The sequence below is a fragment of the Mobula hypostoma genome, chromosome 3 (genome assembly GCF_963921235.1).
Source record: "Mobula hypostoma chromosome 3, sMobHyp1.1, whole genome shotgun sequence".
NCBI lineage: Eukaryota > Metazoa > Chordata > Chondrichthyes > Myliobatiformes > Myliobatidae > Mobula > Mobula hypostoma.
The window spans coordinates 115,122,477-115,266,655 of NC_086099.1; the positions used below are offsets into that span (position 1 = coordinate 115,122,477).

Sequence of the window (144,179 nt, forward strand, 5' to 3'; positions counted from 1 at the left end):
AATCTATCGACTTTTGAAAGATCATCGCTAATGCCTCCGCAATCTCCACAGCTACTTCCTTCAGAACACGAGGGTGCATTCCATCTGGTCCAGGAGATTTATCTACCTTTAGCCTATTCAGCTTCCTGAGTACTTTCTCTGTCGTAATTGTGACTGCGCACACTTCTCTTCCCTGCCACCCTCGAGTATCCGGTATACTGCTGATGTCTTCCTCAGTGAAGACTGATGCAAAATACTTGTTCAGTTCCTCTGCCATCTCCTTATCTCCCATTACAATTTCTCCAGCATCATTTTCTATCGGTCCTATATCTACTCTCACCTGTCTTTTACTCTTTATATAGTTGAAAAAGCTTTTAGTATCCTCTTTGATATTATTTGCTAGCTTCCTTTCATAGTTAATCAATTCAATTCCATTGCTCTGTGAGTCCAGTAATGCACCATCCCTGTCTCTCCATCCAATTCCACTCCATTCCACTGTGAGTCCAACAGTTCCGCCATCGGTCTCTCGCCATCTTATCCCAGTACATTCCTCTGAGAGTCCAACAGTTCGCCCATCCCTCTCTCTTGATCCAATCCCACTCCATTCCTCTGTGAGATCAACCGTTCCCACATACCTCTCTCTCCAAACAATCCCACTCCAATCTTCTGACTGAGTACAACAGTTCCCCCAGCCATCTCTCTCCATCGAATCCCACTCCATTCCTCTGAGTCCAACAGTCCTCCCCTCCCCCTCTCTCTATCCAATCCCACTCCATTCCTCTGTGAGTCCAATAGTTCCCAACTCTCTCTCCCTCCAACCAATTCCTCTCAATTCCTCTGAGTCCAACAGCTCCACCATCCCTCTGTCTCCATCCAATAGAACTCCATTCCTCTGTGAGTCTAACAGTTCACCTGCCACCTATTTCACACTCCATCCAATCCCACTGTATTCCTCTGAGTCCAACAGTTCCCCCATCCCTCTCACCAACCGTCTCTCTCCATGCAATCCCACTCCATTCCTCTGAGTCCAACAGTTTCCCATCCCCCTTTCACCATCCAATCCCGCTATTGCTCTGTGAGTTCAACTGCTCCTCCATCCCTCTCTCTCCATCCAATTCAATTCCATTGCTCTGAGTCCAACAATGCCCCATCCCTGTCTCTCCAGCCAATTCCACTCCATTCCACTGTGAGTCCAACAGTTCGCCCATCCCAACAGTTCGCCCATCCCTCTCTCTCCATCCAATCCCACTCAGTTGCTCTGTGAGTCCAACAGTTCCCCATCTCTCTCTGTCCATCCAATCTCACTCCATTCCTCTGTGAGTCCAACTCTTCCCCCCACCTCTCTCTCTCCACCCAATCCCACTCCATTCCTCAGGCTGAGTCCAACAGTTTGCCTATCCCTCTGTCTCCATCCAATTCCACTCTATTGCTCTGAGTTCAACTGCTCCTCCATTCCTCTCTCACCATCCAAAACAATTCAATTGCTCTGTCCAACAATGCCCCATCCCTGTGTCTCCATCCAATTACACTCCATTCCACTGTGAGTCCAGCAGTTCCGCCATCCCTCTCCCTCCATCCAATCCCAGTACATTCCTCTGTGAGTCCAACTGTCCCCCCATTCCTCTCTCTCCATCCACTCCCAATCCATTCCTCTCTGAAGCCAACAGTTCCCCATCCCTCTGTCTTCAACAAATCCCAATCCATTCCTCTGAGTCCAGCTGTTCCCTCATCCCTCTCACCGTCCCCCTCTCTCCATCCCTCTTTCTCCAGACAATCTCACCCTATTCCTTTGACTGAGTCCAACAGTTTCCCCATCCCGCTATCTCGATCCAATCCAAATCCATTCCTCTGTGAGTCCAACATGTCCCCATTCCTCTCCCTCCATCCAATGCCACTCCATTCCTCTGAGTGAGTCCAACAGAACCCAAAACATCTCTCTCCATCGTACCACACCCATTCCTCTGAGTCAACCAGATCCTCCCTTCCCTCTCATCTCCATACAGTCCCTGTCCGTTCCTTTGTGAGTCCAGCAGTTTCCCCGTCCCTCTCTCTCCATCCAATCCAACTTCATTCCTCAGAGTCCAAAATTTCCTCCATCCCTCTCTCTCCATCAAATCCAACTCTATTCTTCTGGAAATCCATCACACCCCATCTCTCTCTCTCAATCCAATAGCACCCCATTCCACTGAGTCCAACAGGTCCCACATCCCTCTCTCCCCAAACCTATCCCACTCCATTCCTCTGACTGAGTCCAACAGTTCCCGCATCCATCTCTCTCCACCCAAACCCACTCCATTCCTCTGGGAGTCCAACAGTTCCCCCATCCTTCTCTCACCATCCAATCCCACACCATTCCTCTGAATGCAACAGTTCCCTCCCATCCCTCTCTCTCCAACCAATCCCATCCCATTTCTCTGACTGAGTCCCACTCCATTCCTTGGAATCCAGCAGTTTCCCGATCCCCCCTCGCCATTCAATCCCAATCCATTCCTTTGTGAGGCCAACAGATACTCCCATCTCTCTTTCGCTGTCCACCCAATCACACTCCATTCCTTTGAGTTCAACAGTTTCCCCATCCCCCTTTCTCCATTCAATCCCACTCCATTCCTCTGAGTCCAACACTTCCCCCACCCCTCTCTCTCCATCCAATCCCACTCCATTGCTCTGTGAGTACAACAGTTTCCTGATCCCTCTCTGTCTATCGAATCCCACTCTATTCCTCTGAGTTCAACTGCTCCTCCATTCGTCTCTCTTCATCCAAATCAATTCAATTGCTCTGTCCAACAATGCCCCATCCCTTTGTCTCCATCCAATCCACTCCATTCCACTGTGAGTCCAACATTTCCGCCATCCCTCTCCCTCCATCCAATACCAGTACATTCCTCTGTGAGTCCAACTATCCCCCCATTCCTCTCTCTCCATCCAGTCCCAATCCATTCTTCTCTGAGGCCAACAGTTCCCCATCCCTCTCTCTTCAACCAATCCCAATCTATTCCTCTGAGTCCAACTATACCCCCTCCCTCTCACCATCCCTCTCTCTCCATCAAATCCCACTCCATTCCTCTGAGTCCAACATCCTCTTTCTCCAGACAATCTCACCCCATTCCTCTGACTGTGTCCAACAGTTTCCCCATCCCTCTATCTCGATCCAATCGCAATCCATTCCTCTGTGAGTACAGCAGTTCCCCCATCTCTCTCTCTCCACCCAATCCCACCCCATTCCTCTGACTGTGTCCAACAGTTTCCCCATCCCTCTATCTCGATCCAATCGCAATCCATTCCTCTGTGAGTACAACAGTTCCCCCATCTTTCTCTCTCCATCCAATCCTACTCCATTCCTCTGTGGTCAATTAGTCCCCCCATCCCTGTCTCTGCAACTTATCCAATTCCAGACATTTGCCTGAGTCCAAAAGTTCCCCCATTGCTCTCTCTCCATCCAATCCCACTCCATTGCTCTGTGAGTCCAGCAGTTGCACTCTCATCCTTCTCTCTACAAACAGGCTCTCTCTTTTCCTCCGTGAGTCCAATAGTTCTCCCATCCCTCTCCCTCCATCCAATGCCACTCCATTCCTCTGAGTGAGTCTAACAGTTCCCCAATACCTCTCTCTCCATCCTATCCCACCCCATTCCTCTGAGTCCAACAGATCCTCCCATCCCTCCCTCTCTCCATACAATTCATGTCCATTCCTCTTTGAGTCCTGCAGTTCCCTCATCCCTCTCTCTCCATCCAATCCCACTCCATTCCTCTAACTGAGTCCAACAGTAACACCATCTCTGTGTCTACATCAAATCCCACTCCATTCCTCTGAGTCCAACAGTTTTTCCGTCACTCTCGCTCCATCCAATCCCAATCCATTCTTCTGTGAGTATAACAGTTCACCATTCCTCTCCCTCCATCCAATGCAACTCCATTCCTCTGAGTGAGTCCAACAGTTCCCCAAAACCTCTCTCTCCATCCTATCACACCCATTCCTCTGAGTTCAACAGATCCTCCTATCCCTCTCTCTCTCTCCATACAATCACTGTCCATTCCTCTTTGAGTCATACAGTTCCCCCATCCCTCTCTATCCATCCAATCCCACTCTATTCCTCTATTTGCTTCCAACAGTTACCCCATCTCTGTGTCTACATCAAATCCAACTCCATTCCTCTGTGAGTTCAGCAGTTTCCCTGTCCCTCTCTCTCCATCCAATCGAACTCCATTCTTCTGGGAATCCATTCGACCCCATCTCTCTCTCTCCATCCAATACCTCTCCATTCCTCTGAGTCCAACAGGTCCCACATCCCTCTCTCCCCAATCAATCCCACTCCAATCTTCTGACTGAGTCCAACAGGTCCCACATCCCTCTCTCCCCAACCAATCCCACTCCAATCTTCTGACTGAGTGCAACAGGTCCCACATCCCTCTCTCCCCAACCAATCCCACTCCAATCTTCTGACTGAGCCCAACAGTTCCCACAACCATCTCTCTGCATCCAATCCCACTCCATTCCTCTGGGAGTCTAACAGTTCCCCCATCATTCTCTCACCATCCAATCCCACACTATTCCTCTGAGTCCAACAGTTCCCCCCGATCCCTTGCTCTCCAACCAATCCCACCCAATTCCTCTGACTGTATCCAACATTTCCCCCATTCCTCTATCTCGATCCAATTCCACTCCATTCCTCCGTGAGTCCAACAGTTTCCAGATCCCCCTTTCTCCATTCAATCCCAATCCATTCCTCTGTGAGTCCGACAGTTCCCCCCATCTCGCTCTCTCTCACCACCCAATCACACTCCATTCCTCGGACTGAGTCCAACAGTTCCCCCATCCCTCCCTCTCCATCCAATCACACTCCATTCATCTTTGAGTACAATATTTCTCATATTTCCTCTTGCTCCATCCAATTCAATTCCATTGCTCCGTGAGTCCAACAGTTCCCCGATCACTCTCTCTCCATTTAATGCAAATCCATTCCTCTGATGAAGTCGAACAGTTCCCCAATCACTCTCTCTCCATCCAATCCCACCACATTCCTCTGTAATTCCAGCAGATACTCCCATCCTGCTCTCTCTCCATAAAATCCCAGTCCATACCTCTTTGAGTCCTACAGTTCCCCCATCCCTCTCTCTCCAGTCAATCCCACTCCATTCCTCTTTGAGTTCAACAGTTCCCAACTCCCTTTCCCTCCAAACAATCCCACTCCATTCTTCTGAGTCCAACAGTTCCCCCATCCCACTCTCTCCAAACAATCCCACTCCATTCCTGTGAATGTAGTCCAACAATTTCCCGATCCCTCTCTCTCCATCCAATCCCACTCAATTTCACCCTGTCCAACAGGTCTGCCATCACTCTCTCAAACAAATCCCACTAAGTTTCACGTGAGTCCAACAGTTCCCCTGATCCCTCCCACTATCCCTCTCTCTCCATCCAATTCCACTCTGTGAGTCCAACAGTTCCTAATCCCTATCTCTCCATCCATAAGACCATAAGACCATAAGATAAAGGAGCAGAGGTAGGCCATTCGGCCCATCGAGTCTGCTCCGCCATTTTATCATGAGCTGATCCATTCTCCTATTTAGTCCCACTCTCCCGCCTTCTCACCATAACCTTTGATGCCCTGGCTACTCAGATACCTGTCAATCTCTGCCTTAAATATACCCAATGACTTGGCCTCCACTGCTGCCCGTGGCAACAAATTCCATAGATTCACCACCCTCTGACTAAAAAAATTTCTTCGCATTTCTGTTCTGAATGGGCGCCCTTCAATCCTCCCACAACAGCTCCACCATTCCTCTCTCGCCATCCAATACAACTCCATTCCTTTGAGTCCAACAGTTTCCCCATCCCCTCTCACCATCCAATACAACTCCATTCCTCTGAATGTAGTAAAAAGTTTCCCGATCCCTCTCTCTCCATCCAATCCCACTCAATTTCACTGTGAGTCCAACAGTTCCACCATCACTCTCTGTCAAAGCAATCCCACTCCGTTTCTGTGTGAGTCCAACAGTTCCACCAATCCCTCACACTATCCCTCTCTCTCCATCCAATCCCAATCCATTCCTCTGTGAGCCCAAAAGTTTCCCCATCCCTCTCTCTCCATTTAATGCCAGTCCATTCCTCTGCCTGAGTCCAACAGTTCCCCATCCCTCTCTCTCCATCCAATCCCACTCCATTCCTCTTTGAGTACATCATTTCTCCCATTTCCTCTCTCTCCACCCAATCTCGCTCCATTGCTCTGAGTACAACAGTTTCCCAATCCCTCTCTCTCCATTCAATCCCACTCCATTCCTCTGTGAGATCAACCGTTCTCATATACCAATCTCTCCAAACTATCCCACTCCAATCTTCTGACTGAGTCCAACCGTTCCCCCAGCCGTTCCTCTCCATCATTCCCACTGCATTCCTCTGAGTCCAACAGTCCTCACATCCCTCTTTCTATCCTATCCCACTCCATTCGTCTGTGAGTCAAACAGTTCCCCAATCCTTCTCTCTCCATCCAATTCCACCACATTCCTCTGTAATTCCAGCAGATCCTCCCATCCTGCTCTCTCTCCATAAATCCCAGTCTATTCCCTTTGAGTCCTACAGTTCCCCCATCCCTCTCCCTCTAAACAATCCCACTCCATTCCTCTGTGAGTCCAACAACTCCACCATCCCTCTCTTGCCATCCAATACAACTCCATTGTTCTGAGTCCAACAGTTCCCCCATCCCTCTCTCTCCAACCAATCGTACTTCATTCCTCTGAATGTAGTCCAACAGCTTCCCGATCCCTCTCTCCATCCAATCCCACTCAATTTCACCGTGAGTCCAACAGTTCCGCCATCACTCTCTCTCAAACCAATCCCACTCCGTTTCTGTGTGAGTCCAACAGTTCCCCTGATCCCTCCCACTATCCCTCTCTCTCCATCAAATCCCACTCCATTCGTCTTTGAGTCAAACAGTCCTCCCATCCCCCTCTCTCTATCCAATCCCACTACATTCCTCTGTAATTCCAGCAGATGCTCCCATCCCGCTCTCTCTCCATAAAATCCCAGTCCATTCCTTTTGGAGTCCTACAGTTCCCCCCATCCCTCTCTCTCCAACCAATCCCACTTCATTCCTCTGAGTCCAGCAGTTATCAATCCCTGACTCTCCATCCAATCTCACTCCATTCCTCTGTGAGTCCAACAGTTCCCAACTCCCTCTCCCTCCAACCAATCCCACTCCATTACTCTGTGAGTCCAACAGCTCCACCATCCCTCTCTTGCCATCCGATACAACTCCATTCCTCTGAGTCCAACAGTTCCCCCATCCCTCACTCACCATCCAATACAACTCCATTTCTCTGAATGTAGTAAAAAAGTTTCCCGATCCCTCTCTCTCCATCCAATCCCACTCAATTTCTCTGTGAGTCCAACAGTCCCGCCATCACTCTCTCTCAAAACAATCCCACTCCGTTTCTGTGTGAGTCCAACAGTTCCCCGGATCTCTCCCAGTATCCCTCACTCTCCACCCAATCCAACTCCATTTCTCTGTGAGTACAACAGTTTCCCCATCCCTCTCTCACCATTCAATCCCACTCCATTCCTCTGTGAGTCCAATAGTTGCCCGAATCACTCTCTCTCTCCATCCAATACCACTCAATTCCTCTGACTGATATCCACAGTTCCCCCACCTCTCTCTTTCCTTCCAATCTCCCTCAATTCCTCTGAGTCCAACAGTCCCGCATCTCTCTCTCTCTCCAACCAATCCCCCTGCATTTTTGTGTGAGTCCAACAGTTCCAACATCCCTCTCTCTCCATCCAATCCCAATCCATTTCTTTGTGATTCCAATAATTTCCCCTTCCCTCTCACCATCCTTCTCTCTCAATCCAATCCCACTCCATTCCTCTGACTGATTCCAACAGTTTCCCCACCCCGTTCTTTCCTTCCAATCACCCTCCATTCCTATGTGAGTCCCTTTCTCATCCCTTTCTCTCCTTTTAATGCCTCTCAATTGCACTGACTGAGTCCAACAGTTCCCCAATCCCTCTCTCCATCGAATCACACCCCATTCCTCTGGATGTACAACAGATCCTCCCATCATTGTCTCTTTCCATACACACCCTGTCCATTCCTCTTTGAGTCCTACAATTCCCCCATCCCTCTCTCTCCATACAATCCAACTCCATTCCTCTGTGAGTCCAAAAGTTGTCTCATCCCTCTCTCTGCATTCAATCCCACTCCATGCTTCTGTGAATCTATCAGGTCCCCATCTCTCTCTCTCCATCCAATACCACCCCATTCCTGAGTCCAACAGGTCCCACGTCCCTCGCTCCCCAACCAATCCCACTCCATTCCTCTGTTTGTCCAACAGTTTCCCATCTCAGTGTCTGCATCAAATCCCACTCCATTCTCTGTGAGTCCAATAGTTTCCCCATCCCTCTCTCTCCATCCAATCCAACTCCTTTTCTCTGAGTCCAAAAGTTGCTCCATCCCTCTTTCTGCATGCAATTCCACTATATTACTCTGTCACTTCCACAGTTCCACAATCCCTCTCTCTCCAACTAATCCCACTCCATCCCTCTGTGACTCCAAAAGTTCCGCCATTCCTCTCTCTCAAAACAGTCCCTCTCTATTTCTCTGAGTTTGTACAACTCAACCCATCATCTCTCTCTCTCCCACCAATCCCACTCCATTCCTCTGACTGAGTCCAACAGTTCCACATCTGTCACTCTCCACCGTGCCCAACTGCTTTCCATTGTGAGTACAACAGTCCCCCCATTCCCCTCTTTCCATCCAATCGCACACCATTCCTCCGTCTCACAGTCTTCCCAACCCCTCTCTCTCCATCCAATCCCACTCCATTCCTCTGAGTCAAACAGTTCACCCATCCGTCTCTCTCCATTTCCCTATGAGTCCAACATTCCCCCCATCTTTCCATCCAATCCCATTACGTACATGTGTGAGTCCAACGGTTCCTCCATCCCTCTCTCCAAACAATCTCACTCCATTTCTCTGTGAGTCCTACCATTCCTCCATCCCTCTCGCTCCATCCAATCCCATTCCATTCCTCTGAGTCCAATAGTTCACCTCCCATCCATCTGTCTCTCCATCCAATCCCACTCAGTTGCTGTGTGCGTCCAACATTTCACCGATCCCTCTCTCTCCATCCAATCCCTCTCCATTCCTCTGTGATTCCAGCAGATCCTCCCATCCCTCCATCTCTCCATTCAATTCCACACTATTCCTCTGTGAGTCCAACAGTTCCCCATCGCTCTCTCTTTCTATCCAGTCCTGCTCCATTACTCTCTGAGTTCAATGGATCCTCCCATCCCTCTCTCTATCCACCCAATCATACTCCATTTCTGTGACTGTCCAACAGTTCCCTCACCCCCTGTCTTCATCCAATCCCACTCGATTGCAATGCGAGTCCAACAATTGCCCATCCCTGTCTCTCCTTGCAAACCGACTACATTCCTCTGAGTGCAACAGTTCCCCCATCCAATTATCTCCATCCAATCCCACTCCATTCCTCTGACTGATTCCAATAGTTTCCCCATCCCTCACTTTACTTCCAATCCCCCTCCATTCCTATGGAAGTCCAACATTCCTGCCATCTCTCTCTCTCTAACCAATCACACTGCATTCCTCTGTGAGTCCAACAGATCCTCCCATCCCTCTCTCCATACAATCCCTGTCCATTCCTCTTTGAGTCCTACAGTTCCCCCATCTCTCTCTCTCTATCCAATCCCACTCCATTCCTCTAAGTGAGTCTAACAGTTACCCCATCTCCATGTCTACATCAAATCCCACTCCATTCCTCTGAGTCCAACATTTTCCCCATCCCTCTCTCTTCATCCAATCCAACTCCATCCCTCTGAGAGTCCAAAAGTTGCTCCATCCCTGTCTCTGCATCCAATCCCACTCCATTCTTCTGTGAATCCATCAGGCCCCCATCTCTGTCTCTCCAGCCAATACCAACCCATTCCTCTGAGTCCAACAGGTCCCACATCACTCTCTCCCCAACCAATCCCACTCCATTCCGCTGTGAGTCCGACAGTCCCCTCATCCCTGTCACCATGCAATCCCACTCCATTACTCTGTCACTCCCACAGTTCCACCATCCCTCTCTCTCCAACTAATCCCACACCATCCCTCTGAGTCCAAAAGTTGCGCCATTCCTCTCTCTCAAAACAATCTCTCTCCATTCCTCTGAGTGAGTCCAACTCTACCTATCATCCCTCTCTCTAACCAATCCCACACTATTCCTCTGACTGAGTCCAACAGTTCCCCATCCGTCACTCTCCACCGAATCCAACTCATTTCCACTGTGAGTACAACAGTCCCCCCATTCACCTCTTTCCATCCAATCCCACTCCATTCCTCTGAGTCCAACAGCTCTCCCATCCTTCTCTCTCCATTCAATGCCACTGCATTCCTCTGTGAGACCAACAGTTTTCCCCATCCCTCTCTTTCCTTCCAATCCCCTTCCATTCCTCTGTTAGTCCAACAGACCCCCATCCCTGACTCTCCATCCAACCCCACTCAATTCTTCTGGGAATCCATCAGCGCCCCATCTCTCTCTCTCTCCATCCAATACCACCCCATTCCTCTGAGTCCAACTGTTCCCCCATCAATCTCTCTCCATCCAATCCCTCTCCATTACTCTGTCACTCCCACAGTTCTACCATCCCGTTCTCTCCAACTAATCCCACTCCCTCCCTCTGAGTTCAAATGTTCCGCCATTCCTCTCTCTCAAAACATTCCCTCTCCATTCCTCTGAGTGAGTCCAACTCTACCCATCATCCCTCTCTCTCCCACCAATACCACTCCATTCCTCTGACTGAATCCAACAGTTCCCCCATCCGTCACTTTTTACCGAATCCCAGTCCATTCCACTGTGAGCACAACGGGCCCCCGTTCCCCTCTTTCCATCTAATCCCACCCCATTCCTCTGTGAGTCTAACAGTCTTCTCAACCCGCTCCCTCCATTCAATCGCACTCCATTCTTCTGTGAGTCCAACAGTTCCCACATGCCTCTCTCTCCAACCAATCCCACTATATTCCTCTGACTGAGTCAAACAGTTAACCCACCCATCTCTCTCCATTTCCCTGTGAGTCCCACATTCCCCCATCACCCTGTCTCCATCCAATCCTACTCCATTCCTGTGTGAGTCCAATGGTTCCACCATCCCTCTCTCCATAGAATCCCTTGCCATTCCTCTGACTAAGTCCAACAGTTCTCCCATCTTTTTCTCTTCAAACAATCCCATTCCATTCCTCTGTGAGTCCAACAGCTCTCCCAACCCTCTCTCTCATTCAATGCCTCTATGTTCCACTGTGAGTCCAACTGTTCCACCATCCCTCTCTCCATCCAATCCCACTCCATTTAACTGTGAATCCAACAGTTCCCCTTCCATCGCTTTATCTCCAAGCAATCCCACCCCATTCCTCTGACTGAGTCCTACAGTTCCCCCATCCCTCTACCTCGATCCAATCCCAATCCATTCCCCTGCGAGTTCAACAGATCCCATCCCTCTCCCTGCATCCAATGCCCCTTCATTCCTCTAAGTGAGTCCAACAGTTCCCCCAAACCTCTCTCTCCGTCCTATCCCACGACATTCCCCTGAGTCCAACAGATCCTCCCATACCTCTCTCTCTCCATACAATCCATGTCCATTCCTCTTTGAGTCCTGCAGTTCCCCATCCCTCTCTCTCCATCAAATCCCACTCCATTCCTCTAACTGAGTCCAACAGTAACCCCATCACTGTGTCTACAGCAAATCCCAATCCAGTCCTTTGAGTCCAACAGTTTCCCCATCCCTCTCTCTCTATCCAATCCAACTCCATTCCTCTGTGTCCAAAAGATCCTCCATCCCTCTCTCTCCATCCATTCCCAATCCATTCTTCTGTGAATCCATCAGCCCCCCATCTCTCTCTCTCCTTCCAATACCACCCCATTCCTCTGAGTCCAACAGGTACCCCATCCCTCTCTCCCCAACCAATCCCATGCCCTCCTCTGACTGAGTCCAACAGTTCCCCGATCCGTCTCTCTCCTTCCAATCCTACTCCATTACTCTGTCACTCCCACAGTTCCACCATCCCTCTCTCTCCCACCAGTCCCACTCCATCCCTCTGTTAGTGCAAAAGCTCCGCCATTCCTCTCTCTCAAACCAATCCCTCTCCATTCTTCTGAGTGAGTCCAACTGTACCCACCATCCCTCTCTCTCCCACCAGTCCCACTCCATTCCTCTGTGAGTCCAACTGTACCCACCATCCCTCTATCTCCCACCAGTCCCACTCCATTTCTCTGTGAGTCCAACTGTACCCACCATCCCTCTCTCTCCCACCAGTCCCACTCCATTCCTCTGTGAGTCCAACTGTACCCACCATCCCTCTCTCTCCCACCAGTCCCACTCCATTCCTCTGTGAGTCCAACTGTACACTCCATTCCTCTCTCAAACCAATCCCTCTCCATTCTTCTGAATGAGTCCAACTGTACACACCATCCTTCTCTCTCCCAGCAGTCCCACTCCATTCCTCTGAGTGAGTCCAACTGTACACACCATTCCTCTGAGTGAGTCCAACTGTACACACCATTCCTCTCTCAAACCAATCCCTCTCCATTCTTCTCAGTGAGTCCAACTGTACACACCATTCCTCTCTCAAACCAATCCCTCTGCATTCCTCTGAATGAGTCCAACTGTACCCACCATCCCTCTCTCTCCCACCAGTCCCACTCCATTCCTCTGTGAGTCTAACTGTACACACCATCCCTCTCTCAAACCAATCCTTCTCCATTCCTCTGAGTGAGTCCAACTGTACACACCATTCCTCTCTCTCCCACCAGTCCCACCCCATTCCTCTGTGAGTCCAACTATACCCACCATCCCTCTCTCTCCCACCAGTCCCACTCCATTCCTCTGAGTGAGTCCAACTGTACACACCATTCCTCTCTCAAACCAATCCCTCTCCATTCTTCTGAATGAGTCCAACTGTACACACCATCCCTCTCTCTCCCACCAGTCCCATTCCATTCCTCTGGATGAGTCCAACTGTACACAAATCCCTCTCTCTCCCACCAGTCCCACTCCATTCCCCTGGCTGAGTCCAACAGTTCTCCCATCTCTTTCTCCCCAAACAATTCCACACAATTCCTCTGAGTCATACAGTTCCCCCTTCCCTGTCCCTCCATCCAATCCCACTGCATTCCTCTCTAAGGCCAACAGTTCCCCATCCCTCTCTCTTCAACCAACTCAATCCATTCCTCTGAGTCCAACTGTTCCCCCATCCCTCTCACAATCCCTCTGTCTCCATCCAATCCCACCCCATTCCTCTGACTGTGTTCAACAGTTCCCCATCCCTCTATCTCGATCAAATCCCAATAAATTCCTCTGAGTCCAACAGTTCCCCATCTCTCTCCCTCCATCTAATGCCACTCCATTCCCCTGAGTGAGTCCTACCATTCCCCCAAAACCTCTCTCTCCATCCTATCCCACCCCATTCCTCTAACTGAGTCCAACAGTTACCCCATCTGTGTCTGCATCAAATCCCACTCCATTCCTCTGTGAGTCCAACTATGCCCACCATCCCTCTCTCTCCCACCAATCCCACTCCATTCCTCTGAGTCCAATAGTTCCCACATGCCTCTGTCCAACCAATCCCACTCCATTCCTCTGAATGAATCAAACAGTTCACCCATCCGTCTCTCTCCATCCAATCCCACTCCATTCCTCTGAGTCCAACAGTTCCCCCATCCCTCTCTCTCAATCCAATCCCACTCCATTACTCTGTCACTCCCACAGTTCCACCATCCCTCTCTCTCCAACTAATCCCACTCCATCCCTCAGAGTCCAAAAGTTCCGCCATTCCTCTCTTAAATTAATCCCTCTCAATTCCTTTGAGTGATTCCAACTGTACACACCATCCCTCACTCCCCCACCAATCCCATGCCATTCCTCTGACTGAGTCCAATAATTACCCCATCCGTCACTCTCCACCGAATCCCACTCCATTCCACTATGAGTACAACATTCCCAATACCTCTCTTTCCATCCAATTCAACTCCATTCCTCTGTGAGTCTAATAGTCTTCCCAACCCCCTCCATCCAATTCCACTCTATTCCTCTGACTGAGTCCAACAGTTCTCCCACCTCTTTCTCTCTGAAAAATTCCACTCCATTCCTCTGTGAGTCCACCTGTTCCCCCATCCCTCTCACAATCACTCTCTCTTCATTCAATCCCACTCCATTCCTCTGTGAGTCCAACAGTTCCCCTATCCTTCTCTCTCCATCTAATCCCATTCCATTACTGTCACTCCCACAGTTCCACCATCCCTCTCTCTCCAACTAATCCCACTCCATCCCTTTGTGAGTCCAAAAGTTCTGCCATTCCTCTCTCTCAAACCAATCCCTCGCCATTCCTCTGATTGAGTCCAACTGTACCCACCATCCCTCTCTCTCCCACCAATTCCACTCCATTCCTCTGAGTCCAACAGTTCCCACATGCCTCTCTCCAACCAATCCCACTCCATTCCTCTGAATGAATCGAACAGTTCACCCATCCTTCTCTCTCTCCATCCAATCCCACTCCATTCCTCTGAGTCCAACAGTTCCCCCATCCCGCTCTCTCAATCCAATCCCTCTCAATTCCTTTGAGTGATTCCAACTGTACCCACCATCCCTCACTCTTTCACCAATCCCACACCATTCCACTGACTGAGTCCAACAATTACCCCATCCATCACTCTCCACCGAGTCCCACTCCATTCCACTGTGAGTCCAACATTCCCCATACCCCTCTTTCCATCCAATTCCACTCCATTCCTCTGTGAGTCTAATAGTCTTCCCAACCCCCTCTCTCCATCCAGTCGCACTCCATTCCTGAGTCCAACAGTTCCCACATGCCTGTCCCTCCATCCAATCCAACTCCATTCCTCTGACTGAGTCAAACAATTCACCCATCCGCCTCTCTCCATTTCCCTGTGAGACCAACATTCCCCACATTCCCCTCCCCCCATCCAATTCCACTCCATTTCTGTGTGGGTCCAACGTTTCCTCCATCCCTCTCTCCATTGAATCCTACTCCATTCCTCTGACTGAGTCCAATAGTTCTCCCACCTCTTTCTGAACAATCCCACTCCATTCCTCTGTGAGCCCTACAGTTCCCCCCACCCCTCTCTCTCCAAATGATCCCACAACATTCCTCTGTGAGTCCTACCATTCCCTCAAACCTCGCGCTCCATCCAATCCCACTGAATGCCTGAGACAATTTCCCATCTATCTCTCCATCCAATCTCATTCCATTCCTCTGAGTCCAATAGATCACCGCCCATCCAATCCCACTCCATTACTCTGTGAGTCCAAAAGTTCACCTCCCATCCATCTGTCTCTCCATCCAATCCCACTCAGATGCTCTGTGAGTCCAACATTTCCCCCATCCCTCGCTCTCCATCCGATCCCTCTCCATTCCTCTGTGATTCTAACAGGTCCTCTCATCCCTCTATCTCCCTTTTCAATTCTATACCATTCCTCTGAGTCCAACAGTTCTCCCATTCCTCTCTCTTTCCATCCACTCTTACTCCATTCCTCTCTGAGTTCAACATATCTTCCATTCCCTCTCTCTATCCACCCAATCCTACTCCAATTCTCTGAATGTCCAACAGTTCCCTCGCCCCTCTGTCTCCATCCAATCCCATTCCATTCCTATGTGATTCCAACAGCTCTCCCATTCCTCTTTCTCAATTCAATTCCACTCCATTCCTCTGTTAGTACAACAGTTTCCGCCATCCCTCTCTCTCCATCAAATCCCATTCCATTCCTCTGTGAGTCCAACATCTATCCTATCCCCCTCTCTCCAACCAATCCCACTCCATTCCTATGAGTCCAACAGTTACCCCATCGCTCTCCCTACATCCCATCCCACTCCATTCCCCTGACTAAGTCCAACAGTTCTCCAATTCCTCTCTATCCAACCAATCCCACTTCATGTCTCTGTCTCCAAACGTTCCCCTGTCACTCTCTCTCCATCCAATCAAGCTCCATTCCTGAGTCCCAATTGTTCTGTCATCCCTGTCACCATCACTCTCTCTCCAGCCAATCCCACTCCATTCCTCTCAGTCAAACAGCTCTCACATCCCTCTCTCTCCATCCAATGCCAATCCATTCCTCTCTGAGGTCAACAGCTCCCCATCTCTCTCTCTTCAGCCAATCCCAATCCATTCCTCTGTGACTCCAACTGTTTCCCCATCCTTCTCACCATCCCTCTCTCTCTCTCCATACAATCCCTGTGCATTCCTCTTTGAGTCCTACAGTTCCCCATCCCTCTCTCTCCATCCAATCTCACTCCATTCCTCTAACTGAGTTCAACTGTTACCCCATCCCTCTCCTCTATCCAATCCAACTGTATTCCTCTGAGTCCAAAAGTTCCTCCATCCCTCTCTCTCCATCCAATCCCACATCATTCTTCTGTGAATCGATCAGCCCCCCATCTGTCTCTGTCCATCCAGCAGAACCCCATTCCTCTCTGAGTCCAAAAGGTCCCACATCCCTCTTCCTCCATCCAATCCCACTCCATTCCCCTGACTGAGTCCAACGGCTCTCCCATTCCTCTCTATCCAGCCAATCCCACTTCATGTCTTTGTGTGTCCAGTAGTTCCCCATCCCTCTCTCTTCATTCAATCCCACTCCATTCCTCTGTGAGTCCACCTGTTCCCCCGTCCCTCTCACTATTCCTCTCTCTCCATCCAATCCCAATCCATTCCTCTGTGAGTCCAACAGTTTTCCATCCCTCACCCTCCATCCAATGCCACTCCATTCCTCTAACTGAGTCCAACAGTTCTCCCATCCATCTCTCTCCATCCAAACCCATTCCATTCCTCTCTGAGTCCACAGTTCCCCCATCCTTCTCTCTCCATCCAATCCCACTCCATTACTGTCACTCCCACAGTTGCACCATCACTCTCTCCAACTAATCCCACTCCATCCCTCTGAGTCCAAAAGTTCCGCCATTCCTCTCTCTCAAACCAATCCCTCTCCATTCCTCTGACTGAATCCAACAGTTAAACCATCCGTCACTCTCCACCGAATCCACTCCATTCCACTGTGATTACAACAGTCCCTCGATTCCCCTCTTTCCATCCAATCCCACCCCATTCCTCCGTGAGTCTAACAGTCTTCCCAACTCCCTCTCTCCATCCAATCGCACTCCATTCCTCTGAGTCCAACAGATCCCCCAACTCTCTCTCTCCATCCAATCGCACTCCATTCCTCTGAGTCCAACAGTTCCCACATACCTCTCTCCAACCAATCCCACTCCTTTCCTTTGACTGAATCAAGCAGTTCACCCATCCGTCTCTCTCCATTTCCCAGTGAGTCAAACATCCCCCTCTCTCCATCTAATCCCACTCCATTCCTGTGTGAGTCCAACAGTTCTCCCATCTCTTTCACTCCAAACAATCCCACTCCATTCCTCTGTGAGTCCTACAGTTCCCCTACCCTCTCCCTCCATCCATTCCCCTGTGAGTCCAAAAGTTCCCCGAAACCTCTCTCCCCATCCTATCCCACCCCATTCCTCTGAGTCCAACAGATCCTCCCATCCTTCTCTCTCGCCATACAATCCCTGTCCATTCCTCTTTGAGTCCTACAGTTCCCCCAGCCCTCTCCCTCCATCCAATCCCACTCCATTCCTCTGAGTCCAAAAGTTCCTCCATCCCTCTCGCTCCATCCAATACCACCCCATTCTTCTCTGAGTCCAACAGGTCCCACATCCACCTCTCCCCACTCATTCGCACTCCATTCCTCTAACTGAGTCCAACAGTTCTCCCATCCGTCTCTCTCCATCCAAACCCACTCCATTACTCTGTCACTCCCAAAGTTCCACCATCCCTCTCCAACTAATCCCACTCCATCCCTCTGAGTCTAAAAGTTCCGCCAATCCTCTCTCTTAAACCAATCCCTCTCCATTCCTCTGAGTGCGTCCAACTGTACCCACCATCCCCCTCTCTCCCATCAATCCCACTCCATTCCTCTGACTGAGTCCAACAGTTCCCCCATCCGTTACTTTCCACCGAATCCCACTCCATTCCACTGTGAGTACAACAGTCCCCCATTCCCCTCTTTCCATCAAATCCCCCACCGTTCCTCTATGATTCTAACAGTCTTCCCAACTCCCTCTCTCCATCCAATCTCACTCCATTCCTCTGTGAGTCCAACAATTCCCCCATCCCTCTCTCTCCATCCAATCCCACTGCCTTCCTCTGTCCAACAATTTCCCATCCGTTTCTGCATCCAATCCCATCCCATTCCTCTGTGAGTCCAACAGTTCCCCATCCCTCGTCCTCCATCCAATGCCACTCCATTGCTCTGAGTGAGTCCAACAGTTGTCCAAAACCTCTCTCCATCCTAGCCCACCCCATTCCTCTGTGAGTACAACAAATCTCCCATCCCTCTCTCTCTTCATACAATCCCTGTCCATTCCTCTTTGAGTACTAAAGTTCCCCCATCCCCTCTCTCCATCCAATCCCACTCCATCCCTCTAACTGAGTCCAACACATACCCCATCTCTGTGTCTACATCAAATCCCACTCCATTCCTCTGACTGAATCCAGCAGTTCCACCATCCCTCTCTCTCCAACTAAACCCACTCCATCCCTCTGTGTGTCCAAAAGTTCCACCATTCCTCTCTCAAACCAATCCCTCTTCATTCCTCTGAGTGAGTCCAACTGTACCCACCGTCCCTCTCTCTCCCACCAATCCCACTCCATTCCTCTGTCCAACAGTTCTCACATGCCTCTCTCCAACCAATTCCACTCCATTCCTCTGACTGAATCAAACAGTTCTCCTATCCGTCTCTCTCCATTTCCCTGTGAGTCCAACATTACCCCCATCCCCCTCTCTCCATCCAATCACACTCCATTCCTGTGTGAGTCCAATGGTTCCTCCATCCCTCTCTCCCCAACTAATCCCACTCCATTCCTCTGACTGAGTCCTACAGTTCCCCCATCCCTCTCTCTCCATCCAATCCCACTCCATTCCTCTGTGAGTCCACAGTTCTCCATCCCTCGCCCTCCATTGCTCTGAGTGAGTCCAACAGTTCCCCAAAATCTCTCTCTCCATCCTATCTTACCCCATTCCTCTGTGAGTACAACAAATCCTCCCATCCCTCTGTCTCCATACAATCCCTGTCCATTCCTCTTTGAGTCCTAAAGTTCCCCATACCGCTCACTCTCTATCCAATCCCATGCTGTTCCTCTGTGCAACAGATACCCCATCTCTGTGTCTACATCAAAACCCACTCCATTCCTCTGTGCAACAGATACCCCATCTCTGTGTCTACATCAAAACCCACTCCATTCCTCTGTGCAACAGATACCCCATCTCTGTGTCTACATCAAAACCCACTCCATTCCTCTGTGCAACAGATACCCCATCTCTGTGTCTACATCAAAACCCACTCCATTCCTCTGTGCAACAGATACCCCATCTCTGTGTCTGCATCAAAACCCACTCCATTCCTCTGACTGAGTCCAACAGTTCCCCCATCCTTCTCTCTCCATTAAATCCCACTCCATTCCTGTCACTCCCACAGTTCCACCATCCCTCTCTCTCCAACTAAACTCATTCCATCTCTCTGTGTGTCCAAAAGTTCCACCATTCCTCTCTCAAACCAATCCCTCTTCATTCCTCTGAATCCAACTGTACCCACCATCTCTCTCTCCCACCAATTCCACGCCATTCCTCTGAGTCCAACAGTTCCCACATGCCTCTCTCCAACCAATCCCACTCCATTCCTCTGTGAATCCAACAGTTCCCCCATCCTTCTCTGTCCATCCAATCCTACTCCATTACTCTGTCACTCCCACAGTTCCTCCATCCCTCTCTCTCCATGTAATCCCACTCCATCCCTCTGAGTCCAAACGTTCCACCAATCCTCTCTGTCAAACCAATCCCTCTCCATTCCTCTGAGCACGTCCAACAGTTCCCACATCCATCACTCTCACTAAATCCCACTCCTTTCCACTATGAGTACAACAGCCTCCCATTCCCCTCTCGTCATCAAATCCTCCACCATTCCTCTGTGAGTCTAACAGTCTTCCCAACCTGCTCTCTCCACCCAATCGACTCTCCATTCCTCAGAGTCCAACAGTTCCTCGATCCCTCTCTCCATTCCTCTGTGAGTCCAACAGTTCCCCCACCACTCTCTCCATTCCTCTGTGATTCCTACAGATCTTCCCATCCCTCTCTCTCCATCCAAACCCACTGCATTCCTCTGAGATCAACAATTTCCCATCCGACTCTGCATACAATCCCATTCCATTCCTCTGTGAGTCCAAAAGTTCACCTTCCATCCAAACTCACTCAGTTGCTCTGTGTGTCCAACATTTCCCCCATCTCTCTCTCTCCATCCAATCCCTCTCCATTCCTCTGTGAGTACAACAGATTCTCCCATCCCTCTCTCTATCCACCCAATCCTACTCAATTTCTCTGACGGTCCAACAGTACCCCTACCCCTCTGTCTCCATCCAATCCCACTCCATTCCTTCGTTAGTCCAACAGACCCCCTTACTTTACTCTCCAACGAATCCCACTCCATTCCTGAGTTCCCCATCCCTCTCCATTCCCCTGACAGAGTCCAAAGGTTCTCCCATTCCTCTCTATCCAACCAATCCCACTTCATGTCTCTGTGTGTCCAACAGCTCCCCATCCCTCTCTCTTCATCCAATTCCACTCTATTGCTCTGTCAGTCCATCTGTTCCCCATCCCTCTCTCTATCCAATCCCACTCCATTCCTCTGAGTCCAACAGTTCTCCCATCTTTCTCTCCAAACAATTCCACTCCATTCCTCTGAGTCTTAGTTCCCCCATCCCTGTCCAAACAATCCCACTCCATTCCTCTGTGAGTCCTAATTTCCCCATCCCTCTCTCCATCTAATCCCACTGCATTCCTCTGAGTCCAACAATTTCCCATCCGTCTCTCCATCTAATCCCATTCCTCTGTGAGTCCAATAGTTCACCTCCCATCCATCTCTCTCTCCATCCAATCCCACTCAGTTCCTTTGTGAGTCCAACAGATCCCTCCCATCCAACCAATCCCCTTCCATTCCTCTGTGAGTCCAACAGTTCCCCCATCCCTCTCTCTCCATCCAATCCCCTGCATTCTGCCTCCATCCTCTGCTTTGCTGCTCTAACCCTCTTCTTCCTCCCTCCCCTCCATCCCTCCTCAATTTCTCCATTGCATCCCTTCCATCTCCCTTAATCTACCCTCCCCATCCTCTTCTCCCTCCACTGCTCACTCTTCCCTACCCTCCATCTCTCATACTCTAGTCTGCTTCACCTATCCCAGCTCTCCCTCTGCCCCTCTCCTCAGCCACTATCGTCACTAGCATTTCCCTTCCCTCTTTCTCCTCGACTCCTCTTCATCCTTTACCCTTTTATCCTTCTCCCTCCCCAACAATTTCATTCCCCAAGTACCAGCACACTTGTTTTTGCTTGTGGATTTATTGCGAAACATCTTCTTTACAGTGACACAGCATAGTAGAAAGGTAGGGCTCACTGCTGGGGGATGTTGTGCGTAGGAGTGGGGCCAAATTGAACCCAAGGTGCCTTTGGCCAAGCGGGACGTATCCAGACAACTGACCAAGTGCTTGCATCTTCCCATTGTCCCATCTCAGACCCTGGGCTATCACCAATGTCATCTTCATTCCCGGTGGCTGACGGAAGCTCAGCATCTTCTGCTGACAAGGCCCCAGCTCTGGAGGAGCCAGGCTGACTATCCCAAACAAGGCCCGGCTGGATTTAGGTAACTGAACTCCAGCAGTCACAGGACTGGCACAGTGCCCATGTCCCTAGATACTGGGCAACCGCCCGAGCCAGGGCAAGAGCTTGCCATCAGCAACTCTTGTAGGCCAGCGATCCGTGGGAGTTGTGTTAAGGCAAGGGTTAAAAGTGAGACCTTTTCAATAAAGGTTTTCGATGGACAGTATGCCCCTTTACACTGTAGGGGGCGCCAGAGACAGGCGAAATAGGAATATAACAAAAGGATGAAAACACACCAACATCTAAGGAACAATATTTTACTAATTTCAAAGATCACCAGTGGTTTCTATTGATTGTGATAGGTGAAATTCAAACAGACACAGCCCCACTCTGGAATTGCTTGTTGATTTTCCTGTTCAGACTTCGGAACAGTGTGGTGACTGGGTCCATGCACAAGCAAAATGAACTGTGTTTGAGGAGTCAGTGTGTGCGTGCTTTCCGTCCGGTTAAGCAGTCTCGACGGACTCTGAATGCCTCCTGTGCTGAACTGAGGGCCAGCTGGCTATCTGTGAGTGACCACCTGCTCCTGACGGTCCCAACCTGTTGATCCACCAACACATCACCTTACCATTCCCCTTGCACTGAAGTGGGGGCTCCCCGCATTCAGGATTGTTTAGGTCATTTCCAGTACACAGGTGTAAAGGAGGCTGAAATCATTGTTACTCCAGATCCCATGGAGCACAAAACAAAAACACAAGATAAAGAACACAATAATAAAAACAGGATAAATATAAATACATAGGATAGCTGATATAGAGAGAGTGATTGTATGTCCAGACAGTGACGCTAGACACAGGAGTGTCTGTACATAAGGTGACTCTGACAGGAAATGATACAGTAGTGCTGGACGGGGGGGTATTCCACCAAGATGCAGCACTGAGCGTCATAGGAAGTCATTCCTGCCTGTGACCATCAAACTTTACAACTCCTCCCTTGGAGGGTCAGACACCATGAGCCAATAGGCTGGTCCTGGACTTATTTCATAATTTACTGGCATAATTTACATATTACTATTTAACTATTTTTGGTTCTATTACTATTTATTATTTATGGTGCAACTGTAATGAAAACCAATTTCCCCCGGGATCAATAAAGTATGACCATGACTATGACTAGGAGGGGCAGATCAGTGGGTGGAAGTATTGATCAGCCTTACTGCCTGGGGAAAGTAACTGTTTTTGAGTCTGGTGGGCCCGGTGTGGATGCTACGTAGCCTCCTCCCTGAGGGGGGTGGGACAAAGCAGCGTGGATGGGATCCTTCATGATATTACTGGCCTTTTTCCAGCACCTTTCTGTATATATGTCCTCGATGGTGGGTAGGCTGGTGCTAGTGATGCGTTGGGCCCCTACATATCACCTCCACTGCCCTGAGCATCCTATCCTGGCTAATCACCCCTTTCTCCCAGAAAGATCCCTCTTGTAGCCAACTTCCCTGCAACATAACCCCCTCTCATTTTCCCCACCCAGCCTCTGACTTTCTTATGGGATCGCCCTTCTGGCTGAACAGCCTTCTCAAAATACTGGAGCAACTCGGCAGCATCTATGGAGGGGAATATGTTCCAGACTGAGGCCCTCCATCAGGGGCAGAAGGGAAGGGGTCAGCAGACAGAAGAATAGAGAAGCACAAACTGGCAAGCGATGGGTGAAGGTGGGGGAGGAGGGATGAATTGTGAAGCTGGGAGCTAATAGGTGGACCAGTCACAAACAAGAGAAAATCTGTAGCTGCTGGAAGTCCGAACAATACACACAATGCTGGAGGAACTCAGCAGATTGGGCAGAGCAGGACTGGAGAAAAAAAGCTGGGGTGTCAGAGTAAGGTGGGTGGAGGGGAGGAATAAAACACAAGGTGACAGGTGAAACTGAGGAGGGGTGTGGGGGTGATGGTGAAGTAAAGAGCTGGGAAGTTGACTGGTGAAAGAGATAACGGGCCAGGGAAGGGAGAGTCTGACAGGAGATGACAGAAGGCCACGCGAGAAAGAAAAAAGGGGGGGGGAGCGCCAGAGGAGGGTGATGGGCAGGTAAGGAGATAAGGTGAGAGAGGAAAATGGGGATGGGGAATGGTGAAGTGGGGTCATAATCGGAAGTTAAAGAAATCAACGTTCTTGTCATCAGGTGTTGTGTCTCCAATCTGAGTGTGGCTTTATGGCGACAGTCGAGGAGGCCTTGGGATGAGATGTTGGATTGGGAATGGGAACTGGAATTAAAATGGGTCGCCACTGGGAGATCCCATTTTTACTGGCGGACAGAGCGTAGGTGCTTGGCAAGGCGGTCTCCCAATCTACGGCGGGTCTGACTGATAGGAGGCCATAGCGGGAGCACCAGACATAGTAAGTAACCCCAACAGACTCACAGGTGAAGTGTCATCTCACCTAGAAGGTCTGTTTGGGTGTCTGAATGGTAGTGAGGGAGGAGGTGTAGGGGCAGGTGTAGCACTTGTTCCGTTTGCAAGGATAAGTGCCAGGAGGGAGATCAGTGGGGGGCGGGGGGGGGAACGAATAGACAAGGAAGTTGATTAGGAAGCAGAAAGTGGGGAGAAGTGAAAGATATACTTGGTGATAGGATCCCGCTGGAGATGGCGGAAGTTACGGAGAATTGTAACCATATAACCATATAACAATTACAACAAGGAAACAGGCCATCTCGGCCCTTGTAGTCTGTGCCAAACTCTTACTCTCACCTAGTCCCACCAACCTGCACCTTGCTCATAACCCTCCATTCCTTTCCTGTCCATATATCTATCCAATTTAACTTTAAGTGACAACATCGAACCTGCCTCAACCACTTCTGCTAGAAGCTCATTCCACACAGCTACCACTCACTGAATAAAGAAGTTCCCCCTCATGTTACCCCTAAACTTTTGCCCTTTAACTCTCAACTCATGTCTTCTTGTTTGAATCTCCCCAATTCTCAATGGAAAAAGCTTATCTACGTCAACTCTATCATCCCCCTCATAATTTTAAACACCTCTATCAAGTCCCCCCTCAACCTTCTACTCTCCAAAGAATAAAGACCTAACTTGTTCAACCTTTCTTTGTAACTTAGGAGATGAAACCCAGGCAACATTTTAGTAAACCTCCTCTGTACTCTTTCAATTTTATTGACATCTTTCCTATAATTCGGTGACCAGAACTGTACACAATACTCCAGAGTTGGCCTTACCAATGCCTTATACAATTTCAACATTACATCCCAACTCCTATACTCAATGCTCTGATTAATAAAGGCCAGCATACCAAAAGCTTCCTTCAACACCCTATCCACATGAGATTCCATCTTCAAGGAACTATGCACCATTATTCCTAGATCTTTCTGTTCTACAGCATTCTTCAATGCCCTACCATTTACCATGTATGTCTTATTTTGATTAGTCCTACCAAAATGTAGCACCTCACATTTTTCAGCATTAAACTCCATCTGCCATCTTTCAGCCCACTCTTCTAACTGGCCTAAATCTCTCTGCAAGTTTTGAAAACCTACTTCATTATCCACAACACCACCTATCTTAGTATCATCTGCATACTTACTAATCCAATTTACCACCCCATCATCCAGATCATTAATACGTTTGTATATATGACAAACAACATTGGACCCAGTACAGATCCCTGAGGCACACAGCTACACACCGTCCTCCAATCTGACACACAGTTATCCACCACTACTCTCTGGCATCTCCTATCTAGCCACTGTTGAATCCATTTTACTACTTCGATATTAATGCCTAACGATTGAACCTTCCTAACTAACCTTCCATGTGGAACCTTGTCAAAGGCCTTACTGAAGTCCATATAGACAACATCCACCGCTTTACCCTCGTCAACTTTCCTAGTAACCTCTTCAAAAAATTCAATAAGATTTGTCAAACATGACCTGCCATGCACAAATCCATGTTGACTGTTCCTAATCAGACCCTGTCTATCCAGATGATATACAGATGTCTATACTATCTGTAAGAATACTTCCCATCAATTTACCCACCACTGACGTCAAACTCACAGGACGATAATTGCCAGGTGTACTCTTAGAACCCTTTTTAAACAATGGAACCACATGAGCAATATGCCAATCCTCCGGCACCATCCCCGTTTCTAATGACATTTGGAATATTTCTGTCAGTGCCCCTGCTATTTCCACACTAACTTCCCTCAAGGTCCTAGGGAATATCTTGTCTGGACATGGAGACTTATTCACGAGGCTGGCGGGAGGAAGGTGAGGACAAGAGAAATCCTATTCCTGCTAGAGTGGCGGGAGGATGGGGTAAGAGCAGATGTACTGAAATGGAAGAGATGCGGTTGGGGGCAGCATTGATGGTGGAGGAAGGGAAGCCCCTTTCGTTGAAAAAGGAGTCCACCTCCTTCATTCTAAAACGAAAAGCCCCACCCTGAGAGCAGATGTGGCAGAGTTGGAGGAATTGAGAGAAGGGCATGGCACTTTTACAAGTAGCAGGGTAGGACTAGGTGTACTCCAGGTATCTGTGAGAGTCCGTGGGTTTCGAATAGACATCAGTGTCTAATCTGTCTCCGGAGGTGGTGACAGTGAGATCGAGAAAGGGAAGGGAGATGTCGGAACGGCACCAGGTGAATTTGAAGGCAGGGTAGAAGTTGGAGGCAAAGTGGATGAAGTCGACAAGTTCAGCACAGGTGCAGGAAGCAGCAACAATGCAGTCATTGATGTAGTGTAGGAAAAGTGCGGGACAGTCACCAGTGTAGACTGTTCCACGTCGCCGACAAACAGAGAGCCACAGCTGGGACCCGTGCAAGTGTCCATTGCTACCCCTTTTGTTTGAAGGAAGTGACAGAAGCCAAAGGAAACTAATTAGAATGAGGACACATTCTGCCAGGTGGAGGAGACTGATGGTGGAAGGGAGTTGGTTAGGTGTGGTGTCCAGAAAAAAACGAAGAGCTTTGAGGCCTTCCTGGTGGCGGGGTGGAGGTGGAAAGGGGCTGGACATCCATAGTGGAAATAAGATGATGAGGACCAGGGAAATTGAAATCATTGAAAAGATCCAGAGCGTGTGAAGTGTCATGGATGTAGGTAGGAAAGGACTGAACTTGCAGGGGGATAAAACAAAGTCGAGGTATGCCGATATGAGTTCAGTGGCACAGGAACAAGCTACAACAGTGGGTCTACCAAGCCCAGCAGGTTTACGGATTTTGTGTAGGAGGTAGAAATGGTGCAGGGTGTGGGAACTATGAGGTTGGTGGCAGTGGATGGGAGATCCCCAGGGTCAATAAAGTTGGTGATGGTGTGGGCGACAATGGCCTGGTGTTCCTTAGTGGGGTAAGTAAGAGGAGGTGTCTGAGAGTTGTTGCTGGGTCTCAGCAAGGTAGAGGTCAGTACACCAGGTTATGAAAACACCTCCTTTATCTGCGGGTTTGATGGTGAGGTTTGGATTGGCGCGGAGGGAGTGGAGAGTCGAGCGTTTGGAAGGAATGAGGTTGGAATAGGAAAGAGGAATATTAAAGTCTAGACGGTTAATGTCCTGTCGGCAGTTGGCAACGTAAAAGTGCAGATGGGCAGAAGATCAGGGTGTGGTGTCCAGGAAGAGGAGGAGTGTTGAAGAGTGGAGAAGGGGTCAATGTTGTGAGATGGGGATTCCTTGCTAAAGACATAGGCTTGGAGTTGGAGGCGATGGAAGACAACCTCACTATCATGGCGGGAGCAGAATTCACTGAGGTGTGGTCACAGCGGGACAAAGGTGAAGCCCTTATTGAGGACAGAACCTTCTGCTTCAGAGAGAAGAAGGTCAGAGGGAATTGTGAAAACCCAGCACGGATGAGAGCTGGGATCGGAGGGGGAAGGGGGTTGGTGGTGTCTGAGGGGAAGGGAGGTTTGGCGTGTTCAGGGATGGTGGGGTGAGAGGAAGATGGAGTCTCCAAGGACCCAAGAGCTGGTGGTGGGATCTGAGAGACATGGGATTGTGTCTCTCATGGGAGATGATATGTGGAAGGCAAAGAGCTGAAGAAGAAGGAATCTGATAGGGGAGGTCAGAGGACCACGGAAGAAAAGGAAGGAGGAGGGGAACCAGAGGGAGGTGATGGGCAGGTAAGAGGAAGAGGTGACAGGGGAATCAGAATGGGGAGTGGAGCAGAGAGGAGGGATGGGGAGAAAATGCTGGGTTAGAGCAATCGGGTTGGCTAACCTGAACAAATACGAGATGTTGCCCCTCTACCCTGAGTTGGCCTCATAATTTCCCCTCCATAGATGGTGCTGACCTGCTGAGTTCCTCCGGCATTTTGGGTGTGTTGCTGAAGATTTTCAGCATCTGCAGAATGTCTGCAGTTTAACCTTCTCAGCCATTCCCGGCTTGAGATGGAACGAAATGGGACAAGCTCCCCCGTCCGGTGAGGTGGGATGAGGTGGGACAAGCTCCCCCTGTCTGGTGAGGTGGGACAAAGTGGGACAGTGTGGGATGAGGTGGGATGAAGTAGGACAAGCTCCCCTTGTCCGGTGAGTGGGATGAGGTGGGATGAAATGGGATGAGGTGGGACAAGCTCCCCCGTCGAGTAGTGTTGGGATAAAACCTGGTGGTCCTGCATTCCCATCGGATGACGCCATGCCATCTCCTCCCACCCCCACCCCCGTGGCCTGCTGACCCACCCCTCCCACCGCACCAATTTGTCAGTGTTGTTGACATCGGCCTCCCACAGTTGATCGACTGCGGCCCCGTCACAAGGCAGACTCGTTGAGGTTGCCGTTGGGTTGCTGGATCACATCCCCTTCCCCTTCCTTCTCCTCCTGCTTCCTCTTGCCCTCGGTTGTCATGGACGCAGGGAGAGCTCCCTCCTCCAGCTGGGAGCACCTCACCCTAGGGGGCCTAGTGACGGACCAGTAGAGCTGGGCCTCGGCCTCAGCCTGACGCTCAGCCAGCTCGCGAGCGCTGCAGGTGGGGGTGGACACCTCGAAGGTCTGGTGGAACATGCTGTAGTCCACCTGGTAGTGGCCGTCCTCCAGCGATAACACTGAGGCGAAGCGGTGGCCCCACAACACCTCCTCACACAGGTACGAACTCCGCGCCTGGCATGTCATCCCTGCAGCACAAAGAGAGGGTCAGTCATCATGTGGGGGTGGGGAACTGCTGTCCTCTGACCCAAACACAGACCCTCCAGGACCTCTCCTCTTTTCCCACCTCAAGCCTCCTTCCCAAACCACTCCCACCTCTTGCCCCTACCTCGCTGAGGTGGCCTCATCCAACCCCCCCCCACTTCCCCTCCTGATTTCCTGCCCTCCCTTTCCTCTCTTTTTCTCCCACTCACCCCTCCCCTCCCTCTCGCCACTCCCGTCTCTCTCACACTCCTTACTCCCTCCAATCCCCCTTCTCTTCTCTTCACCACACCTCTCTCCTCTCCCCTACAACCTCCTCTCGCTCTCGTACCACTCCCCTCTTCTCCACTACCTGTCATCTCCACCAACCCCTCCTCCCTCTTCACCAACACACCCTCCTTCCTATCCATCCCCCACTTCACTCTCCTCCTCAGGAACCCCTCCACATCTCCTCCTCCCCTCCCCTCACTCTCCTTCCCAGGAACCCTCCACATCTCCTCCTCCCCAGGAACCCTCCACATATCCTCCTCCCCTCCCCCTCCTCCCCAGGAAATCCTCCACATCTCCTCCTCCCCTCCCTTCACCCTCCTCCCCAGGAACCCTCCAAATCTCCTCCTCCCCTCCCCTCACTCTCCTCCCGAGGAACCCTCCACATCTCATCCTCCCCTTCCCTCACTCTGCTCCCCAGGAACCCCTCCACATCTCCTCATCCCCACCCCCACTCTCCTTCCCACAAACCCTCCACATCTCCTCCACACAAACCCCTCCACATCCCCTCCTCCCCTCCCCTCACTCTCCTCCCCAGGAACCCCTCCACATCCCCTCCTCCCCACGAACCCCTCCACATCTCCTCATCCTCTCCCCTCCACATCTCCTCCCCATGAACCCTCCACATCTCCTCCTCCCCTCACCTCACTCTCCTCCCCACGAACCCCTCTACATCTCCTCCTCCCCTCCCCTCACTCTCCTCCCGAGGAACCCTTCACATCTCCTCCTCCCCTTCTCTCACTCTGCTCCCCCGGAACCCCTCCACATCTCCTCATCCCCACCCTCACTCTCCTTCCCACAAACCCTCCACATCTCCTCAGCATCCCCTCCTCCCCTCCCCTCACTCTCCTCCCCACAAACCCCTCTACATCTCCTCCTCCCCTCCCCTCACTCTCCTCCCCACAAACCCCTCTACATCTCCTCCTCCCCTCCCCTCACTCTCCTCCCCATGAACCCCTCTACATCTCCTCTTCCTCTCCCCTCACTCCTACCTGTCGCCTCCACCATTCCCTCCAGGATGACCACGATCTCAAAGTCCTCGGCCTGCAGCTGCTCCTTGCTCATCTCCCAGAAGGGGCTGAGGCAGTCGATCTCGTGGCAGATGATGAGCGGGGAGACGAGGAAGAGCCGGTCGTCACCGGTCTCCAGGCCGACGCCCACTTCGGTCTGGTCGAGGGGGATGAACTCGCCTTCGGCGGTCTGCTTGGAGCGGATCAGCTTGGCACGGATGGAGGCCTCGACGATGTGCGAGCGCCGGAGGTCTCCCACCCGGAACATTAGGCAGAGGCAGCCGTCCCGTGGGGACACCACCGCCCGATTGGAGAAGACCAGCGTCTCTGCGCGCTTGGTGGGCTGCGAGATCTTGACAAACATGCAGCCCACCATAAAGGCGTTGACCATGGAGCCCAGGATGGCCTGGAGAAGGAGCAGGGCGATTCCCTGTGGGCAGGAGTCGGCGATTACCCGGAAGCCGTAGCCGATAGTGGTTTCTGTTTCGATGGAGAAGAGGAAGGCGGAGACGAAGCCATTGAGGTTGTGCACGCACGGCGTCCACGCCTTGTCGCCCAGGTGCTCCAGGTCACCGCGGCAGTAAGCAAGCAGCCACCAGACGAGGCCGAACGAGAGCCAGGTCAACGTGTAGGCCAGCACGAAGACCAGCAGGCTGACTCGCCAGCGCAGGTCCACCAGCGTGGTGAAGATGTCGGTCAGGTAGCGGTACGTCTCCAGCACGTTGCCATGTTGCACGTTGCACTTGCCGTCCTTCTCCACGTAACGCTGCTTGCGACGCCCGCCGGAACCCGGGCCCTCCCTGCACTGTCTGCGGCCACCAGCCGCTGGTGGAGAGGCCGCCAGGCCACAATAAGTACCGTCTCGGCCCATGGGAGAGTGGGCAGGATCAGCGGCCAAGGGGGCTAGCAGGCCGCGGCATCGTCCGAGGGCTGAGGGAGCGAGGCAGAGAAAGAGGACCAAGGACGGGTCAAGGGTCAGCAGGAGAGCAGGAAGGGCGGGGACGAATGGTCCATGGAAAAGCGAGGGGGGGATGGAGACAGAAGGGGTGGCCCACAAAAGAGTGAGTGGGGGGGTAAAGGGTCTGTGAAGGAGCTGGGAGGGAGAGAGGGAGGGAGAGAGAGATGGGGGTGAAGGGTCTACGTGAAAGCAAGATGTAAAGAAGGGACTTAGAGCAAGAGAGAGACGGATGAGAGAGAGGAGACAGGTGGCGAGAGAAGAGTGAGAGGTGGGAGACAGTGGATTGTACAGGGAGAGACCAGAGAGAGGTGAGAAACAGGGAGAGATGGGAAGGGGATGAAAGGGTGAGTGATGAGAGGGGTTGAGAGAAGCAAGGTGAGGGACAGGGAAAAGTGAGGAGGAGCAGACAACAGTCAGAGCAGGAAGGTGGGAGTTGGAGGGAGAGGAATAGATGTGGAGGGAGGCAGGGGAATAGATGTGGAGGGAGTTGGAGGGGTGGAATAGATGTGGAGGGAGTTGGAGTGGAGGAATAGATGTGGAGGGAGGCAGGGGAATAGATGTGGAGGGAGTTGGAGGGCGAAGAATAGATGTGGAGGGAGGTGGAGGTAGAGGAATAGATGTGGAGGGATGTGGAGGGAGGCAGGGGAATAGATGTGGAGGGAGTTGGAGGGGAAGAATAGATGTGGAGGGAGGTGGATGAATTGATGTGGAGGGAGGGGGAGGTGCAGGAATAGATGTGGAGGGATGTGTAGGGAGGGGGAGGAATAGATGTGGAGGGAGGTGGAGGTAGAGGAATAGATGTGGAGGGATGTGGAGGGAGGCAGGGGAATAGATGTGGAGGGAGTTGGAGGGGTGGAATAGATGTGGAGGGAGGTGGAGGTGGAGGAATAGATGTGGAGGGAGGTGGAGGAATAGATGTGGAGGGAGATGGAGGAGGAGGAATAGATGTGGAGGGAAGTGGAGGGGGAGGAATAGATGTGGAGGGAATTGGAGGGGGAGGAATAGACATGGAGGGAGGTGGGGAGGAATAGATGTGGAGGGGGGAGGAATAGATGTGGAGGGAGGGGGAGGAATAGATGTGGAGGGAGGTGGAGGTGGAGGAATAGATGTGGAGGAAGGTGGAGGGGAGGAATAGATGTGGAGGGAGGTGGAGGTAGAGGAATAGATGTGGAGGGAGGTAGGAGTGGGATATATAGATATATAGAGGCAGAGGAGTGTGTGGTTGAATGAAGGAAGGGGAGTGAGGACCAGTGTGTGGAAAGGATGGGTGTGGAGAGAATGAGGGAGTTGGGGAGTGAGGAGAAACAGAGGGATTGGAGGTGAATGAGAGTGGTGGGGGAGGTGAGTGAATGGTATGGTGGTGTGGGTGGTTGTGAGGGAGTGAACGGTGGGGTTGAGAGTGTAAAAGATGATATTAGATCATAAGATCGTAAGTCAAAGGAGCAGAGTTTGGCCATTCAGCCCATCAAGTCTGCTTTTCACATGGCTGACTTACTATCCCTCTCCTCCCTTCTCCCCGTATCCTTTGCCCTTACTATCACAAACTCATCAACCTTCACTTTAAACACAGTGGATTACAGTTAACTGGGCCATCAGTTCATTGGGTCTGCCATTTATTCGAAACAACTCTTAAAGTAGAAAACTAATTGAAAAAATAGCCCGGTTTCCCTTCATTTATTTGTGACACCTCTACTTAATTGTGACAGGACACTTGCCAAATGGTTTCTAACTAGCAACAGTTCTGTTGTGTTTTCCCTCTGTTCAAAGAGCAGTGATTTTTGTCGCTGATCATCAGTGAGAAATAAACCGTAAGACAACTCAGAACTGCTTTGCTCACTGTGGTTTCAAGCATTCAGGCTCGGGTACACGAGGAAATCTGCAGATGCTGGAAATTCAGCAACACATCCAAAAATTGTTGGTGAATGCAGCAGGCCAAGCAGCATCTCTAGGAAAAAATACAATCGACGTTTCGGGCCGAGACTCTTCGTCAGGACTAACTGAAAGAAGGGATAGTAAGACATTTGAAAGTCTGAGGGGAAGGAGGAGATCTGAAATGATATTAGAAGACAGGAGGGGGAGGGATGGAGCTAAGAGCTGGAAAGTTGATTGGCAAAAGGGATACAACGCTGGAGAAGGGAGAGGATCGTGGGATGGGAACCCTAGGGAGAAAGAAAGGGGGGGGGGAGCCAGAGGATGGACAGCAGGCATGGAGTTATAGTGAGAAGGACAGAAGGAGAAAAAAGAGAGAGAGAAAAAAAGGGGGGAAAATTAAAAAAATAATAAATAGATAAATAAATAATGGGTGGAGCTGAGAAACAGGAAAGGTATGACCACATTAGTGGGGTTGTATTATAGACCACCCAATAGTCAGCAAGAATTGGAGGAGCAAATCTGCAGAGAGATAGCAGACAACTGCAGGAAACATAAAGTTGTGATAGTAGGATTGCTGATTGGGATTCCCATACTGTTAAAGGTCTAGACGGGTTAGAGTTTGTAAAATGTGTTCAGGAAAGTTTTCTAAATCAATATATGGAGGTACCAACTGGAGAGGATGCAGTATTAGATCTCCTATTAGGAAGCGAGTTAGGACAGGTGACGGAAGTGTGTGTAGGGGAACACTTTGGTTCCAGTGATCATAACACCATTAGTTTCAACTTGATCATGGATAAAGATAGATCTGGTCCTAGGGTTGAGGTTCTAAACTGGAAAAAGGCCAAATTTGAAGAAATGAGAAAGGATCTAAAAAGCGTGGATTGGGCAAGGATGTGATTGGTAAGTGGGAGGGCTTCAAAGGAGAAATTTTGAGAGTGCAGAGTTTGTATGTTCCTGTCAGGATTAAAGGCAAAGTGAATAAGAATAAGGAACCTTGATTCTCAAGGGATATTGGAACTCTGATAAAGAAGAAGAGAGAGACGTATGACATGTATAGGAAACAGGAAGCAAACAAGGTGCTTGAGGAATATAAAAAGTGCAAAAAAATACTTAAGAAAGAAATCAGGAGGGCTAAAAGAAGACATGAGCTTGCTTTGGCAGTCAAGGTGAAGGATAATCCAAAGAGCCTCTACAGGTATATTAAGAGCAAAAGGATAGTAATGGATAAAATTGGTCCTCTTGAAGATCAGAGTAGCTGGCTATGTATGGAACCAAAAGAAATGGAGGAGATCTTAAATGGGTTTTTGTGTTAGTATTTACTAAGGAAACTTGCATGGAGTCAATGGAAATAAGACAAACAAGTAGTGAGGTCATGGAACCTATACAGATTGAGGTGGAGGAGGTGCTTGCTATCTTGAGGCAAATCAGAGTAGATAAATCCCCAGGACCTGACAGGGTATTCCCTTGAGACTCGTGTTGAAATTGCACGGGCCCTGGCAGATATATTTAAAATGTCAGTATCTACAGGTGAGGTGCTGGAGGATTGGAAGATTGCTCATGTTGTTCTGTTGTTTAAAAAAGGCTCTAAAAGTAATCCAGGAAATTATGGGCCGGTAAATTTGATGTCGGTAGTAGGTAAATTATTGGAAGGAGTACTGAGAGATAGGATCTACAAGTATTTGGATAGACAGGGACTTATTAGGGAGAGTCAACATGGCTTTGAGCATAGAAGGTCATGTTTAACCAATCTATTAGAGTTTTTCAAGGAGGTTACCAGGAAAGTGGATGAAGGGAAGGCAGTGGATGTTGTCTACATGGACTTCAGTAAGGCCTCTGACAAGGTCCCGCATGGGAGGTTAGTTAGGAAGATTCAGTTGCTAGGTATACATGGAGAGGTGGTAGTAAATTGGATTAGACATTGGCTCAATGGAAGAAGCCAGAGAGTGGTAGCGGAGGATTGCTTCTCTGAGTGGAGGCCAGTGACTAGTGGTGTGCCACAGGGATCAGTGCTGGGTCCATTGTTATTTGTCATCTATGTCAGTGATCTGGATGTGGTAAATTGGATCAGCAAATTTGCTGATGATACAAGGATTGGAGCTGTAGTGGACAGTGAGGAAGGTTTTTAAAGTTTGCAGAGGGATTTGGACCAGCTGGAAAAATGGGCTAAAAAATGGCAGATGGAAGGACAAACCAAGGTAGAACATACAAGGTAAATGGTAGGGCACGGAAGAGTGCAGTAGAACAGAGGGATCTGGGAATACAGATACAAAATTCCCCAAAAGTGGCGTTACAGGTAAATAGGGTCGTAAAGAGAGCTTTTGGTACATTGGCCTTTATAAATCAAAGTATTGAGTATAAAAGTTGGAATGTTATGGTGAGGTTGCATAAGGCATTGGTGATGCTGAATTTGGAGTTTTGTGTACAGTTTTGGTCACCAGATTACAGGAAGGATATTAATAAGGTTGAAAGAGTGCAGAGAAGTTTTACAAGGATGTTGCCGGGGCTTGAGAAACTCAGTTACAGAGAAAGGTTGAATAGGTTAGGACTTTATTCCCTGGAGCGTAGAAGAATGAGGGGAGATTTGATAGAGGTATATAAAATTATGATGGGTATAGATAGAGTGAATGCAAGCAGGCTTTTTCCACTGAGGCTAGAGGAGAAAGAAAACAGAGGACATGGTTTAAGGGTGAAGGGGGAAAAGTTTAAAGGAAACATTAGGGGGGAACTTCTTCACACAGAGAGTGGTGGGAGTGTGGAATGAGCTGCCAGATGAAGTGGTAAATGCGGGCTCACTTTTAACATTTAAGAAAAACTTCGACAGGTAATGGATGAGAGGTGTATGGAGGGATATGGTCCAGATGCAGGTCAGCGGGACTAGGCAGAAAAATAGTTTGGCACAGCCAAGAAGGGCCAAAAGGCCTGTTTCTGTGCTATAATGTTCTATAGTTCTATGGTTCTAATAAGGGATGGGGTACGAGGGGGAGGTGGGGCATTAACTGAAGTTAGAGCAGTCAGTGTTCATGCCATCAGGTTGGAGGCTACCCAGACGGAATATAAGGTGTTGTTCCTCCAACCTGAGTGTGGCTCCATCTTTACGGTAGAGGAGGCTGTGGATAGACATATCAGAATGGGAATGGGATGTGGAATTAAAATGTGTGGCCACTGGGAGATCCTGCTTTCTCTGGCGGACAGAGCGTAAGTCCCATGATCCTCTCCCTTCTCCAGCCTTGTATCCCTTTTGCCAATCAACTTTCCAGCTCTTAGCTCCATCCCTCCCCTCCTGTCTTCTCCTATCATTTCGGATCTCCCCCTCCCAGTTTAAGATCTCGTACTACCTCTTCTTTCAGTTAATCCTGACGAAGGGTCTCAGCCCGAAATGTCGACTGTACCTTTTCCTATAGATGCTGCGTTCACCAGCATTTTTTGTATGTATTCAGGCTTGGAGATGGCAGAAACAGCTAGGAGTGAAAATGAAATTATTTCCCTACTTCAGCAAGTGAGGACCTATGAAGAAGTTAAAATGATCTTGAATGTTACACTGAAAATGAAGGTGTGTAGGATGTAATTGTCAAAAGGATCGTATGAAGACAGTCTTCTATCTGCACTAGATATCTGTGCTGTTTTCGCTCATTTACAGTCAATCAAAGAACACGGCGTTGTACAATGAATTCCTCCACTGATAACTATTAGCAACTAATAGTTTTATAATACTGATAATGTTCTAATCTGTTCTGTACTTCATTTAAATGCATAATTTACTATTCAGTTAAATGGTAGTTTGTCTTTTCTTCCCACCCTTTTAACCATAGAGGGCTATGGGTAGCCCTAGGTAATTTCTAAAAGAAGGACATGTTCAGCGCAGTGTTGTGCACTGAAGAGCCTGTATTGTGCTGTAGGCTTTTCTATCTTTCTATGTTCCTATTTCCTTCAAACTTGGCTAATTGGGGCAGCTGCTCAATTGGGCCAAAATGCACTGGTGCTAATGTGTCCCAATTAACCAGAATACACAGTATACCCGGTGACTTGGCCTCCACAGATGTCTGTGGCAATGAATTTCTCTAACTCACCAACATCTGGCTGAAGAAATTCCTCCTCACCTCTGTTCTAAATGAACAGCATCCATTCTCAAACTGCGCCCTCTGGTCTAGACACCCCCATTACAGCAAATATCCTCTCCACATCCGCTGTATCTAGGCTTTTCAATATTCAATAGATTTCAATGAGATCCCTTCATTCATAAACTCCAGTGAATACAGATCCAGATCCTCACATGTAACCCTTTCACTCCTGGAATCATTCTGGTGAACCTCCTCTGGACCATCTCCAGTGGCAGCACATGCTTTCTGCTAACAATATTCAAAGTGTGAGCTGATCAATGCCTTATACATCCTTGTGTTTACATTCTAGTCCTCTCAAAATGAATGCCACCCCTGCATTTACCTTCCCTGCCATCAGTTCATCCTGCAGGTTAACCTTCAGGGAATCCTACATGAGAACTCCCGAGTCTATTTGCACCTCTGATTTTTGAAATTTCTCCCCGTTTAGAAAATAGTCAACACCTTTATTGCTCTGGCTGGCTTCTCTGTACTATATTTCATCGGTCACAGCTTTGCCCATCTCCCAATCTGTCTTTCTGCAGACATCCTGCTTCTTTAACACTACCTGTCCCTTCAACTATCCTTGTATCATCTGTAAACTTGGTCACAAAGCCATCAATTCTGTCATCCAAATCATTGACACATAACAAGAAAAGAAGCAGTTCCAACACTGACCCCTGCAGAACACAACTGGTTACCACCAGTCAACCTTTATTCCCGCTCTTTGCCACCTGCCAGTCAGCCAACAGACATTCCTGTTGATAGCATGGGTTCTCATCTTGCTAAGCAGCCTCATGTGTGGCACCTTGTCACATACCTTCTTAAAATCCAAGAAAACAGCAACCGCTGACTCTCCTGCTTATCATTTCTTAACTTAACAGATTTGTCAGGCAAGATGGAAACCATGCTCACTTTGATTCATTTTATCAAAGGCCTCCAAGTACCCTGAACCTCACCCTTAATAATGGACTCCAACTATTGAAGTCAAGCTAACTGGCCTATAATTTCCTTTCTTCAGCCTTCCTCCCTTCGTAAAGAATGACATTTGCACTTTTCCAGTCCTCTGGAGCCACTCCAGAATCTGGTGATTCTTGAAATATCACTACCTCTACAATCTCTTCAGCTGCTTCTTTCAGAACCCTGGGGTGTAGTCCATCTGGTCCAGGTGACTTATCTACCTTCAGACCTGTCAGCTTCCCAAGCACCTCCTACTGCCCTCAACACACCCGAATTTATGGCATACTACTAAAGTCTTCCATAGTGAAGACTGATACAACTTCCAGATTGCCCCCTGAAACTCCAGCCATTATTGTTTTGCCATCAACCCAGCTAACATCCCCTTCCAATCAACTTTGGCCAACTCTCTCATGCCTCTGCAATTTCCCTTACTCCACTGTAATCGTGATCCCTACGACTTTAGCTTCTTGCTCTCAAACTGCAGGGTGAATGATCTCTTCCTCCCATAACCTTAAACTCCCTAATCAAATCTGGGTTCATTAGACAACATCCAATCCAGATTTGCCTTTCCTCTACTGGGCTCAACCACGAGCTGCTCTATAAACACATTTCATAGGAATTCTACAAATTCCTTTCCTTGAGATCCAGCAGCAACCTGACTCTTCAAATCTTCCTGCCTACTGAAATTCCCCAAGGGCATGATAACGTTGTCCTTTTGACATGCCTTTTCTATCTCCCGTTGTAGTTTGTAGCGTACATCCTGGCTATTGTTCGCAGTGTATATAATTTATATAACTCCCGACAGGGTTTTTTTTTTAACCCTTTCAGCTTCTTAAATTTACCCACAAGAACTCTACAACTTCTGATCCTATATCACCTCTTTAAATGTCACCTGGTCGCTTTTCGAGCATCTGCAGATTTTCTCGTTTGTCATTGTTCTAAGGATTAGATTTCATTTTTTTTTGGCAGCAGAGCTAGCCGGCTCTCTCTTCCCCCTTTCCCTCTCCCCCTCCACACCCCTCTTCCACTCCGCTACGCTTTTCCCCCTCTTCCCACCCCCTCCCCGCTTTTCCCAGATTCTCTTCGCTAGCGGTCACGCACACGAGAGCGCGCAGAAGCATACAAATGTATGTTCACATGTTTATGTATGTACGGGGACACAAAGACACACACATGTTTATGTATGTACGGGGACATATAGACGCTCCCGCGGACGCCGATCTCTTTCTCACACAGACACAGACATATGTTCACACACACACGCTGACACACGCGGGGGTGGGGGGGGGCACGTGCACACTTACATAAACACGGACACATTGGCTACAAACGCAGATCCCCACAGACAGTGCAGGGATGCGCGGGTCTGCATGCACACGGACACGCATGTTTTAATAAACCTGTCGGCAGATGGAGACCCACACAGGTTCAGATCCAAACATTATATGAATGCGGTCACATATGAGCCTCACGCACGGGACCTCGGCCTATTCCTTCTCTCACACACGCAGAACGAGCCGGTTCCCGGCCGTGCGGAGCCCCTTTCGCAGCTCAAACCCGCCCGCATCATCCCGTCCTTCATCGCCCCCTCTCGAACCCCGAACCCCTTCCCCTTTCCCACGGCTCACCGTGATCCGCCGGGTTCGGCTGCTGCTCTCGCCGGCTGCCGAGGTGGTCCGAGCAGCCGGGCAGCTGGAAAGGGGTCTTTGCTCCCCCGGGCTCAGATTCCAGGCGCTTCTGCAGCCGCAGTCAGCGACGACCGGCCTGACGCACTGCTGCTCCCTCCAACACACCCCTCCCTCCACCCTCCCATCCCCCAACCACCCGCCCCCTCCTCTTTCTCCTCTCACCTGTTCTCCACATCCCTTCCCCAGCCTCCCTCCTCCTCACTCCTCACCCTCCTTCTCCGCTCCTCCTTTCTCCCCGACCTCTCCTCCCCTGTCATTCTCATCATACCCTCCCCTCAACTCACCGCCTCCTGCTCCTCCTCTTCCCCTCTACTCATCATCACCCTCCTTCTCCACCTTCCACTCCGTCACCTGCCCCTTCCCCTCCACTCCGCCACCCCTCCCCTTCCTCCAACCCCTCCTTCACCTCCCTCTCCTCTCCTCCACCTCCCCCTCCCCTTCCTCCACCTCCCTCCTTCCTTCACGTTCCCTCCTCCTTTCTTCACCTCCCTCCCCTTCTTCCACCTCCCCTCCCCCTCCTCCACCTTCACTACTCCCTCCTACCCTCCCCTTCCCCCTTCTACACCTTCCCTCTCCTACTCCTCCCCCTCCCCTTCCCCATCCTATACCTCCCCCTCCTCTTCCACCTTCTCCACCTCCCCTCTTCCCCTTCTCCTCCTTCCGCTCCGCACTCCTTCTTCCCCTCTATCCTTCCTTTTCTCCCACCCGCTCCTCTGTCCTCCTCCTGCCCCATCCTCCCCTCCCCTCCTCCATCTTCCACTCTCCTTCCCTTCCTCCTTCTTCCCCTCCATCCTTCCTTTTCTCCCGCCCACTCCTCTCCTCTCTTCCCCTTCCTTCCCTTCACCCTCCTCCCCCTTTCTCCCCTTCACCCTCCTCCCCCTTTCTCCCCTCACCTCTCCACCCCGTCCTCTAGCTCTCCTTTGCCTCCCCCTCCCATCTTTCCTTCTCTCCTGCTCGTCCTCCCTTCCTCACCTCCACCCCTACACCGTCGTCCCCTCCCCTCCCTCCCTCCACCCTCCTCCCCTCCCATCCCTTCTTCATCTCCTCCCTCCCCATTCCCTCCCTTTTCCCCCTCTGCTCCACTCCCTTCACTCCTCCCCTCCCCATTCTCCAACCCCTCCCCCCTCCATCTGCAGCCCTACCCTCCCTCTATCCTCCCATCTTCTCTCCCGGTCTCCCTCTCCTCTCCTACACTCTGCTCCCCATCCCTCCCCTCCCCTCCCATAACCCCCTCTTTCCTCCTCCACTCCCCTCCCTCCTCCCCCATCTTTCTCCACTCTGCCCTCCTCCCCTCCACCCTCTCCCTGCCCCTTTCCCAATCATCTCCCCCTCATCCCCACCCCATCTCTTCGTCCCCTCCCTACCCCTACCCCCTCCACCCTCTCCTCAATTACCATCGCACAGTAGTGTAGTGGTTAGCACGATGATTGACGGTACCAGTGACCCGGGATCGATTCCCGCAGCTGACTGTGAGGGTTTCCTCCGGGTGCTCTGGTTTCACCCACAATCCAAAGACGTACTGGGTCAGTGGGGTGGTGGGGGGGGGGTGTAGGTTGATTGCTCATTGGCCCTGTGATAAGGCGAGGGTCAATTCGGGGGTTGCTGGACAGCTGTCTAAAGAATCGGAAGTGCCCGCCCTGTGCCATGTCTCAATAATAACATAAAGATAAAGAAATAAAATGATACTTTACAGCGTGTAAGGAAGCGTCCTTGACTTTATTGTGTTAACAGGCATACACAGCATCATCAGACAGAGAACTCAGTATGCGTTCTTGCAGCCCGGCGGCAGGGGAGACTTGTCTAAAGTGTGCAGGAGTGTGAGCTTCAACTCTGGGGTTTGTGCAGATGGACGGACTGGTCAGTGGTCACTGAGAGTGAGGGACTGGTCAGTGGTCACTGGGAGGGATGGACTGGACAGTGGTCACTGAGAGGGGACGGACTGGTCACTGGTCACTGAGAACGAAGGATAGGACAGAGAGAGAGAGAGAGAGAGAAAGAGAAAAAAAGAGAAATAATGTGGGTGGGAGAGGTATTAATTCCAGAGTTCACAGCTATTGTTTTTATATGAATAAGGCCAGCATTGCCAGAGAGCAGAAATGTCAGTTTGGAGCAAGGGTGCCAGAGAGGAGTTACAGAGATGGGAGGGGTGTAGGGGCCGGAGAGGAATTACAGAGACGGGAGGGGTGTAGGGGCCAAAGGGAGTTACAGAGACGGGAGGGGTGTAGGGGCCGGAGAGGAATTACAGAGACGGGAGGAGTGTAGGGGCCAGAGGGAGTTACAGAGATGGGAGGGGTGTAGGGGCCAGAGAGGAGTTACAGAGACAGGAGGGGCTTAGGGGATACAGGGGGTTACAGAGATGGGAGGGGTGTAGGGGCCAGAGGGAATTACAGAGTCGGGAGGGGTGTAGGGGCCAGAGGGAGTTACAGAGACTGGGAGGGGTGTAGGGGCCAGAGGGAGTTACAGAGACTGGGAGAGGTGTAGGGGCCGGAGGGAATTACAGAGACAGGGAGAGGTGTAGGGGCCAGAGGGAATTACAGAGACGGGAGGGGTGTAGGGGCCAGAGGGAATTACAGAGATGGGAGGGGTGTAGGGGCCAGAGGGAATTACAGAGATGGGAGGGGTGTAGGGGCCAGAGGGAATTACAGAGACTGGGAGGGGTGTAGGGACCAGAGGGAGTTACAGAGACTGGGAGAGGTGTAGGGGCCGGAGGGAATTACAGAGACAGGGAGAGGTGTAGGGGCCAGAGGGAATTACAGAGATGGGAGGGGTGTAGGGGCCAGAGGGAATTACAGAGATAGGGAGGGATGTAGGGGCCAGAGGGAGTTACAGAGATGGGAGGGGTGTAGGGGCCAGAGGGGATTACAGAGACAGGGAGAGGTGTAGGGGCCAGAGGGAATTACAGAGACTGGAAGGGTTTACAGGGAGGTGAGAGGACCTGGCAGATGTGAGGCAGAGCATTACGATCCCTGACTATAGCTGACTGGGGTGAAGGAGCATCTATGTTACTGAGACATCCTGAGATAATGAAGCCTGTTTTCAGACATCTGAGATGGTGGAGGTCTCGGTTGAAGTTGGAACGTGCAGAGGGTGTGGCTAATGCTGAGGTCTGACCTATAATCTATGGGGATGTCCAGCCTGTCGGTGGGGAGTGGGGGGGGTGGTCTGGACAGGTTCTCTGTGTCACGGACAGAGCCAGGGTTGGGTGGTACCGACCCAGACTCAACCACTGAAGACTGTAGTGGAGATTGTGTTGTACCTGCCGGTCTCCAGTGGTGAGAGGCGGAGCGGGAGGGTGTTACTGATGGGCATCAATGGGAGATGTGAAGTAGTTCGTTACACGCAGAGGGTGTGTGCATCGAGCATAGCCTTTGCCCTAGGCACCAGAAAAGGTTGTCGGCTACAGCAGCGACCCCGGGCGGGATGTTGTCCAGCCGATGAGAAGGTGCAGGTTGGGTGAGATCTACTGGCAACTCGTCCAGTCAATAGGCCGAATGGCCTTCGGCTGTTTGGGTCTGTCACCATGGCAGGCAGTTATCGCAGAGTCTCCTGTGTGTTCCCGGCTCGGATTAGGGTGATGCTATCACAGCTCACAGTTCAATTCCATCGTCAGCTGTACAACCTCCCAATGGAGCTGCTCCGGCTTCCTCCCACAGTCCACAACAGATCAATCAGTAGGGTTGCTGGGCAGTATGGCACATTGTGCTGGAAGGGCCCAGCAGACACACAGAATCAAACTGCCCCGGAGCCTGGTACAGACTGGCACCTAGTTCAGGAGTTATATACACTCAATATTTTCCAATATATTCTGGGAGTTTGTTACACGAGGGAAGTCAATCCAGGTGTTCAGCAGGTGCATACCTACTCAGAAGTGCATTACAGGCTGGGATTCAATTGAGGGGTTTGGGAGGGGTCTTATGTAAAGAACGACCAATCTAGTCTGGAATCTAGTCATAGGGTCAGGAAATTTATATGTACAGGGTGACAGCAGTCCGGGAGTGAGCAGGAAGCTGGAATTAAATCCGGAGCCTTGGGGATTTGGTTTTTAACAGAGAACATCAGAAGCCTGGGCGTGAGCAGGTGATTGCCTCCTGCTTAGGTCTTGGCTTCTCCTTGCAGGGAGACCTCTTCCATCGGAGCTGAGAAGGTCACCGTAGGCTCACTGCCAGCCGTTGGCTTCTGGAGGGTGTTATAGGTGTCGTCCTTGTCCTTCACCAGGGGCTGATACGTCAGATCTGAGGGATGCAGAGGTGAATGTGAGCAAAACTCACATAGGCACAGTCTGCTTCAGGACAGGACAAGAGAACTTTGTGTACAGCCTGTGCCCACTGACTGGTCTCCCAATGTCCCCACACTCTTGCCCCCAGAGAGCAGTGAATGTCGGGCTTTACATTCCCCTTCATACACGAGCATCATGGCACTGGATTTCTTAGGGTTATCCTTGGCTAATGTGAAAATAATCTGCTCTCTGTCCTATCTCTAAATTCCACACCACTGTACACCTTCCTTTACAATTCCATGACAACCTTTAAATTCATTAGTGCCACCCCTCACCCAGAATCGGCCTCCCTGTCTGGAATATGCTTTCGCTGAAATTTACAAAGTATCCCGTTAAAATTTTCATTCTCTCATTCTCTCTCTCTCTCTTTCTCTCTCTATTTTCCTCTCTCTCTCTCCCTCCCTCCCTCTCTCTCCCTCTCTATCTGTCTCTCTGTCTCTCTTGCTCTCTCTCTCTCTCCCTATATACCTCCACATTCATCTCTCTCTCTAGCTTTCACTCTTGCTCTCTCCTGCTCCCTCTGTCTCTATATACCTTTTGATAGCTCTCTCTTTCCCAATCCCTTTCTCAGAGCAGGTACTTTGTTAGATATCTCTGTCTCTATCTTTACATCTTTCTCTTATATCTCCGTCCCTCGATCAAGTATTTAATCTCTCTCTCTATGCTGCCCTTCACTCTGTGTCAATGTGCCTCTCTGTGTGCCCAGCCCTGACTCCAGGTTCACGTGCTACCTTGGGCCAGTGCTGTGGCTGCTGCTGGCGTGAGCCTACTGTAGTCCTCGTTCTTCTCTGCTTCCTGCAGGGTCTGGTAGGTGGGATTGGGAGTCTGCTTAGCTTGGCTCGGCCCAGGCTTCTCTCCCTCTTGCTGTGGGCTGTCTTCAGCACCAAGGTCAGACATTCCCACATGCGAGTAGATTCCTTCCTCTGTAACCATGGAAAGAAAAGACAGGGATGGATCGGGAGGTGGTAACTCAGGATACACATCTTGTTTCCCTGGTCCTTCAATCTTTTAACCTACTCTGAGAGCAATCTAAACCCCTCCCTCACAGCCCTGCATTATCCAATGATCCGCGTGCCTAACTGTCTCATAAATATTCCAAATGTATCTGCCTCTACCACAGCCCCCACCATTGCAATCCACACACCCACCACTCTCTGTGTAAAAAAAACTACCTCTGCCATCCCCCTAAACTTTCCTCCATTCACCCAAAAATTATAACCCCTTTTCTGCTCTGGGAGAGAATTCAAAATTCAAGGTAAATTTATTATCAAAGTACATACATGTCACCAAATACAACAGTGAGATTCATTTTCTTGCAGGCATTCACAGTAGAACAATGAAACAAAATCGGATCAGTGAAAAACCCCGCAGAAACAGGTTGACAAGCAACTAATGTGCAAACGAGGACCAACTGAGAAAATGCAAATACAAATATAAATAAATAAATAGATAGAACATAGAACATAGGATAGTACAGCAAAGTACAGGCCCTTCAGCCCACAATGTTGTGCTGATCCTCAAACCCTGCCTCCCATATAAGCCCCCACCTTAAATTCCTCCATATACCTGTCTAGTAGTCTCTTAAATATCACCAGTGTATCTGCCTCCACCACTGACTCAGGCAGTGCATTCCACACACCAACCACTCTCTGAGTAAAAAACCTTCCTCCAATATCCCCCTTGAACTTCCCACCCCTTACCTTAAAGCCATGTCCTCTTGTATTGAGCAGTGGTGCCCTGGGGAAGAGGCGCTGGCTATCCACTCTATCTATTCCTCTTATCTTGTACACCTCTAACATGTCTCCTCTCATCCTCCTTCTCTCCAAAGAGTAAAGCCCTAGCTCCCTTAATCTCTGATCATAATGCATACTTTCTAAACCAGGCAGCATCCTGGTAAATCTCCTCTGTACCCTTTCCAATGCTTCCACATCCTTCCTATAGTGAGGTGACCAGAACTGGACACAGTTCTCCAAGTGTGGCCTAACCAGAGTTTTATAGAGCTGCATCATTACATCGCGACTCTTATACTCTATCCCTTGACTTATGAAAGCTAACACCCCATAAGCTTTCTTAACTACCCTATCCACCTGTGAGGCAACTTTCAGGGATCTGTGGACATGTACCCCGGGATCCCTCTGCTCCTCCACACTACCAAGTATTCTGCCATTTACTTTGTACTCTGCCTCGGAGTTTGTCCTTCCAAAGTGTACCACCTCACACTTCTCCGGGTTGAACTCCATCTGCCACTTCTCAGCCCACTTCTGCATCCTATCAATGTCTCTCTGCAATCTTTGACAATCCTCTACACTATCTGCAACACCACCAACCTTTGTGTTATCTGCAAACTTGCCAACCCACCCTTCTACCCCCACATCCAGGTTGTTAATAAAAATCACGAAAAGTAGAGGTCCCAGAACAGATCCTTCTGGGACATCACTAGTCACAATCCTCCAATCTGAATGTACTCCCTCCACCACGACCCTCTGCCTTCTGCAGACAAGCCAATTCTGAATCCACCGGGCCAAACTTCCCTGGGTCTCATGCCTTCTAACTTTCTGAATAAGCCTACCATGTAGAACCTTGTCAAATGCCTTACTAAAATCCATATCGATCACATCCACTGCACTACCCTCATCTATATGCCTGGTCACCTCCTCAAAGAACTCTATCAGGCTTGTTAGACACGATCTGCCCTTCACAAAGCCATGCTGACTGTCCCTGAGCAGACCATGATTCTCTAAATGCCTGTAGATCCTATCTCTAAGAATCTTTTCCAACAGCTTTCCCACCACAGACGTAAGGCTCACTGGTCTATAATTACCCGGACTATCCCTACTACCTTTTTTGAACAAGGAAACAACATTCACCTCCCTCCAATCCTCCGGTATCATTCCTGTGGACAACGAGGACATAAAGACCCTAGCCAGAGGCTCAGCAATCTCTTCTCTCGCCTTGTGGAGCAGCCTGGGGAATATTCCGTTAGGCCCCGGGGACTTATCTGTCCTAATGTATTTTAACAACTCCAACACCTCCTCTCCCTTAATATCAACATGCTCCAGAACATCAGCCTCACTCATATTGTCCTCACCATCATCAAGTTCCCTCTCATTGGTGAATACCGAAGAGAAATATTCATTAAGGACCTCGCTCACTTCCAAAGACTCCAGGCACATCTTCCCACCTTTATCTCTAATCCCCAATTAAAAATTTTCCTGTCCTCTTTGATTCTATCCTTTTCCATGATAATTATAAAGGCCAGGGAGCGGTGGTTACTGTCCCCCAGATGCTCACCCACTGAGAGATCTGTGACCTGACCCGGTTCATGACCGGTTCAGTACTAGATCTAGTATGGCATTCCCCCTGGTCGGCCTGTCCACATACTGTGACAGGAATCCATCCTGGACACACTTAACAAACTCTGCCCCATCTAAACCCTTGGAGCTAATCAGGTGCCAATCAATATTAGGGAAGTTAAAGTCACCCATGATAACAACCCTGTTATTTTTGCACCTTTCCAAAATCTGCCTCCCAATCTGCTCCTCTGTATCTCTGCTGCTACCAGGGGGCCTATCGAATACCCCCAATAGAGTAACTGCTCCCTTCCTGTTCCTGACTTCCACCCATATTGACTCAAAAGAGGATCCTGCTACATTACCCACCCTTTCTGTATCTGTAATAGTATCCCTGACCAGTAATGCCACCCCTCCTCCCCATTTTCTGCCCTCTCTATCCCTTTTAAAGCACTGAAATCCAGGAATATTGAGAATCCATTCCTGCCCTGGTGCCAGCCAAGTCTCTGTAATGGCCACTACATCATAATTCCATGTATGTATCCAAGCTCTCAGTTCATCACCTTTGTTCCTGATGCTTCTTGCATTGAGGTACACACATTTCAGCCCTTCTACCTTACTGTCTTTACACCATTTATTCTGCTTCTCTTTCCTCAAAGCCTCTCTGTATGTTAGATCTGGCTTTACTCCATGCACTTCTTTCACTGCTCTATCGCTCTGGGCCCCATCCCCCTCGCAAATTAGTTTAAACCCTCCCGAACCATGCTAGCAAACCTACCTGCAAGGATATTGCTCCCCCTCGAGTTCAGGTGCAACCCATCCAATCCGTACAGGTCCCACCTTCCCCAGTAGAGATCCCAATGATCTAAAAATCTAAAAACCTGCTCCCTGCACCAACTCCTCAGCTACGCATGATTCCCGAAACTCACACTTCAGGACCTCATCCCTCTTCCTGCCTATGTTGTTGGTCCCAACATGTATCACGACTTCTGGTTGCTTTCCCTCTCGTACCAGGATGTCGTGCACCCGGTCAGAGACATCCCGGGCCCTGGCACTCAGGAGGCAAGAAACCATGCGGGTGTCCTTCTCACGTCCACAAAATCTCCTGTCTGCACCCCCGACTATAGAGTCTCCAATGACGACAGCTCTCCTCTTCTCCGTCCCACCCTTCTGCACTACAGGGTTAGACTCAGTGCTGGAGGCCCTGCCACCGTGGCTCACACCTGGTCGGTCGTCCCCGCCAACAGTATCCAGGACAGTAAACTTATTATTCAGGGGAATGGCTACAGGGGTGCTCTGCACTACCCGTCTGCTCACCTTCGCTTTCCCCCCTCCGACTGTCACCCAATGACCTGCTTCCGACAGCCTAGGTGTGACTACCTCCCTGTAGCTCTCATCTATGACTGCCTCATTCTCCCTTATGAGTGGAAGGTCATCCAGCTGCTGCTCCAGATTCCTTACACGGTCTTCCAGATCGCCCAGCTGTATGCACTTCTGGCAAATGTGACTCTGCGGGAGAGGGGAGTTCCCCTAAGACTGCCACATCTCACATGAGAGGCACATCACCATCTCAGGAGGCATTGTAAAGACTAACTGCGAGCAAGCTTGTCCTCCGCCTCTTCTCCTCAAAGCTCCACTCCTTCACTGGCCCATTCTATGGAGATAGATAGATACATGGATAGATGGATGGACACATGGTTAGATAGATAGATACATGGATAGATACATACATACATAAATGCCAAGGGCATGAGTTATGGAGTCCAGGAAACTGTCCATAGGTTGTGGAATCAGTTTAGAGTTGAAATAAATAAAGTTATCCACAATCCACACCAATTCAGGAACCTGATGTTTAAAGGGTAATAACTATTCCTGAACCCGGTGGTGTGGGACCAAAGACACCTTCCTGTGCCTCTTGCCTGATGGTAGTAGCAAGAAGAGAGCATGGCCTGTGTGGCATGGCATGGCCTGAATGTCTCTGGTTATCCACTCAATCTACGCCTCTGATCACCTCCTACACCTTAACCAAGATACTTCGTGCTGTGATATCATTTTGCTACTGCGCTGTCCACCTCAAAGCCTTCTTCTCCTCCATAGGAAAGAAAGTTGCTCGTCATCTTAGTAGGAAATGGGCAACCTCTTGTACTTAAACAGTGGTGCTCTTGTTATAACCATATAACATATTACAATTACAGCATGGAAACAGGCCATCTTGGCACTTCTAGACTGTGCCGAACTCTTACTCTCACATAGTCCCACCGACCTGCGCTCAGCCCATAACCCTCCATTCCTTTCCTGTCCATATATCTATCCAATTTAACTTTAACAACAACATCGATCCTGCCTCAACCACTTCTGCTGGAAGCTCGTTCCACACAGTTACCACTCTCTGAGTAAAGAAGTTCTCCCTCATGTTACCCCTAAACTATTGCCCTTTAACTATCAACTCATGTCTTCTTGTTTGAATCCCCCCCACTCTCAATGGAAAAAGCCTATCCATGTCAACTCTATCAATCCCCCTCATAATTTTAAATACCTCTATCAAGTCCCCCCTCAACCTTCTATGTTCCAAAGAATAAAGACCCAACTTGTTCAATCTTTCTCTGTAACTTAGGTGATGAAACCCAGGTAACATCCAAGTAAATCTTCTCTGTACTCTCTCTATTATATTGACATCTTTCCTATAATTTGGTGACCAAAACTGTACACAATACTCCAAATTTGGCCTCACCAATGCCCTGTACAATTTCAACATTACATCCCAACTCCTGTACTCAATGTTCTGATTAATAAAGGCCAGCATACCAAAAGCTTTCTTCACCACCCTATCCACATGAGATTCCACCTTCAGGGAACTATGCACCATTATTCCTAGTTCCCTCTGTTCTACAGCATCCTTTAATGCCCGACCATTTACCATGTATGTCCTATTTTGATTAGCCCTACCAAAATGTAGCACCTCACATTTTTCATCATTAAATTCCATCTGCCATCTTTCAGCCCACTCTTCTAACTGGCCTAAATCTCTCTGCAAGCTTTGAAAACCTACTTCATTATCCACAACACCACCTATCTTAGTATCATCTGCGCACTCACTCATCCAATTTACCACCCCATCATCCAGATCATTAATGTATACGACAAATAACGTTGGACCTAGTACAGATCCCTGAGGCACACCACTAGACACCGGTCTCCAATCTGACAAACAGTTATCCACCACTACTCTCTGGCGTCTCCCATCCAGCCACTGCTGAATCCATTTTACTACTTTAATATTAATACCTAACGATTGAACCTTCCTAACTAATCTTCCGTGTGGGACCTTGTCAAAGGCCTTACTGAAGTCCATATAGACAACATCCACCACTTTACCCTCGTCAACTTTCCTAGTAACCTCTTCAAAAAATTCAATAAGATTTGTCAAACATGACCTTCCGCGCACAAATCCAAGTTGACTGTTCCTAATCAGACCCTGTCTATCCAGATAATTATATATACCATCTCTAAGAATACTTTCTATCACTTTACCCACCACTGATGTCTAGGTTTACTCTTAGAACCCTTTTTAAACAATGGAACAACATGAGCAATACGCCAATCCTCTGGCACCATCCCTGTTTCTGATGACATTTGAAATATTTCTGTCAGAGCCTCTGCTATTTCCACACTAACTTAACATAGACATAGAAAATAGGTGCAGGAGTAGGCCATTCGGCCCTTTGAGCCTGCACCGCCATTTATTATGATCATGGCTGATCCTCCAACTCAGAACCCCGCCCCAGCCTTCCCTCCATACCCTCTGACCACCGTAGCCACAAGGGCCATATCTAACTCCCTCTTAAATATAGCCAATGAACTGGCCTCAACTGTTTCCTGTGGCAGAGAATTCCACAGATTCACCACTCCCTGTGTGAAGAAGTTTTTCCTAATCTCGGTCCTAAAAGGCTTCCCCTCTATCCTCAAACTGTGACCCCTCGTTCTGGACTTCCCCAACATCGGGAACAATCTTCCTGCATCTAGCCTGTCCAATCCCTTTAGGATCTTCCCTCAAGGTCCTAGGGAATATCCTGTCAGGACCCACAGACTTATCCACTTTTATATTCCTTAAAAGCTCCAGTACTTCCTCTTCTTTAATCATCATAGTTTCCATAACTTCCCTACCTGTTTCCCTTACCTTACACACTTCAATATTCTTCTCCTTAGTGAATACTGAAGAAAAGAAATTGTTCAGAATCTTCCCCATCTCTTTTGGCTCCACACATAGCTGTCCACTCTGATTCTCTAAGGGACCAATTTTATCCCTCACTATCCTTTTGCTATTAATATAGTGGTAGAAACCCTTGGGACTTATTTTCACCTTACTTGCCAAAGCAACCTCATATCTTCTTTTAGCTTTTCTAATTTCTTTCTAAGATTCTTTTTACATTCTTTATATTTCTCAAGCACCTTATTTACTCCATGCTGCCTATATTTATTGTAGATATCTCTCTTTTTCCGAACCAAGTTTCCAATATCCCTTGAAAACCATGGCTCTCTCAAACTTTTAACCTTTCCTTTCAACCTAATTGGAACATAAAGATCCTGTACGCTTAAAATTTCACATTTAATTGACATCCCTTGGACCTTGAAGGAGACTAGTGTTGAAATTGCAGGGGCCCTGGCAGAAATATTTAAAATGTCGCTGTCTACAGGTGAGGTGCCGGAGGATTGGAGAGTGGCTCATGTTGTTCCGTTGTTTAAAAAAGGATCGAAAAGTAATCCAGGAAATTAGAGGCCAGTAAGTTTAACGTCGGTAGTAGGTAAGTTATTGGAGGGAGTAATAAGAGACAGAATCTATAAGCATTTGGATAGACAGGGACTTATTAGGGAGAGTCAACATGGCTTTGTGTGTGGTAGGTCATGTTTGACCAATCTATTGGAGTTTTTCAAGGAGGTTACCAGGAAAGTGGATGAAGGGAAGGCAGTGGATATTGTCTACATGGACTTCAGTAAGGCCTTTGACAAGGTCCCGCATGGGAGGTTAGTTAGGAAAATTCAGTCGCTAGGTGTACATGGAGAGGTGGTAAATTGGATTAGACATTGGCTCAATGGAAGAAGCCAGAGAGTGGTAGTAGAGAATTGCTTCTCCGAGTGGAGGCCTGTGACTAGTGGTGTGCCACAGGGATCAGTGCTGGGTCCATTGTTATTTGTCATCTATATCAATGATAACGTGGTAAATTGGATCAGCAAACTTGATGATACAAAGATTGGAGGTGTAGTAGACAGTGAGGACGGTTTTCAGAGCCTGCAGAGGGACTTGGACCAACTGGGAAAATGGGCTGAAAAATGGCAGATGGAGTTTAATACAGACAAATGTGAGGTATTGCACGTTGGAAGGACAAACCAAGGTAGAACATACAGGGTTAATGGTAAGGCACTGAGGAGTGCAGTGGAACAGAGGGATCTGGGAATGCAGGTACAAAATTCCCTAAAAGTGGCGTCACAGGTAGATAGGGTCGTAAAGAGAGCTTTTGGTACATTGGCCTTTATTAATCAAAGTATTGAGTCTAAGAGCTGGAATGTTATGATGAGGTTGTATAAGGCATTGGTGAGGCCCAATCTGGAGTATTGTGTTCAGTTTTGGTTACCAAATTACAGGAAGGATATAAATAAGGTTGAAAGAGTGCAGAGAAGGTTTACAAGGATGTTGCCAGGACTTGAGAAACTCAGTTACAGAGAAAGGTTGAATAGGTTAGGACTTTATTCCCTGGAGTGTAGAAGAATGAGGGGATATAAAATGATAGAGATATATAAAATTATGATGGGTATAGATAGAGTGAATGCAAGCAGGCTTTTTCCACTGAGGCAAGGGGAGAAAAAAAACCAGAGGACATGGGTTAAGGGTGAGGGGGGAAAAGTTTAAAGGGAACATTAGGGGGGGCTTCTTCACACAGAGAGTGGTGGGAGTGTGGAATGAGCTGCCAGATGAGGTGGTAAATGCGGGTTCTTTTTTAACATTTAAGAATAAATTGGACAGATACATGGATGGGAGGTGTATGGAGGGATATGGTCCGTGTGCAGGTCAGTGGGACTAGGCAGAAAATGGTTTGGCACAGCCAAGAAGGGCCAAAAGGCCTGTTTCTGTGCTGTAGTTTCTATGGTTTCTATCCATTTCTGTATTACATTCCTCCCATAAAACAAATTGTCCCAATCCACTCCTTCTAAATCCTTTCTCATCTCTTCAAAGTTAACCTTTCTCCAATTAAAAATTCTCAACCCGAGGTCCAGCCCTATCCTTCTTCATAATTATATTGAAACTAATAGCATTGGTTCTTGTTGTTTTTTTAAACAGTGGTGCTCTGGTTCTTGTGTTTTTTAATCAGTGGTGCTCTGGTTCTTGTTGTTTTTAAACAGTGGTGCTCTGGTTTTGTTTTTTTAAACAGTGGTGCTCTGCTTCTTGGTTTTTTAAACAGTGGTGCTCTGGTTCTTGTTGTTTTTTTTTTAAAACAGTGGTGCTCTGGTTCTTGTTTTTTTTAAACAGCGGTGCTCTGGTTCTTGTGTTTTTTTAAACAGTGGTGCTCTGGTTCTTGTTTTTTTAAACAGCGGTGCTCTGGTTCTTGTTGTTTTTTTTAAACAGCGGTGCTCTGGTTCTTGTGTTTTTTTTTAAACAGTGGTGCTCTGGTTCTTGTTTTTTTTAAACAGTGGTGCTCTGGTTCTTGTGTTTTTTTTAAACAGTGGTGCTCTGGTTCTTGTGTTTTTTTAAACAGTGGTGCTCTGGTTCTTGTGTTTTTTTAAACAGTGGTGCTCTGGTTCTTGTTTTTTTTAAACAGCGGTGCTCTGATTCTTGTTGTTTTTAAACAGCGGTGCTCTGGTTCTTGTTTTTTTTAAACAGTGGTGCTCTGGTTCTTGTTTTTAAACAGTGGTGCTCTGGATCTCTATTTTCCTGCAGATTAACCGCCCGGGGAAAGAAACTTCTAACTTTTAAAATTTTGTGTGAAGTTTTTCTTTCCATAGCAGTTCCAGTGGGAGCTTTCAGAAAAAGCAGTTTGCAAGAAGGGTAGTGTCTCGAGATTACACTAATTTTTCTTCAGTCCCTTCTCACCCTTGTAAACAGCAGCAGAATTAACTCTTCCAACTCTTCCTATGCTACATCAACAACTGTACTGGGGCTGTTCCTGCACCTATGCTGAGTTTGCGTTTTCATCAACTTTGCCTCTAACTTCCACCCTGCCCTCAAATTTACCTGGTCTATTTCTGACAACTCTCTCCCCTTTCTCGATCTCACTGTCTCTGTCTCTGGCACTTGTAAAAATGCCATTCCCTTCTCTCAGTCACATCTCCGCCACATCTGCCTGAGAGAGTGAGAATGTGTGTGGATACAATAAAATGCCATTCCCTTCTCTCAGTCACATCTCCACCACATCTGCCTGAGAGAGTGAGAATGTGTGTGGATACAATAAAATGCCATTCTCTCAGTCACATCTCCGCCACATCTGCCTGAGAGAGTGAGAATGTGTGTGGATACAATAAAATGCCATTCCCTTCTCTCAGTCACATCTCCACCACATCTGCTCTCATGTTGAGGCTTTTCATTCCAGGAATCTGAGATGTCCTCCTTTGAAGAAAAAGGTTTCCCTTCCTCCACCATCAGAAGGATATTGAATTGTTTAAGGTAAAGGAAACAAGAAGGCTAGTTAGGGAAAGTATGCTGATTAAAGAAGTGGAAGTCCTTGCGCTTTTAAGGAATATAAAAGTGGATAAGTCTCCACGTCCGGACAAGATATTCCCTAGGACCTTGAGGGAAGTTAGTGTGGAAATAGCAGGGGCTCTGACAGAAATATTTCAAAAGTCATTAGAAATGGGGATGTCGCCGGGGGATTGGCGTATTGCTCATGTGGTTTCATTGTTTAAAAAGGGTTCTAAGAGTAAACCTAGCAATTATCGGCCTGTGAGTTTGACGTCAGTCCTGTGAGTTTGACGTCAGTGGTGGGTAAATTGATGGAAGGTATTCTTAGAGATGGTATTTATAATTATCTGGATAGACAGGGTCTGATTAGCAACAGTCAACATGGATTTGTGCGTGGAAGGTCATGTTTGACAAATCTTATTGAATTTTTTGAAGAGGCTATTAGGAAAGTTGACGAGGGTAAAGCGGTGGATGTTGTCTATATGGACTTCAGTAAGGCCTTTGAAAAGGTTCCACATGGAAGGTTAGTTAGGAAGGTTCAATCGTTAGGCATTAATATCGAAGTAGTAAAATGGATTCAGCAGTGGCTAGATGGGAGACGCCAGAGAGTAGTGGTGGATAACTGTGTGTCAGATTGGAGGCCGGTGTCTAGTGGTGTGCCTCATGGATCTGTACTAGGTGCAAAGTTGTTTGTCATATATATTAATGATCTAGATGATGGGGTGGTAAATTGGATTAGTAAGTATGCAGATGATACTAAGATAGGTGGTGTTGTGGATAATGAAGTAGGTTTTCAAAGCTTGCAGAGAGATTTAGGCCAGTTAGAAGAGTGGGCTGAAAGATGGCAGATGGAGTTTAATGCTGATAAGTGTGAGGTGTTACATTTTGGTAGGGCTAATCAAAATAGGACATACATGGTAAATGGTAGGGCATTGAAGAATGCAGTAGAACAGAGGGATCTAGGAATAATGGTGCATAGTTCCCTGAAGGTGGAATCTCATGTGGATAGGGTGGTGAAGAAAGCTTTTGGTATGCTGGTCTTTATTATCAGAGCATTGAGTATAGGAGTTGGGATGTAATGTTAAAATTGTATATGGCATTGGTGAGGCCAAATTTGGAGTATTTTGTCCATTTATGGTCACCGAATTAAAGGAAAGATGTCAATAAAATCGAGAGAGTACAGTGCAGATTTACTAAAATGTTGCCTGGGCTTCATCTCCTAAGTTACAGAGAAAGGTTGAACAAGTTAGGTCTTTATTCTTTGGAGCGTAGAAGGTTCAGCGGGGACTTGATAGAGGTATTTAAAATTATGAGGGGGATAGATAGAGTTGACGTGGATGGGCTTTTTCCATTGAGAGTAGGGGAGATTTAAACAAGAGGACATGAATTGAGAGTTAAAGGGCAAACGTTTAGAGGTAACATGAGGGGGAACTTCTTTACTCAGAGAGTGGTAGCTGTGTGGAACGAGCTTCCAGAAGAAGTGGTTGAGACAGGTTTGATGTTGTCATTTAAAGTTAAACTGGACAGCTATATGGACAGGAAAGGAATGGAGGGTTATGGGCTGAGTGCAGGTCGGTGGGACGAGGTGAGAGTAAGAGTTTGACATGGACTAGATGGGCCAAGATGGCCTGGTTCCGTGCTGTAATTGTTATATGGTTATATCAATGCTGCCCTCAACCACAGATTTTCCATTTTGCACACGTTTGTCCTCAGCCCATCCTCCCACTGCCACACCAGGGATTGGGTTCGTCTTGTCCTCTCCTACCACCTCGTCCAGCACATAATTCTCCATAACTTCTGCCATCTCCAAAGGGATCCCACCACCGAGCGCATCTTTCCACTTTTTGTAGGGATCCCTTGTCCACTTGTCCCCCTACACTCAACTCCACTCTGCCTCAGAACACAGGGTTGTCCATTTAGAACAGAGAGGAGGAAGAATTTCTTTAGCCAGAGGGCAGTCTGTTGTTATTTTTATTTCAGTAATATTTGAGTAATATTGTAGCTATAATGTCATTCTTTGTTGTTTACATAATTTATTATGGGTTATATGTAAAAGTATGAGAATGACATACGTCATCATGCCACTGCATCATATATACGCACCTCACTAAAAGTAAAAATGAAGAGGGTACACATGACCTGCAGATCATGCTTTCCCTTCAATTTGTTTTATGCTTTGGAGTTACAAAACATAACAGCGGTGACCAGTAAATTTTAAAACAAACCCAAGGCAACTACCTAACTTTGATGTGCAGCGCGTTTTTTCTTTGCAGGAGGAGAGAGATTGTTGAGTTAGAAAAAAGTGAAACATTAGTCTCTTCGGAAAAGGAGAGAGACGGTTGAGTTAAAATAAAGAATGAAAATGGAAAAAAATTAATGAGTTCACAAATAGTGAGTATTGGGTAAAAATAATAGTAATTTTAAAAAAGCAGAAATGGCCGTCTGCATTGGAAAGACAGACATGTTTGATTGCACAACAGATAACTGGATATTGTATACTGAACAAATTGAGCAGAATTTTGAAGCAAACGAAATAGCCAATGAGAAATGAGTGCAAGTTTTGCTGAGTGCAATTGGTGGAAGAACATACAGTTTTTGTCTGGAAGTTTAACTGCTCCAACCAAGCCAGCCAAAGTTAGTCTTGCTGGTATTGTGAAAGTAATGCAGGAACATTTAGAACAGAAACCATTGTTGCTTCAGAATACTTTAGGTTTCATAAGCGGAATTGAAGGAAGGGAAGTCTATTTTGGCTTATGTCGTTGAATTTTAAAAATTGTCTCAGCATTGTCATTTCAGTGATTGCCACCAAGAAATCATTTAGTTTGTGGAATCTTACAAAAGAGCATTAAAAATAGCTCCTAACCGAAGCACAATTCACATTTAAAAGAGAAGGTGAAGTTGCTGTTTCATGGAAACAGCAGACAGAGATACAATTGAGTTGCAAGCAGGAATGAAAATAAGCATGAGCAAAATTGCAACATCTAAACAGAAACCAGACTGACCAGACTGTTACCGTTGTGGTAGGGGATCACATACACCAGACCAATGCAGCTTTAAAGGTGAAACTTGCAGAAATACAACACACACGAAGAGCATGTCTGGCACAGGGAAGAGAAAAATATAAAAAGTCAAGTTGCAGTTTCAGAGCACTAATCTGCATGCTGATTTAAAAAATCTGATAGTGGTGAGAGTGACACAGGTGCGAGAAGCCTTGAGATTTACAATGTGAAATCTAACAATAGACAAGCAACATGGCTCACATCAGAAGCGAACGGCAAATTAATTAAAATAGAATTGGACACTGTCTCGGCTGTTTCAGTCATCCCACAAAATGAGTTTGAACGGTATTTCAAAGATATGGAACTGAAGTCTGCAGATATCCAACTAGAAGTCGTATTTGAGAAAAGATAATTCCTGTGGGAATGACACTCATCACAGTAAAATACAACCACCACCATGCCACATTGGGTTGTATGTGGTAAAAAGAGGAAGATCAGCATTGTGGGGCTGAGACAACCGCAACTTGATTGAAGATCCATCCATATGCCACATCCCCTGCAATGGAGTCAACTGAAAGCAAATTAAGGAAGGTACTGGATGATGCCACAGCAGTGTTCAAGGATGGCACTGCAAAACTCAAACATTTCAAGGGCAAAATAGCACTAAATAAAAAAGTCACACCATGTTTTACAAAGCGTGTTCGGATCCTGACGAGAGGTGATTGGTAAGTTCGTGGCCAAAGGTAGAAGGAGTCAATTTTAGAAAACCTAGCACATTTATTTTTCAATATAGTCCCCTCCTACATGTACACACTTAGTCCAGTGGTCGTGGAGCATATGGATCCCTTCTTTGTAGAAGTGGTCCACAGCAGGCGTGATGGATAAATTTGTGGTTAAGGTAGAAGAAGATGTGTTATACAGCTCTCATTCCATGCACGTGAAGTTCAACTCTTTCAGTGAAAATGCAGAAAGTTTGAAGTGTCTCCTCATCTCCTTCTACTTTAGGCCACAAACTTATCAATCACCCCTGCTGTAGACCACTTCTGGAAGTCCAAGACGCCAACCTCTACAAGGAAGGGATCGGTATGCTCCGCGACAGCTGGACTAAGTGTGTAAATGTAGGAAAAATAAATGTGCTGGGTTTTCTAAAATTGACTCCTTCTACCTTAGGCCACAAAGTTATCAATCACCCCTCATATACCATTTGTGACGAAGTAGCCAGTGAGCTAGGTTGCATGGAGGCTGTAGGAATTTGTTCCAAGCTTTAGAGGATATCTTTGCAAGCCGTTCTGGAGGGAAATTCTCCAGCAAAGCGGACTTAGCTGAGGTCTACCTACAGATGAAGAGTCCAAAGTGTTTCTCACCATAAACACTCACAAAGGGCTTTGTCGCTAAAATAGGCTGATTTTTGGTGCTCTGGCCAAAAGCTATAGACTTCTGCTACAAGTCTGCCCAGAGATTTGGTATTACCTGGATCCCATCATTGTTACTGGTAAGGATGACAAGGAACTTCTCCAAAATCTCGAGACATTGTTAAAAAGGTTTGAAGATTATGAGCTCAGCACATAACACAACAAGTGTGAATTATTTAAACCTATCATCACTTACTGTGGTCACACCATTGACGCACAAGTACTTGCACAAGTGTGTTGAGAAAATTCAAGTAGTGTGGATGCCTCTAGGCCAAAGGAAGTGTCACAGTTGCAGTCCTTTTCAGGGATCTGTTATATAACAAGTTCCAGTTAAACCTGGCTAGTTTTCTCCACCCCTTGAACTCATTACTACAGATTTGGAAGAAATGGCAATGGAAAAAACAGTGTGAGGTGGCTTTCCAAAAGGTAAAGGGAATGATGACATCAGGAATTGTATTCACACAGTGAAGCTTGTCTGTGATGTCTCACCTTACAGCATAGGTGTCATCATGCCACATGTTATGAGCGATGGAAGTGAACGCTCCACAGGCTTTGCATCATGCTCCCTTACCATTGTAGAGGAAAATTAGACACAAATTATCAGAGAGGCCTTGAATCTGGTTTGGGGTGTAAAACATTTCAGCCAGTACTTGTATGGAGAGAGTTTACCCTCGTTACTGATCATCAACCACTGGTGTCCATTTTCAATCCACAGAAGGGTGTTCTACTACCAGCAGCAGAACAAATGCTGAGATGGGTTCTGATTCTTGGAGCCCAAGAAACAAGATTACAAGATCAAATTGAAGAGGACACTAATCATGGAAATGCTGATGGATTGTCCTGTTTATCCTTGGAAAAGGAAATTCCGGGAAAAATTACAAAGGAGGACACTCCTCTTGACGTATTCTCCCTAATGCAAATCAAACCTCTCCCTATGACGGCAGAGATGATCCAAAGAGAAACTAGAAAAGGCCTCACACTGTCTCAAGTCTACATGGCAACCCAAAAAGGCTGGAATATAGAAACATAGAAACATAGAAAATAGGTGCAGGAGTAGGCCATTCGGCCCTTCGAGCCTGCACCGCCATTTATTATGATCATGGCTGATCATCCAACTCAGAACCCAGCCTTCCCTCCATACCCCCTGACCCCTGTAGCCACAAGGGCCATATCTAACTTCCTTTTAAACATAGCTAATGAACTGGCCTCAACAGTTTGCTGTGGCAGAGAATTCCACAGATTCACCACTCTCTGTGTGAAGAAGTTTTTCCTAACCTCGGTCCTAAAAGGCTTCCCCTCTATCCTCAAACTGTGACCCCTCGTTCTAGACCTCCCCAACATCGGGAACAATCTTCCCGCATCTAGCCTGTCCAATCCCTTTAGGATCTTATACGTTTCAATCAGATCCCCCCTCAATCTTCTAAATTCCAACGAGTACAAGCCCAGTTCATCCAGTCTTTCTTCATATGAAAGACCTGCCATCCCAGGAATCAATCTGGTGAACCTTCTTTGTACTCCCTCTATGGCAAAGATGTCTTTCCTCAGATTAGGGGACCAAAACTGCACACAATACTCCAGGTGTGGTCTCACCAAGGCCTTGTACAACTGCAGTAGTACCTCCCTGCTCCTGTACTCGAATCCTCTCGCTATAAATGCCAGCATACCGTTCGCCTTTTTCACCGCCTGCTGTACCTGCATGCCCACTTTCAATGACTGGTGTATAATGACACCCAGGTCTCGTTGCACCTCCCCTTTTCCTAATCGGCCACCATTCAGATAATAATCTGTTTTCCTATTTTTGCCACCAAAGTGGATAACTTCACATTTATCCACATTAAATTGCATCTGCCATGAGTTTGCCCACTCACCCAACCTATCCAAGTCACCCTGCATCCTCTTAGCATCCTCCTCACTGCTAACACTGCCACCCAGCTTCGTGTCATCCGCAAACTTGGAGATGCTGCATTTAATTCCCTCATCCAAGTCATTAATATATATTGTAAACAACTGGGGTCCCAGCACTGAGCCTTGCGGTACCCCACTAGTCACCGCCTGCCATTCTGAAAAGGTCCCGTTTATTCCCACTCTTTGCTTCCTGTCTGCTAACCAATTCTCCACCCACACCAATACCTTACCCCCAATACCGTGTGCTTTAAGTTTGCACACTAATCTCCTATGTGGGACCTTGTCAAAAGCCTTTTGAAAATCCAAATATACCACATCCACTGGTTCTCCCCTATCCACTCTACTAGTTACATCCTCAAAAAATTCTATGAGATTCGTCAGACATGATTTTCCTTTCACAAATCCATGCTGACTTTGTCCGATCATTTCACCGCTTTCCAAATGTGCTGTTATCACATCCTTGATAACTGACTCCAGCAGTTTCCCCACCACCGACGTTAGGCTAACCGGCCTATAATTCCCCGGCAGCAGAAATTCCAGTTTCCCCATTTTTAACAACATGGGGATGAACTTGCCCTTGACAGGGTTGCCTTTTGCCTTTTTGGGATTGAAAGTTGTTGTACCATCCAAGCTGAGAGCTAAAATGTTGGAGGAGTGACATGCTGGTCATCTAGGTGTGGTCAAAGTGAAAGTGTTGGCTCGAAGCTTTTGTCTGGTGGCCTGATAGATCAGCAGATCCAGCAGCAGTTCCTGATGCCAACACGTCCAGAAAATGCCAAGAACAGTGTCTCTCCATCCCTGGGAATGGCCTTCATTGGCCTGGCGGAGAATTCATGTGGATTTTGCTGAACATTCATGTGGGCACATTTCACGATGGTCGCGGATGTAGCTACAAAGTGGCCGGAACTGCTCCCAATAGCCTCCACTCCAGCCTCACACACTGTTAAAGTGTTGAGCAGCTTCTTGTCAAGGACTGGTGTTCCAGAACATTGAATTAGTGACAATGGACCATAGTTTGTTGTGGAACAGTTTCAGTCGTTCCTGACAATGAATAGAATAAGGCATATTACATCTGTCCTGTACCACAGCTACAAATGGGCTGGTGGGGAGGTTTGTCCAGTCTAAAGTACACACTGTCAGTGCAACACACTACACAGACGCTGAATCAGAAGCTCACAAATTTCCCCCTTGCATATCACAATGCCACACACTCCACAACCAACAACTCCCCAGCTAAGCTGATCCTGGAATGTCCCTCATATTCACACTTGGATCTCCTCAAACTCATTATCTGAAGGAGTATGTAGACCATCAGCTGAGACAGGCTGAGGGCTTCTCAAACAAGGAGGTTCACTGTTTCACTTCTGGACAAGCTGTTCTGATGAGGGACTACAGAGGTGATCAAACATGGGTAGTTGGAAAGATTAAGGACAGAACTGGATCACTCTCCTGTAGAGTGAAAATTGTGTCTGATATCATCCGAAGATCACGTCAATCAGTTGAGAAGAGTAGTCAATTATTAGAGAGGAAAGTTGTCCAGATCTGTCAGACCACCTCCTGCAATTCCAGAGTCAACTCTTACAACCACCATAGAGGAGGTCCCAGAACCTGAGATTGTTCCATAGGCTCATATCTCACCTGCCAAGCAGAGTGACCCACCCCCCCCCATCTCATCAGGAACCACATTATGTCACAAGAGAAAGAAATCCTCCACAACAATTAAATCTTTAGGCCTGAATGGGACAATGTACTATGCCGTAGATATCTGTATAATAGCTGTATTGTGTGGTATTATGTGTATATAATTGAGATGCATTCTCTTTTGAGTTGGAGTTTATAGCTATTAATGTTTGATGAAGCATTCTTTGTTGTTTACATAATTCATTACGGGTTATATGTAAAAGTATATGAATGGCACACGACATCACGCCACCATGATGTACCTCACTAAAAGTAAAAGTGGAGACCCTGCGCATTACTCTGGCTCCATGTTTTGCTTTCGATTAGTTTTATGTTTTGGGTTACAAACATACCACAGTGAATCTGTGGAAGTTATTATCACAGATGGCTGTGGAGGCCCAAGGCATGGAATATATTTAAAGTGGAGCTTGGTTAGTGTGTCAAAGATTATAGGGAGAAGGCTGGAGAATGGAGTTGAGGGGGAAAATAAGTCAGCTATGATAAAATAGCCCAGTTCTGCTCCTAATGTCTTATGGTGATCTGCCCCCACCAGCACAAACCTCATCCCCACAACCACTTAGATCACCTCTCACTAAAATGGATTTTTTATTGTTCCAATTGTGTCCTTTCTTTTAAAGAAAGTATATAATTTATTCTTATGGTTTTTGGGAATCAACAAATCCTGTGGTCGATGCTGAGCATCAAGACCCAAGGACCAGTTCAGAAGTTTGGAAGTCCAGAGCGAATCTCTACCAATCTTCTGGGGTAGTCAAAGGCCCCATGGCTGCAGGTCCATCTCTGAATCCAAGTCTGTTACAGGCCGGAGGCTAAAGAATTCAGACAGTCTTGGGATTAGGAGACTGGTGTATGGGTGGAAGCGAGGAAAGGGGCTTATTTTGTTGCTTGCTGTGTTCTCTGTTGTTCTTCCGAACATTGTGGGTAACTATGCTGGTGCTGGATGTGTGGCCACACTTGCAGGCTGCCCCCGCACATCCTCAGCTGTGTTGGTGGTTAACACAAGCAGCACATTTCAGTCCTGTATGTTTCGATGTACACATGATAAATAATTTATGTCCAATTTATGTTTTTCTTCTGAGTGTTGCAAATATGATTCCCTGTGCCAGTGATGCAGACACCACAGTAGCGTAGAGGTTAGCATGATGCTATTACAGTTCAGGGCATCGGAGTTCAGAGGTCATTCCCGGCACCCCCTGTAAGGAGTTATTACGTCCTCTCTGTGTAACATGTGACTTTCCTCCCACAGTCCAAAGACATACTGGTTAGTGGGTTAATTGGTCATTGTGAATTGTCCTGTGATTAAATGGGGAGTAGCTCAGCTCGAAGGGCCAAAGGTGCCTGTACTGCTCTAAATTAATTAATTATGCTGAAAGTAAGATTTCATTGCATACGTGTAACTGTACGCAGGACAATAAACTTGTTACATTTAACACCCTTTCCTTACTTAGGGAGGCCAGTAGTGCCGGGATGTAAGTGGAGCATGGCCACAGCACACTGATCCTCACACCTCTGTCAGCCCTCTGCAGTCTGCAGTGGGACACTCAGGTCCGTCTGACTCCCTGATCTCTGCAGTCTCACTCTGCAAGGATAACGTGTTTTCTTTTAGCTTTTCTTCTGAAGTTTCACGTTCTCCACTTTTACCAATTCCTTGCTATTCACAAATTCAATATTTCCATGCCATGTATTATCTCATGATAAAGAAAAAGGACATTCGTCCCTTTGAGTTTGTGTCAGTTGCAGTACAAACCTAATTAATTCCAGGCACATAATTTATCACATAATTCTCACATTAGGACAGATCACAGTAGGTGATACTCTGCCAAGCCCAACCTCTTTGGAATGTGTTCAAGTTCAGATTATTGTCATACAACCATAAACATGTATACAGCCAAATGAAACAATGTTCCTCTGGAACAAGGTGCACAACACAGTACATATAACTCGCACACAACACCACACAGTACATTTAACTCACACACAACACAGTACATATAACTCTCACACAACACAGTACATATAACTCGCACACAACACGGTACATAGAACTCACACACCACACAACTTAGTATATATAACTCATGCACAACACAACACAGTACATATAACTCGCACACAACACGGTACATATAACTCGCACACAACACGGTACATATAACTCATACACAACACAACACAGTACAACATAGAGTAGTACAGCACAGTACAGGCCCTTCGGACCACAATGTTGTGCCGACCCTTAAACCCTGCCTCCCACCTTAATTTCCTCCATATACCTGTCTAGCAGTCTCTTAAATTTCACTAGTGTATCTGCCTCCACCACTGACTCAGGCAGTGCATTCCACGCACCAACACTCTCTGAGTAAAAAACCTTCCTCTAATATCTCCCTTGAACTTCCCACCCCTTACCTTAAAGCCATGTCCTCTTGTATTGAGCAGTGGTGCCCTGGGGAAGAGGTGCTGGCTGTCTACTCTATCTATTCCTCTTAATATCTTGTATACCTCTACCATGTCTCCTCTCATCCTCCTTCTCTCCAGAGAGTAAAGCCCTAGGTCCCTTAATCTCTGATCATAATGCATACTCTCTAAACCAGGCAGCATCCTGGTAGTTCTCCTCTGTACCCTTTCCAATGCTTCCATATCCTTCCTATAGTGAGGTGACCAGAACTGGACACAGTTCTCCAAGTGTGGCCTAACCAGAGTTTTATAGAGTTGCAACATACATCAAAGTTGCTGGTGAACGCAGCAGGCCAAGCAGCATCTATAGAAAGAGGCGCAGTCGACGTTTCAGGCCGAGACCCTTCGTCAGGACTAACTGAAGGAAGAGTGAGTAAGTACCCTGTGACTCTGTCCCTCGACTTATGAAAGCTAACACTCCATAAGCATTCTTAACTACCCTATCTAGCTGTGAGGCGACTTTCAGGGATCTGTAGACATGTACCTCCAGATCCCTCTGCTCCTCCACACTACCAAGTATCCTGTCACTTACTTTGTACTCTGCCTTGGAGTTTGTCCTTCCAAAGTGTACCACCTCACACTTCTCTGGGTTGAACTCCATCTGCTACTTCTCAGCCCACTTCTGCATCCTATCAATGTCTCTCTGCATTGTACTACACTCCCTACAGTAGATATAACTCACACACAACACAACACAATACATATAACTCACACACAACACAGTACATATAACTCACACACAACACAACACAACACAGTACATATAACTCACACACAACACACAGTAACTATAACTCACACACAACACAACACAGTACATATAATTCACACACAACACACAGTACATATAACTCACACACAACACAACACAGTACATATAACTCACACACAACACAACACAGTACATATAACTCACACACAATAATACACAAAATAATATTACCACAAGAAAATTAACAAATAATCAGGAGCATTAATGACACAAGTTAAAAAATAAACAGTTCAATAAGACTGGAACCTTCTACACGATGAGACCTGGGTAGTGGCAGGGAGTTGAGTCGTCTCATGGCCTGGGGGAAGAAGCTGTTTCCCATCCAAACAGTTCTGAACCTAATGGTACTGCACCTCCTGCCTGATGGTAGAGGGTGAAATAGATTGTGGTTTGGATGGGCGTTGGGGGGGGTGTGGAAATCACTGACAATACTATGGGCCCTGTGTACTGACAAATATCTGCACAAATCAGAGCAGAAGAGATCCCAGAGAGAACAGACAAACATAGGGAGGCAAGACAGAGGTGGGATCGAGCCCAGAGATCAGGGACCGGAACGGAGCCGCTCTAACCACTGTGATACCCTAACTTTGTGGTACCCTGAGTGACTGGGCTACTCTGGCAAGGGAAATTCTGCTGCAGTGCAGGAGTATCATCAGACCAGAGGTGAGGGATGTAGGACACCCACAGGGATAGAGAAATGGGCAGGCAGACCCCTGCCACACCATCCACAAGCAGATCCTGACACACGTATTGGGGGAGCGGTTACTGAACGTGATGAGACGAGAGTAATCTCCTTACCTTTGGTATGCTTTACTGTAGCCTTCTGACCTGGATCAGGAGAGACAGAGGGGCAGTTAATGCCCACAGCCAAGGCAGGTAGATTTCCCTCCCTCCGACCATCTACCTCACTCTGACCCACTTGAACATTCCCCATGTACCGCACACTGACAATCACACCCTCCATCCCCTAGCTCACCTATGACCCTCGCTCTTCACCTATTTCACTCTGTGATCCTCACTCCTCACCTACAACACCCTGTGACCCTCACCTATATCACTCTGTGACACTGTCTAACCAACTTTGAGTTTACCCCAGTCAGCACTCTGCTGGACTGAGACATTCTACCACCCCTGAACTATCCAAAAACATTTCAGTATCCAGATGCTGAAGTGGAATTCAAAATCATGCCTACAGTTATTGTGCCCAGTCACCCACCATCAATTCCTTAACACAGTGCTACCTCTCCCATCACAGCTACCCCTCCCATCACCACTACCCCTTCCATCACCAATACCCGTCTCATCACCTCTATCTCTCCCATCACCTCTAACCCTCCCAACACCACTACCCCTCCCTCACCTCTACCCCTCTATCACCTCTACACCTCCCATCATCTCTATCCCTCCATTACCACTACCTTCTCATCACCTTTACCCGTCCATCACCCCTACCCCTCCCTCACCTCTACCCCTCTATCATCTCTATCCCTCCCATCACCTCTACCCCTCCATTACCACTACCTTCTCATCACCTTTACCCGTCCATCACCCCTACCCCTCCCATCACCTCTACCCCTCCCGTCACCTCTACCACACCCGTCATCTCTACCCTCCGGTCACCTCCACCCCTTCCATCACCTCCAACCCTCCCATCACCTCTACCGCTCCCGTCATCTCTATCTCTTCATCACCTCTATCCCTCCATCACCATCACCTCTATCCTTCTCATCACTACTATCTCTTCATCACGTCTATCCCCATAACCTTTATCAATCCATCACCATTACCTCTATCTCTCCATCACCATCACCTCTATCTCTCCATCACCATCACATCTATCGCTCCATCACCATCACCTCTGTTCCTCCATCACCATCACCTCTGTCCCTCCATCACCATCACCTTTATCCCTCCATCCCCTCTATTCCCCATCACCATCACCTCTATCCCTCCATCATCTCTATCCTTCCATCACCTCTGTTCCTCCCATCACCTTTATCCCTCCATCACCATCACGTCTATCTCTCCCATCACCATCACCTCTATCCTTCTCATCACTACTATCTCTTCATCACCTCTATCCCCATAACCTTTATCAATCCATCACCATTACCTCTATCTCTCCATCACCATCACCTCTATCTCTCCATCACCATCACGTCTATCTCTCCCATCACCATCACCTCTATCCTTCTCATCACTACTATCTCTTCATCACCTCTATCCCCATAACCTTTATCAATCCATCACCATTACCTCTATCTCTCCATCACCATCACCTCTATCTCTCCATCACCATCACCTTTATCCCTCCATCACCATCACGTCTATCTCTCCCATCACCATCACCTCTATCCTTCTCATCACTACTATCTCTTCATCACCTCTATCCCCATAACCTTTATCAATCCATCACCATTACCTCTATCTCTCCATCACCATCACCTCTATCTCTCCATCACCATCACCTTTATCCCTCCATCACCATCACGTCTATCTCTCCCATCACCATCACCTCTATCCTTCTCATCACTACTATCTCTTCATCACCTCTATCCCCATAACCTTTATCAATCCATCACCATTACCTCTATCTCTCCATCACCATCACCTCTATCTCTCCATCACCATCACCTTTATCCCTCCATCACCATCACCTCTATCTCTCCATCACCATCACCTTTATCCCTCCATCACCATCACATCTATCGCTCCATCACCATCACCTCTATCACTCCATCACCATCACGTCTATCTCTCCATCACCATCACCTCTATCCCTCCCATCACCATAACCTCTATCTCTCCATCACCATCACCTCTATCCCTCCCATCACCATAACCTCTATCTCTCCATCACCATCACCTCTATCCCTCCCATCACCATAACCTCTATCTCTCCATCACCATCACCTTTATCCCTCCATCACCATCACCTCTGTCCCTCCATCACCATAACCTCTATCTCTCCATCACCATCACCTCTGTCCCTCCATCACCATCACCTCTATCCCTCCCATCACCATAACCTCTATCTCTCCATCACCATCACCTCTATCTCTCCATCACCATCACCTTTATCCCTCCATCACCATCACATCTATCGCTCCATCACCATCACCTCTATCTCTCCATCACCATCACCTTTATCCCTCCATCACCATCACATCTATCGCTCCATCACCATCACCTCTATCACTCCATCACCATCACGTCTATCTCTCCATCACCATCACCTCTATCCCTCCCATCACCATAACCTCTATCTCTCCATCACCATCACCTCTATCCCTCCCATCACCATCACCTCTATCTCTCCATCACCATCACCTCTATCCCTCCATCACCATAACCTCTATCCCTCCATCACCATCACGTCTATCTCTCCATCACCATCACCTCTATCCCTCCCATCACCATAACCTCTATCTCTCCATCACCATAACCTCTATCCCTCCATCACCATCACCTCTATCCCTCCATCACCATCACCTCTATCCCTCCCATCACCATCACCTCTATCTCTCCATCACCATCACCTCTATCCCTCCATCACCATCACCCCATCCCTCCATCACCATCACCTCTATCCCTCCCATCACCATAACCTCTATCCCTCCCATCACCATCACCTCTATCTCTCCATCACCATCACCTCTATCCCTCCATCACCATCACCCCATCCCTCCATCACCATCACCTCTATCCCTCCCATCACCATAACCTCTATCTCTCCATCACCATCACCTCTATCCCTCCATCACCATCACCTCTATCCCTCCCATCACCATCACCTCTATCCCTCCCATCACCATAACCTCTATCCCTCCATCACCATCACCTCTATCCCTCCATCACCATCACCTCTATCCCTCCCATCACCATAACCTCTATCCCTCCATCACCATCACCTCTATCTCTCCATCACCATCACCTCTATCCCTCCCATCACCATCACCTCTATCCCTCCCATCACCATAACCTCTATCCCTCCATCACCATCACCTCTATCCCTCCATCACCATCACCTCTATCCCTCCCATCACCATAACCTCTATCCCTCCATCACCATCACCTCTATCCCTCCCATCACCATCACCTCTATCCCTCCCATCACCATAACCTCTGTCCCTCCATCACCATCACCCCATCCCTCCATCACCATCACCTCTATCCCTCCCATCACCATCACCTCTATCCCTCCCATCACCATCACCTCTATCCCTCCCATCACCATAACCTCTATCTCTCCATCACCATCACCTCTATCCCTCCCATCACCATAACCTCTATCTCTCCATCACCATCACCTCTATCCCTCCATCACCATCACCTCTATCCCTCCCATCACCATCACCTCTATCCCTCCCATCACCATAACCTCTATCCCTCCATCACCATCACCTCTATCCCTCCATCACCATCACCTCTATCCCTCCCATCACCATAACCTCTATCCCTCCATCACCATCACCTCTATCCCTCCATCACCATCACCTCTATCCCTCCCATCACCATAACCTCTGTCCCTCCATCACCATCACCTCTATCTCTCCATCACCATCACATCTATCCCTCCCATCACCATCACCTCTATCCCTCCATCACCATCACCCCATCCCTCCATCACCATCACCTCTATCTCTCCATCACCATCACCTCTGTCCCTCCATCACCATCACCTCTATCTCTCCATCACCATTACATCTATCTCTCCATCACCATAACCTCTATCCCTCCATCACCATCACCTCTATCCCTCCATCACCATCACCTCTATCCCTCCATCACCATCACCTTTATCCCTCCATCACCATCACCTCTATCCCTCCCATCACCATAACCTCTATCCCTCCATCACCATAACCTCTATCCCTCCATCACCATCACCTCTGTCCCTCCATCACCATCACCTCTATCTCTCCATCACCATTACATCTATCTCTCCATCACCATAACCTCTATCCCTCCATCACCATCACGTCTATCTCTCCATCACCATCACCTCTGTCCCTCCATCACCATCACCTCTATCACTCCATCACCATCACCTCTATCTCTCCCATCACCATAACCTCTATCTCTCCATCACCATCACCTCTATCTCTCCATCACCATTACATCTATCTCTCCATCACCATAACCTCTATCCCTCCATCACCATCACGTCTATCTCTCCATCACCATCACCTCTATCCCTCCATCACCATCACCTCTATCCCTCCCATCACCATAACGTCTATCCCTCCATCACCATCACCTCTATCACTCCATCACCATAACCTCTATCCCTCCATCACCATCACCTCTATCTCTCCATCACCATCACATCTATCGCTCCATCACCATCACCTCTGTACCTCCATCACCATCACCTCTGTCCCTCCATCACCATCACCTTTATCCCTCCATCACCATCACCTCTATCTCTCCATCACCATCACCTCTGTACCTCCATCACCATCACCTCTGTCCCTCCATCACCATCACCTTTATCCCTCCATCAGCTCTATTCCCCATCACCATCACCTCTATCCCTTCCAGCACCATCACCCCTATGTCCCTGTCACCATCACCTCTATTCCTCCCATCACCATCACCCCATCCCTCCATTTCCATCACCTCTATTCCTCCCATCACCATCAGCCCTATTCCCCCTTCACCATCACTTCCAACCCCCCCATCATCTCTATCCACAATCCCTGCACGTAACTGGTCTTTTTGTTGCAGCAGAAGAATGTACACCCCAAGGCTCCGAGCCACAGGGTTAGTAAGGTGATCTTCACGGCCAGCAGTCCCCCGGAACATGCACCCAAGGAGCCTGGAACTCAGAGAAATCATTAGCAGGAACCTGTCCCAAACCCTCGCAGAGAATTCTGCGCCTTGTGTAGCTGTGTGTGAGTTTCTTCACATACAATAGTCTCTGTGAGAGAGAGAGAGAATATGAGAGAGACAAAGTGATTGAGAGAGGGGGATTGAAGGAGTAGAGATATTCAGAATAGAGAAAGAAGGATAGAGAAACAGAGAGAGGGAGAGATGGAGAACGAGTCAGCATGTTTTCTGATGAGATGACGAGAGATTACAAGGGCTTTCACAAGGTCCCTCATGGCCGTAATGGAGAATTGTCTGTTTCGACTAAGCGCTGACTGTGTGTAGTGATCAAAGAGACTTATTTGAGTTTGAGGTCTGTTATTGATGGTGTTTTTCAGGGATCCGTGCTGGGAACTCAGCTGTTCATGATGTATATAAATGATCTAGATTAAAGTGTAGATGGGTGGGTTAGTAAGTATGTGGGTGACACCAGGATGGGTGGAGTTGTGTATGGTGTAGAGGACCGGCAAAGAATACAGCATGATATAGATCAGTTGCAGATTTGGTCTGAGAAAGGCAGATGGAGTTTAACCTGGCCAAATGTGAAGTGTTGCACTTTGGTAGAGAGAAAGCAAGGAGACAGTGCACTGTTCTTAACAGCGTTGATGTGCTAAAAGATCTTGGGGTCCAAGTTCACAGCTCCCTGAATGAGACTACACAGTTTGATAGGGTGGTTTAGAGGGCATATGACAAGCTTGCTTTTATTAGTCAAGCCATTAAGATCCAAAGTCAGAAAGTTACGTTGCAGTTTTATAAAACTCTAGTTCAGCCCCATCTGGAATATCGCATGCAGTTCCTGTCACCCCACTAAAGGAGGACATCGAGGTTTTGGAGAAGGTACAGAAGAGGTCTGCCAGGACGCTGTCTGGATCCGAGGGCATGTACTCTAACAAGAGGCTGGACAAGCTTGGGATGATTCCTGCAGAGGGGCGGAGGAGATCTCATCGATTATGAGAGACATAGATAGAATACAGACATTATCTTTTGCCCAGGCTTGAAACGTCTGATACCAGAGGCATGTAAGTAAGGAGTGAGGAGACAATCTCAAAGGAGATGTGAGGGGCAAGTTTTTTACACAGAAAGTGGTGGGTAATGGAGTGCTCTGCCTGGGTGGTGGGAGAGGCAGAAGCATTCGGGACAGCCACAGGAATGTGAGGAAAATGGAAGGGTGTGGGAATTGATAGGCTGAAAAGATTAGTTCAGTTGATCAGAAATTTAATTGGTTCGGCACAATGTTGTCAGCTGAGAGACTTGTCCCTGTGATGTGCTGTTTTGTGTTCCAAGTTCCACCACAGAGAGACAGAGAGAGAGACAGGACATGAGAGATGGAGATAGATAGATAGAGAGAGAGTACGTGAGATATAGAGGTAGATAGATAGAGAGAGAGAGAGACAGTACGTGAGAGATGGAGATAGAGAGAGAGAGAGAGAGACAGAGTACATGAGAGATGTAGATAGAGAGAGAGAGAGAGACAGAGTACGTAAGAGATGGAGATAGGTAGATAGAGAGAGAGTGAGTACGTGAGAGATGGAGATAGATGGAGAGAGAGAGAGAGACAGTACGTGAGAGATGGAGGTAGATAGATAGAGAGAGAGAGAGAGACAGAGCATGTGAGAGATGGAGATAGATGGAGAGAGAGAGAGTACATGAGAGATGGAGGTAGATAGAGAGAGAGAGACAAAGTATGTGAGAGATGGAGATAGAGAGAGAGAGAGAGAGAGAGACAGACTACGTGAGAGATGGAGATAGATAGAGAGAGAAAGAGACAGAGAGAGTACGCAAGGGATGGAGATAGATAGATAGAGAGAGAGAGAGAGACAGTACGTGAGAGATGGAGGTAGATAGATAGAGAGAGAGAGAGAGACAGAGTATGTGAGAGATGGAGATAGATAGATAGAGAGACAGTACATGAGAGATGGAGGTAGATAGATAGATAGAGAGAGAGAGAGTATGTGAGAGATGGAGATAGATAGATAGAGAGACAGTACGTGAGAGATGGAGGTAGATAGATAGATAGAGAGAGAGAGAGAGAGAGTATGTGAGAGATGGAGATAGATGGAGAGAGAGAGAGACAGTACATGAGAGATGGAGGTAGGTAGATAGAGAGAGAGACAGAGTATGTGAGAGATGGAGATAGATAGATAGAGAGAGAGAGACTGCGTACGTAAGAGATGGAGATAGATAGATAGAGAGAGAGTACGTGAGAGATGGAGGTAGATAGATAGAGAGAGAGAGAGAGAGAGAGAGTATGTGAGAGATGGAGATAGATGGAGAGAGAGAGAGAGACAATACATGAGAGATGGAGGTAGATAGATAGAGAGAGAGACAGAGTACGTGAGAGATGGAGATAGATAGAGAGAGAGAGAGATAGTACGTGAGAGATGGAGATAGATAGATAGAGAGAGAGAGACAGAGTACGTGAGAGATGGAGATAGATAGAGAGAGAGAAAGACAGAGTACGTGAGAGATGGAGATAGAGAGAGAGAGAGACAGAGTACGTGAGAGATGGACATAGAGAGATAGAGAAAGAGAGAAAGAGACAGAGTACGTGAGAGATGGAGTTAGATAGACAGTGAGAGAGAGACTGAGTATGTGAGAGATGAAGATAGACAGATAGATAGAGAGAGACTGTACGTGAGAGATGGAGGTAGATAGAGATAGAGAGAAACAGAGACAGAGTACGTGAGAGATGCAGATAGATAGATAGAGAGAGAGAGTACGTGAGAGATGGAGATAGATAGAGAGAGAGAGAGTATGTGAGAGATGGAGATAAATAGATAGATAGAGAGAGTAGGTTAGAGATGGAGATAGATTGAGAGAGAGAGAGAGACAGAATACGTGAGAGATGGAGATAGATAGAGAGAGAGAGAGACAGGGTACGTGACAGATGGAGGTAGATAGATAGAGAGAGAGAGACAGAGTACGTGAGAGATGGAGATAGATAGAGAGAGAGAGTACGTGATAGATGGAGATAAATAGATAGATAGAGAGAGTAGGTGAGAGATGGAGATAGATTGAGAGAGAGAGAGGCAGAATACGTGAGAGATGGAGATAGATAGAGAGAGAGACAGAGAGAGAGACAGAGTACGTGAGAGATGGAGATAGATAGATAGAGAGAGAGAGAGAGAGAGACAGAGTACGTGAGAGATGGAGATAGACAGAGAGAGAGAGACAGAGAATGTGAGAAATGTAGATAGATAGATAGATAGAGAGAGGAAGTATGTGAGAGATGGAGGTAGAGAGAGAGAGAGAGACAGAGTATGTGAGAGATGTAGGTAGAGAGAGAGAGAGACAGAGTACGTGAGAGATGGAGACAGATAGAGAGAGAGAGAGACAGAGTACGTGAGAGATGGAGGTAGATAGAGAGAAAGAGAGAGAGACAGAATATGTGAGAGATGGAGATAGATAGATAGAGAGAGAGAGTATGTGAGAGATGGAGATAGATAGATAGATAGAGAGAGAGAGAGAGATAGAGAGTATGTGAGAGATGTAGATAAATACAGAGAGAGAGAGAGTACGTGAGAGATGGAGATAGATAGATAGAGAGAGAGTAGGTGAGAGATGGAGATAGATAGAGAGAGAGAGAGACAGAGAGAGAGACAGAGTACGTGAGAGATGGAGGTAGATAGATAGATCGAGAGAGAGAGTACGTGAGAGATGGAGATAGATAGAGAGAGAGACAGAGAATGTGAGAAATGTAGATAGATAGATAGATAGAGAGAGGAAGTATGTGAGAGATGGAGGTAGATAGATAGAGAGACAGAGACAGAGTATGTGAGAGATGTAGATAGAGAGAGAGAGAGACAGAGTACGTGAGAGATGGAGACAGATAGAGAGAGAGAGAGACAAAGTACGTGAGAGATGAAGGTAGATAGAGAGAAAGAGAGAGAGACAGAGTATGTGAGAGATGTAGGTAGAGAGAGAGAGAGAGACAGAGTACGTAAGAGATGGAGATAGATAGATAGAGAGAAAGTATGTGAGAGATGGAGATAGATAGATAGAGAAATAGAGACAGAGTACATGAGAGATGGAGATAGATAGATAGAGAGAGAGAGACAGAGTACGTGAGAGATGGAGATAGATAGATAGAGAAATAGAGACAGAGTACATGAGAGATGGAGATAGATAGATAGAGAGAGAGAGACAGAGTACGTGAGAGATGGAGATAGATAGATAGAGAGAGAGACAAAGTACGAGAGAGATGGAGATAGATAGATAGAGAGAGAGAGACAGAGTACGTGAGAGATGGAGATAGATAGATAGAGAGAGAGAGACAAAGTACGAGAGAGATGGAGATAGATAGAGAGAGAGAGAGAGACAGAGCACGTGAGAGATGGAGATAGATAGACACAGAGAGAGACAGAGTACGTGAGAGATGGAGATAGACAGAGAGAGAGCGAGAGAGACGGAGTACATGAGGGATGGAGATAAATAGACGGAGAGAGAGACAGAGTATGTGAGAGATGTAGATAGATAGATAGAGAGAGAGTAGGTGAGAGATGGAGATAGAGAGAGAGAGAGAGAGAGACAGAGAGAGAGACAGAGTACGTAAGAGATGGAGATAGATAGAGAGAGAAACAGAGTACGTAAGAGATGGAGATAGATAGAGAGAGAGAGAGACAGAGTATGTGAGAGATGGAGATAGATAGATAGAGAGAGAGAGAGTACGCAAGGGATGAAGATAGATAAATAGAGAAAGAGACAGAGAGAGACAGAGTATGTGAGAGATGAAGATAGATAGAGAGAGAGAGACAGAGTATGTAAGAGATGGAGGTAGATAGAGAGAGAGAGAGAGTATGTGAGAGATGGAGATAGAGAGACAGAGTACGTGAGAGACTGAGATAGATAGATAGAGAGAGAGACAGAGTACGTGAGAGATGGAGATAGATAGAGAGAGAGACAGAGTACGTGAGAGATGGAGATAGATAGATAGATCGAGAGAGAGAGTACGTGAGAGATGGAGGTAGATAGATAGATAGAGAGAGACAGAGTATGTGAGAGATGTAGATAGATAGACAGAGAGAGAGAGAGAGAGACAGAGCACATGAGAGATAGAGATAGATAGAGAGAGACAGAGTATGTGAGAGATGGAGATAGATAGATTGAGAGAGAGAGTACATAAGAGATGGAGATAGATAGATAGATAGATAGATTGAGAGAGAGAGTACGTGAGAGATGGTGATAGATAGAGAAAGAGAGAGAGACAGAGTACATGAGAGATGGAGATAGATAGATAGAGAGAGAGACAGAGTATGTGAGAGATGGAGATAGATAGAGAGAGAGAGACAGAGTACGTGAGAGATGGAGATAGAGAGAGAGAGAGAGAGAGTACGTGAGAGATGGAGATAGATAGAGAGAGAGAGAGAGTACGTGAGAGATGGAGATAGAGAGAGACAGAGTATGTGAGAGATGGAGATAGATAGATAGAGAGAGAGAGAGTATGTGAGAGATGGAGATAGATAGAGAGAGAGACAATGTGAGAGATGTAGATCGATAGATAGAGAGAGAGAGACAGAGCACGTGAGAGATGGAGATAGATAGAGAGAGAGAGAGTAAGTGAGAGATGGAGATAGATAGAGAGAGAGAGAGAGTACGTGAGAGATGGAGATAGAGAGAGACAGAGTATGTGAGAGATGGAGATAGATAGATAGATAGAGAGAGAGAGTACGTGAGAGATGGAGATAGATAGATAGAGAGAGAGAGAGACTGAGTATGTGAGAGAGGGGATAGATAGAGAGAGAGACAGAGTATGTCAGAGATGGAGCTAGATAGATAGAGTGAGAGAGAGACAGAGTATGTGAGAGATGGAAATAGATAGATAGAGTGAGAGAGTAACAGAGTATGTGAGAGATGGAAATAGATAGATAGAGTGAGAGAGAGACGGAGTAGGTGAGAGATTGAGGTAGATACAGAGAGAGAGAGACAGAGAGAGACAGAGTACATCAGAGATGGAGATAGATAGAGAGAGAGAGAGAGTATGTGAGAGATGGAGATAGAGAGACAGAGTACGTGAGAGACGGAGATAGATAGATAGAGAGAGAGAGATAGTACGTGAGAGATTGAGATAGATAGAGAGAGAGAGACAGAGTACGTGAGAGATGGAGGTAGATAGAGAGAAAGAGAGAGAGACAGAATATGTGAGAGATGGAGATAGATAGATAGAGAGAGAGAGTATGTGAGAGATGGAGATAGATAGATAGATAGAGAGAGAGAGAGAGATAGAGAGTATGTGAGAGATGTAGATAAATACAGAGAGAGAGAGAGTACGTGAGAGATGGAGATAGATAGATAGAGAGAGAGTAGGTGAGAGATGGAGATAGATAGAGAGAGAGAGAGACAGAGAGAGAGACAGAGTACGTGAGAGATGGAGGTAGATAGATAGATCGAGAGAGAGAGTACGTGAGAGATGGAGATAGATAGAGAGAGAGACAGAGAATGTGAGAAATGTAGATAGATAGATAGATAGAGAGAGGAAGTATGTGAGAGATGGAGGTAGATAGATAGAGAGACAGAGACAGAGTATGTGAGAGATGTAGATAGAGAGAGAGAGAGACAGAGTACGTGAGAGATGGAGACAGATAGAGAGAGAGAGAGACAAAGTACGTGAGAGATGAAGGTAGATAGAGAGAAAGAGAGAGAGACAGAGTATGTGAGAGATGTAGGTAGAGAGAGAGAGAGAGACAGAGTACGTAAGAGATGGAGATAGATAGATAGAGAGAAAGTATGTGAGAGATGGAGATAGATAGATAGAGAAATAGAGACAGAGTACATGAGAGATGGAGATAGATAGATAGAGAGAGAGAGACAGAGTACGTGAGAGATGGAGATAGATAGATAGAGAAATAGAGACAGAGTACATGAGAGATGGAGATAGATAGATAGAGAGAGAGAGACAGAGTACGTGAGAGATGGAGATAGATAGATAGAGAGAGAGACAAAGTACGAGAGAGATGGAGATAGATAGATAGAGAGAGAGAGACAGAGTACGTGAGAGATGGAGATAGATAGATAGAGAGAGAGAGACAAAGTACGAGAGAGATGGAGATAGATAGAGAGAGAGAGAGAGACAGAGCACGTGAGAGATGGAGATAGATAGACACAGAGAGAGACAGAGTACGTGAGAGATGGAGATAGACAGAGAGAGAGCGAGAGAGACGGAGTACATGAGGGATGGAGATAAATAGACGGAGAGAGAGACAGAGTATGTGAGAGATGTAGATAGATAGATAGAGAGAGAGTAGGTGAGAGATGGAGATAGAGAGAGAGAGAGAGAGAGACAGAGAGAGAGACAGAGTACGTAAGAGATGGAGATAGATAGAGAGAGAAACAGAGTACGTAAGAGATGGAGATAGATAGAGAGAGAGAGAGACAGAGTATGTGAGAGATGGAGATAGATAGATAGAGAGAGAGAGAGTACGCAAGGGATGAAGATAGATAAATAGAGAAAGAGACAGAGAGAGACAGAGTATGTGAGAGATGAAGATAGATAGAGAGAGAGAGACAGAGTATGTAAGAGATGGAGGTAGATAGAGAGAGAGAGAGAGTATGTGAGAGATGGAGATAGAGAGACAGAGTACGTGAGAGACTGAGATAGATAGATAGAGAGAGAGACAGAGTACGTGAGAGATGGAGATAGATAGAGAGAGAGACAGAGTACGTGAGAGATGGAGATAGATAGATAGATCGAGAGAGAGAGTACGTGAGAGATGGAGGTAGATAGATAGATAGAGAGAGACAGAGTATGTGAGAGATGTAGATAGATAGACAGAGAGAGAGAGAGAGAGACAGAGCACATGAGAGATAGAGATAGATAGAGAGAGACAGAGTATGTGAGAGATGGAGATAGATAGATAGATTGAGAGAGAGAGTACATAAGAGATGGAGATAGATAGATAGATAGATAGATTGAGAGAGAGAGTACGTGAGAGATGGTGATAGATAGAGAAAGAGAGAGAGACAGAGTACATGAGAGATGGAGATAGATAGATAGAGAGAGAGACAGAGTATGTGAGAGATGGAGATAGATAGAGAGAGAGAGACAGAGTACGTGAGAGATGGAGATAGAGAGAGAGAGAGAGAGAGTACGTGAGAGATGGAGATAGATAGAGAGAGAGAGAGAGTTCGTGAGAGATTGAGATAGAGAGAGACAGAGTATGTGAGAGATGGAGATAGATAGATAGAGAGAGAGAGAGTATGTGAGAGATGGAGATAGATAGAGAGAGAGACAATGTGAGAGATGTAGATCGATAGATAGAGAGAGAGAGACAGAGCACGTGAGAGATGGAGATAGATAGAGAGAGAGAGAGTACGTGAGAGATGGAGATAGATAGAGAGAGAGAGAGAGTACGTGAGAGATGGAGATAGAGAGAGACAGAGTATGTGAGAGATGGAGATAGATAGATAGATAGAGAGAGAGAGTACGTGAGAGATGGAGATAGATAGATAGAGAGAGAGAGAGACTGAGTATGTGAGAGAGGGGATAGATAGAGAGAGAGACAGAGTATGTCAGAGATGGAGCTAGATAGATAGAGTGAGAGAGAGACAGAGTATGTGAGAGATGGAAATAGATAGATAGAGTGAGAGAGTAACAGAGTATGTGAGAGATGGAAATAGATAGATAGAGTGAGAGAGAGACGGAGTAGGTGAGAGATTGAGGTAGATACAGAGAGAGAGAGACAGAGAGAGACAGAGTACATCAGAGATGGAGATAGATAGAGAGAGAGAGAGAGTATGTGAGAGATGGAGATAGAGAGACAGAGTACGTGAGAGACGGAGATAGATAGATAGAGAGAGAGAGATAGTACGTGAGAGATTGAGATAGATAGAGAGAGAGAGACAGAGAACGTGAGAGATGGTGATAGATAGAGAAAGAGAGAGAGAGACAGAGTACGTGAGACATGGAGATAGATAGATAGAGAGAGACAGAGTATGTGAGAGATGGAGATAGATAGATAGATAGAGAGAGAGAGAGAGTACGTGAGAGATGGAGATAGATAGATAGAGAGAGAGAGAGACAGTACATGAGAGGTGGAGATAGATCGATAGAGAGAGAGAGTGAGAGTACGTGAGAGATGGAGATAGATAGAGATGGAGAGAGAAAGAGAGAGACAGAATACGTGAAAGATGGAGATAGATAGATAGAGAGAGAGACAGAGTACGTGAGAGATGGAGATAGATAGATAGAGAGAGAGAGAGAGAGACAGAGTACGTGAGAGATGGAGATAGAAAGAGAGAGAGAGAGACAGAGTACGTGAGAGATGGAGATAGATAGATAGAGAGAGAGACAGAGTATGTGAGAGATGGAGATAGATAGATAGAGTGAGAGAGAGACAGAGTATGTGAGAGATGGAGATAGATAGATAGAGAGAGAGAGTATGTGAGAGATGGAGATAGATAGATAGATAGATAGAGAGAGAGAGAGAGAGACAGAGTATGTGAGAGATGGAGATAGATAGATAGATAGATAGAGAGAGAGAGAGAGACAGAGTACGTGAGAGGTGGAGATAGATAAATAGAGAGAGAGAGAGAGAGAGACAGAGCGACAGACAGACAGAGTTCGTGAGAGGTGGAGATAGAATGGAGATAGATAGATAGAGAGAGAGGGAGAGAGTTCCTTTCTAGTGCGTGTGTCTGTGTGAGTATGCTTGTGTAAAGGTTTGTGTGAATGTGTATGTGTGTGTGTCTCTCTGTCTTTCTGTGTCGGTTTGTGTGTATGTTTCTGTGCATCTGCGTGTATTTGTGTGGGTTTGTGCATTTGTGTGTAACTGTGTATATTAGTATGTGTTTGTGTGTGTGTGTTGGTGTGTGTGAGTTTTCGCATGTGGGTTTATGTGTGTGTGTGGGGGGTTTCTTTGTGTGTTCACCGAGCCACACAAATTCTCATGCAATCCATCTCAAACACACACACATGTACAGTTCAGGTGTCTCTCTCGCTCACACACACCCACACACACACAAATCCTGTAAGTTTGTGTGTTTGTGTTTGTGTGTCTGTGAATGTGTGCGTTTGTGTATGTGTCAGTGTGTATGTATTTCTGCTTGTGGGTTTGTGAGTGTGTGTGTGATTGTGTCAATTTGTGCGTATGTCTGGATGCGTGTATGTGTGTGTGGGAGGGGTGTTTTGTGTTTGTGGGTTTGTGTGTGGGGTGGTGTGTGTGTGTGTGTGTGTGTGTGTGTGTGGTGGGGGATGTATGTGGTGAGACTGTATGCCTGTCTATATAAGAGCATGTGATTGCCTGTGTGTAACTATCCCTTTTCCACAGTCTGTGCATGTTTGTTCTGCTTGCATATACATTGAGTGGCTTGTACCTCCTTTGTTTAATAAAGTGGCCATTAAGTGTATGTTCATAGTCTTTTATTGCTGTCATTTCAATGTTTGATGTGTTGTGCATTCAGAGATGCTCCTCTGCACACCACTGTGGTAACGTGTGGTTATTTGAGTTACTGTCACCTTCCTGTCAGCTTGAACCAGTCTGGCCATTCTCCTCTGACCTCTCTCATTAACAGGGTGTTATTGCTCACAGAACTGCCACTCACTGCATGATTTTTTGCACCATTCTCTGTAAACTCTTGAGGCTGTTGTGTGAGAAAATGCAGGAGATCAGTGGTTTCTGAGTCACATCCAGCACCAACAATCACTCCACGGTGAAAGTCACTGAGGTCACAGTTCTTGCCCATTCTGATGATTGGTCTGAACATCCTGACCATGAATATGAGAACTTTATTCCTTGGAATGTAGGTGACTGACGGGAGATTTGATAGCGGTATACAATATTATGAGGGGTATACAAGCAGGCTGTTTCCACTGAGGCAGACTGAGATAGAACTAGAGGTCATGGATTAAAGGTGAAAGTTGAAAAGTTGAAGGGGAACATGAGGGGAAACCTCTTCACTCAGAGGGTGGCAACAATGTGGAAAAAGCTGCCAGCACAAGTGGTGCATGTGAACTCCATTTCAATGTTTAAGAGAAGTTTGGATAGGTACATGGATGGTGGGGGTCTGGAGGACACAGCCCTGATGCAGTTCGATGGGAGTAGGCAGTTTAAATGGTTTAGCATAGACTAGATGGGCCAAAGAGCCTGTTCTTGTGTTGTACTTTTCTATCACTCTATGTCGGCATGCTTTTATGCATTGAGTTGTTGCCACATAATTGGTTGATTAGATATTTGCAGTTCCCTAGTACAGTGGCCAAGTACTGTGTGTGTTAGGAGAATTTTTCTGTGCAATCCTCCTTCCCTTTCTCCCACGGTCCATTGCTGAGTTGCTCACTCCCAGAGTGCAGGCTTCAGACAGTGGATGGGTGACCACCAGGAGAAGTAAAGGGAGTAGACAGTCAGCGCAGGGTTCCCCCGTGGCCATTTCCCCTCAGTAACAAGTACACCCTGTGGATACTGCGGGGGGTGGGGGGAGTAGACAGTCAGTGGAGGGTTCCCCCGTGGCCATTTCCCCTCAGTAACAAGTACACCCTGTGGATACCGTGGGGGGTGGGGGGAGTAGACAGTCAGTGGAGGGTTCCCCCGTGGCCATTTCCCCTCAGTAACAAGTACACCCTGTGGATACCGTGGGGGGTGGGGGGAGTAGACAGTCAGCGCAGGGTTCCCCCGTGGCCATTTCCCCTCAGTAACAAGTACACCCTGTGGATACCGCGGGGGGTGGGGGGAGTAGACAGTCAGCGGAGGGTTCCCCCGTGGCCATTTCCCCTCAGTAACAAGTACACCCTGTGGATACCGCGGGGGGTGGGGGGAGTAGACAGTCAGCGGAGGGTTCCCCCGTGGCCATTTCCCCTCAGTAACAAGTACACCCTGTGGATACCGCGGGGGGTGGGGGGAGTAGACAGTCAGTGGAGGGTACCCCCGTGGCCATTTCCCCTCAGTAACAAGTACACCCTGTGGATACCACGGGGGGGGGGGTAGTGGTGGAGTGTTGGGGAGTAGACCATCAGTGCAGGGTTCCAGCAGCACTGTGGCTGGCTAAGGTTCAGCAGGAAAGGGTTATGTCAGATAGAGTGCTACTGATGGGACACTCGATAGTTAAGGGGATGGACAGGAGATTCTGTGGCCTCAAAGGAAAAGCCAGTGTGGTGTGTTGCCTCCCAGATGCTAGGGGGAGACCTATCTCAGAGCAGCTGCAAAAGACTCTCAAGGAGGGTGAGCAGCCAGAGGTCATGGTTCACGTTGGCATCAATGAGACAGGTAGAAAGGGGGACGAGGTCCTGTACGGTGAGTATCGGGAATTGGAGTGAGCCTGAAGAGCACGATCCCGAAGGCACTAATCACTGGATTATTCCCAATACTACGCCCGAGTCAGGGCAGGAATAGGATGATGGTGCAGATGAATGGGTGGCTGAGGAAGTGGTGCGGGGGGGTGGCTGGGTTTCAGATTTCTGGATCATTGGGATCTCTTCTGGGGAAGGTATGACCTGTTACACCTGAACACGAGGTTTGCTCGAGCTGCATGGGATACAGGCTAATTTGACAGGGCGATGGGAACCGGAGTGATCGGGTGATAGAGCTGAGGAGAGGGCTGTTGGTTTACGGTGGGTAGTGAGACTGTGAGGAAGGACAGGTAGATGACAGGGCAAAATTACAGTCTGTGGGATGAGTTGAAGTGTAACATGGGGGCAAAATCAAAAAGGGTGAAGAATACAGGAAATGGCAGACAAACTGTTTGTCTTCACTGTGGAAGACACTAGCAGTGCGTCAGAGGTCTGCGTGTCAGGTGCAGAAAGGGGTGCAGTTGCTGAAAGGGTTAAAGGTAGAGACGTCACCTGGACCGGATGATCTACATCCCAGTGTTCTGAAAGAGGTAGCTGAAGAGATTAGTAAAGATCACTAAATTTTGCAACAGTTCCTGAGGACTGGAAAATTACAAGTGTCATTCCACTTTTTAAGAAGGAAGGGAGGTAGAAGGAAGGAAATTATCAGCAAGTAGCCTAACTTCAGTGGTTGGGAAGATGCTGGAGTCCATTATTAAGGATGAGGTCTCAGGGTACTCCGAGGCCCATGATAAAATAGACCACAGTCAGCATGATTTCCACAAATCACTTGGAATTCTCTGAAGAAATAACAAGCAGAATAGACAAAGGAGAGGTAGTGGATTTTCAGGCCTTTGACAAGGTGCTGCACATGAGGCTGTTGAACAAGTTAAGAGCCCATGGTATTTCAGGAAAGATATTAACATTAATACAGCAGTGGCTGATTGGCAGGAGACAAAGAGTGGGAATAAAGGGAGCCTCTTCTGGTTGGCTGCCGGCCGGTGACTAGTGGTGTTCTGCAGAGGTTGGTATTGGGACCACTTCTTTTCGCATTATATGTTAATGGTTTGGAAGACGGAAGTGATGGCTTTGTGACTAAGTTTGCAGAGGATACAAAGATAGGTGGAGGGGCAGGTAGTTTTAAGGAAGCAGTGAGTCTGCAGAAGGATAGACAGATTGGAAGAATAGGAAAAGAAATGGCTGATGGAATATAGTGTCGGGAAGTGTCTCATCATACATTTTGGTAGAAGGAATAAAGGCAAAGACTGTTTTCTAAATGGGGAGAAAATACAAAAATTAGATGTGTAAAGGGACTTGTGCGCACACACACACACACACACAAACAAACATCTAGTGAGCGGCAGTTCTGTGGGTGAAAACAACTTGTTAATGAAAGAGGTCAGAGGAGAATGGCCAGACTGGTTCAAACTGACAGGAAGGTGACAGTATTGAACTGAACTGAATTGAATTGACTTTATTACTTACATCCTTCATGTACATGAGGAGTAAAAATCTTTACATTACGTCTCCGTTTAAATGTGCAATGTGCAGTTTATGGTAATTTATAATAAATATTATATACAACAGGACAGTCAATATAACATAGAAATACAATTGCATCAGCATGAGTTAATCAGTTTGAAGGCCTGGTGGAAGAAGCTGTCCTGGAGCCTGTTGATCCTGGCTTTTATGCTGCGGTACCGTTTCCCGGATGGTAGCAGCTGGAACAGTTTGTGGTTGGGGTGACTCTGGTCCCCATTGATCCTTGGGGCCCTTTTTACACACCTGTCTTTGTAAATGTCCTGAATAGTGGGAAGTTCACAACCACAGATGTGCTGGGCTGTACACACCACTCTCTGCAGAGTCCTGCGATTGAGGGAAGTACAGTCTCCATACCAGGCAGTGATGCAGCCAGTTAGGATGCTCTCAATTGTGCCCTTGTAGAAACTAACCACACATTACAACACACATCAAAGTTGCTGGTGAACGCAGCAGGCCGGGCAGCATCTCCAGGAAGAGGTACAGTCGACGTTTCGGGCCGAGACCCTTCGTCAGGACTAACTGAAGGAAGAGCTAGTAAGAGATTTGAAAGTGGGAGGGGAGGGGGAGATCCAAAATGATAGGAGAAGACAGGAGGGGGAGGGATGGAGCCAAGAGCTGGACAGGTGATTGGCAAAAGGGATATGAGAGGATCACGGGACAGGAGGTCCAGGGAGAAGGAAAAGGGGGAGGGGGGAAAATCCCAGAGGATGGGCAAGGGGTATAGTCAGAGGGACAGAGGGAGAAAAAGCAGAGAGAGAGAAAGAATGTGTGTATATAAATAAATAACAGATGGGGTACAGGGGGAGGTGGGGCATTAGCAGAAATTAGAGAAGTCGATGTTCATGCCATCAGGTTGGAGGCTACCCAGATGGAATATAAGGTGTTGTTCCTCCAACCTGAGTGTGGCTTCATCTTTACAGTAGAAGAGGCCGTGGATAGACATGTCAGAATGGGAATGGGATGTGGAATTAAAATGTGTGGCCACTGGGAGATCCTGCTTTCTCTGGCAGACAGAGCGTAGGTGTTCAGCGAAACGATCTCCCAGTCTGCATCGGGTCTCACCAATATACAGAAGGCCACATCGGGAGCACCGGACGCAGTATATCACCCCAGCCAACTCATAGGTGAAGTGTTTCCTCACCTGGAAGGACTGTTCGGGGCCCTGAATGGTGGTAAGGGAGGAAGTGTAAGGGCATGTGTAGCACTTGCTCTGCTGACAAGGATAAGTGCCAGGAGGGAGATCAGTGGGGAGGGATGGCGGGGACGAATGGACAAGGGAGTTGTGTAGGGAGCGATCCCTGCGGAAAGCAGAGAGCAGGGGAGGGAGAGATGTGCTTAGTGGTGGGATCCCGTTGGAGGTGGTGGAAGTTACGGAGGATAATATGTTGGACCCGGAGGCTGGTGGGGTGGTAGGTGAGGACCACGGGAACCCTATTCTTAGTGGGGTGATGGGAGGATGGAGTGAGAGCAGATGTGTGTGAAATGGGGGAGATGCATTTGACAGCAGAGTTGATGGTGGAGGAAGGGAAGCCCCTTTCTTTAAAAAAGGACATCTCCCTCGTCCTGGAATGAAAAGCCTCATCCTGAGAGCAGATGTGGCGGAGACGGAGGAATTGTGAGAAGGGGATGGCATTTTTGAAAGAGACAGGGTGAGAAGAGGAATAGTCCAGATAGCTGTGAGAGTCAGTAGGCTTATAGTAGACATCAGTAGATAAGCTGTCTCCAAAGATTGAGACAGAAAGATCTAGAAAGGGGAGGGAGGTGTCGGAAATGGACCAGGTAAGCTTGAAGGCAGGGTGAAAGTTGGAGGCAAAGTTAATGAAGTCAACGAGCTCAGCATGCATGCAGGAAGCAGCACCAATGTAGTCGTCAATGTAGCAAAGGAGAAGTGGGGGACAGATACCAGAATAGGCACGGATAATAGATTGTTCCACAAAGCCAACAAAAAGGCTGGCATAGCTGGGACCCATACGGGTGCCCATAGCTACACCTTTAGTTTGGAGGAAGTGGGAGGAGCCAAAAGAGAAATTATTAAGAGTAAGGACTAATTCCGCTAGATGGAGCAGAGTGGTGGTAGAGGGGAACTGATTTGGTCTGGAATCCAAAAAGAAGCGGAGAGCTTTGAGACCTTCCTGATGGGGAATGGAAGTATATAGGGACTGATATGTCTATTAATCTGAAATGTCTATTAATCTGATATGTCTGATAAGTCTATCCACGGCCTCCTCTACTGTAAAGATGAAGCCACACTCAGGTTGGAGGAACAACACCTTATATTCTGTCTGGGTAGCCTCCAACCTGATGGCATGAACATTGATTTCTCTAACTTCCGCTAATGCCCCACCTCCCCCTCGTACCCCATCCGTTATTTATTTATATACACATATTCTTTCTCTCTTTCTCCTTTTTCTCCCTCTGTCCCTTTGACTATACCCCTTGCCTATCCTCTGAGTTTTCCCCCCCTCGCCCTTTTCCTTCTCCCCGGACCTCCTGTCCCATGATCCTCTCATATCCCTTTTGCCAATCACCTGTCCAGCTCTTGGCTCCATCCCTCCCCCTCCTGTCTTCTATCATTTTGGATCTCCCCCTCCCCCCCCAACTTTCAAATCTCTTACTAGCTCTTCCTTCAGTTGGTCCTGACGAAGGGTCTCGGCCCGAAACATCGACTGTACCTCTTCCTAGAGATGCTGCCTGGCCTGCTGCGTTCACCAGCAACTTTGATGTGTGTTGCTTGAATTTCCAGCATCTGCAGAATTCCTGGTGCACACATTACAACAGTGGTGTACAGAAGGACAGCTCTGAATGCACAACACAGCGAATGCTGAAGTGGATGGGCTACAGCAGCAGATCGCAGACATACAGTCAGTAGCCTAGCTCCTTTATTAGGTAGCTCCTGTACATCGTTGTGCGAGAGTGTCTGTGCACATGTGAGTGTGTGTGTGTACATCGCTGCATGTGCACAGTATGTATGGGACCTCTACCATGTTCGGGACAAGGCAGGGGTCACTGGGGAGAAAGGGTTAACACCAGAAGACTCCTACCTGCTTTCGTCACGATAGTGTCCACAAAGCCACAGGTCGGGGCCACATCGATGGACATCTGCTCTTTGGGTGTCGTCTTGGTGGAACACCTGTACAGGGTGTTGCTGGGGTCCGGAGACACAGTCAGCAACATGCCACCGAAGGTCACATTGTGCCTTTTGTTGTTGGACAGCAGCGTTTCACCTTGGTACCACTCAAACTTTTCGAAGCTCCTTTTCTTTTCGCAGCGTATCTCCAGGCTGCAGGGGCTGTTCTGGGGGCTGACTCTCTCAACTGTGAGGATGACCTTTCCAGCAGTACCTGGGGGGTGGGGGAGATGGCAGGAGGTGCTCAGAGTCCAGGCAAACTCCTGACTACAGCATGAAGCAGTTACGGCTAGCTCGGGAGACACTAGGGACAGCTGTGGGAGGGTGTCTCTGGGCTGTGGAAGGGGATTCAGTGGGTGGGGAGAGTCAGTGATGGGGAGAGTCAGTGATGGGGAGAGTGTCTGTGGGGAGAGTCGGTGATGGGGAGAGTGTCCTTGGGGAGAATTTGTGATGGGGGAGAGTGTCCATGGGGAGAGTCGGTGATGAGGAGACTGTCTGTGACTGTGGGAGGGGATTCAGTGAGTGGGGAGTGTCAGTGATGGAGAGAGTGTCCATGGGGAGAGTGTCTGTGGGGAGAGTCAGTGATGGGGGAGAGTCGGTGATGGGGAGAGTGTCCGTGGGGAGAATTTGTGATGGGGGAGAGTGTCCATGGGGAGAGTCGGTGATGAGGAGACTGTCTGTGACTGTGGGAGGGGATTCAATGAGTGGGGAGTGTCAGTGATGGAGAGAGTGTCCATGGGGAGAGTTGGTGATGGGGAGAGTGTCTGTGGGGAGAGTCAGTGATGGGGGAGAGTCGGTGATGGGGAGAGTGTCCGTGGGGAGAATTGTGATGGGGGAGAGTGTCCATGGGGAGAGTCGGTGATGAGGAGACTGTCTGTGACTGTGGGAGGGGATTCAGTGAGTGGGGAGTGTCAGTGATGGAGAGAGTGTCCATGGGGAGAGTTGGTGATGGGGAGAGTGTCTGTGGGGAGAGTCAGTGATGGGGGAGAGTCGGTGATGGGGAGAGTGTCCGTGGGGAGAATTTGTGATGGGGGAGAGTGTCCATGGGGAGAGTCGGTGATGAGGAGACTGTCTGTGACTGTGGGAGGGGATTCAGTGAGTGGGGAGTGTCAGTGATGGAGAGAGTGTCCATGGGGAGAGTTGGTGATGGGGAGAGTGTCTGTGGGCTGTGGAAGGGGATTCAGTGAGTGGGGAGTGTCAGTGATGGGGACAGTGTTTATGGGGAGAGTCAGTGATGGGGAGACTGTCTGTAGGGAGAGTCAGTGATGGGGAGAGTGTCTGTGGGGAGAATCTGTGATGGGGGAGAGTGTCCATGGGGAGAGTCGATGATGAGGAGACTGTCTGTGACTGTGGGAGGGGATTCAGAGGGTGGGGAGTGTCAGTGCTGGGGACAGTGTCCGTGGGGACAGTCAGTGATGGGGAGAGTGTCCGTGGGGAGAGTCAGTGATGGGTTGCGTGTCTGTGGGGAGAGTCGGTGATGGGGAGAGAGTGTGGGGAGAGTCAGTGATGGGGGAGAGTGTCCGTGGGGAGAGTTGGTGTTGGGGAGAGTGTCTGTGGGGTGTGGGAGGGGATTAAGAGGGTGGGGAGAGTCAGTGCTGGGGAGAGTATCTGTGACTGTGGGTGGGGAGAGTCGGTGATGGGGAGAGTGTCCGTGGCGAGAGTCGGTGATGGGGAGACTGTCCGCGGGGAGAGTCGGTGATGGGGAGAGTGTTCGTGGAGAGAGTCGGTGATGGGGGGGCAGTTTCTGTTGGGAGAGTCAGTGATGGGGGGGGAGTTACTGTGGGGGGAGTCAGTGATGGGGAGAGTGTCCGTGGGGTGTGGGAGGGGATTCAGTGGGTGGGGAGAGTCGGTGATGGGGACAGTGTCCGTGGGGAGAGTTAGTGTTGGGGAGAGTGTCCGTGGGGGGTGGATGGGGTTTCAGTGGGTGGGGAGAGTAGGTGGTGGGGGAGAGTGTCCGTGGGGAGAGTCCGTGATGGGGGGGGGAGTTTCTGTGGGGAGAGTCAGTGATGGGAGGGAGTTTCTGTGGGGGACTCAGTGATGGGGAGAGTGTCCGTGGGGTGTGGATGGGGATTCAGTGGGTGGGGAGAGTCGGTGATGGGGAGAGTGTCCGTGGGGAGAGTCGCTGATGGGGAGAGTGTCCAGGGGAAAAAGGTGATGGGGAGAGTGTCCGTGGGGTGTGGATGGGGATTCAGTGGGTGGGGAGAGTCGGTGATGGGGAGAGTGTCCGTGGGGAGAGTCGGTGATGGGGAGAGTGTTCATGGGGAGAGTCGGTGATGGGGGGGGGAGTTTCTGTCGGGAGAGTCAGTGATGGGGGGAGTCAGTAATGGGGAGAGTGTCCGTGGGGTGTGGGAGGAGATTCAGTGGGTGGGGAGAGTCAGTGTTGGGGAGAGTATCCGTGGGGGGTGGATGGGGATTCAGTGGGTGGGGAGAGTCGGTGATGGAGAGAGTGTCCGTGACTGTGGGTGGGGAGAGTCGGTGATGGGGAGAGTGTCCATGGCGAGAGTCGATGGGGAGAGTGTCCGTGGGGAGAGTCGGTGATGGGGAGAGTGTCCATGGGGAGAGTCGGTGATAGGGGGGTAGTTTCTGTGGGGAGAGTCAGTGTTGGGGAGAGTGTCCGTGGGCTGTGAGAGAGGATTCAGTGGGTGGGGAGAGTCAGTGATGGGGACAGTGTCCGTGGGGAGAGTCAGTGTTGGGGAGAGTGTCCATGGGGGATGGATGGGGATTCAGTGGGTGGGGAGAGTCGGTGATGGGGTGGAGTTTCTGTGGGAAGAGTCAGTAATGGGGGGAGTTTCTGTGCGGGGAGTCAGTGATGGGGAGAGTGTCTGTGGGGAGAGTCAGTGATGGGGAGAGTGTCTGTGGGGAGAGTCGGTGATGGAGAGTGTGTCTGTGGGGAGAGTGTCCGTGGGGTGTGTGAGGGAATTCAGGGGGTGGGGAGAATCAGTGATGGGGAGAGTGTCCGTGGGGAGAGTCGGTGATGGGGAGAGTGTCTGTGGGGAGAGTCGGTGATGGAGAGTGTGTCTGTGGGGAGAGTGTCCGTGGGGTGTGTGAGGGAATTCAGGGGGTGGGGAGAATCAGTGATGGGGAGAGTGTCCGTGGGGTGTGGATGTTGATTCAGTGGGTGGGGAGAGTCAGTGATATGGGGAGAGTGTCCGTGGGGAGAGTCGGTGATGGGGAGAGTGTCTGTGGGGAGAGTCGGTGATGGAGAGTGTGTCTGTGGGGAGAGTGTCCGTGGGGTGTGTGAGGGAATTCAGGGGGTGGGGAGAATCAGTGATGGGGAGAGTGTCCGTGGGGTGTGGATGGGGATTCAGTGGGTGGGGAGAGTCAGTGATATGGGGAGAGTGTCTGTGAATGTGGGAGGGGATTCAGTGGGTGCGGAGAGTCAGTGATGGGAAAGTGTCTGTGGGGAGAGTCAGTGATGGGGAGAGTGTCCGTGGGGTGTGGATGGGGATTCAGTGGGTGGGGAGAGTCAGTGATGGGGAGAGTGTCCGTGGGGAGAGTCAGTGATGGGGACAGTGTCTGTGGGGAGAGTCAGTGATGGAGAGTGTGTCTGTGGGGAGAGTGTCCGTGGGGTGTGTGAGGGAATTCAGGGGGTGGGGAGAATCAGTGATGGGGAGAGTGTCCGTGGGGTGTGGATGGGGATTCAGTGGGTGGGGAGAGTCAGTGATATGGGGAGAGTGTCTGTGAATGTGGGAGGGGATTCAGTGGGTGGGGAGAGTCAGTGATGGGAAAGTGTCTGTGGGGAGAGTCAGTGATGGGGGGGAGTTTCTGTGCGGGGAGTCAGTGATGGGGAGAGTGTCCGTGGGGTGTGGAAGGGGATTCAGTGGGTGGGGAGAGTCAGTGATGGGGAGAGTGTCCGTGGGGAGAGTCAGTGATGGGGACAGTGTCTGTGGGGAGAGTCAGTGATGGAGAGTGTGTCTGTGGGGAGAGTGTCCGTGGGGTGTGTGAGGGAATTCAGGGGGTGGGGAGAATCAGTGATGGGGAGAGTGTCCGTGGGGTGTGGATGGGGATTCAGTGGGTGGGGAGAGTCAGTGATATGGGGAGAGTGTCTGTGAATGTGGGAGGGGATTCAGTGGGTGGGGAGAGTCAGTGATGGGAAAGTGTCTGTGGGGAGAGTCAGTGATGGGGGGGAGTTTCTGTGCGGGGAGTCAGTGATGGGGAGAGTGTCGCTAGCTGTGGGAGCGGGTGTAATTGAGTGATAGTGAAGAATGTCTATTGGCATACAGGAAACATTCCATGAGTGAGGTGTCTGACTAATTTATTTATGGGGAAGTTCTACTGCTGAGTTGCTTTTTTAATCACTGGTACGTGACATGAGCGTTTCCAAAAATGCTGACTTCACAATCGAAACTCAAAATGAGAACTTCCATTCACATCTCTTTCAGCCCGATGCTCTCCGTCTCCCTCTCTGCCCTCCCCACTCCCTCCCTCTGCCCTCTCTTACTGTCTCCCTCTTTCACACTCACTCCCTTTCACTCTCTCACACTCTCTCTCCCTCCCTCTCACATTCTCTCTTTCCCTCATGTATTCTCCGTCCCTCCCTGTGCCCTCTCACACTTACTCTCTCTGTCCTTTCTCACACATGTTCTCACTCCATCTATCTCTCACATTCTCACGCCGTTTCACAAACCTCTCTCTGCTCTCTGTCCTTCAGTCCGACAATCCCTCTCTGCTCTCCCTCGTTCTCTCTCACAACTCCTCTCACACTCTCTCTCTTCCTCCTTCCCTGTGCCATCTCACACTGTCAGTCTCTGTCCTTTCTCACAAACTCTCACACTCTCTCTCCCTAACATTCTCTCACACTCTCTCTCTGGCCTCTCTCACACTCCATCACTCACTCTGTCACACTCCCTCTCTCACACTCCATCACGCTCACTCGCTCACATTTCATTGCACTCACTCTCTCATTATCAATAACATTCACTCTCTCACACTCCATCGCACTCACTCTATCACACTTAATCTTACACTCTCTCTCTCGCTTCTCTCACACTTCATCGCACTCACTCTCACACTCACTCACTCACACGTTCTCTCTCTCTGCCCCGTGGCATGCTCTCCCTGTCTCAGTCACAGGAATGACTGTGATGAGATGTATACAGAGAGTCTGTGCTGACAGGAAATGTTGGTTTTGTGCAGAGACATTGTTATCCACAGGGAGTACAGGGAAAAGTCAGACATCTGAAGTGTTAACCGTCCCTGTACCCAGCAGATGCTTCCTGACCGATGTGCATATTTCACACCTGCAGTCTGAATGCCTCTGAGCCTCCGATGCTGCCTCGTGCCCTCACGTTTCTCCCACAGTTCCCACTCCTGCTGTCTCCTCCCCAGATTTACCCTGGTCGTGCTAAATCTCCTCCACACACTTCTCCTGGTTTCCCTCCCACTCCCTGTGTTAAATCTGCTCCCTCAGAATAGAGGGATGTCACTTTAGAATAGAGGGAGATTTCCTTCACGAGACAGTTGTGAATCTATGGAATTCATTACCACAGACTCTGTGGAAGCCAAATCATCGAGTAGATGTAAAGCAGAAGTTGATAGGTTTTGATTCGTCAGGTGTCAAAGGTAACAAGGAGAAGGCAGAAGAATTAGGTCAAGAGGGAAATTAAATCAGCCATGATGGAATGGCAGAGCAAACTCAATGGGCTAATTCTGCTCTTTCAGTTTTGTGCTTTTGCTCGTTTTTTCTTCTTGCTCTTTCTGCGATTTGTATTTTTGCACGCTGGGTGTTGGATGGTTTTCTTTGAATGGTTTACTTTGTTTCATGGCTGTCTGTGGGGAAGACGAATCTCAGGGTTTTATACTACAGACACATTTTGATAGTAAATGTACGTCAAATTTCTAATTCTGTTCATGGAGTACAACTCTGGATTCTACCCCGGAGCCTGGAAACATGGGCTGTGGGCAGCAGCCAAGACTATCCAGTCCATTGTGGAGAACGCTAGTTCCATTTCAGACAATCGGGAATGCCTCACTGTTGTGGACAAATCACCACTGACAAATATTTTACAGATTTCTTTTCAGATGAGAGAGAAGGGAAATGATTTGATGTCACTTCTCAGAGTCACTGGTGAAGCAGATGCTGGAGGAGAAACCAGCCGGTGTGGCTGCAGACAGGACACAGAGAGTTCGATTATAGAGAGCTGCTGGGAACCCATCAAGAGTACGGCAGGATCTGCCGTTCAGGCACAATGGTTCACAGTCTCTGCTGAGCTGGATGCGAGTCCAGGTTCCTGTGCTCAGTGGCCAAGTGGACAGTGGGAGCATGTGGGGAGGTGAGAAGGGGTACATAGACAGGGCAAGTACATGGATAAGGACAGGGTAGATGGGAAATGATGTGGAAAAATGAGAAAGGCACACTCTGTAAGGTAAGGTAGTGAGGGAGCAACCCATTGTGTCTGTGGGAATCCTGAGAGACTGCCACAATATGCGAGAGGCAGAACTGAGGGAGCACCACACTGAGGGAGAGACAGTAATGAGGGAGTACCACACTGAGGGAGAGGCAGATCTGAGGGAGTACAATGCTGAGGGTGAGGCAGTAATGAGGGAGCTCCACACTGAGGGAGAGGCAGTACTGAGGGAGCACAATGCTAAGGGAGAGGCAGTAATGAGGGAGTACCACACTGAGGGAGAGGCAGAACTGAGGGAGCTTCACACTGAGGGAGAGGCAGTACTAAGGGAGCTCCACACTGAGGGAGAGGCAGTACTGAGGGAGCACAATGCTAAGGGAGAGGCAATAATGAGGGAGCTCCACACTGAGGGAGAGGCAGATCTGAGGGAGCACCACACTGAAGGAGCATTACACTGGGAGCTCCACAGTGCTGGAGGAACAATACTGAGGGAGCACCACATGGAGGAAGAGGCAGTACTGAGGGAGCATTACACTGAAGGAGAGGCAGTACTGAGAGAGCACTTCACTGAGGGAGAGTCAGAACTGAGGGAGCTTCACACTGAGGGAGAGGCAGAACTGAGGGAGCTTCACACTGAGGGAGAGGCAGTACTGAGGGAACTCCACACTGAGAGAGCACCACACTGAGGGAGAGGCAGTTCTGAGGGAGTACAATGCTGAGGGTGAGGCAGTAATGAGGGACTTCCACACTGAGGGAGAGGCAGTACTGAGGGAGATTCACACTGAGGGAGCACCATACTGAGGGAGCTTTACACTGAGGGAGGAGCATTAGTGAGGGAGCACCAGAATGACAGAGAGGCAAATCTGATGGAGCACCACACTGAGGGAGAGGCAGAACTGAGGGAGCTTCACACTGAGGGAGCACCACACTGAAGGAAAGGCAGTACTGAGGGAGCACCACACTGAGGGAGCATTACACTGGGAGCTCCACAGTGCTGGAGGAACAATACTGAGGGAGTACCACATGGAGGGAGAGGCAGTACTGAGGGAGCATTACACTGAGGTAGAGGCAGTACTGAGAGAGCACTTCACTGAGGGAGAGGCAGAACTGGGAGAGTATCACACGGAGGGAGAGGCAGTACTGAGGGAGCTCCACACTGAGGGAGAGGCAGTACTAAGGGAGCACAATGCTAAGGGAGAGGCAGAACTGAGGGAGCACCACACTGAGGGAGAGGCGGTACTGAGGGAGCACCACACTGAGGGAACATTACACTGGGAGTTCCACAGTGCCAGAGGAACAATACTGAGGGAGCACCACATGGAGGAAGAGGCAGTACTGAGAGAGCATTACACTGAGGGACAGGTAGTACTGAAGGAGCATCACACTGAGGGAGAGGCAGTACTGAGGGGGCTCCACACTGAGGGAGAGGCAGAACTGAGGGAGCACCACACTGAGGGAGAGGCGGTACTGAGGGAGCACCACACTGAAGGAACATTACACTGGGAGTTCCACAGTGCCAGAGGAACAATACTGAGGGAGCACCACATGGAGGAAGAGGCAGTGCTGAGAGAGCATTACACTGAGGGACAGGTAGTACTGAAGGAGCATCACACTGAGGGAGAGGTAGTACTGAGAGAACTCCACACTGAGGGAGCACCACACTGAGGGAGCACCACACTGAGGGAGCATTACACTGGGAGTTCCACAGTGCTGGAGGAACAATACTGAGGGAGCACCACATGGAGGGAGAGGCAGTACTGAGGGAGCACAATGCTAAGGGAGAGGCAGTAATGAGGGAGCTCCACACTGAGGGAGAGGCAGTACTGAGGGAGCACCACACTGAGGGAGCATTACACTGGGAGCTCCACAGTGCTGGAGGAACAATACTGAGGGAGTACCACATGGAGGGAGAGGCAGTACTGAGAGAACATTACACTGAGGTAGAGGCAGTACTGAGAGAGCACTTCACTGAGGGAGAGGCAGAACTGGGAGAGTATCACACTGAGGGAGAGGTAGTACTGAGGGAGCTCCAAGGAACATCTGGTGAAACTTCTGAACTGCCTTCTTCACTGCCGATGCTACTGTGTGATGCAGAATCTCCGGAGGGGAAGGACCCGCGTCCTCGGCTTTGCTTGTTGCTCGGCGGCCGGGGCGGGGTCGAAGTGCTCAGCAGAGATGGTGCTCGGTGCTCAGTGTTGGAGGGCTGGTTGGAGGCTCGAAGTTTTCGGACGGACTCAGAGTTGGCTGTGGTCGGGTGCTTCCAATGCATCATCGGTTGTCGGCACCTGGAGTTTATGGCGGGGAGAGTTTCTCCCTTTTGCCACCTGCTAACGGGACTATCGGGAGTCTATTGGAACCTTGAGACTTTTTTTTACCGTGCCCATGGTCTGCTCTTATTACCAAATTATGGTATTGCTTTGTACTGCTGTAAATTTATGTTATAATTATGTGGTCTTGTCAGTGTTAGTCTTTGGTTTGTCCTGTTTTTTTTGTGATATCACTCTGGAGGAACATTTTATCATTTCTTAATGCATGCATTTCTAAATGACAATAAACGAGGACTGAGTGTCCTCATAATCTAATTGTCCAATCGAGCCTGTACTCTGCCTCTCCAAGAGCAGTGCAGCCAGTCCCACTGCATGTCCCATGCCCACAGCCAGTCCCACTGCATGTCCCGTGCCCACAGCCAGTCCCATTGCGTGTCCCATGCCCGCAGCCAGTCCCACTGCATGTCCCATGCCCACAGCCAGTCCCATTGCGTGTCCCATGCCCGCTGCCAGTCCCACTGCATGTCCCGTGCCCGCAGCCAGTCCCACTGCATGTCCCATGCCCACAGCCAGTCCCATTGCGTGTCCCATGCCCGCTGCCAGTCCCACTGCATGTCCCGTGCCCGCAGCCAGTCCCACTGCATGTCCCGTGCCCGCTGCCAGTCCCACTGCATGTCCTGTGCCTGCTGCCAGTCCCACTGCATGTCCCGTGCCCACTGCCCTGCCGACTCTCTCTCTTTGCAGATGTTTAACCCGACCTGCTTTGAACTCTACAGAAAGTAGCCAGAAAAGGGCCAGTAACATCATGAAGGATTCCACCAAGCCTGCTCATGGACTGTTTGTCCCACTCCCTTCAGGGAGGAGGCTATGTAGCATCCACACCAGGACCACCAGACTCAAAAATCCTATCCCCAAACACCCACTAACCCAGCCCTCCAGACTCCCACCACCACTACTTTACACTTGTGTACTGGAAATGACGTAAAGAATCCTGAATTGTTATATCCGTATCAGCCTGACTACATGTTCTTACACACACAGCGACTCTGTCTCACTCTCTCGGCTTCAGAAAAGTCCACACACCTAATGCTTTCCAACTGAAAGAAAACACTGCTCTGAAGAACTTCCCTGCTGGCTTTAAAGTTATACATTTGAATATTTGATATTTCCTCCCTGGGGAAAATGGACTCTGTCCATCTACTCTGTCTATGCCTCTCAAATATTTTATAAACCTCTAACAGGTCTGCCCTCAGTCTCCAGCACTCCAGAAAAAACCATCAAAGTTTGTCCAACCTTTCCACATCGCTGGTACTCTCCAATCTGGGCAACGCCCTGGTGAACCCGTTCTGCACTCTCTCCGAAGCCTCTCCATGGTGTGGAGACCAGAAATGCATACAATACTCAAATCAAAGCTGCACCATGACTTCACAACCTTTCGTTCAGTGCCTCAACAAATGAAGGCAAGTCATAAACACAAGAGAGTCTTCAGATGCTGGAAATGCAGAGCAACACACACAAAATGCTGCAAGAACTTAGCAGGTCAGGCAGCGTCTGCGGAGGGGAATAAAACAGTCGACGTTTCGGGCTGCGACCCTTCAACAGGACTGGCAAGGAAAGAGGCAGAAGGCAGAATAAGAAGGTGAGGGAGGGGGGGAGTACAAGCTGGCAGGTGACAGGTGAGACCAGGTGAGGGGGAAGGTGGGTGGGTGGGGGAGCGGGGATGAAGTGAGAAGCTGGAGGGGATGGCAGAAGAGATAAAGGTCTGAAGAAGAAGGAATCTGATAGGAGAGCAGTGTGGGCCACAGGAGAAAGGGAAGGGGGAGAGGCTCCAGAGGGATGTGATGGGCAGGTGAAAAGAAGGGAAGGTGTGAGAGGGAATGGAAAAGGAGAGAAGGAGTGTGGGGAGAAATTACCAGAAGCTGGAGAAATTGATCTTCATGCCATCAGCTTGAAGGCTACCTAGACAGACTATGTCATGTTGCTCCTCCAACATGAAAGTGGCCTCAAGGTGGCAGTAGAGGAAACCATGGGTGGACATGTCATAAATGAATGCAAGAATTCTGTCGGTCTTCTTTGCCACACCCTGTCTGCGAGTGTTGACACTTTCAGGGAGATCTGTCTGTTCATCAGTGCTCCCAAGGGTCTTCCCCCTTCTGCTTGATCTTCCGAAGCACGCCTGTCCAGACTAAACTCCACCATGTATTGAATGGCCCATGAACCCAAAACAATCCTTTTTCACACTTATAACATAAGCTAATTTATTACGCCTGCACAGTACTGCTGCCACAAGACAACAACTTTCAGGACTAGCGTCAGTGAGAATGAACCAAAATTCTGATACCCTACCCACATTTCCAACTGGTTCCTCGCAAACACTGCCTCACTATCACTAACTCCAACAATCTTTCTGTGTCATCTGCATAACTGCTTCTCACATGCCGGAAACGAGTTCCATTTTAGCCCATAAGACATAGAAGTAGTGTTAGGCCAGTCGGGCCATCGAGTCTCCATCATGGCTGATTTATTATCCCTCTCAGCCTCATTCTCCTGCCTTCCCCCTGCAATCTTTGATGCCATGACCAATCAATAACCTATCAACCTCTGCTTTAAATATACCCAATGACTTGGCCTCCGCTGCTGTCTGTGGCAATGAATTCGCCGCCCTCTGACTGAGAGAATCCCTCCTCATCTCTGTTCTAATGGATGTCCCTCTGAGGCTGTCCCCTCAGGTCTAGACTGCTCCACCAAAGGAAACATCCTCTCGACATCCACTCTATCTATATTCGATAGGTTGCAATGAGATCGCCCCACTCCAATTCTTCTAAACTCCAGCAAACACTGGCCCCGAGCCATTAGATGCTGCTCAATTAACCCTTTCATTCTCAGAACCATTCTCACAAACCTCCTCTGGACCCTCTCCAATGCCAGCACATTTTTTCTTAGATAATATTCCAATTGTTCCACCTGCTAGTCTCCATCTTCCTGAGGTCTGCCACTGTCATCCTGACGGTTCACCACACCTCCTGTGAACCCAAGTTGAAAGAAAACCCTGCTCAACGGACCTCAAAGGAGAGGACAGAGCCTTACTCAGCCTGGCCCATCACCTCAGATGGGCCTGAGCACCTCGACATCACTTGGCAGCCACTGACACCCACGCCCCAGAGCAGCGAAGGGCTTCAGATAACGGTTCACTCTCTCCACCTGCACCCTCACCTCCTCAGCGAGCTGAGAATGAGATGGACTTACCAAGTGTGGGAAGGGGTGTGGTGGGTGGGGATGAGAAAGCTGGCCAGGGTGCAGTATGAGAAGGCTTGGTGGAGAGATATATCCGGGAAGAGAGAAGTAAACAAGGACAAAACTGGGTAATGTACTCTGGCGAGGATGGTCATTAGGGAGCCGGGGTATCCAAGAATGAGCTGGCACATGGAGCATTGTCCCCACCCCAGAGAGACGGAAAACATAGAGAAACAGACATCATATGTCCAAGCCGTTCTCCTTCCACATCAGTACACCCCTCAGAAGCACCACTCTCTCTTATCTAAAGACCCAGTACACTTGGCCCTTCCCTCTCCTGACTTCCCTCCTCATGTTCCGACTTTCAGCTTTCTCTCTCTACCCTTGTTCCATCTCTCAGTCCCTCTTTCCTGGCTTCCCACACCTCCTCTCCCTCTCTCTTTCTCCACCTCTCAGTCCCTCTTTCCTTCCTTCCCATACCTTCTCTCCCTCTCTCTTTCTCCATCTTTCCTTCCTTCCCACACTTCCTCTCCCTCTCTCTAAACCAAATAAAGCCGCTCTCTCTCACTCTGTATCAGTTTGTCCTCTGCCTCGTTCCTTCCATCACCTTCTCTCGCTCTTTCCCTCGCTCTCATTCTCCCTCCCCTATCTCGTTCAAGTTTGTTGTCATTTGACTGTACATATACACTACCAAATTAAAAACTTTCCCTCGGACCACAAAACATCGTTCCTTCCCTCTCTCGTGTCTCCCATGTCCTCGCTTCCTTTTATCCCTCGCTGTCTCCCTCCATCCCTCCCACTGCCTCACTTACCAGTCCACACGGAGAGTAAGATGACGACTCCCAGGGCATTCTTCACCACTGGACCCATCGCTTCTTGGCTGTGTGAGCCCCCAGGAGAGCGGGTAGCTAACTGTGACTGTTGTGTGTGGTCAGAGATCGTGAACTGCGAGAGAGAGAGGCAGGGAGGTTTACAGCGGTCAAGAAACCGCAAGAATCAAGACTTCCTGACCCAGCAAGTACACAGCCAAAATAAAAGCCACGGACACCCAGCCCAGGGCTGCACAGAGAGGCGCTAGGGTGGGGGAGGGAGGGAGGTAATAATAGAAGGAGAGGAAGAGGGAGGGGAGGAGAGGCAGAGGGATAGAGAGGTGGAGAGATGGGAAGAGAGAGTGGGGGAAAGAGAAGTGGGTGAGAGAGTGGAGAGAGGAAAGGGGAAGAAGGAGAGAGAGGCAGGGAGTGAGTAGATGAGAGAGAGGCAAGAGGGGGTATAGATGAGGAGAAAGAGGTGGGAATGGGATGATGAGAAGGGGAGGGAGAAACGGCGGGAGAGAGTGAAGGGAAGGAGTAAGCTGGGGTGGAAATGCAGCAGCAGGGTGGGTGGGTGAGCAGTGGAGAAGTGGGGGAGAGAGGGGATACAGAGAGGGAGGTTGAATGAGCAGGTAGAGAGGGTAAAGTGCAGAAGAGTTGAGTGGAGAGGGTGGAGAGAGAGGGAGTGTGGGAGATAGTGGGGAGGAGAGAGAGAGGGAGTGTGGGAGATAGTGGGATGGAGGAGAGAGAAAGAGAGGGAGTGTGGGAAATAGTGGGATGGAGGAGAGAGGGTGTGTGGCAGATAGTGGGATGGAGAGAGAGAGGGTGTGAGAGAGATAGTGGGGAGGAAAGAAAGAGGGAATGTGGAGATCGTGGGATGGAGAGAGAGGAAGTATGGGAGATAGTGGGGGGAGAGAGAGACAGGGTGTGTGAGATAGTGGAAGGAGAGAGAGGGAGTGTGGGAGAGAGAGCTGTTGAGAAAGAGAGAGGGTAAATTGGGAGAGTGGGTGGAGGGGAGAGGTTGGAGATGGAGGGTATATGTGGAGGGTAAGGAAGGGGAACATTAGGAATGGGGCTGAGATGAGGCAACAGATGTGAGAATGTAGAGTGTGGTGGGGAGAATGAGGGGGCAGGAGGGAGAAGAGTGAAGTGTGGCTGAAGAGGAGTGCTGCTAAAGCGGGAATGGAGAAAGGGAGGGAGTTAGAGAGGTTGGGTGGTGGGGTAGGGGGTTGAGGGAGAGAGGGAGGAGGCGTGGCAAGAGTGGGAGTAGTGAGAGCAGGAGTAGGGTGATGAAGAAGTGGAGGGCTGAGGGAGAGAGGGAAAGAGGATGGGTAAAGGGTGCAGAGGGGATTGGGTAAGGATGGGAGGGGGGATCAGAGTGCACGGAGGTGAAACAGAGGGAGAAGCGGGGCAAGTGGGGAGAGGAGTAAGCATTGAAGAGAAGGGAGAATGGGGGGCAGTGAAGGGGTTGTAATGGGGAGGAGGGGAAGGGCAAGGGAGACTGTGAAGAAAGAGAGAGATGGTTATGATGGAGGGCAGAGGAGTTAGAAGTGGTGGATAAGGTTAGAGGAGGAGGAAGGTAAGGAAGGGGAGATGGATGGGATCGAGGGGGTAAATAGAGAACAAGGTACAGTGAGAGAGAGGAGGGGAGGGAGGGGGTAATAGAGAGAGACAAGGTACAGTGTGAGGGGGAGGGGAGGGAGTGGGTAATAGAGAGAGACAAGGTATAGTGAGGGAGGGGAGGGGAGGGAGGGGGTAACAGAGAGAGAGAAGGTACAGTCAGAGGGGGAGGGGAGGGAGGGGGTAATAGAGAGAGACAATGCATAGTGAATGAGGGGAGGGGAGGGAGGGGCTAATAGAGAGAGAGAAGGCACAGTCAGAGAGGGGAGGGGAGGGAGGGGGTAATAGAGAGACAAGGTACAGTCAGAGAGGGGAGGGGAGGGAGGGGGTAATAGAGAGAGACAAGGTACAGTGAGAGAGGGGAGGGGAGGAAGGGAGTAATAGAGAGAGACAAGGTACAGTGAGAGAGGGGAGGGGAGGGTGGGGGTAATAGAGAGAGACAAGGTACAGTGAGAGAGGGGAGGGGAGGAAGGGGGTAATAGAGAGAGACAAGGTACAGTGAGAGAGGGGAGGGGAGGGTGGGGGTAATAGAGAGAGACAAGATATAGTAAGCGAGGGGAGGGGAGGGAGGGGGTAATAGAGAGAGACAAGGTACAGTGAGAGAGGGGAGGGGAGGGATGGGGTAATAGAGAGAGAGACAAGGTACAGTGAGAGAGGGGAGGGGAGGGAGGGGGTAATAGAGAGAGACAAGGTACAGTGAGAGAGGGGAGGGGAGGGAGCGGGTAATAGAGAGAGACAAGGTACAGTGACAGAGGGGAGGGAGAGGGTAATAGAGAGAGACAAGGTACAGTGAGAGAAGGGAGGGGAGGGAGGGGGTAATAGAGAAAGACAAGGTACAGTGAGAGAGGGGAGGGGAGGGAGGGGGTAATAGAGAGAGACAAGGTATAGTGAGAGAGGGGAGGGGAGGGAGGGGGTAGTAGAGAGAGACAAGGTACAGTGAGAGAGGGGAGGGGAGGGAGGGGGTAATAGACAGAGACAAGGTACAGTGAGCGAGGTGAGGGGAGCGAGGGGGTAATAGAGAGAGACAAGGTACAGTGAGAGAGGGGAGGGGAGGGAGGGGGTAATAGAGAGAGACAATGCATAGTGAATGAGGGGAGGGGAGGGAGGGGGTAATAGTGAGAGACAAGGTACAGTGTGAGAAGGGAGGGGAGGGTGGGGGTAATAGAGAGAGACAAGGTACAGTGAGAGAGGGGAGGGGAGGGAGGGGCTAATAGAGAGAGACAAGGTACAGTGAGAGAGGGGAGGGGAGGGAGGGGGTAATAGAGAGAGACAAGGTACAGTGAGCGAGGTGAGGGAGGGAGGGGGTAATAGAGAGAGACAAGGTACAGTGAGGGAGGGGAGGGGAGGGAGGGGGTAATAGAGAGAGACAAGGTACAGTGAGCAAGGTGAGGGAGGGAGGGGGTAATAGAGAGAGACAAGGTACAGTGTGAGAGGGAAGGGAGGGTGTAATAGAGAGAGACAAGGTATAGTGAGGGAGGGGAGGGGAGGGAGGGGTAATAGTGAGAGACAAGGTACAGTCAGAGAGGGGAGGGGAGGGAGGGGGTAATAGAGAGAGACAAGGTATAGTGAGAGAGTGGAGGGGAGGAAGGGGGTAATAGAGAGAGACAAGGTATAGTGAGAGAGGGGAGGGGAGGGAGGGGGTAATAGAGAGAGACAAGGTACAGTGTGAGGGGAGGGGAGGGAGGGGGTAATAGAGAGAGGCAAGGTACAGTCAGAGAGGGGAGGGGAGGGAGGGGGGAAATAGAGAGAGACAAGGTATAGTGAGGGAGGGGAGGGGAGGGAGGGGATAACAGAGAGAGACAAGGTACAGTGCGCGATGTGAGGGGAGGGAGGGGGTAATAGTGAGAGACAAGGTACAGTCAGAGAGGGGAGGGGAGGGAGGAGGTAATAGAGAGAGACAAGGTACAGTCAGAGAGGGGAGGGGAGGGAGGGGGTAATAGAGAGAGACAAGGTATAGTGAGAGAGGGGAGGGGAGGGAGGGGGTAATAGAGAGAGACAAGGTACAGTGAGTGAGGGGAGGGGAGGGAGGGGGTAATAGAGAGAGGCAAGGTACAGTCAGAGAGGGGAGGGGAGGGAGGGGGTAATAGAGAGAGACAAGGTATAGTGAGGGAGGGGAGGGGAGGGAGGGTGTAACAGAGAGAGACAAGGTACAGTGCGCGATGTGAGGGGAGGGAGGGGGTAATAGTGAGAGACAAGGTACAGTCAGAGAGGGGAGGGGAGGGAGGAGGTAATAGAGAGAGACAAGGTACAGTCAGAGAGGGGAGGGGAGGGAGGGGGTAATAGAGAGAGACAAGGTATAGTGAGAGAGGGGAGGGGAGGGAGGGGTAATAGAGAGAGACAAGGTATAGTGAGGGAGGGGAGGGGAGGGAGGGGTGATAGAGAGAGACAAGGTATAGTGAGAGTGGGTAGGGGAGGGAGGGGGTAATAGAGAGAGACAAGGTATAGTGAGAGAGGGGAGAGGAGTGAGGGGGTAATAGAGAGAGACAAGGTATAGTAGCGAGGTGAGGGGAGGGAGGGGCTAATAGAGAGAGACGAGGAACAGTGAGAGAGGTGAGGGGAGGGAGGGGGTAATAGAGAGAGACAAGGTACAGTGAAGGGAGGGGAGGGTGGGGGTAATAGAGAGAGACAAGGTACAGTCAGAGAGGGGAGGGGAGGGAGGGGGTAATATTGAAAGACAAGGTACAGTCAGAGAGGGGAGGGGAAGGAGGGGGTAATAGAGAGAGACAAGGTACGGTGAGAGAGGGGAGGGGAGGAAGGGAGTAATAGAGAGAGACAAGGTACAGTGAGAGAGGGGAGGGGAAGGTTGGGGTAATAGAAAGAGACAAGATATAGTAAGCGAGGGGAGGGGAGGGAGGGGGTAATAGAGAGAGACAAGGTACAGTGAGAGAGGGGAGGGGAGGGAAGGGGTAATAGAGAGAGACAAGGTACAGTGAGAGAGGGGAGGGGAGGGAGGGGGTAATAGAGAGAGACAAGGTACAGTGAGAGAGGGGAGGGGAGGGAGGGGGTAATAGAGAGAGACAAGGTACAGTGAGAGAGGGGAGGGGAGGGAGGGGGTAATAGAGAGAGACAAGGTACAGTGAGAGAGGGGAGGGGAGGGAGAGGGTAACAGAGAGAGACAAGGTACAGTGAGAGAGGGGAGGGGAAGGAGGGGGTAATAGAGAAAGACAAGGTACAGTGAGAGAGGGGAGGGGAGGGAGGGGGTAATAGAGAGAGACAAGGTACAGTGAGAGAGGGGAGGGGAGGGGGGGTAGTAGAGAGAGACAAGGTACAGTGAGGGAGGGGAGGGGAGGGAGGGGGTAATAGAGAGAGACAAGGTACAGTGAGGGAGGGGAGGGGAGGGAGGGGGTAATAGTGAGAGACAAGGTACAGTGAGAGAGGGGAGGGGAGGGAGGGGGTAATAGAGAGAGACAAGGTACAGTGAGAGAGGGGAGGGGAGGGAGGGTGTAATAGAGAGACAAGGTACAGTGAGAGAGGGGAGGGGAGGGAGGGGGTAATAGTGAGAGACAAGGTACAGTGTGAGAGGGGAGGGGAGGGAAAGGGTAATAGAGAGAGACAAGGTATAGTGAGAGAGGGGAGGGGAGGGAGGGGGTAATAGAGAGAGACATGGTATAGTGAGGGAGGGAAGGAAGGGGGTAATAGAGAGAGACAAGGTACAATGAAGGGAGGGGAGGGAGGGGGTAATAGAGAGAGACAAGGTGCAGTGAGAGAGGGGTGGGGAGGGAGGGGGTAATAGAGAAAGACAAGGAACAGTCAGAGAGGGGAGGGGAGGGAGGGGGTAACAGAGAGAGACAAGGTACAGTGAGGGAGGGGAGGGGAGGGAGGGGGTAATAGAGAGAGACAAGGTACAGTGAGAGAGGGGAGGGGAGGGAGGGGGTAATAGAGAGAGACAAGGTACAGTGAGAGAGGGGAGGGGAGGGAGGGGATAATAGAGAGAGACAAGGTACAGTGAGGGAGGGGAGGGGAGGGAGGGTGTAATAGAGAGAGACAAGGTACAGTGAGCGAGGTGAGGGGAGGGAGGGGGTAATAGAGAGAGACAAGCTATAGTGAGGGAGGGGAGGGGAGGGAGGGGGTAATAGAGAGAGACAAGGTACAGTGAGAGAGGGGAGGGGAGGATGGGGTAATAGAGAGAGACAAGGTATAGGGAGCAAGGTGAGGGGAGGAAGGGGGTAATAGAGAGAGACAAGGTACAGTGAGAGAGGGGAGGGGAGGGAGGGGGTAATAGAGAGAGACAAGGTACAGTGAGCGAGGTGAGGGAGGGAGCGGGTAATAGAGAGAGACAAGGTACAGTGAGTGAGGGGAGGGGAGAGAGGGGGTAATAGAGAGAGGCAAGGTACAGTCAGAGAGGGGAGGGGGGGAGGGGGTAATAGAGAGAGACAAGGTATAGTGAGGGAGGGGAGGGGAGGGAGGGGGTAACAGAGAGAGACAAGGTACAGTGCGCGATGTGAGGGGAGGGAGGGGGTAATAGTGAGAGACAAGGTACAGTCAGAGAGGGGAGGGGAGGGAGGAGGTAATAGAGAGAGACAAGGTACAGTCAGAGAGGGGAGGGGAGGGAGGCGGTAATAGAGAGAGACAAGGTATAGTGAGGGAGGGGAGGGGAGGGAGGGGGTAATAGAGAGAGACAAGGTACAGTGAGAGAGGGGAGGGGAGGGAGGTGGTAATAGAGAGAGACAAGGTATAGTAGCGAGGTGAGGGGAGGGAGGGGCTAATAGAGAGACACGAGGAACAGTGAGAGAGGGGAGGGGAGGGAGGGAGTAATAGAAAGAGACAAGGTACAGTGAGCGAGGTGAAGGGAGGGAGGGGGTAATAGAGAGAGACAAGGTACAGTCAAGAGGGGAGGGGAGGGAGGGGGTAATATTGAAAGACAAGGTACAGTCAGAGAGGGGAGGGGAGGGAGGGGCTAATAGAGAGAGACGAGGAACAGTGAGAGAGGGGAGGGGAGGGAGGGGGTAATAGAAAGAGACAAGGTACAGTGAGCGAGGTGAAGGGAGGGAGGGGGTAATAGAGAGAGACAAGGTACAGTCAGAGAGGGGAGGGGAGGGAGGGGGTAATATTGAAAGACAAGGTACAGTCAGAGAGGGGAGGGGAGGGAGGGGGTAATAGAGAGAGACAAGGTACGGTGAGAGAGGGGAGGGGAGGGAGGGGGTAATAGAGAGAGACAAGGTACGGTGAGAGGGGGAGGGGAGGGAGGGGGTAATAGGGAGAGACAAGGTACAGTGAGAGAGGGGAGGGGAGGGAGGGGGTAATAGTGAGAGACAAGGTAGAATGAGAGAGGGGAGGGGAGGGAGGGGGTAATAGGGAGAGACAAGGTACAGTGAGAAAGGGGAGGGGAGGGAGGGGGTAATAGAGAGAGACAAGGTACAGTCAGTGAGGCGAGGGGAGGGAGAGATAAGGTATAGTGAGCGAGGGGAGAGGAGAGAGGGTGTAATAGAGAGAGACAAGGTATAGTGAGAGAGGGGAGGGGAGGGAGGGGGTAATAGAGAGAGACAAGGTACAGTGAGCAAGGTGAGGGAGGGAGGGGGTAATAGAGAGAGACAAGGTACAGTGTGAGAGGGGAGGGAGGGTGTAATAGAGAGAGACAAGGTATAGTGAGGGAGGGGAGGGGAGGGAGGGGTAATAGTGAGAGACAAGGTACAGTCAGAGAGGGGAGGGGAGGGAGGGGGTAATAGAGAGAGACAAGGTATAGTGATAGAGTGGAGGGGAGGGAGGTGGTAATAGAGATAGACAAGGTATAGTGAGAGAGGGGAGGGGAGGGAGGGGGTAATAGAGAGAGACAAGGTACAGTGAGTGAGGGGAGGGGAGGGAGGGGGTAATAGAGAGAGGCAAGGTACAGTCAGAGAGGGGAGGGGAGGGAGGGGGTAATAGAGAGAGACAAGGTATAGTGAGGGAGGGGAGGGGAGGGAGGGGGTAACAGAGAGAGACAAGGTACAGTGCGCGATGTGAGGGGAGGGAGGGGGTAATAGTGAGAGACAAGGTACAGTCAGAGAGGGGAGGGGAGGGAGGAGGTAATAGAGAGAGACAAGGTACAGTCAGAGAGGGGAGGGGAGGGAGGGGGTAATAGAGAGAGACAAGGTATAGTGAGAGAGGGGAGGGGAGGGAGGGGTAATAGAGAGAGACAAGGTATAGTGAGGGAGGGGAGGGGAGGGAGGTGTAATAGAGAGAGACAAGGTATAGTGAGAGAGGGTAGGGGAGGGAGGGGGTAATAGAGAGAGACAAGGTATAGTGAGAGAGGGGAGAGGAGTGAGGGGGTAATAGAGAGAGACAAGGTATAGTAGCGAGGTGAGGGGAGGGAGGGGCTAATAGAGAGAGACGAGGAACAGTGAGAGGGGGAGGGGAGGGAGGGGGTAATAGAGAGAGACAAGGTACAGTGAAGGGAGGGGAGGGAGGGGGTAATAGAGAGAGACAAGGTACAGTCAGAGAGGGGAGGGGAGGGAGGGGGTAATATTGAAAGACAAGGTACAGTCAGAGAGGGGAGGGGAAGGAGGGGGTAATAGAGAGAGACAAGGTACGGTGGGAGAGGGGAGGGGAGGAAGGGAGTAATAGAGAGAGACAAGGTACAGTGAGAGAGGGGAGGGGAAGGTTGGGGTAATAAGAGAGACAAGATATAGTAAGCGAGGGGAGGGGAGGGAGGGGGTAATAGAGAGAGACAAGGTACAGTGAGAGAGGGGAGGGGATGGAAGGGGTAATAGAGAGAGACAAGGTACAGTGAGAGAGGGGAGGGGAGGGAGGGGGTAATAGAGAGAGACAAGGTACAGTGAGAGTGGGGAGGGGAGGGAGGGGGTAATAGAGAGAGACAAGGTACAGTGAGAGAGGGGAGGGGAGTGAGAGGGTAATAGAGAGAGACAAGGTACAGTGAGAGAGGGGAGGGGAAGGAGGGGGTAATAGAGAAAGACAAGGTACAGTGAGAGAGGGGAGGGGAGGGAGGGGGTAATAGAGAGAGACAAGGTACAGTGAGAGAGGGGAGGGGAGGGAAGGGGTAATAGAGAGAGACAAGGTACAGTGAGAGAGGGGAGGGGAGGGAGGGGGTAATAGAGAGAGACAAGGTACAGTGAGAGTGGGGAGGGGAGGGAGGGGGCAATAGAGAGAGACAAGGTACAGTGAGAGAGGGGAGGGGAGTGAGAGGGTAATAGAGAGAGACAAGGTACAGTGAGAGAGGGGAGGGGAAGGAGGGGGTAATAGAGAAAGACAAGGTACAGTGAGAGAGGGGAGGGGAGGGAGGGGTAATAGAGAGAGACAAGGTATAGTGAGAGAGGGGAGGGGAGGGAGGGGGTAATAGAGAGAGACATGGTATAGTGAGGGAGGGAAGGAAGGGGGTAATAGAGAGAGACAAGCAACAGTGAAGGGAGCGGAGGTAGGGGGTAATAGAGAGAGACAAGGTACAGTGAGAGAGGGGTGGGGAGGGAGGGGGTAATAGAGAAAGACAAGGAACAGTCAGAGAGGGGAGGGGAGGGAGGGGGTAACAGAGAGAGACAAGGTACAGTGAGGGAGGGGAGGGGAGGGAGGGGGTAATAAAGAGAGACAAGGTACAGTGAGAGAGGGGAGGGGAGGGAGGGGGTAATAGAGAGAGACAAGGTACAGTGAGAGAGGGGAGGGGAGGGAGGGGGTAATAGAGAGAGACAAGCTATAGTGAGGGAGGGGAGGGGAGGGAGGGGGTAATAGAGAGAGACAAGGTACAGTGAGAGAGGGGAGGGGAAGATGGGGTAATAGAGAGAGACAAGGTATAGGGAGCAAGGTGAGGGGAGGAAGGGGGTAATAGAGAGAGACAAGGTACAGTGAGAGAGGGGAGGGGAGGGAGGGGGTAATAGAGAGAGACAAGGTACAGTGAGCGAGGTGAGGGAGGGAGCGGGTAATAGAGAGAGACAAGGTACAGTGAGTGAGGGGAGGGGAGGGAGGGGGTAATAGAGAGAGGCAAGGTACAGTCAGAGAGGGGAGGGGGGAGGGGGTAATAGAGAGAGACAAGGTATAGTGAGGGAGGGGAGGGGAGGGAGGGGGTAACAGAGAGAGACAAGGTACAGTGCGCGATGTGAGGGGAGGGAGGGGGTAATAGTGAGAGACAAGGTACAGTCAGAGAGGGGAGGGGAGGGAGGATGTAATAGAGAGAGACAAGGTACAGTCAGAGAGGGGAGGGGAGGGAGGCGGTAATAGAGAGAGACAAGGTATTGTGAGGGAGGGGAGGGGAGGGAGGGGGTAATAGAGAGAGACAAGGTACAGTGAGTGAGGGGAGGGGAGGGAGGGGGTAATAGAGAGAGGCAAGGTACAGTCAGAGAGGGGAGGGGAGGGAGGGGGTAATAGAGAGAGACAAGGTACAGTGAGAGAGGGGAGGGGAGGGAGGGGGTAATAGAGAGAGACAAGGTACAGTGAGCGAGGTGAGGGAGGGAGCGGGTAATAGAGAGAGACAAGGTACAGTGAGTGAGGGGAGGGGAGGGAGGGGGTAATAGAGAGAGGCAAGGTACAGTCAGAGAGGGGAGGGGGGAGTAATAAGAGAGACAAGGTATAGTGAGGGAGGGGAGGGGAGGGAGGGGGTAACAGAGAGAGACAAGGTACAGTGCGCGATGTGAGGGGAGGGAGGGGGTAATAGTGAGAGACAAGGTACAGTCAGAGAGGGGAGGGGAGGGAGGATGTAATAGAGAGAGACAAGGTACAGTCAGAGAGGGGAGGGGAGGGAGGCGGTAATAGAGAGAGACAAGGTATTGTGAGGGAGGGGAGGGGAGGGAGGGGGTAATAGAGAGAGACAAGGTACAGTGAGTGAGGGGAGGGGAGGGAGGGGGTAATAGAGAGAGGCAAGGTACAGTCAGAGAGGGGAGGGGAGGGAGGGGGTAATAGAGAGAGACAAGGTATAGTGAGGGAGGGGAGGGGAGGGAGGGGGTAACAGAGAGAGACAAGGTACAGTGCGCGATGTGAGGGGAGGGAGGGGGTAATAGTGAGAGACAAGGTACAGTCAGAGAGGGGAGGGGAGGGAGGAGGTAATAGAGAGAGACAAGGTACAGTCAGAGAGGGGAGGGGAGGGAGGGGGTAATAGAGAGAGACAAGGTATAGTGAGAGAGGGGAGAGGAGTGAGGGGGTAATAGAGAGAGACAAGGTATAGTAGCGAGGTGAGGGGAGGGAGGGGCTAATAGAGAGAGACGAGGAACAGTGAGAGGGGGGAGGGGAGGGAGGGGGTAATAGAGAGAGACAAGGTACAGTGAAGGGAGGGGAGGGAGGGGGTAATAGAGAGAGACAAGGTACAGTCAGAGAGGGGAGGGGAGGGAGGGGGTAATATAGAAAGACAAGGTACAGTCAGAGAGGGGAGGGGAAGGAGGGGGTAATAGAGAGAGACAAGGTACGGTGGGAGAGGGGAGGGGAGGAAGGGAGTAATAGAGAGAGACAAGGTACAGTGAGAGAGGGGAGGGGAAGGTTGGGGTAATAGAGAGAGACAAGATATAGTAAGCGAGGGGAGGGGAGGGAGGGGGTAATAGAGAGAGACAAGGTACAGTGAGAGAGGGGAGGGAAGGGGTAATAGAGAGAGACAAGGTACAGTGAGAGAGGGGAGGGGAGGGAGGGGGTAATAGAGAGAGACAAGGTACAGTGAGAGTGGGGAGGGGAGGGAGGGGGCAATAGAGAGAGACAAGGTACAGTGAGAGAGGGGAGGGGAGTGAGAGGGTAATAGAGAGAGACAAGGTACAGTGAGAGAGGGGAGGGGAAGGAGGGGGTAATAGAGAAAGACAAGGTACAGTGAGAGAGGGGAGGGGAGGGAGGGGGTAATAGAGAGAGACAAGGTACATTGAGAGAGGGGAGGGGAGGGGGGGTAGTAGAGTGAGACAAGGTACAGTGAGGGAGGGGAGGGGAGGGAGGGGGTAATAGAGAGAGACAAGGTACAGTGAGGGAGGGGAGGGGAGGGAGGGGGTAATAGTGAGAGACAATGTACAGTGAGAGAGGGGAGGGGAGGGAGGGGGTAATAGAGAGAGACAAGGTACAGTGAGTGAGTGGAGGGGAGGGAGGGTGTAATAGAGAGACAAGGTACAGTGAGAGAGGGGAGGGGAGGGAGGGGGTAATAGTGAGAGACAAGGTACAGTGTGAGAGGGGAGGGGAGGGAAAGGGTAATAGAGAGAGACAAGGTATAGTCAGACAGGCGAGGGGAGGGAGGGGGTAATAGAGAGAGACATGGTATAGTGAGGGAGGGAAGGAAGGGGGTAATAGAGAGAGACAAGGTACAGTGAAGGGAGGGGAGGGAGGGGGTAATAGAGAGAGACAAGGTACAGTGAGAGAGGGGTGGGGAGGGAGGGGGTAATAGAGAAAGACAAGGAACAGTCAGAGAGGGGAGGGGAGGGAGGGGGTAACAGAGAGAGACAAGGTACAGTGAGGGAGGGGAGGGGAGGGAGGGGGTAATAGAGAGAAACAAGGTACAGTGAGATAGGGGAGGGGAGGGAGGGGGTAATAGAGAGAGACAAGGTACAGTGAGAGAGGGGAGGGGAGGGAGGGGGTAATAGAGAGAGACAAGGTATAGTGAGGGAGGGGAGGGGAGGGAGGGGGTAATAGAGAGAGACAAGGTACAGTGAGCGAGGTGAGGGGAGGGAGGGGGTAATAGAGAGAGACAAGCTATAGTGAGGGAGGGGAGGGGAGGGAGGGGGTAATAGAGAGAGACAAGGTACAGTGAGAGAGGGGAGGGGAGGATGGGGTAATAGAGAGAGACAAGGTATAGGGAGCAAGATGAGGGGAGGAAGGGGGTAATAGAGAGAGACAAGGTACAGTGAGAGAGGGGAGGGGAGGGAGGGGGTAATAGAGAGAGACAAGGTACAGTGACAGAGGGGAGGGAGGGAGCGGGTAATAGAGAGAGACAAGGTACAGTGAGTGAGGGGAGGGGAGGGAGGGGGTAATAGAGAGAGGCAAGGTACAGTCAGAGAGGGGGGGGGAGGGGGTAATAGAGAGAGACAAGGTATAGTGAGGGAGGGGAGGGGAGGGAGGGGGTAACAGAGAGAGACAAGGTACAGTGCGCGATGTGAGGGGAGGGAGGGGGTAATAGTGAGAGACAAGGTACAGTCAGAGAGGGGAGGGGAGGGAGGAGGTAATAGAGAGAGACAAGGTACAGTCAGAGAGGGGAGGGGAGGGAGGCGGTAATAGAGAGAGACAAGGTATTGTGAGGGAGGGGAGGGGAGGGAGGGGGTAATAGAGAGAGACAAGGTACAGTAAGAGAGGGGAGGGGAGGGAGGGGGTAATAGAGAGAGACAAGGTATAGTAGCGAGGTGAGGGGAGGGAGGGGTTAATAGAGAGAGACGAGGAACAGTGAGAGAGGGGAGGGGAGGGAGGGGGTAATAGAAAGAGACAAGGTACAGTGAGCGAGGTGAAGGGAGGGAGGGGGTAATAGAGAGAGACAAGGTACAGTCAGAGAGGGGAGGGGAGGGAGGGGGTAATACTGAAAGACAAGGTACAGTCAGAGAGGGGAGGGGAGGGAGGGGGTAATAGAGAGAGACAAGGTACAGTGAGAGAGGGGAGGGGAGGGAGGGGGTAATAGAGAGAGACAAGGTACGGTGAGAGGGGGAGGGGAGGGAGGGGGTAATAGGGAGAGACAAGGTACAGTGAGAGAGGGGAGGGGAGGGAGGGGGTAATAGTGAGAGACAAGGTAGAATGAGAGAGGGGAGGGGAGGGAGGGGGTAATAGGGAGAGACAAGGTACAGTGAGAAAGGGGAGGGGAGGGAGGGCGTAATAGAGAGAGACAAGGTACAGTCAGTGAGGCGAGGGGAGGGAGAGATAAGGTATAGTGAGCGAGGGGAGAGGAGAGAGGGTGTAATAGAGAGAGACAAGGTATAGTGAGAGAGGGGAGGGGAGGGAGGGGGTAATAGAGAGAGACAAGGTACAGTGAGAGAGGGGAGGGGAGGGAGGGGCTAATAGAGAGAGACAAGGTATAGTGAGGGATGGGAGGGGAGGGAGGGGGTAATAGAGAGAGACAAGGTACAGTGAGAGAGGTGAGGGGAGCGAGGGAGTAATAGAGAGAGAGGGGAGGGAGGGGTAATAGTGAGAGACAAGGTATAGTGAGAGAGGGGTGGGGAGGGAGGGGGTAATATAGAGAGACAAGGTACAGTCAGAGAGGGGAGGGGAGGGAGGGGGTAATAGAGAGAGACAAGGTATAGTGAGAGAGGGGAGGGGAGGGAGGGGGTAATAGAGAGAGACAAGGTATAGTGAGAGAGGGGTGGGGAGGGAGGGGGTAATAGAGAGAGACAAGGTACAGTCAGAGAGGGGAGGGGAGGGAGGGGGTAATAGAGAGAGACAAGGTATAGTGAGAGAGGGGAGGGGAGGGAGGGGGTAATAGAGAGAGACAAGGTACAGTGAGCGAGGTGAGGGGAGGGAGGGGGTAATAGAGAGAGACAAGGTACAGTCAGAGAGGGGAGGGGAGGGAGGGGGTAATATTGAAAGACAAGGTACAGTCAAGAGGGGAGGGGAGGGAGGGGGTAATAGAGAGAGACAAGGTACGGTGAGAGAGGGGAGGGGAGGGAGGGGGTAATAGAGTGAGACAAGGTACGGTGAGAGAGGGGAGGGGAGGGAGGGGGTAATAGAGAGAGACAAGGTACAGTGAGAGAGGGGTGGGGAGGGAGGGGGTAATAGAGAGAGACAAGGTACAGTGAGAGAGGGGAGGGGAGGGAGGGGGTAATAGAGAGAGACAAGGTACGGTGAGAGAGGGGAGGGGAGGGAGGGTGTAATAGAGTGAGACAAGGTACGGTGAGAGGGTGAGGGAAGGGAGGGGGTAATAGGGAGAGACAAGGTACAGTGAGAGAGGGGAGGGGAGGGAGGGGGTAATAGAGAGAGACAAGGTACAGTCAGTGAGGCGATGGGAGGGAGAGATAAGGTATAGTGATCGAGGGGAGGGGAGAGAGGGTGTAATAGAGAGAGAGAGAGACAAGGTATAGTGAGAGAGGGGAGGGGAGGGAGGGGGTAATAGAGAGAGTCAAGGTACAATGAGAGAGGGGAGGGGAGGGATGGGGTAATAGAGAGAGACAAGGCACTGTCAGAGAGGGGAGGGGAGGGAGGGGGTAATAGAGAGAGACAAGGTATAGTGAGGTAGGGGAGGGGAGGGAGGGGGTAATAGAGAGAGACAAGGTACAGTGAGTGAGGTGAGGGGAGGGCGGGGTAAATAGAGGGGAGTTTGGATGAAAGATATAGCAACGGGGAGCAAGGAGCATGTGACAGGGAAGTAATGGAGGAAGTGTTGGCGAGAGAGAGAGAGAGAGAAAGAGAGAGAGTACGTGAGAGATGGAAATAGATAGAGAGAGAGACAGACAGACAGAGTACGTGAGAGATGGAGATAGATAGAGAGAGAGAGAGAGGAAGAGAGAGAGTACGTGAGAGATGGAGATAGATAGATAGAGAGTACGTGAGAGATGTAGCTAGATAGATAGAGAGTACGTGAGAGATGGAGACAGATAGATAGATAGAGAGAGAGGGAGAGAGACTCGTGATGGAGGCAATGTTCCCTCTAATTTGTAATGACCAGTCTGTGCAAAAATGTTGTGCTGTGCAACTTTTTGCCCTGTGACAACATGTGCATACTGAATTTTATCATTTTGATCATTTTCACTCTCGTTCAGCTGCACTCTCATAAAACATATGTATCAGGTCTGTAGCGGGTCATGAAGGATTTTCTCACCAAAGCTTTTGCACACTGTCCATATGTGATTTGCTTGCTACATGATGCTTTAAAAAGTCAAGTTCCCAGATATCACTCTACTCTTCCCACTTGTAAATTCTCCAGCTACTTTTGTGTTGCGCCAATACACGTAGGTAATATCAGTTTCTGTATTGTACATAAATATTTCTCGTAGCTGCACCTTCCTGACCTCATGAGATTTCAGTGTAGCCATTTCCACTGTTTCATGAAGCCGTTCTGCTTTAAATGAGCTAGCAGTTCTTCTACGCTTCACACCCTTTGCTTCTTTGGAATTTGACATAACGACTCAATAATTTCTTCAGTAACAACAGTATAAACAAGTCGGTTCTAAAATCTGCAGACAGATCATCACAAACTCCAGGTTGTCAAAACTGTCCACATCAGACAGTGGAAAAGGAAATGTGATTGTGTACGATCATGAAATATTGGTAACATGCCAACGAGGCAGAGGGTGACAATATTTTGTCCGCAGTTTCAATTCCTTTGTGCGCTAGTAGCAAAAGATGAGTGCATGCACACACTCGCTCACCTCGGATGGAGAGGAGCAGGCAGTGAAGAACAGAAAATGCATAAGGCAAAGGAAAGAACAGAGACGGGGAGGAGGCAGAGAGAGAGAGTGAGATAGGGCCAGAGCAGAAGTCACAAAGGAGGTGGTGAGAGGGAGAGGGAGAGGGTGAAACAGAGAGATGGAGATATATTCAGAGAGACGGGGCATAGAGGAGGGGAAAGCAACAGAGTGAGGACAAAAATGGAGTCACAGCAGGAAGGCGAAGGGGAAGGTGGGACAGGGGAGTATATATATTGAGAGAGGTAAGGATAGAGACAGAAAGAGGAAAGGAGAGATGGAGGGAGTGAATGGGAAGAAGGTAGTGAAGGACAGATGGAGAGGGAGAGAGAAAGGAGGAGTGAGGGAGCGAGAGGGAAAGGGAGAGAAAGGAAGAAGGAGAGAGGGAGAGGGAGAAAGAAGAGAGGAAGGTGTGGAGAAAGAACCATAGAGAGGCAGTGGCAGAGAGATGGAGAGAAAGAGGCCCACACTGAGAGGGAAGAGACAGGGAGAAAGGGGATGGACAGAGAAGGGGGGGGAGGGAGAGAAGGTCAGGAATCGTGGGGAAAGAAGAGGGCGGGAAGGACGTTGGGCAACACAGTGACATAACGGATGGAGAAAAGCTACTATGGTACCAATGAGGCAGGTTCAATTCCCTGTGAGGAGTTTCTCGATCCAGACCCCCACGGGTTTCCCCCAGTGCTCTCATATCCTTTCTCAGTGAAAAGACGTCCCAGTTCGTAGATTGACTGTTTACATGGGGTTAATTGGGTGGATTGGGTGGCATGACTGGGACAGTGAAGTGACAAATACCCAGCATCATACTGCTTGCATCCCTGGGTTTGAGGCACAGATCTGTTGAGAGAGTGGATGATCTGGTTATCAGTTCCCAAAGATCTCAGGTACTGACTATCAGAGGAAAGCAAATGACATTGAGGAAAGGAGGAAAGAAACAAATATCTCTCCCTCTCTCACTCCCCTTCCTTTCTCTCTTTTCCTCCCTCTCTCACACCCCTTCCTTCCTTCCTCTCCTTCTGTCTCCCTCTCTCACTCTTTCTTCCTCTCTTTCGCTCTCCCACCCTTACTCACCTTTTCTTTATCGCCTCTCACTGCCTCCTTCCCATTCCCTTCCCATCATTCCTCCTTCTTCCCCCCTCTGCCCTCTATCCTTAATTTCCCCCTCCATTTTACAAAAGTGAAATAAGGGGAGTATAAGTGGGAACTTCACTCTGGGTTGTAAGAATGTGGAACAAGCTGCAGCAGAAGTGGTGGATGTGGGTTTGATTTCAACATTTAAGAGAAATTTGGATAGGTACATGGTTTTGTTGAGGGAAGAATGTAACATCCTGGTATAAGACCATCTACCATTTTATTAGTACAGTTATGATGTTAGGCATTTTATTTTCTCCAGATATTTATATTTTTGTCTAGTTTGCTCTCATATTTCATCATTTCCCTTCTTATAGTTTCTTAGTTGTCATTTGTTGGATCTTAAAAACTTCCCAATTATCCAACTCCCTACTGACTTTTGCTACCTTATATTTGCTTTTCCTTGCTTTTATGCAGTCCTTAACTTCCCTTGTCAGCCACAGTTTCCCAGCCCTGCCATTTGAGAATTTCTTCTTCTGTGGGACATACCTATCCTGTGTTCGGTGAACTATTCCCAGAAACTTCAGTCACTTCTGCTCTGCCGTCATCCCCACCAGTATCCACCTCCAATCCACCTGGGCAAGCTCCTCGCTCATTCCTCTGTAGTTCCCTAAATTCCATTGTGATACTGATATATGTGACTTGTGCTTCTCCCTCTCAAATTGCAGTGTGAATTCAATCATATTATGATCACTGCCTCCTAAGGGTTGCATCACATTAAGCTGTCTAATAAAGTTTGGGTTATTACACAATGCCCAATCTGAGATAGCCTTTCCCCTAGTAGGCTCAAGCACAAGCTGCTCTAAAAAGCCATCTAGCAGGCGTTCAACAAATTCCCTCTCTTTCAATCAAACTCCAACTTAATTTTCCCAATCCTCTTGCATGTTGAAATGATGCAGCACTGAGCGTCATAGGAAGTCATTCCTGCCTGTGACCATCAAACTTTACAACTCCTCCCTTGGAGGGTCAGACATCCTGAGCCAATAGGCTGGTTCTGGACTTATTTCATAATTTACTGGCATAATTTACATATTACTATTTAACTATTTATGGTTCTATTACTATTTATTATTTATGGAGCAACTGTAACAAAAACCAATTTCCTCCGAGATTAATAAAGTATGACTATGACTATAACATAGAAACACAGAAAACCTGCAGCACAATACAGGCCCTTCGACCCACAAAGCTGTGCCGAACATGTCCTTACCTGAGAAATTACCTAGGGTTACCCATAGCCCTCTATTTTTCTAAGCTCCATGTACCTGTCCAGGAGTCTCTTAAGAGACCCTATTGTATCCACCTCCACCACAGTCGCCGACAGCCCATTCCACGCACTCACTACTCTCTGCATAAAAATCGTACCCCTGACATCTCCTCTGTACCTACTTCCAAGCACCTTAAAACTCTCGTGCCAGCCATTTTAGGCCTAGGAAAAAGCCTCTGACTATCCACATGAGCAACGCCTCTCTCATCTTATACACCTCGATCAGGTCACTTCTTTCATCCTCCGTTGCTCCAAGGAAAAAAGACCGAGTTCACTCAAACTATTCTCATAAGGCAAGCTCCCCAATCCAGGCAACATCCTTGTAAATCTCCTTTGCACCCTTTCTATGGTTTCCACATCCTTTCTGCAGTGAGGCAACCAGAATAGAGCACAGTACACCATGTGGGGTCTGACCAGGGTCCAATATAGCTACAACATTACCACTTGGCTGCAATATGACCTCTCAGCTCTTAAACTCAGTCCCACGATTGATGAAGGCCAATGTACTGTATGCTTTTTTAACCACAGAGTCAACCTGCACAGCTGCTTTGAATGTCCTATGGACTTGGACCCCAAGATCCCTCTGATCCTTCACACTGCCAAGGGTTTTGCCATTAATACTATATTCTGCCATCATATTTGACCTACCAAAATGAACCATCTCACACTTATCTGGGTTGAACTCCATCTGCCACTCCTCAGCCCAGTTTTGCATCCTATCAATGTCCCACTGTAACCTCTGACAGCCCTCCACACTCTCCACAACACCCCCAACCTTTGCATCATCAGCAAATTTACTAACCCATCCCTCCACTTCTTCATCCAGGTCATTTATAAAAATCACAAAGAGTAGAGGTCCCAGAACAGATCCCTGAGGCCACCGACCTCCATGCAGAATATGACCCGTCTACAACCACTCTGGCTTCTGTGAGCAAGCCAATTCTGGATCCACAAAGCAATGTCCCTCTGCATCCCATGCCTCCTTACTTTCTCAATAAGCCTTGCATGGGGCACCTTGTTGAAATCCATATGCACTACATCTACTGCTTTACCTTCATCAATGTGTTTAGTCATATTCTCAAAAAATTCAATCAGAGTCGTAAGGCATGACCAGCCTTTCACAAAGCCATGCTGACTATTCCTAATCATATTATACCTCTCTAAATGTTCATAAATCCTGTCTCTCAGGATATTTTTCATCAACTTACCAACCACTGAAGTAAGACTCACTGGTCTATAATTTCCTGAGCTAGCTCTACTCCCTTACTTGAATAATGGAACATCTACAACCCTCCAATCCTCCGGAACCTCTCCTGTTCCCATTGATGATGCAAAGATAATCGCCAAAGGCTCAGCAATCTTCTCCCTCATCTCCCACAGAGCCTGGGGTACATCTCGTCCGGTCCTGGTGACTTATCCAACTTGATGCTTTCCAAAAGCTCTAGCACATCCTCTTTCTTAATATCTATATGCTCAAGCTTTTCAGATTACTGTAAGTGATCCCTACAATCACCAAGATCCTTTTCCGTCATGTATACCAAAGCAAAGTATTCATTATCTGCTATCTCCTCTGGTTCCATACACACTTTTCCACTGTCACACTTGATTGATCCTATTCTCTCACAACTTATCCTCTTGCTTTTAACATATTTGTAGAATGCCTTGGGGTTTTCCTTAATCCTGTCTGCCAAGGCCTTCTCATGACCTCTTCTGGCTCTCCTAATTTCTTTCCTGAGCTCCTTCCTGCTAGCCTTATCATCTTCTAGCTCTTTATCATTACCTAGCTTTTTAAACCTTTTGTAAGCTTTTCTTTTCTTCTTGATTAGATTTACAACAGCCTTTGTACGCCACGGTTCCTGTACCCTACCATCCTTTCCCTGTCTCATTGGAATGTACTCCATGCAAATATCTCCTGAACATTTGCCACATTTGTTCCATACATTTCCCTGAGAACATCTGTTTCCAATTTATGCTTCCAACTTCCTGCCTGATAGCCTCGTATTTCCCCTTACTCCAATTAAACGCCTTCCTAACTTATCTGTTCCTATCCCTCTCCCATGCTATGGTAAAGGAGATTGTCCCTGCCAACAGTATCCAGGACAGTAAACCTATTATTCAGGGGAATGGCTACAGGGGTGCTCTGCAATACCTGTCTGCTCACCTTCGCTTTTCCCCCTCTGACTGTCACCCAATGACCTGCTTCCGACAGCCTAGGTGTGACTACCTCCCTGTAGCTCTCATCTATGACTGCCTCATTCTCCCTTATGAGTGGAAGGTCATCCAGCTGCTGCTCCAGATTCCTTACACAGTCTTCCAGATCACCCAGCCGTATGCACTTCTGGCAGATGTGACTCTGCAGGAGAGGGGAGTTACCCCAAGACGGCCACATCTCACATGAGAGGCACATCACCATCTCAGGAGGCATTGTAAAGACTAACTGGGACCAAGCTCCATAGACAATAGACAATAGGTGCAGGAGTAGGCCATTCAGCCCTTCAAGCCAGCACCACCATTTACTGTGATCATGGCTGATCATCCACAATCAGTATTCAGTTCCTGCCTTATCCCCATAACCTTTGATTCTGCTATCTTTAAGAGCTCTATCCATCTCTTTCTTGAAAGCATCCAGAGACTTGGCCTCCACAGCCTTCTGGGGCAGAGCATTCCATGCCTTTGACTCGCCTCTCGAGTCAAAGCCTCAAAGATCCATTCCTTCACTGGCCCACTCTCTCACTGGCCGTTTTCCACAGGCCACTCCGCTTGAGCTACCCCTCTATTTATCTGTTTGAGCTGTTCAAACTGCTTGGTCACCTGACCTCGATTGCCCAATCAGCTGCTTTCTGCTGAGTCTGAGCTATTCAAATCTTGGCTGACTTGATTGCTCAGTCCAACTGCCAAAACTGCCAGTTAAGGAGGAATTTTTTTAAGCCAGAGAGTAGTAAATCTGTGGAATGATTTGTCACAGGCTGCAGTGGAGGCCAAGTGCATGTGTATATTTAAGGCAGAAGTTGATCGTTTCCTGATCAATCAGGGCATCAAAGGATATGGCGAGAAGGCAGGTGTATGGAATTGAGTGGGATTGGGGATCCGCCATGATGGAATGGTGGTGCAGATTCGATGGGCTGAACGGCCTAATTCTGCTCCTATGTCTTATGGTCCTATGGTCTTATGTTAAGAGCAAAAGAATTGCAAGGGACAAAATTGGTCCTCTGCAAAATCAAAAGGATAATCTGTGTGTGCAGCCATGGCAGACAGGAGACGGACGCAGGGTCTATAGAAGTGAGGCAAAGCAGCATCAACTTTATGGACCCTATCCAGATTGCAGAGGAGGAGGTGTTTGCTACCCTGAGGCAAATCATGGTGGATAAATCCCCAGGACCTGACAAGGTTTACGGGAGGCAAGTACAGAAACTGCCGGGGCCCGAGCAGAGATATTTAAATCACCTTTAGTGACAGGAGAGGTACCAGAGGATTGGAGAATAGTTAATATTGTTCTGCTGTTTAAAAAAGGCTCTAAACATAAACCAGGAGATCATAGGCCGGTAACTCTGACATCAGTAGTGTTGTTATTGGAAGTTTTTCTGAGAGACCGGATATGCACATATTTTGATAGACATGGACTGATTAAGGATAGTCATCATGACTTTATGCATGGTAGGTTGTGCCTAACTAATTGTGTAGGTTACCAGGAAACTGGATGAAGGGAAGGTAGTAGATGTTGTCTACATGGACTTTAGAAAGGCTTTTGAGAAGGTCCCACATGGGAGGTTGGTCAAGAAGGTTCAGTCATTCGGCATTCAAGGTGAGGTAGTAAATTGGTTTCGACATTGGCCTTGTGGGAGAAGCCAGAGGGTGGTAGTAGGTGGTTGCCTCTGACTGGAGGCCTGTGACTAGTGGAGTGCCGCAGGGATCGGTGCTGGGTCCGTTGTTGTTTGTCATCTATATCAACAATCTGCATGATAATATGGTTAACTGGATCAGCAAATTTGCAGATGATACCAAGATTGGGGGTGCAGTGGATAGCAAGACAGGCTATCATGGCTTGCAGAGAGATCTGCATCAGCTGGAAAAATAGACTGAAAATTGGTAGACAAGTGCTAGATTTTGCACTATGGTGGGACCAACAAGGGTAGGTTTTACACAGTGAACGATAGGACAAAGGGATCTGGGAATACAGGTACATAATTCATTGAAAGTGGCATCACAGGTCATAAAGAAAGCTTTTGGCACATTGGTCTTCATAGATTGTATTGAGTACAGGAGATGAGATGTTATGTTGAAGTTGTATAAGACATTGGTGAGGCCTAATTTGGCGTATTGTATGCAGTTTTGGTCACCTACCTACAGGAAAGATTGAAAAAGTACAAAGAAAATTTACAAGGAGGTTTTTTTAAAAACACAAACATGAGGAATTCTGCAGATGCTGGAAATTCAAGCAACATCCATCAAAGTTGCTGGTGAACGCATCAGGCCAGGCAGCATCTCTAGGAAGAGGTATAATCGACGTTTCAGGCCGAGACCCTTTGTCAGGACGGGTCTGATGAGTCCTGACGAAGGGTCTCGGCCTGAAACGTCGACTGTACCACTTCCTAGAGATGCTGCCTGGCCTGCTGCGTTTACCAACAACTTTGATGTGTGTTACAAGGAGGTTGCTGGGTCTGGAGGACCGAGTTATAAGGAAAGATTGAATAGGTTAGGACTGCATTCTTTAGAATGCAGAAGATAGAGAGGAGATTTGATAGAAATATACAAAATTATGAGGGGTACAGATAGGATAGGCTTTTTCTACAGAGGTTGAGTGTGACTACAACCAGAGGTCATGGGTTCAGGGTGAAAGGTGAAAGGTTTGAGGGGCAATCTCTTCATTTAGAGTGTCATGAGAGTGTGGAATGAGCTGCCAGCACAAGTGGTGTATGTGGGCCCTATTTCAACTTTTAAGAGAATTTTGGATAGGTACATGGATGGTATGGGTATGGAGGGCTATGGTCCTGGTCCAGGCTGATGGGAGTAGGCAGTTTAAGTGGTTTCAGCATGGACTAGATGGGCCAAAGGGCCAATTTCTGCACTGTACTTCATGGTGTTTCTATGAATATAACTGAAATAAATCGTCCAAGTGTGGAGCAAGTTGTGAAGGGTGCACTGTCAGAAGACACAGTTGCTCTGTGTATTAAAATGGCCCACAGGATGTGTGATCTGCCGTCTTTTACTGAGGTACTCAGAGAGGAGGAAGATATGATTGAGGAGTGAACTGTTTCCAAAAGTCGAGTAATGTCTTCAGTTGTGCTCTCTGTTGCTAAAGAGACGCCTGATGCTTCAGAAATAGAGCTTTTGAGACATGAGGTGGAAAACATTCGAGCTGAGATAACTCGGTTGATGTTGCAGCTAACTGTGACATGTCCACTGGAAAGCCCGACCCTCCCATGAAAGTCAGATAGCAGAGGAATGCTGCCGCCAAGTGTTTCCTGGCCGAGGATAGGCCTGGGATTTTCTGTTACAATGTAGAGAAGATGGACAAGGTTGTGATGGACAGTAATATCTTCAAAAAGTAAACCAGTGGTCAATCAAACAGAAAAAGAAGATGGGAAACTACAGAGGAACAGCCTGACGCCCTGGAGCAAACACATTCCAATCAACAGAAATACTAAAGTGCAAAACACTATTCCTGAAGGCCTAGTGGGGCCAAGTTCTCGTATATTGAAGGCACTTATGTTAGAGCCATACCTGACACAGGTTCTCAAGTTACTTTACTCTACAGATCCTTTTACAAGTGGCATTTGACTCCTATCAGTGTCCTTGAGATTTGGGAGCTCAGTGCTGATGATTACCCTTGTGATCACTTCCACTGTGAGAAGGTTCATGGGAGTATATAAAGAGAGAAAGGGACAGAACTTTCTGGGAACCTTATCTATTCACCCGGTATTCAGAGACATTTTCGAGAATGTATAACTTTCTCTGATGCAGGATGATGAAAATGAAAGAGGAACTGTGTGGTATATTGAGTCTAAATCAGTCATATTACACCATGGTGGAGTAACTAGAGTGAAAGGTAACCCAAATTTTCACGAGTGCCCAGTACCCCAGCCATTCCTGACGATCAGGAAGGAGAGTCACTCTTACCTGCAGTTGTGTTGCTGAGACCTGAGTTGCAGAAATCTTCCACTGTCTACTCCAACAGGATTGCAGTGATTGTCAGGAACATCTCAGGGAGAGTGCCACCCTCAATCAAGGCACACAGACTGCACATCTTTTCGATGGCGGTAGTTTCTGGTTTTCCAGTGGAGAAAAAGGAAGAGAAACATTCGCCTGTATCGGGAAAGTTGACATCAAAGCCATTCAAATTTGATGTCTCACCAATACCAGAGGAATGGAAAAAGAGACTGACTAATCAGATGTTGGAACGTTTTTACTAATGATGACTTTGTTATTGGTTTCTCCAACAGTCCTTGCCACACTATCAGAGACACACCTTTCCAAGAGAGGTTAGCACCAGCAGATGTTGAAGAGGTTAGGCTGCACCTATTGAAGTTGGAATTATCACTGAGTCGAGGAGTCCCTATGCATCATCTATAGTGGTTGTGAGGAAAAAGAATGGGAAAATACAAATGTGTGTTGAGTATTGAATACTGACCAGATGTCCAATCCCAAACCAACCTACAGTTCCACAGACTGAGGATACTCAGGCCTGCTGAACTGGATGCAAATGATTCAGTGTATTGTATTACCAAATACCCACGAGTGAAGCTGATAAAGGGAGCACAGCATTTATATGTCCTTTTGGATTTTTTCCATTTGAAAGGATGCCCCAGGGCATATCAGGAGCACCAGCTACCTTCCAACGCATCATGAAGCAGGCTGTTGGAGACATGAGCCTGCTTGAAGTGCTTGTGTGCTTGGATGATGTCATAGCATTTGGGTCAACACTCGAGGAGTATGAGACAAGACCACTGAAGGTGTTTGACTGACTGAAAGATGGAAGTTTAAATGTGTCACTGGACAAGTGCCAGTTCTGTAAGACATCAGACTACCATGTAGGGCATATAGTCTTTCAGACTGAGTCGCTACAGATCCGTCTAAGACTGAGGCAGTGAACGCATGGCCAAGACCCAGAACTGTGCTCATTCCTTGGATTCTGTGGGTACTACCAGAGATTTGTGGAGCTAAACCAGAGTGAGCCACCTTCTGAATCAACTGCTGTGTGGTTATCGCTCCTAACAAGGAAAGGGAGAAAACCACAGGGGAAAGAATCCAAGGCTTATCTTAATCCTTCTGAGTTTTTCAGGGAAAGATGGATGTGAAGTGTGAAAAGGCATTTCAGACGCTTAAAGAGCTACTGACTGAAGCACCCATACTTGCCTTTGCAAACACCCCATTTGCCTTATGTATTGTACACAGAAGCTAGCCATGAAGGGTTTGGTGGCAGCTTATAGGTGATGACCTGAGACCTCTTACGTTCATTAGCCGGAGTTTGGCACTATACAGACTGAAACTGCCCTGCTCACAAATTGGAGTTTCCGGCATTGAAATGGGCAGTGGTGAACAAACTTAACGGCTAGCTATATGGTGCCAAGTTCAGGCTAAGAACCGGCAATTACCCATTAATATATAATTTGACCTCAGCAAAATTGGATGCTACAGGTCATTGGTGGCTGGCGGTGTTGTCTGTCTATGATAGTACCGGCCAGAAGTCTGACATTAACACAAATGCATTATCACAACACTCTTATGAGATGCCAGTACCTGACCAAGAGTGGGAGGGCATTCCTGCCTCAGCAATGTGCCAATTGTGCACAGTTGGAAAATCAGAGCAAACACTATGGCCTGGTAGAGTTGTTGAGCATTTGGGAAATTCTGCTACTGATGGGAGAATAAGAAATACTGGAGATAAGGAACAAAGGGTTACTTCTCCAAACAGAACTCAGTGTTCTCATTTGATTTTGCCTGAGAAGTACAGGAAGGTTGTACTGAGGTCACTTCACGATGCCTCTGGTCACCTGGGATTGGTAAGACTTGCCGATTAGTCAGGGATCGTTTCTATTGACCCTGAATGAAGCCTGAAGTTAAGGGTCACTGTAAGGCATGCTTTTCATTGTATTCACTTGCTGAAAGAGTTGCTCCTTCATCTCACATGCAAAGCACTGGCTGAGTTCCTCCGGCATTTTGTGTGTGTTGCTCGGATTTCCAGCATCTGCAGACTTTTTCTTGCTGGTGGTTACCACTTATTCTTGTGGGTATGGATTTTCCGTCCATCAAGCCCAATTCAAGTAAGACTGCAAATGTCTTGGTCATTTCTGATCACTGCACCAGGTAGCCTCAACCCTTTCCCACAGAGGATCAGAATGCATCTAGAGTTGCAAAAGTGCTGTGGGAGCAGTACTTCATTCATTATGGTCTCCTGAGAGAGATACACAGTGAACAGGGAAGGGATTTTGAGAGCCGCATCATAATTGAGTTACTGAACATGTTCTGAGTTGAGAAGTCACAGACTATGCCATATCATCTCCAAGGCAATCCTCAGCCTGAGAGATTCAACAGGATATTATGAGACATGTTAGGAACTCCGAATATGTCTAACACGAGTGGAGTCAGCATATTGGACATCAGGTACACTGTTATAATTGTACTCAGAGTGAAGCCACTGGCTACCCGTAATAATATTCAATGTTCGGATACAAAGCCAGATTATCTGTGGATCTTTGTTTCGCATTGGAACCTCTAGTGAGGACTTGCCACAGAAAACTTATCTCAGGTATGCATCCGATATGAAGAAAAAACTGCAAAAAGCTTATGAATTAGCAGAAATTTCAGCTAGAAAACAAAACTAAGAAGAGATACAATCTATATATTAAATTCTCTCAGTTGATGCCTGGAGATACTTCTCATAAGAAATTTAGGACTACAAGTGAATTCAAATTGGCTGATTGCTGGATTCCTACAGCTTTATGTAGTGGAGAGTCCCATGACAAACTTGCCTGGTTTTCGGTTGAAACCAGAAGATGGAAATGGTCCTGTAAAAATTCGCCTCTGGAATCATTTTTTACCTCCAGGACAGGGAGTACATATTGACCTAACACTTCCCAAGAGAAGAGGCTGAAAGGATGTCGGAACCTGGGAATGGTGGGAATACAACCACTGGACAACCAGAGGTGATGTCAGAACCTTTCAGCCTAAACCTGGGTATGGTGGGAATACAACCACTGGACAACCAGAGGTGATATTAGATAGTGAAACGGAAATGGACTCCAATAAAATTGAAGATGAAGCCAACTCTAGAACCATAGAACCATAGAACTATAGAAACTACAGCACAGAAACAGGCCTTTTGGCCCTTCTTGGCTGTGCCGAACCATTTTCTGCCTAGTCCCACTGACCTGCACCCGGACCATATCCTCCATACACCTCCCATCCATGTATCTGTCCAATTTATTCTCAAATGTTAAAAAAGAACCCGCATTTACCACCTTGTCTGGCAGCTCATTCCATACTCCCACCACTCTCTGTGTGAACGAGCCCCTCCTAATGTTCCCTTTTAAACTTTCCCCCCCTCACCCTTAACCCATGTCCTCTGGTTTTTTTCTCCCTTTGCCTCAGTGGAAAAAGCCTGCTTGCATTCACTCTATCAATACCCAACATAATTTTATATACCTCTATCAAATCTCCCCTCATTCTTCTACGCTCCAGGGAATAAAGTCCTAACCTATTCAACCTTTCTCTGTAACTGAGTTTCTCAAGTCCCGGCAACATCCTTGTAAACCTTCTCTGCACTCTTTCAACCTTATTTATATCCTTCCTGTAATTTGGTAACCAAAACTGAACACAATACTCCAGATTCGGCCTCACCAATGCTTTATACAACCTCATCATAACATTCCAGCTCTTATACTCAATACTTTGATTAATAATTCCAATGTACCAAAAGCTCTCTTTCTGACCCTATCTACCTGTGGCGCCACTTTTAGGGAATTTTGTATCTGTATTCCCAGATCCCTCTGTTCCACTGCACTCCTCAGTGCCTTACCATTAACCCTGTATGTTCTACCTTGGTTTGTCCTTCCAACATGCAATACCTCACACTTGTCTGTATTAAACTCCATCTGCCATTTTTCAGCCCATTTTTCCAGCTGGTCCAAGTCCCTCTGCAGGCTCTGAAAACCTTCCTCACTGTCTACTACACTTCCAATCTTTGTATCATCAGCAAATTTGCTGATCCAATTTACCACATTATCATCCAGATCATTGATACAGATGACAAATAACAATGGACCCAGCACTGATCCCTGTGGCACACCACTAGTCACAGGCCTCCACTCGGAGAAGCAATTCTCTACTACCACTCTTTGGCTTCTTCCGTTGAGCCAATGTCTAATCCAATTTACCACCTCTCCATGTATACCTAGCGGCTGAATTTTCCTAACTAACCTCCCATGCGGGACCTTGTCAAAGGCCTTACTGAAATCCATGTAGACAATATCCACTGCCTTCCCTTCATCCACTTTCCTGGTAACCTCCTCGAAAAACTCCAATAGATTGGTCAAACATGACCTACCACGCACAAGGCCATGTTGACTCTCCCTAATAAGTCCCTGTCTATCCAAATGCTTGTAGATTCTGTCTCTTAGTACTCCCTCTAATAACTTACCTACTACCGATGTTAAACTTACTGGCCTATAATTTCCCAGATTACTTTTTGATCCTTTTTTAAACAACGGAACAACATGAGCCACTCTCCAATCCTCCGGCACCTCACCTGTAGACAGCGACATTTTAAATATTTCTGCCAGGGCCCCTGCAATTTCAACACTAGTCTCCTTCAATGTCCAAGGGAACATCCTGTCAGGTCCCGGTGATTTATCCACTTTAATTTTCCTCAAGACAGCAAGGACCTCCTCCTTTTTGATCTGTACAGTTTCCATGATCTCACTACTTGTTTCCCTTAATTCCATAGACTTCATGCCAATTTCCTTTGTAAATACAGACGGAAAAAACCTATTTAAGATCTCCACCATTTCTTTTGGTTCCGCACATAGCCGACCACTCTGATCTTCAAGAGGACCAACTTTATCCCTTACAATCCTTTTGCTCTTAATATACCTGTAAAAGCTGTTTGGATTATCCTTCACTTTGACTGCCAAGGCAACCTCATGTCTTCTTTTAGCCCTCCTGATTTCTTTCTTAAGTATTTTCTTGCACTTCTTAAACTCCTCAAGCACCATATTTACTCCCAGCTTCCTATACATGTCATACAACTCCCTCTTCTTCTTTATCAGAGTTGCAATATCCCTTGAGAACCAAGGTTCCTTATTCCTATTCACTTTGCCTTTAATCCTGACAGGAACATACAAATTCTGCACTCTCAAAATTTCTCCTTTGAAGGCTTCCCACCTACCGATCACATCCTTGCCAGAGAACAACCTGTCGCAATCCATGCTTTTTAGATCCTTTCTCATTTCTTCAAATTTGGCCTTCTTCCAGTTAAGAACCTCAACCCTAGGACCAGATCTATCCTTGTCCATGATCAAGCTGACTTCTGTCACTTGTCCTAACTCGTTTCCTAATAGGAGATCCAATATTGCATCCCCTCTAGTTGGTCCCTCTATATATTGATTTAGAAAACTTTCCTGAATACATTTTACAAACTCTAAACCATCTAGACCCCTAACAGTATGGGAGACCCAATCAATATATGGAAAATTAAAATCCCCTACCACCACAACTTTATGTTTCCTGCAGTTGCCTGCTATCTCTCTGCAGATTTGCTCTTCCAATTCTCGTTGACTATTGGGTGGTCTGTAATACAATCCCACTAATGTGGCCATACCTTTCCTGTTTCTCAGCTCCACCCATAAGGACTCAGTAGACAAGCCCTCTAATCTGTCCGGCCTGAGCACTGCTGTAATATTTTCCCTAACAAGCAATGCCACTCCCCCACCTTTCATTCCTCTGCTTCGATCACATCTGAAACATCAGAACTCTGGAATATTAAGCTGCCAGTCCTGCCCCTCCTGTAGCCAAGTTTCACTAATTGCTATAACGTCATAATTCCACATGTCAATCCACGCCCTCAACTCATCCGCCTTCCCCGCAATACTCCTAGCATTGAAATGTATACACCTCAGAAGATTTTTACCACCACTCACAACCTTTCTATTAGCGGATTTGCTTAAACTTTCAACATCATTTATTTTCACCCCAGCCACACTGTCAGCTCTGGCACTCTGGTTCCCATCCCCCTGCAAATCTAGTTTAAAGCCCTCCCAATAGCATTAACAAACCTCCCTGAAAGGATATTGGTCCCCCTGTAGTTCAAGTGTAACCTGTCTCTCTTATACAGGTCCCACCTGCCCCAGAAGAGGTCCCAATGATCCTGAAATCTGAAACTCTGCCCCCTACACCAGTTCCTCAACCACTTGTTCTACTCTGAGGGCAAGAGATAATTGAGCTGCAGGAGGGAATGAATGAGACATCTCAAAGTAAACATGAAAAGTCATGAGAAAAGGAACAAACTTATGAAATTGTGACTGACCATCAACTACTCCATTAAATGAAGATGAAATTAAAGGAACTGAAACTGAGATAAGAAGATCTCTGAGAGTCAGGAAGTCTCTAAATAGGCTGGCATATGCTGCATCTGGGAATCAGAGTGTTGTGTCAATTGCCATGGTGAGTATGTTACTTCCATTTACAAATGGATTGCAGGTCCTGTAATCATTTAATTCACTTGAAAGTTGTAAGCTGTATCCCCAAGTACTGTCAGAATGGAACTGTGAACACAACTGTCATTGTGATTGGGCGTAAGTGTTGTGCTATTAATAATGAGTTCAGTAAGTGTCAAAGGGTTACAAAGTCTGAAGGCATGCCTATTTTGGTGGGGGGAGGATATAATATCTTGATTTAAGTCGCAAGGATCTGTCCTGGGACCCCTGCTCTTTCTGATTTTTATAAATGACCTGGATGAAGGGACGGAAGTATGGGTGAGTAAGTTTGCCGATGACACAAAGATTTGAGGAGTTGTGGATGGAGCTGTAGGTTGTTGAAGGTTACAAGAGGATAGAGACAGGATGTAGAGTTGGGCAGAAAAGTGGCAGATGGAGTTCAATCCGGATAAGTGTGAGGTGATGCATTTTGGAAGGACAAACCAGAAGGCTGAGTACAGGGTCAATGTTCGGTTACTTAAGAGTGTGGATGAACAGAGGGACCTTGGGGTTCAAATCCATACATCCCTCAAGGTCACTGGACAGGTTGATAGGATAGTTAAGAAGGCCTATGGGATGCTAGGCTTCATTAACAGGGGGATTGAATTCAAGAGTAGAGAGGTCATGTTGCAACTCTACAAATCTCTGGTGAGACCACTCTTAGAGTATTGTGTTCAGTTCCAGTCACCTCATTATAGGAAGGATGTGGAAGCTATGGAGAAGGTGCAAAGGACATTTACCAGGATGTTGCCTGGATTGGAAAACAAGTCTTATGAGGCAAGGTTAGCAGAGCTGGGACTTTTCTCTTTGGAGCGTAGAAGGATGAGAGGGGACTTGATAGAGGTCTGCAAGATTATGAGAGGCATTGATAGGGTGGATAGCCAGTACCTGTTTCCCAGGGCATGAATAGCAAACACCAGAGGGCATATGTACAAAGTTAAGGGAGGGAAGTTTAGGGGAGACATCAGAGGTAAGTTTTTTACACAGAGGGTTGTGGGTGCCTGGAATGACTTGCCAGGGATGGTGCTGGAGGCTAAAACATTAGGGGTATTTAAGAGCCTCTTGGACAGGCACATGGATGAAAGAAAAATAGAGGGTTACGGGGTAGTGTGGGTTTAGTACCTTTTTTTAAGGAATATATGGGTCGGCACAACATCGAGGGCCAGAGGGCCTGTACTGTGCTGTAGTATTCTAGTGTCTAGTGTCTTCTAGTGACCATGTGTTAATTTATTAGTATAATTATGCTGTTAAGGCATTTTATTTTCTGTAGATCACCTCAAAATGCAACTCTAAACAAAGTGTCCCTTTGTACAGTTGGATATTTAATTTTTGCTGTTTAAAATAAAAATTCAGTTGATTAAGTTAGGTTTGTTGCAATAGCCAATAGGATTTGTCTTCTTAACATTTTGGCCAATAAAATGCCTGGGAATAGAATAGGTAGCCATTTTCTAGAGAGAGCACAGGAAATTAAGGGGTAGCAAAATTTTTCTAGAGAGTGTACGGGATCGAAGGAGTTTTTGAGAAGGAGGAGAAGGAATGGAGACAGACATGTTTGAACACCATGGTGAAATGGTGTTCATTTAGAAAGAGATAGAGATATCGGAAAATCTTCGTTCAGACTATGTCTTGCAGAGAAGGTGCAGATACTTTTCAGTTACCCAGTTAGCACACAATGTTAGAGAAAGGGCAGAGCAGACAGTTCGACCTCTTTTCCTTGGATGTTGTGTGGATATTTTTTGTGTTTGGACTGGTTTTTCAGCGCAGAATCAAATGGGATTGATTCCGCAATGATGAGCTCCAGTGATTAGGGGCACGATACAGACTGATGGGCCTTCTCTTTATTTTGCTTGTTATAGTTAAAAATATTTCGTTAACATAATTTCAGTCTAACATTACACTGATATGATCTGACTGGTAAATGGGAAATTTGCATGGGTGTCTCAGTAATTATACAGGTAGTTGGCTTATTGTTGCTGAGAGGAAACTTCCAAACTTTAATGAATCATATCCATCCTAGACCCGTTTATTTAGTGGTAATGACCTCTCCATCATTATCCCCCACGCACTGTAGAGTTACATTGCTGTTAGTTTGTATTCACAGTCATTGTTAACTCATTGTGAGCCTCTAGTGAGAGGTTTGTATACAATCTTCAAGACTGTTTTGAGCACACTGACTGGCATATGTTCAGGGAGGCTGCAAGCGATGGCGACTCTACCAACTTAGAGGAGTACACGGTATCAGTGACGAGCTACATCAGCAAGTGCATCGATGGCATCACTGTGGCCAAGACCATCACTACACGCGCTAACCAGAAGCCAGGGATGACCGCGTAGGTGCGTGCGCTGCTGAGAACCCGTGACTCCGTCTTCAGAGCAGGCAACATGGCAGCCCTAACAACAGTGAGGGCCAGACTGTCCCGGGCCATTAGAGGGGTAAATCGTGCACACGCCCAGCGAATCCACAGCCACTTCCAGGACAGCTGCGACACGCGGCGCATGTGGAAGGGCATTCAGGACATCAACTACAGGACATCATCACCTGACTGTGCAGGTGATGCCTTCCTCCCAGATGCGCTGAACAACTTCTACGCTCATTTTGAGGTGGAAAATAACATGGCAGCGAGGAAGAGCACCCCTCCTCCAAATCACCAGGTGCTGTGTCTTACCATAGCCGATGTGAGGAGAACCCTGTGCAGGGTCAACCCATGGAAGGCTGCTGAACCAGACAATATTCCTGGCAGAGTGCTCAGAGGATGTGCAGACCAGCTAGCAGAGATTCTCACTGGCAACGCCGTCGTTCCTACGTGCTTCAAGGTCGCCATCATTGTCCCTGTGCCAAAGAAGTCTTCAGTGTCCTGCCTCAACGACTACCGTCCCGTCGCACTCACATCCATCACCATGAAGTGTTTCGAGAGGCTCGTCATGAGGCACATCAAGACCCTGCCACCCCCCTCACTGGACCCCCTGCAGTTTGCGTACCGTCCCAACCATTCAACAGACTACGCCATCGCCATCACCCTCCACCTGGCCCTAACCCACCTGGTCAAAAAAGGCACGTACGTTCGAATGCTGTTCATAGACTTCAGTTCAGCATTCAACACAATCATTCCTCAGAAACTGATTGGAAAGCTGAGCCTACTGGGCCTGAACACCTCCCTCTGCAACTGGATCCTAGACTTCCTGACTGGGAGACCTCAGTCAGTCTGGATTGGAAGCAGCATCTCCAACACCATCACACTGAGCACGGGGTCCCCCAGGGCTGTGTGCTCAGTCCACTGCTGTTCACTCTGCTGACCCATGACAGTGCTGCAACACACAGCTCGAACCACATCATCACGTTTGCCGATGACACAACTGTGGTGGGACTCATTAGGAAGAACGATGAGTCAGCATACAGAGAGGAGGTGCAGCGGCTAACAGACTGGTGCAGAGCCAACAACCTGTCTCTGAGTGTGAACAAAACAAAAGAGATGGTTGTTGACTTCAGGAGGACATGGAACGGCCACTCTCCGTTGAACATCAGTGAGTCCTCCGTAGAGATCGTTAAGAGCACGGAATATCTTGTTGTTCACCTGGCAGAGAATCTCACCTGGTCCCTCAACACCAGCTCCATAGCAAAGAAAGCCCAGCAGCATCTCTACTTTCTGCGAAGGCTGAGAAAAGTCCATCTCCCAACCCCCATCCTCACCACGTTCCACAGAGGTTGTATTGAGAGCATCCTGAGCAGCTGCATCACTGCCTGGTTCAGAAATTGCACCATCTCGTATTGCAAGACCCTGCAGTGGATAGTGAGGTCAGCTGAGATGATCATCAGGGTCTCTCTTCCCGCCATTACAGACATTTACAGCACACATTGCATCCGCAAAGCAAACAGCATTATGAAGGACCCCACGCACCCCTTTTACAAACTCTTCTCCCTCCTGCCATCTGGCTAAGGATCCGAAGCATTCGGACTCTCACGACCAGACTATGTTACAGTTTCTTCCCTCAAGCCATCAGACCCCTCAATACCCAGAGCCTGGACTGACACCAGCCTAATGCCCTCTATTGTGCCTATTGTCTTGTTTATTATTTATTGTAATGCCTGCACTGTTTTGTGCACTTTATGCAGTCCTGGGTAGGTCTGTGGTCTGGTGTAGTTTTTGTGTTGTTTCATGTAGCACCATGGACCTGAAAAACGTTGTCTCGTTTTTACTGTGTACTGTACCAGCAGTTATGGTCGAAATGACAATAAAAAGTGACTTGACTTGAATTTTTAAAAACAAAGATAAAACACAATGAAATGTGCCATTTGCATCAGTGACCTACAGTGTCCAAAGATGGGGGTGGGGTGGGGTGTGGGTAGAGCGGGGAAGCAAGGAGCGTGAAGCCTGCTCGTTTCAGGTACGGTACCAGCATAGCATACCTATAATCTCCTAATCCTAACTCATACCGCTTTGCAATGTTGGAGGAAACCCATGTGGTCACGGGGAAAATGTGCAAACTCCATACAGACAGAGCCAAAGATTACGATCGAAGCTGGGCATTGGAAGCTGAGGCCATTGCTCTTCTAGGTGTGCCACAGTGTCTGGGGACGGCAAATCATGCCTGATGTACCTGTTAAAGTTATAACCAAGAGGGATTATTTGATGTAATTACTAAGAGAGGCATTGATAAGCAGATGATAGAGGGGAAATTGCATCGTATACAGACAGGAAACAGAGTTTAAGAAATGAGTCATATGGGTGGGAAGGTTTCGATCACAGGGTGTCAAAGGGACTGGTGCTCAGGCCCAGCAGCTCAATATGTTGGCAATTTGGAGGAGAATCCAAGTACAGAGGGAGGGGTGGTACTGAGGGAGAGTCACATTGAGGGAGGGGTTGTACTGAGGGAGAGTCACATTGAGGGAGGGGTAGTAATGAGAGAGAGTTACATTGAGGGAGGGGTCGTACCGAGGGAGAATCACATACAGGGAGGGGTGGTACTGAGGGAGAGTCACATTGAGGGAGGGGTAGTACTGAGTGAGAGTTCATTGAGGGAGGGGTGTTACTGAGGGAGAGTCACATTGAGGGAGGGGTGGTACTGAGGGAGAGTCACATTGGGGGGGGATGCTACTAAGGAAGAGTCACACTGAGGGACGGGTTGTACTGAGGGACAGTCACATTGAGGTAGGGATGGTTCTGAGGGACAGTCACATTGAGGTTGGGGTGGTACTGAGGGACAGTCACATTGAGGGAGGGCTGGTGCTGAGAGAGAGTTATATTGAGGGAGGGGTGGTACTGAGTGAGAGTTACATTGAGGGAGGGGTGGTATTGAGGGAGAGTCACATTGAGGGAGGGGTGGTACTGAGTGAGAATTACATTGAGGGAGGGATGGTAATGAGAGATAGTCATATTGATGGAGGGGTGGTACTGAAAGAGAGCACTGGACATTGAGAGGGGTGGTACTGAGGAAGACACATTCAGGGAGGGGTGGTTCTGAGGGAGAGTCACATTGAGGGGGGATGCTACTGAGGAAGAGTCACATTGAGGGACGGGTGGTACTGAAGGAGTGTAACATTGAGGGAGAGGTGGTAGTGAAGGAGAGTCACATTGAGTGAGGGGTGTTACTGAGGAAGAGCACTGTACATTGGGAGGGGTGGTACTGAGGGAGACTCACATTAAGGGAGGGATGGTACTGAGGGAGAGTCACATTGAGGGAGTTGTGGTACTGAGGGAGAATCACATTGAGGGATGAGTGGTACTGAGGGAGAATCACATTGAGGGAGAGGGGGTACTGAAGGAGAGTAACACTGAGGGACGGGTGGTACTGAGGGAGAGTCACATTGAGGGAAGGGTTGTACTGAGGGAATGGTGTTACTGAGGGAGAGCACTGTACAGTGGGAGGGTTGGTACTGAGGGAGACTCACATTGAGGTACGGGTGGTACTGAGGGAGAATTACATTAAGGGAGAGGTGCTAGTGAAGGAGAGTCACACTGAGGGACGGGTTGTACTGAGGGAGAGTCACATTGAGGTAGGGATGGTTCTGAGGGACAGTCACATTGAGGTTGGGGTGGTACTGAGGGACAGTCACATTGAGGGAGGGCTGGTGCTGAGAGAGAGTCACATTGAGGGAGGAGTGGTACTGAGGGAGAGTCACATTGAGGGAGGGGTGGTACTGAGGGAGAGACACATTGAGGGAGGGCTGGTACTGAGGGAGAGTCACATTGAGGGAGGGGTGGTACTGAGGGAGAGACACATTGAGGGAGGGCTGGTACTGAGCAGCTTATACTGTCAAAGCTCTCTTTCCTAAAGTTGGAATTTGCGGCAAAATTGCCAAATAACGGCTTTGGAGACCGCCAGAGGAGTTTGGGAGTGTGGATTGTCACCTCGGCAGCGGACTGCAACAGTGTCCTTGCCTGGAAGGATTCCGTTCTTGAAGTAATTTTCGATCCGTGTCTCTCGCTGCTCTGCAGTGGTTGAGCCTGGCGGATTGTCAAGGTGCGAGTTTGACTTTGCCAAGGGCGGGGAGGGATGTAACCTGCCATAAGGGCCATGGCGGAGACTGTCGGAGGCTGTGAGGGCTTTGTTGCATCAGCGGTTTTGAACCGCAAGACTATTTTCTATTTGAAATCAGCGAGGGGCGTGTTTTTGGTTAAAGTTGGGGAGGGTCTGTGCAGGTGGAGCCGGTGTTGGCCCCTGTGCAAATGGTCATTCTCTCTGACGTCCACCCCCATCTCCCTGACAAGGCCCTTTCCCTCTCTGCGCTCCATAGGCGAGGTATGATTGAAAATAACCCCGATACGCTACCGGGCACCTCAGCGGGGTTATGACCACTTATTCTCATTCCAGCGCCGTCTGTTTATGCAGCTGAAGCGGAGTGGAGGTGGCGAGGAGCGGCTACAGGTTTATTTTGAGGGGCAATATTGTACCATCCCCTGGTCCACCTGTCGCCCGGGGTTCCATACCTGTAAGGACCATACTCGGAATAATCGCGAACTCTACCTCGGAGGCCCAGGGTGGATGCCGCTGGGCTTTACCCCGCTGACCCCCACTTCCTGCTCTTCCCCTGTCACCCCCCCCCCGCCCTTGCCACTGGCTGTGGAACCCGTGGCTGGGCACAAGCGGTTGAGGGTGAGGGTGGGTTCAGGTGGCGGGCAGGAAGGAAGGTGAAGAAGAAGAAGCACCTGAAGACTTCTCCCCCAGAGAAGAAGCAAGTTGTTGCTGTTGAACCGAGCCCAGAGGGTCTTGTGGCTCCTGAAATCCAATAAGAGACTGGGGAGGTCGCGATGCCAGAGGCTGAGGACGCCTCTGAAATGGAGATCGGCGTGCCTCAGCATGTCTGCGGCCTGAAGCGGCGGAGGGAAGTGTCCCCCGAGACTGGGGATCAGGAACCTCAGGAGGAGGAGGATTTACCCCCGGTAAAGGTCGTATGTTCCCTCCGGGCTGGAGGATAGCCCTGTCGTACAGGGGCCCTCTGCAAGGGAGCCATCTTCTGAACCCGCGTCCTCCGGGCTGGTGAATCCACTGTAGAGGGGCCGTGTCGGGAGGCAGACTTGCCTTCCCCCGAGACTGCGCACTCAAAAAGCGTATTCCCCGGCGAGGGGCAAAGCCCTGTAGGCTGGGGGGTCTCCTGTGGGTACAGGGTCACCAGCGGGTTGCCTCAATCGAGGTCGTGACCTGCTGAAGAGAGTGTAGTTCACGAGGGGAACTAGAGCAACCCTGGGTCACCGTCCCACAGAGGGAGTGTGTCCCGAGGATAGAGGAGGTTGGGTGTTTCCAGGGAAGGTCAGGAGGGTCTGCAGATGGGTATGACTCACCAAGCTCGTAAGCTGGATGTGGGAGGGATTTTGGATCCAGAGGCGGAGGGGCTCCCTGTGTTACTGGTCCTGGGAATGGGGTAGTTAGTGCCTGCGGCCAGGTCTCCCGTTAGGGCTACGGTGAGCAGTGAGGGGGTCACATCGGGTGCAGATGACGACTGCTTGGAGGGTGACGGGGAAGAGGGAGACCCTTCTGAGGCCGAGATGGTACCCAGTCACAGCCCGAATCTCCAGAGGAGATCGGCAGTTCGTGAGGGACTACTAGAGGAAACCTTTCAAGGCCCAGTTGGCCACTGATCGATGGTCGCGTCTGGGAGGGGTCGTCCAGTCGATCCTCACGATCCTCCAAAAGAAGTGGAGGGGAGCTGAGGAGACCCGCAAGGAGCGGCGTCAGTTTAAGAGGCTCCTGGAGACTCTGGAGAGGAGTTGTAGGGCGAAGACGGGAGAGGGCTCGAAGGAGAGCTCCGCTCCTTCTCCCAGGGGCTCAGTAAGGGGTTTCGATAAGATCATCATGAAGCAAATTTTGCAACCCTTAATGTCAGTGGTGGTTGCCGGGGGGGGGGGGGGCCCTCTCCGCAGATTCCATCATCTCCCTATCCTCCGGGATGAGAGATATACGGTGAGCTTCCTGCAGGAAACCCGCACCGTTCCGGTAGACGAATCCACCTGGTTCCTGGAATGGCGGAGGGTGGGATCCACATGAGCCACCTGAGCTCTACTTCCAGCGGGGTGGCCATCTTCTCTACCCCTTTTCCCTAGCCAGAAATAGTGAAGGTTCAGGAACTCGTGCCTTGCCGTCTCTTTCACCTCGCGGCGTGCCGATGCACTTTGTAAACGTGTACGCCCCTGAGCCCCGCCCGATGCAGTCGCACCTGTTCCGAGAGATGTCTGCACTGCTGGGGTCCATAGATCGTAGCAAGAGCGTTATCCTGGGGCGGGGTGGGGGGTGTGATTTCAAATGCATCCTCGAGGAGAGGGATCACACTGGCCCCCATTGTAGCCGACCATCGGTAAGAAGCCTTCACGCGTCCCAGGTGTCGGCCGCCTCCATGCTCGGGCCACCCGGAGTCAAATACCCGTACGGGTGAGGTCCGCGTACCAGCATTTCAACAACCGGCTGCAGGAGACGGCCGTTTCTGGGATTCGTTCCGTCAGTTTTGTAAGTCCTGGCAGGAGGAACGGGGGAGTTTCCCCTCCCTGCGGCTCTGGTGGGATGTGGGCAAGGCTCACATCCGACTACTCTGCCAGGAATATGTTCGCGGATCGACCAGGCGGTGGATGTCCGGGATGGATCGGCTCGAGAAGGAGCTGATTGACCCGAAGTCCCAGCTGGGGCCGACCGATGGGGATTAGCCCCTCTGGGATGAGTACCAGCGGATGAAGGAGGCGCTGAGGTACTTGCAGTGTGAGCGGTCCCGAGGCGGTGGCAGGGCCAGAAGCTGCAGGACCTGGACTACACCTCGGCCTTCTTCTACTCTGTCGAGAAGGAAAGGGTGTCCGCAGGCAGCTTGCAGAAGACGTCACGGATCCGGCGGGAATTGTGGTGAAAGTTCATACCTTTTATGAGGCTCTCTTCTCGCCGGACCCGTGCAGCGAGGATGCACGCGGGGATCTGTGGGAGGACTTGCCAAGTGTTAGCCCTGGGGTTGCTGAGTGGCTTGATGCCTGACTATATTTGGAGGAGCTGACCAGTGCCCTCAACCAGCTACAGAGAGGAAAGTCCCCGGGGCTTGATGGGTTGACGGTTGAATTTCTCCGGGACATCCTAGAGGTTCTTTATGCAGGGGCACTGGAGGAGATGCTGGCGACAGGTGAGATGCCCCTCTATTGGCGCAGAGCGGTCGTGGTGCCAAAGAGGGGGGTCTCCGTTGCCTGCGGAATTGGCGCCCAGTATCCCTCTCAGAGCGGAGTACAAGATCTGTGCCCGGGCGATGACCAATCGTCCGAACTCCGTGCTGACGCAAGTGGTCCACCCTGATCAGTCGTACACGGTTCCAAGGTGGCCCATCCTTGTTCGGGATCTGATCTACCTGTGCCCAGAGACCGGCCTGTCGGTTGCCTTTCTCTCCCTTGACCAAGAGAAGGTGTGACAGGGTGAACCACAGGTACCTTTTTGGGACTCTGTGAGCATACCGGCTCAGGCCATATTTTGCGGCCCGTGTCCGACGCCGTACACCGCCGCGGAGTGCCTAGTTAAGGTGAACGCGTCCTTGATAGCGCCCTTGTACTTTGGGAGGGGCTGGGTCGGGGGTGCCTCATGTTGGGACAGCTGTACTCGTTTGCGTGGAGCCATTCCTGTGCCGTCTCCTCAAGAGGTTAACGGGCTTGTTCTACGCGAACCAGATATGGAGGTTGTCCTTTCAGCTTACGCCGATGACACCGTCTTCATGGTCACCGACCCGGTTGCCTTGCAAAGGATGCGAGACTGCCAGCAGATCTCCTCGGCCGGGTCCTCTTTAAGGGTCAGCTGGGAGAATTGTGCAGGCCTCTTGGTGGTTCAGTGGCAGATGGACTCCCTACCGGAGGGGTTGAGAGCATTTGCGTGGAGCACCACGTACCTCCTCTACTTGGGGGTCTACCTGAGCTCGACGGAGGGGGACTGGCCGACGAACTGGTGGGATTTGGAGACAAATATCTCTGCCCGGCTGAGGCGCTGGTCGGGCCTCCTTTGTGCGATCACGTACCGGGGAAGGGCGTTGGTTATAGGTTAGCTGGTCGCCTTTATGATAAGGTACAGACTGATTACTTTAGTCCCGCCTACTGCTTTTGTCTCCAGGGGCCAGAAGAGGCTGGTGGACTTCTTTTGGGGCAGCAGGAGGCATCGGGTCTCTGCTGCGATGCTTCGTCTTCCGAGCGTGGAGAGCGGTCAATCATTGGTGTGTGCGCCCACCCAGCTGGCGACTCTCCGCGTCGGGAGCCTGCAGAGATACCTGTGCTGCGACGCCCTCCGAGATGGCATGCGCTGGCGAGGCACTTTCTCCGCCGGGGACACTGCCTGCAGGAGGGCACAGGGGTCCGAGCGGCGTTCTGAGGGAACTGCCTCGCTTTGACCGAGAGCTGTTGAGGGCATGGGATCTAGTCTCATCCAGACTGGGTGCTCCTGGGCCGGTGGGGGACAGTGCTCTAGCTGAGAAGTGGGCTGGACCCATCCTATCAGGGTGGGTGTCAAGGGGGCTCGGGGAAGTGGAACGGTTCTGGCTGCACCACCACCCGATGGGCCGGAATTGCCTATCGGACCCAGGCCTCGGGATACAATATGGGAGTGGTGCCACATAACAAGAGCCGTCTCGCGGGGATGACCACCGTGCTGTTCCGTGACGCTCCAAAGCGTTTCTTGTTCAGGCTGCTCCTGCACACCTTTCATTTCCCTGCCTTCGTCTGCCGACCGGACTCACCTTGGTGGTCAGTTTTACCATCTGGCAGCGGAGGAGCCCCAGTGGAAGTCCCTTTACGCAGGGGTGCTTCACCTGTACATTGGGGACCTGGGGTGGAAGGTGTTGGATCGGGCAGTTTCCGTTGGGGGGTGGGAACCGAACTGAAGAGACTGGGGAAGAAGAGGTTGGCTCACAAATAGAGAAAGCTTGGAGACAGTGCGAGAGGGAGGATAGGGATGATAGAGGAGGGACGCGCTCAGACCGAGAGTTTGAGATGCGTCTATTTTAACGCAAGGAGTGTTGTGAACAAAGCAGATGAGCTTAGAGCGTGGATCAGTACTTGGAGATATGATGTTGTGGCCATTACAGAGACTTGGATGGCTCAGGGACAGCATTGGCTATTTCAAGTGCGGGGTTTTAGATGTTTCAGAAAGGACACGGAGGGAGGCAAAAGAGGTGGGGGCGTGGCACTGTTGATCAAAGATCAACAAGAAACGCTGTTGAACAAGAAACGCTTTGGAGCGTCACGGAACAGCACGGTGGTCATCCCCGCGAGACGGCTCTTGTT

At 49.1% G+C, this 144,179-nt stretch overlaps 2 protein-coding genes across 2 annotated transcripts; both read right to left on the reverse strand.

Annotated features, from left to right (window-relative positions):
* Positions 1-21,980: 21,980 nt before the first annotated feature.
* LOC134343724 (G protein-activated inward rectifier potassium channel 3-like) lies at positions 21,981-39,889 on the reverse strand. Its single transcript, XM_063042475.1, has 4 exons — positions 39,795-39,889; positions 39,573-39,726; positions 30,043-31,153; positions 21,981-28,770 (listed from the first exon to the last, which is right to left on the reverse strand). The coding sequence occupies exons 1-4, from the start codon at positions 39,887-39,889 to the stop codon at positions 28,409-28,411; spliced, it is 1,722 nt and encodes a 573-aa protein (XP_062898545.1). The 3' UTR covers positions 21,981-28,408.
* Positions 39,890-41,334: 1,445 nt separating this feature from the next.
* LOC134343514 (uncharacterized) lies at positions 41,335-101,778 on the reverse strand. Its single transcript, XM_063042246.1, has 6 exons — positions 101,561-101,778; positions 88,815-89,114; positions 71,821-71,928; positions 66,906-66,935; positions 44,640-44,831; positions 41,335-43,864 (listed from the first exon to the last, which is right to left on the reverse strand). The coding sequence occupies exons 1-6, from the start codon at positions 101,616-101,618 to the stop codon at positions 43,725-43,727; spliced, it is 828 nt and encodes a 275-aa protein (XP_062898316.1). The 5' UTR covers positions 101,619-101,778; the 3' UTR covers positions 41,335-43,724.
* Positions 101,779-144,179: the final 42,401 nt, after the last annotated feature.

Coding starts and splice junctions, on each gene's coding strand:
- LOC134343724 (XM_063042475.1), bottom strand. CDS start 39,889: ATGACAGGGGAGGAGAGGTCGGGGAGAAAGGAGGAGCGGAGAAGGAGG. Junction 31,154..39,572: donor GCCGAACCCGGCGGATCACG/GTGAGCCGTGGG, acceptor TCTCCCTCCCAG/CTCCTTCACAGACCCTTTAC. Junction 28,771..30,042: donor GGGAATGGTGGAGGCGACAG/GTAGGAGTGAGG, acceptor TTTGTGCTGCAG/GGATGACATGCCAGGCGCGG.
- LOC134343514 (XM_063042246.1), bottom strand. CDS start 101,618: ATGGGTCCAGTGGTGAAGAATGCCCTGGGAGTCGTCATCTTACTCTCC. Junction 89,115..101,560: donor CTTACTCTCCGTGTGGACTG/GTAAGTGAGGCA, acceptor CCCACCCCCCAG/GTACTGCTGGAAAGGTCATC. Junction 66,936..71,820: donor CTGCTGCAACAAAAAGACCA/GTTACGTGCAGG, acceptor CTCCTGATCCAG/GTCAGAAGGCTACAGTAAAG.